The following is a 144,179-nucleotide window of genomic DNA, read 5'->3' as shown; positions in this document are numbered from 1 at the left end:
AAAAGGAGGGAGATTAAAAAGGGCTGCTCACTGCTTGCGTTGTGGTGGGGCCCAGAGACACCATCCAAAATGGGACCCAAATGTGGTGGGCACAGGCCTCAAGCGAGAGTGGAGTTAGTTTGCCCCTCGAATCGAAACCATGACACTTTGTATTCCCTTTGTGCCTTTTTTTTCCGGGACTCCAAGCACCTCACAAGTACCAGTGAGTTATGCCTCTCAAACACCCAGGAGTATTAATCACTTGAAAGATGAGTTAATAATCTTTGAGTTGTTGAGACACGCTGAAGGACAAGCTGATAAATTTTCATTGCACAGTGGGGAAGTATTCCTCTGGCTGGGAGATCAGGCCGATGACAAGTTCAGAAGTCTCCAGGGAAGCAGCTGAAGAGACAGAAGTTTTCTGTGTGAGCAGGAACAGTCACTTATAAATACAAAACCTCCTGTGGAAAAGGCAAGCAGTGTTAAGAGAACCGTATCTCTCTGCTCAAGGATTAATCTTAATGCATAAAGGCTAAAAGTTGTTGCATAATTTCTCCAGTGCCTGAAACAAGCAGGTTTTTCTTCAACATCATCTCTGTGTTTTTACAGTTTAAAGAAAATAAACACCCATGAAACATTTGTGGATGGGAATAGCTCTCCTTTTACCATTAAGTTCTTGGGTATTCTTCATTCTGGATATTGCAGCTCTGATCTTGTTCTTTACGTATGATGCCACTTCTTGCAGTGAATATATCTGAAAAAGTCTCATCTTTGAGGGTGACAGACAGGCTTGAGAAGAACTGGGCTGGGACATCCCTGCCAGCGGGAAGTAACAGCAGGGGCAACAATAGCAGCTAAGGATATTAAACTGCCATTGGTTAAGTCAGCTCTGTCTGCGACTTTGAAATCAGCTCAACTTCATCCTCGGTGCTTCATTTCCACAATAATAGAAAACATCAGTTTCCTGCCTTGCTTAGTGCTGTTGTCCTGGGAACAGGAAATTTCCACTCACTCCTCAAGATGCTGATCTGTTGACTCATTTTCCAGGTGAGCTGTTCTTAAACCTCGCTGGGTGTGTTGCTGCCACATCGTGTTTGTGCAGGAGTGAGGGGCTGAGTTTTGTTATCAACTCCCTTGTGTCTCCCTTCTAAGAGCAAAGCGCCTTTAAGAAGGAGTTGGTAATTTCAGAGACACCCTGAACCCCTGCTTCTTCTGTCTGTACAGAATTCAAAGCATCCATGCTAAGCCCTGTTCAGGACCTTTCCAAGTGTTGGTGCTTCACACCAACGCCCTCTCCGCAAGTGACATGCCTGCCATCAGGACCGAAGACTCAGATCTTTAATTCTGAATAGTTCCAGATGGGGAGGCTCTGAGAAAAGATTTGTTGTCAAGTGGGTGCTTACATATGGCCTGCCTCACATTCAGCTATAAACCAGACTGTGTTTGTCCCAGTCCTGAGGAAGGCAATGGAAAAAGTACAATAGAGAGAGAGGTGAAGGACTGAATTAACCTAACGGTAAGTAATTGCAGAAGAATTCAGATTTCCAGATCTTTTTACTGCTTCCTTTCATGTTTCAGAGAGCTGCCATCCACTGGGGGCGGGAATATATTGTCACTATCACTACACCTGTGTGGAGAACAGTAGAAAGGCAGCTCATTCCTATGAGTCAACATGCATCTAAGACATGTTCAGTATCACTAGCAAGGAGTCTTGCAAGTATGTTTTTTTCTTCCATCTGGCAGTCTGATCCATGTTCCTCTGTCACCATTTCTGATGGATTCATTTCAAGTATAATGGAAAAGTCTCTCACGGGCGTTTAAAAGGCAACAAATAGCAAGGCAGTAGCAATACAGAGCAGACAGCCTCAACCAGTGGCTCTGCTGGCTGGTGTTAGTTACTGTACTGTAGAAGTAACTCACCTAGGCAGCAGTCTTGATCCATATGTTTCCTACGGTGGAAACATTTTGACAGTATAAATGATAACGTGTATCCAATGGTGACCACTACCAGAATGAAAGAGCAGCGCTGACCGTGTCCCAGTATTTTCATGTGCAAATTCAGCACCACCCACACGTGCTTGTGAGAGAAAGAGGTGTAGAAGTGATGCCATCACTGGTAGGGACAACTACATTTGCGGGAGGGGTAGGGTTCATTTTCAAATGAAAAATGGGAGTACAGCCCTCAGATGAGTAAGTGAGGAAGAGCCCCCGCAGAGGAGTCTCACATCTCTTATGGCCTTGCAGAATTGCTTACTGCTGTTCTTTGCTTCTGCTCTACTTTCTAGGAAAGCTGCAAAAGTTCACTGCATTCTCATAATGCCCCCAACAGCAATTCTGAGCAACCTGCACTATCACAGCACCTATTAAGTCATCCACAATACAAAGAAAAATCTCAAGATGACAGACAACACTTTTCACTGGCACTCCTCCTTGCATGAGTAAGAACCGAGCCTGGGCTGTGTGCGGTGGGGAAGAAGTGTATCTGAAACCTGTGAATCATACAAGAGTGTAACAGGCAGAACGTTCTTTTATATTTCCGTGGAGAAAAGGATGAAGCAGAGAGGATGTAAAAGCAGCTGGGACCTGCACTTTGGCCCTCTGTTAATGCTCAGAGGCCAAGCTCTGTCCCTGTCCCACCAGTATATACCCAGAGAAGCAGCTGGGATTAGAAACAAACCATTAAGGATAACACTTGAAAGCTGAGAACCCAGCCTTTATATGGCTTTGTGCTCCACAACTGTGTTAAATCCTCCCCTTCTCACATAGTCAGACCCATAAATGTGATGTAGGCAGCAATTAGATGCCCCTCTCACATGACCTGACCTGCAGGCTTTCATCCCTCAGGTGGCAAGATGCACATACCCCCATGTCCATGGTCCTTGGGGATCAGGGTGATGGGGAAACAACAGTGGACTGACTTATTCTGCTGGGCCCTGTCCAGCTCACCCTTCCTTTCAGAGCAATCTGGTCCTCAAACAACAGTTTTTAGTTATAGCAAAACAATCCACTACCAGAATTCAAGAAAAAATCTATTGCATTTCCCCCTAAAGACCTGACTCTTCCACTCCCCCAGTCAGTGAAAGGCTTACTATAAGGGCAGGGATGGGAACTGAAAGATGCAAGAGCCTCTACTCCTACTCTGCCTCCTTACCCTGGAAAGTAAACACTCATTTAAAGGCAAGTTAATCTGCAGTTTAGGGGCTAAAACAAAAGAATGTTTAGTGAAAGAAGAGTCCCCAGCACTGGATTTGCTATGTTTTTAACCCACCTCAGTTATGCTCAGAGGTAATCACTGAATAAGATGGAAGAACCTGGTTGCTGTTCCTAAAACCCTGTTCCTACCCTTAGCACATGTAGAGTTGGTTCAAAACAGTCCTATCACACACCAGCTGCTTTGGCCCATGTGCTGGGGATGGCGAGAACAATGCTGCTTGAGTATCTACCCAGCACCCTACCTGGCAGTAGATAATCCCTCAGCAGACACAGACAGGATTCAGCTTTCTGAAGCCACACAACTCCTTTGCTCTGTTCCCTGGACATTTGACTTTTGTTTCCTTTTTATAGGACTAAGGGTAGCAATATACTGTCACTGACCAACAGAAAGTAATTCATGCTAAATGTACAGTGGTCTCACCTGCCTCTGCAGCAAAACCTGGCTCATCTAGGACTTTGATTACCCTTCAGAGAATCACAGAACAATTGAGGCTGAGGACCTCTGGGGAGCATCTCCAATTCCCTGCTGCAGGGTCAGCTAGAACAGGTTGCTCAGGGTTGTGTCCAGCCAGGTTTTGAGTGTCTCCAAGGATGGAGACTCCACAACCTCTCTGTGCAACTTGTTCCAGTGTTTGACTGCCTTCACAGTAAAATGTTTATTTCTTATGTTTAAGTGGAATTTCCTGTACTTCAATTTATGCCCATTTCTTCTTGTCCTGTCACTGGGTACCACGAGAAGAGTCTGGCTCCATCCTCTTTTATCTTTTCAAATCCCTGTCTCTCCCCACACAAGCAGGGCAATACTGGCCTGTATTGCTGGGAGGGCAAAATCCTGGCTTCCCAATCTGTGGCAACCATTTTGAATTCACAACTCTCATTTGTTTATGTTTGATTTTAACTAAACATTAGTTTACGTACCACCTTTGCTCAATTACATAACTTTACCATTGAAATTAAGATCTTTAAAAGCTCCTGCAAAGGACTCAGTTGCAGTTGAGATCCAAAATCTTTAATATGCTTCTGTTCTTCCCTACACTTCATTTGCACTTGCAAATTTCCATCTGAGAATGCTGTAAAAATGCCAATGCAGTATGAATTAGCTCTTACACACCAAAGCCAGACTGTAACAATGTGGAGCTGATTTCTAATGATGGCCACAAGTTGGCATGTTTGCAACCAGTCAAGAAGCATCATTCACTCATTCAGCTTTCAACACATGCTTATTTGTAAAGCATCTCCAGGCTGTTAGGGTAAAGGAACATCTAAACTGATTTGAAGTTTATCCTTACATTTACGTTGACACAGAAAAATATCACTTTATTCCCTAGAGAGTATATCTAATGTCTGTCACCTTTCTATTTGTGTAGCCCAGACACCATAACTCCCCTGACATCCTGCCTCTTATGCACAGGAGTTCTTGGGAGCCAACCACTGGCAAGTATTTCTCAGGCAAGGCTGACAGTTTAGCAGTTTTAGATCCATTATTAGAAAACAACCTTTACAATTAAAACTACTTTGATAGGATGATATTGAGAACATTCTGGAGTGCGTTCAAGACTGAGGCATGAACCAGAAATGCAGAGGATAGGATCTTATAAGGGTCTTATTAATAGTGAAAAAATCTTGTTTCTATAGGACTCTTCAGTATGATGTTTAACTCAGAAAAATTCCCGAACCAGAAAAACCTTGGATTACAAATGTATCAAGAAACATTTTAAACGTGTTTGCTGGCAATACCCACTGATAATGATATGATAATTAGGGACCTTCACATTTGGAGTCCAAATGTATTCTTAATGAGATTATGTTTCTTTACCAGTATCATGTTAAGAATTTAAAAAGCTCTTCCTTTGCTCGGATACATTTAAGAAGGCAACAGAGTCCCCCTAAACCTTCATTTTGTGAGGGCTAAACAAGCCCAGTTCTTTTAGCTGCTGTCAATAAAATATGAACTCCATTCTCACAATGACTTTTGTAGCTTTCTCTGCACCTAGTGCAGTCTGAGTTCCTCTTTCCTGAGCACAGGTCCCCCAAGTTGCACAAACAAGGGTTCTGGGTATACATGCCTGGGTATACATCAATACTTTTCTGTTTTAGAAATATTTTTTTCTGAAACATACAGTATCTACTTGCTTTTTTCATGACCAGCCCATCATAGTCATGATATGATCAGCTAGTACCCTTCTTCCTTCCCCTCTGCAGTCCTCCCAGAGCTACGGGCTGCATTTTTGGAGCAGACATTCTTCTTAAGGTCAGGACTAATCTCACATAACTTTAGGTGTCTAAATAGTAGGTGTCCCAGCTGACTCTTCAGTAGGAGGGGAGAGACACGTCCCACAGGTGACTCACTCCAGATAGTTGTCTGAAGTAGCAGGAATGAACTGCCTTCCAGAATGCTTGTCTTCTCATTTTAGTGATAAAGAAGACTTGATAACTGGCTTGGTTTTGACATCTAACATCCAAATGGCTCCCACCATCACTATATAGCTTGTACTCTGCCCTAGGAAATGCCACCTTATTTCCACTGCTCTAGTACCAGTGCCAGGCAGTACTTTCGTATTCAATTCTTCTTCCATGCTGACAATACCTCCAAACTTCATTAGCATGTGCCATGGTAATAAATGAAAATCTTTAACAGGATCAAGCCCAAGACCTTGAGGAATTCCAATATAAATTTCCTTCCCACTCCATGCTTCCCCCAAGCTAATCTGTGCTGGCTCCTTATCCACTTTGTATGTCCAGTTCTAGTGGTATCTTATCCAGTCCAAGGCAGGTGGTCAAATCAACATTGTTTAGCAAGTTAGTGTGTCAGGTTAGAGCCCAGGTAGATGAGGTATGCCTGGAAAATAAACAAGAGATACCGGCTGAGTTTGTCATAATCATTTTATCTTATATAATTTTCTACTTATCTTCATGTTTTAATTATTCTTTTCTTCAAAGTTTGTTCTAAAGATTGCCCATGGCTGAAGACAGACTGATGAGTCTCTGACTGTGAAGATAGTATTTGTCTTTTTAATAAGCATAGGTATGGTGCCTACTGTTCTGCTGTCAGATGGGAACACTCCTAGCTTAAGAGATTTAAAAAATCCCTGATCCTGGAACAGCAGTTTCATGTGCCAATTCTTAAATTCTCAGTGTAGATGATTTTATTTCTTTTCCTCAGTCTGAACACACTAAATGCTCTGAATTTCTCTCCCACTTCACTTGTGGTTATTCCTGTGTCTATCATTTTTCCGGCCAGCCATCCCAGTCTCATCTTCTGGTCTAGCAACACTGGGAAAGGAAGTATTCCTTCAGCTTTGGGGTTGCATGATTTTACAAAACCTACTGCAAGGTTCACTCTGAGAAAAGAAACATGATCAGGCAGGGACAGTGCTACATACAGGACCACTTTTTTCTTCCCACTTTTTCACTTAGCTAAAGCACCACAACATTTTACAAAAATATACACTTCTCTCATATTGTTGGACTTTGAGAGAGAACTGAGGAGCCATGCTGACTTGAGGCTGAAGACAGCACATTAAATCCCAAGGAAGCTACTGGTGAAGTACCCAAGGAAGCACTAATGTCAGGGAATAAAGGTAAAACCCTGTTCAGTTAAAGCCTTCAGTTTATGGCAAGGTAAGAGGCAGAGGCTACACACAGATGTGGACTTACCAAGAGGGGACAGCAGGAAGGCTAGGAGGCCTCTTTCTTTTCACTATAGAGTGAAAGGGTCTGCTTTTGTGCTTGTCAAAGTCAGCAGCAAAACTCCCTTTGGCTTTAATAGCATCCTGTGTTTCCAGAGTGCTTTTTGCTTGATTGGAGCTGAACAGAACTACCTACCTGCTCTTTTGCCTGTTTGGTGCCAAGGAAACATACTGGATTGTCGGACAGAGCCTTATCCAGCTCCTAATTGCAATGTAAGAGGTTCCTGAGAGCACGCAGTAGCTTAAATGCACAAACTCAGTTTTCATGTTCTATACTCACTGGTTCTTCTTACAGCTAGCAGTTAGGGAGCTCGGCAAAGACTGTTAGGGCAAGTGTTCTGGCTGAATCTGAGTTTGTGCTAGAAAGGGGCATTCTGCACTTCAACTTTGTATTGATCTGTTGTCTAGGCTGATTAACCATGAAATAGTAATGCTTCCGAATTGGATGTTTTCTAGTATCTTCACAAGGTGTAAAGGTTTCCTCCTTTTCTCAAGTGTAGGTTTTATGTCAGATAAGGCAACAGATCTTCGATAAATCATCTGTTGCTAATTGGGTGGAAAATTGCATCAGCTGATGAACTATTCTAAGAATTAATGCAATTCTAAATTTGTACCTTAGCTTTATTAACCTTTGGCTGTGTAAAGTGTGTGTATTGTGAAGTCTTGTATATCCAGACCAGCTGGATGTCCTTACCAGTGTATTTGACTACAAATGCATTAGCTGTTTTGCAAAATGTTCAAGTTAACTCTGAGTTTCCTAAATGGGTCCATTAGTTCCAGCAGCAGTATTCCAGTGGCAGCATTGACCCCCAAGTGAATGTGCAGCAGTGCTCGTGAGAGTGCAAAGCAGGCTGAAGGCAGCCATAAAAGGCCAAGCACTGAGTAAGGTCACACAGGCAGCTTTCCCAGCAGCTTACTGTCTTTATCTGCAGTGTGTTCCCTTGCACTCCTAGGACTAATTTGCTCAGCTGATTGCTTAATGTGCCATGGTCTATGGGGGTTTGGAGACACATAAAAAGGGACTGTGACAGGACTAAATGGACTGTCATTGGTGACCTCTTGTAAACAGCGTGCAGGCTACAGGGCGGCAGTGACACAATCAGCCTGTTGCCACCGGTTACAGCCACTGTGCATTTGTTCCTCAGTCAAACACGTTTCATCAAGGCCCAAGGCACTGAACAGCAAGAAGGAATTCCTGAGAGCACCCAGATTAAAAAAATACCAGGACTTGGGGGGGGTCACGGTGGGCAGTGGAGATTTACACTGGCGAGCAACACACTGCAGCCTACCAGAAGAGCCCATCTCATGCATATGTGGGTAAGCCTGCTGGAGCTTGCAATGTCAAGTGTCCTTACTAAGATACTTATTGTTTATATAAAGACTTTTTGCAATAATGGGTCATGAACAGAAATCAAAGATGCTTTTGAAAAGGCTTGCTAAAAATTTATTCACTTCTACAATAGAGCCAACATTTTTTGAGCATAAAAGTAAAATAGGTATATAATGGCTTGTACTTTAATATAAGAAAGATCACATGGTTCCTGCTCATGGAGTAATAAGATCACTTAACCATGGAAAATACTTATACACTAATTTTTCATGTTTGGAAATGAGGTAATGGAGATGTTTTCACATCAAATGTCCTCACAGGACATCAATAAAGACAGGCTATTTGTAAAGTTAATCTTTCACAACCCTATAGCTCTAGTAATATTGTACTGTAAATACAACATTAGCCAGTATGATGAAATGCCTTGTTTTGTGAAACTTAGTCACATATATAGTTTACAAGTGCATATGCAGATTTTATAATTTTTAAAAATTATTAAAGCACATATTTGGAGACAGAAGAAAAGATCTCTGATGTCTGCCATGTAGCTGTTGCTATGGTTGTGATATAAGACCTGCTTCCATGGCTTATCTCTTATGGTGAAGATGGAATGTAATTGCCTCTGATTTACATTACAGCAGTACCCTGAGGCCCTAGTTGAAGATTTGCTTCCATGGTACCGGTATATAAGCTGAACATTACACAGTACCTGGCTCCTATCTGTGCACATTCATCTCTAATCTGAGTTACATGCCATTTTGATTCTTGCTAGCTGTCCTGTTGGAAAGTGGAGGAGAATTCAATGCTTTGCTTTTATTAACAAACAGTGATAAAAATCAATATTTATTTCAGGGCTGACAACATTTATTTCCAGTTAAAATTTCTGGTCTGCTTTAACCTCATTGTGCTTTAGTCTGTCAACTGGGGCTGAAATTTTCTCAGTAAGAGCTAAACCCTGCAAAACCAGCAAACCAGTAAGTCTGAAATGAATGCCATAGACCTCCAGCCTAGAAATACAGCAGCAGGCTATGGCTCAGATCAGCCTGGCTCATCCTGACATTTCGGGCCAATAAACTATCTATCACATAGCCTGCAGGCTCCTTGGTAACGTGGCACCTCTCACCTCAGCTAGGCTTGAGGGTTTGTGTGGGGTTATTCAAGTATGTTAATGGATCAGAAGCCACACAGATTAAACCTGGGGAGAAGAATCCCTTTGCCACCGGTATGGGACAAACGCAGACAAGAGTCAGCTCCTGCCCCTGAGATTTTACATTCAGAAGAGCCAAAGGTGAGAACAGAAGCAGGAGGAGAAATGAGCCAGCAGGTGGAAAACTGAGGCATCCTCCCTACTGCCAGGTCAGCCTTCTAGGCACTGTACAGTGCTCTGTTGGAGCACTGGAGCTCTAGTTATTGATTTATTTTGTAAAAGGTAGAACGAGATATTGTTTATTTTTCTGTAAATTGTAACCTATGGGTCTGAAAGAGAGAGGCAGAAAGGCAAAATTGTGTGTGCCAGGTGCGGGCATGCAGGAAAGGTTGCAGCTGACCAGAAAAGAATCAGTGAAAAATCAGTGCATACTGACAGTTAAAACTTTCCTGGCCTTCCTTTCAGTGAGCCTTGGCTGCAATGTGAGTGTCCGTGAATCTCACTGAAAACAGAAGGTAAAGGAGAAAGCCTTACTCTGCTTGGGTAGCTGATTGGTGACATGTCCTGGAGCAGCAGTCTCTTCTGGAAGCCTTGTGCTCTAGCCAGTCTCAGGCTACAGCCCTGGGTGCTCCCAGGGAGAAGATTTTCATGCTATTGAACAGACAACAGGATGATAACTCTCAGGAGCTCTCACCACAGTTTATAACTGATTTGTCATGAGGACTCCATGGTAACATGATTATATGAATTTGTTTGAAAGGGAACTGGTCAACTGACAGCATTTTCTCGGCTGTCAGTTCATTCTAGATATAGGATTATTAAGCTCTTCATTCTATGGCCCATGATGCATATTTGGGCTATCTTCCCAACTTAATCCGTTCTTGAATCCCAAAACGTGTTTTCATGTGCCTCATGTTTGTATAGAAAAGAAAACCTGCAGCTCACTGAGAACTGGTGTTTCAGGGCTTGAGCTCTGTCCATGAAGGATTAAAGAGCATCTCCTAACTGTGTTCATGGCATAATCAGTCCCAGAAGCGAAACCCATGTTTCCACCATCTGCTGTGTCCACTCTCCACCTTGCTGGCCCTTATAAAGGACCCACTCCAGAGGTTTTCCAGAGCTCTCCTATCATTTTCAGTTTGTCCATCTCTAGCTCCACACAAACCGAAATTTTTTTCTTATCTGTCTACACAAAGCAGTTCCCCAAAATAGTTTATTCACTTCCCAAACCTGTAAGATTTCCACTGACAAAGAGCAGCCCATTTTCACTGCCTTGGCATTCCCCCACTTTCTTGACCTTCTAGACAGCTGTTTCCCCGCTGCAGGTACAGCAACTCTGTCTGATACATATATGTCTCCTGTGAACTCCAAAACCACCACAGAAACATTTGAAAAAAAGCCCAACCGAATGCATATAACAAGGAATGGTAGGGAAGGATTCCTTCAACATAAATTTAGTCAGCAGTCCTCAGAACTAATGGCTTGAAGTCGTAAGGAAAACTGACTGAATGTAACAGCTAGTCTCTTCCTGCTTCTTGCCAGAGATGGCAGTGCATGACTGGGCTAAGAAAAGCAGTGTGCTGTCAGCTACAAACAGAGCATTTGCTAGCACCAGAGAACTGCTTGCTGTGCGGACGTAAAGAAATTGTGTGATGTGGCTGCAAATGCTGTGAGCTTGAAAAGAGAAGGGTCACACGCGAGGACATGTGGCTGCAGCAGCAGCTCTAGCAGAACTGAGCGGAGCCCCCCAGCAGGTGGTGGTCGCCAACAGCGCAGAGGAAGGAAGCGCCTCTGCAGCTGCAGCTCAGGTTTAAGCAGTCTTTACTACCGAAAAAGGAAAATGTTGCAAATTGAAAATAACGGCCAGTTTCACATCAATTACAGTGACCTTTTTTTGTTCTGGAGATGCACAGTTTATTTAATAGCAGAAAACGGGGTTCTTAGCACACACCTTAGGCTTGTGAACATCTGACATCCCACAGCCTGCAAAGTTATCTGTCCTGCTCACACACATGGAGAATACCAGTTTCCCAAACCAAGGAGGAAGGAGTCATGCCCAGCTATCAAAAGGCAGGACTGTGCTCCGGCTGCCCACTGAGTTCCCGAAGTTCAGTCACTGAACAGTACTAAGCTGTACAGCTCTCCAACCCTGTCACTTCTGTTTCACTTGGCCTGCTAGAGCACGGACCTTTACATGCCCCAGGCTTCTGTCATCGTGATACCAAAGGTACCACGGAGACATGAATTCGTGACAGACTGCACAGGACCCACAGTCTGGCACACTACAAATAAACCTGCCAGTGTGGACCAGATGCTTTGCATGGGGCTGAGCACTGCTACCTCCTGGCTGACTCTCCAAGAGGTTGTCTGTAATCTGAGGTATTGGCTCCCTAATGATTCATGCTAGGGAGCATGATACACACGGGCTAAGGTAGAGGGCCAGAAGGGACTTTTGGACAATGCAGGACAAGACCTAAACCCTCCTGCTATTGTCAGAATGATTTAAAGCATGGCAATGCTAGTAGGTCTGCTGACCCCTCCTAGGCAGCTTCTCTCTGCCCTTGCAATTGCAGTGTAACAGAACACAGTTCAGGCTGCAAAATCCAAGTCCCTCTCCAGTCAGAAACTGCCAAAATGAAGGCTGCCTGCGAAACATTCTGTTGTAGGTGACACAGCTGTGTGGTGAAGGCAGGAACAGAAGTCAATTGTGCAAGTCAGCTGCAGCCAGGCTATCGCCTTTCCTGCTCTAGTTCTTGGCCTTGCATAGCACACAGCTTCCAACACTGCAGGCTATCGTCCCCGAGACAGCAGCTTTGGTCACAGAGATGGCAGCCTCCTCCACTACACAAATCCCACCCAACCTCTGCAGCCAAATGAGGCAAGAGGCTTGTGACACACGCATTAATGCACCTGCATGATGGGGGGAATGAGGGTTGCAGGCTCAATCTCCATGCTCCAGAATGGTTTATGTAGCTTCATGACCTTAATATTCTTTATTAAGTCTGTGTTTGTTTAACTGTCCAGGTTTTAAAGGACCAAACGGAAAACAAATCCACCACATGGCCTCATATTTATGCCTGCACATGTCATGAGTGGGACTGGGACATATACAGCATGATACCCACCTCTCTCTCTGAGCTGACTGGGTAACTGATAATGCTGCCTGTGCTGGTGGCAGGAAGCTGCCACCCTCTCTGTGACCGACCGCGAAGGGAAGTAAGGCACACGAATCACCTGGAGTGATCTGGGGACTTCGGCTCATGCCCCAGGTCCACGAGAGAAGTGGCCACAGATCTTCTGGGAAGGAGTTTCATCTCCATGCAGACTGAGTTGTGGTTTCATTAGCAACCACTTGACACCCGTTACCAAACAAAGCACTTTTCTGTCCTTTACCCTTGCGTCTTCTCTTTCTCCTTTGTTCCAGGCCCTCTTTTTTTCCCCGGTACCTGATTAGTCCCTGTTCGCTTTAAGCAGGCGCTTCCCAAAGATTATTGTTGGTGAGCAGAGCTCCCGTGAAGCGGGAGCCGGGCGGCTGCGGGCGCCGGCCGGGCCGAGAGCGTCCGCGCGGCGGCAGCGGGAGCCATTTTCCCCGCGGCGGCGGCGACGACCTGCCGCGCTGCCAGCCACGAGATGGCGGCCTTGCGCCGCGCGCTGGCCCGATCCGGCCGCCGCCGGCTCAGCGAGGAGGGGGTGCCTGGGGGGAGGCATACGCAGTGCTGCAAACCGGGTCGCGCACTCCCCGCGCACACAGCAGTCGGGAGTCGCTGGTGCTAAAAATAACGGGGAGTAGCTCGGGAGCGAGCGAGCAGTCTTGAAGGCGCGCGGCTGGCCGCTCTGGTGAACATGGCGGGCCGGCTGGCGGCGAGCCCCGCAGTCAGGCTGTGGCCAGCCGTGCTCGCCGCCGCAGCCCCTTTCGCCGTGCACAGCCTTTAAAAGCCTACGCGCTTCCTAGGTGGCTCCTGAGTTATGTGCAGGCCTCCTTGGAGCAGAGGTTGGAGAGATCCTAGGGATGGGCTTTGTCCGGGTGGAGGGGGAGCCCCCCGGGGCCCGGGAGGGAGTGCGTGGGCCTCGGGCTGCCTCCTTGGCATGGCGTGGGGGTCACGCTCCAGCGCCCTGTCTGCCTGCAGTTCCCCGGGGCCGCACGGGCTGGAGAATCCAGCAGGGAGCCAGAAGTCAAGAGGTCTGTTCAGATTTCTGCTTTTTTGTTCCCTGCCGCGGTCTGCCCCCTCATCGGGCTGCAGTGAGAAGTTGCAGCGGGGCCTGGCTGGGCCTGGCGAACTGAGGACGTGCTCCGCAACTGCGCCCCGTAGGCTGGCAGCCCCCTGGGGCCAGCCACCTTGAGTTCACCCACCCCGACTGCCCTCTCCAACAGCTACTTGAGATAGTTTGTTCATTAAAAACAAGACATGTAGTTTAATGTTCAGGCTTCATGAAAATAGTGTGACTTGGAATGGACCAAGTGCTTTTTTCATGAAAAAAAAAGAAAAAAGCATTTTTGTTTCTCATGATTTTTTAAGAATAAAAATGGAGTTGTTTTTAGCCTATATACTTACATTCTCTCCCTTCTGCTCATATATCTATTAAAATGATCCAGTTGCCCTTACCACACTGGCTTTCCTCTGAATAAAATATTCAGTATACTCTTACATACTGCTACTTGCTTTTCTTGCTCCGTGCATAAATTACTTTCCCATAATCGCTTTTCTTGACTCATGGCTTCAGCCTGCAGGTGCTGAATCTGTTATGAATGTTACCAAGTGCCATCATTCCTGCTGACAGTGGTTCAAGACTCACATGAGCCCATGGCTGGATGCAGGATTAAAGAAGGGGAACAAAAGAGGGCGTGAATAGTGTGAAGTGGGAGTTACTTCCCTTGAAATCTGAAGGACAGATCACTGCAGAGGTGAGCTAGTGCCAACTGGCCCTGTGTTTCATGTACTTGCACAGTGATTTGGCTGTGGAAAGAGCTGAGTCAGGGGTGTGGATTCAAGTGCCATCACAGTCAAAACAATTGTATTTGAGAGGTGAAAGAGGCTGGAGTCCTGTGAACATCTGAGGCAGATATAACCAAAGTGTATTTTAACTAACTCAGAGTATTCCTGCTTTCCTAAAAAGTGCAGCTACCTGTCAAAGCTGTAAAAGAGTCACAGTTTTGGGAATACTGAGAGGAGGAGGGTTTAGGAGCTGGACAAGTTTGCAGGACTTGCATTTGGCCTAAAGAATGCTTTAAAAATGTAGCCTGGTAGCTAATGCTTTTATTTAATAATTACTGAGAACAGTGAAGCATCCTGATTTTCTTTTTATACAAAGCTAGTGCCAAAACTGCTCCATTCTAAGGTCATTATTTACTTCTGTACTGTCATCAGAAGAGAGAGCGAGCTGTGATAATGGAGTTCTGCTGCAGCCACCCTGTCAGTTCTCTACAAGCTGAGCCACTCTGTCTTCTCTGCAGCAGTAATGCTTGGCTGAAGGTTGGTCCTGTATTAGAAGATGTGCAAGTATATTTTTGCTCCTTCATTCAGAGGTGAGAAGGGAGAGCAGTGGGTGGCGAAAACCACAGGATCATCTACGCAGAGGGCATGATTCCAGGACAAAAGCCTCTTGCAAAGACCTCTGTTCTGTAAAACAGGCTAATAAGCAGGAATGAACACTTAGGCAACTGTTTTGGAGGTGAAAACATAGCTGAATCTCTTCCTGCGTCAGAGATTGGTTTCTTCCAAAATCTTAAAAGAGAAGGGCTGTCATAATAATTATCACCACTTCCATTTTTTACTGTTTTTATGCATAAAATACTACGTACAAAACAGCTCTAGCTATGAGCTGTAATGCACCTGCACACAGAGCCTGCATGGAGGTGTGGGCTAACAGCTCCAAAGGAAATTATGTATAAGCTGCTATGAACAAAAATCTCAGAAGTAACCCACTAGTAAAATAGGATTGTTCATTGACCCAGAATGTATCACTGTCATATTGTACAGCACATTATCCTACATTAGTAAGTGATGCGAATTTTTCTTTAGAAAGAGTATGTGTTTTTAAAGCTGCACAAACTGTGATTAAGAGTATTTTGTTTGGCAGGTGGAGTAGGGGCAAGTGATGGAAGAGACTGCTACTTCAGGAAGAACAAACAGAAGAGTCTCAGGGTCGGCAGTTATTTTTGTGTCCATTTGGCTAAAAAGTATCGCTTGACCATGGAAACTGCTAAGTAATGTCAGTATGTGCTGTTATAAAGCTCCAACATCCCATTCTGGAAGTGACTACATTTCACTGGGGGTTCAGATATGATGGATAAAATATGACTTGTATTTTGAGCCCAGCTGAAAGGGCATTGGCTAACATCCGTCACACGAGCACTGGTAGCCTGGCTGCTATGACCATGGCAAGATTCTCAGGTGGGGTAGGGAACATCACCGAAAGCAAAGGATCTCTGGAGGAGAGGGCCACCATGTTTCTTCATGGGGTGGGGGTGAGGAGGAGCAAGGCATGAGCATCTTCTCTTATGCACTTACAAAGAGGAGAAAACTAGAAAACTTGCCTCCATGGACTACCATACTGCTTTCCTTTCATTTGCTTTTTCTGGCAGGCATTACTGGCAGGTGTGAGCATGAGCTTCCTATAGGATGTGCTTTCTGGCAGCTGTTCCCTATATGGTACTCTGAGATGGGAAAGACACCTGTACTTACATGTGCTTTCAAACGGTCCTACAGGCATTCCAGCTATGTGTCTGCAAGAATTATAACAGTAGTTGCATCTTTGGATCGCGAAGTGCTTTGTGAAGGAAATTATCCCTGTTTTAGGTGCATTGCTTCTGTCTATACTAGTGAACAAAACATGCCCAAGCTCCCTCTTGGGCACAGAAGCTGACTGGCGTGGAATGAGCTATATTCACTGTGTTTCCCTCCAAAGCAAAGTGACTACTTTCTGTGTGTCTATTGGGAATGGCCCCAGATTGTGCTAACTCCTGAACTGTACTGGGAATTATTTGGGACCCTGCCAGCTGGCTTCAGTGAAACTCATGCCAAGGATTATGTCAACAGTTTGTAGAGGATTGAATTGCAGTGCCCCAGAACATCTGCTGGCAGGGTTTAATTTATGTTACAGACCTAGCCAGAGAAAGACTAAGTGCTTTTCCCAAGGTCATAGTATGTTTTGAGCCTTGATCTAGGGAGCTCCCTTGGAAGATACAATTTCCTAAGCTGCAGTACACCAAATATGCCACAGAACTCCTGGATATTCCTGGATGTTGACATGGAGAGGTGCTGTTCTTTCACATGGAAAGGCATTTTTTCATGTTGTTTCCTGCGTCTTTCCCCATTCCGGAAACATGCAGTAAGCAAAATAAACTCTTGGGACTGAAAGCAGCAAAATTATACCAGGACTAAATTATGCTGTTACATGAACCACTTTTTGAAAAGGAGATTTGCTGAGCTGTCCTGGGGCAATGGTTACTTTCCTCTTTAACAGCTAAGCTCCAAGGCTTAAATCCAGGCATGAAATACATGATCTGAAGCACACTGGAAGAATTACAATATTTATCTTCTCATGTTTAGCTTGGGTTCATTTAAAATTCCATTTAATTCCATTTCTAATTCCTATTCCAATAAACCAAGACATTTTATTGCTAAGTTTCAATTTCTTATTGTGACATAAAGCTCTGGGGTATCTGTTTTACTAGTAACTTGCAGTGAGATTCAGAGTGCTTGAAAATGGATTTTCATGAAATGTAGGTCCGTAGTCCCAGAAAACAATCTAAAATACCTCCTCTCCAGCCTAGCCTAAGCCTAAAGTGCCTATATTTCCTATATTGCCTAGTTCCCTAGACATGCAGGAAATTATGGGAATGGGCTGAGAAGGTAAGCACATGTGAATTCCCTCACCGTCTGGACTTTTAGCATGAAGAACCCTAAAATCCACCAACTTGCAGCACATTTTTTTCTATATGGTTAGCACTGAGTTCAACAGAAAGCACTGCAGCTCTTAAGAGTGTCTTAAGAATGTGACTCATAATGGTGACACTTCTGCTTGCCTCTTGGAAATTAGCACGATGGTTGGCACTCTTGCTTAGCAGTGGGGAGGACCTGAATCCAATGCCCTGCTCAGCCTGAGGGCATTCAAACCTACAGTTTTCATTTCCATTTATATTCTCTAACCACCAGGACAGGGGGCAGCAAAAGGAGAGCTGGGCTCAGAGAAGAAGGCAGATCCGGAGCAGCAAGAGAGAAAACTTGAGTGTATCTATAGGTGGGTGGAAGACCTGGATTATGGTCATGCCAAGGAGGGGGAGTTGGCAGCCGGTCTCCCCTTTTGTGGGTAAGTGCTCCAGTCACTGAATTAGCATGAGCTAGCATTAGCAGTGATGGTCACCTCTGCCTCCTCCCTTGGCTGTTTTTTGGGAAAGTGGAGCACCACTCAGCCAGGTGCCTCCTTTAAGAGAAAATTCTGAGTAGGAGAGGAGCAGGAGCTGAGGCTGTGCCTTGCAATCCTTGCTTAGAGCATGAGAGCACTATATCACGTGTAGAGATGTCCCATTCCCATCACTGACCCTAGCAGGAGCTTGCCCACTGAACTCTGATGACGTGGGTCAGGGGTGGGCCGAGGCACACAAGCATTTTAGGTGGATGCTGAGAGGTGGCTTCTCAGGCTGGCCCTGGGGTCCCTCTACTGCAGTGCAGTCTTCTAATGAGCGTCATGGTGCAGAGTCAGGACCCCTCTGGCTGCATTAATGTCACATAGCAGGAACAGGACCCTACTACACTGGTTGTGCCCTGAAGCTTTTATAGGCTGCTGTGGTAATATTTGTTGTTTCTGTAGCACCAAGAGAGGAGCACATGCTTTATAAGTAATAAATAGTGGTGGTCCTGCCCAGACCTTCAGCTAATGTGAGACTAGAGGAATATGAAATGTCTGTGGCGGAGATGTATACATAGTTTGTAATGCAGAAAGCTCTACTTGGTGGAGACACCCAGGTCTCCTTTATGCCTTTGAAAATCCTCTCTTAAGAGTTCAAGTTGTGCTCATCCATGAACTGCCCACACCCCTTCCAACTGACCCCTTGGAGTATAGGAAACCCTTGTCTGCTCTGATAATACCCCATGAAGGCAGCTGCTGGCTCTCTTTCCTGAGATGGGTCAGTGGTCTAGAGCTAGTTTAATTCAATTTTAATTAAGGGTCTAGATTTCATGCAATTGCTGGAGAAATTAATGAATGAGTCCTGAGTGGTTATGTTGTTTTCTGACTTTATATGCCTTCTTCCACATACAAGCATGCACATGGCTCACAAAAACACTGAGATGTAGGTCCTGAGCCTGCAGTAGGCTGCACCTCACTAGCAGTGTTTGTTGTTCAGAAGATGGTGAGAATGCAGGTGTCTGCATCATTTCCAGACCGTTGTCACCCATTAATAAAAGCCTACTCTTTCCTGCTAGCCAAGAGATTCTTCCCTGCTGCCACAGCAGCCTTCTGAGCTGGAGGCAGTCAGTTCAGATTTAGCATATCTAAACCTCTTGTCACATCCACAGCTTGTGTCATAAGTTTCTTTTCCAAAACAGTTTGTAGCAGGTGGGGTCCTGCCCGATGGAGAGGGCTGCCAAGGCATTGGTAGCACATTTTATTGCGACTGGGCTTTAAGCTTTGCATGTGTCCATATAGCTAAGCTCTTTTACCTCCCAAAATAGGATGGCCACATTCAAACTATCTACCGCTAACCTCTAAACCATCTTTGGGCATTGACTAGACTAGTGCTGCATGGCATATACTAAAACTATGACATCTTTAAACCATATCAAAAGTATTGCAGTGTGGATGATCACACATCGGTGGTCAGGCTTGTACCCTGGACCTGTTTGGTTTAGTAGGATAAACTAAGCCATAGTGTTCTGGACATTTTGCAGAAAGGCTAAAGAACAGTTCATGCATCCTCTGCTGGGAAAGGATTGCTTGGAGAGAGGCGAGTTTACTAGAATGAAGAGAAATAGGGATAAAGGGGCTGTAATTACCATATTAGCATCAGCTGAGACAGTCACACTCCATGTTACATGATGGAGGAAGACAGTCCCCAAGCATCCACAAGGATAGCAGTCCCACTGAAATATCTCTACTAAGCACTTACTGCAGTGAAGGACACAACACCATCTCCCTGCAGATGCTCCAGAAAAGTTTGACTGTGAAATCTTTCAGTCATGACTTGTGCCCTTGCATATGTTGGAACAATGCCCAAGTCAATGTAGCCTTTATCCTGATTTAAGTTATAGGGAGGCTCCAACAGAAATGACAGATAACATCATCTTCTTGGGAACTTCTGTCAGGTGTTATTCCCCATTCAGGCTTGCGGATGTATTTGTGTGTTGGTGCTGCTGCAATGTGGTTGATGTATTATGCTTATTGTGGTATTTGTCTTTTTAACTGAGCGTTGAAAGGCAAGCAAGATTAGATTAGGCTAAGAGTTAGTGGAGGGTGATTTGGTGAATTTAGAGTAAATTAATAAGCATATGATCAGTGGTTCTAATGGAAAGAAGGACTATTTTGGTCTATGTTTCTTTGTCTTCAGTGCAACTGGCATGTTGGATTCGATTTTTTCATCTGTGGGGGTGTTAGTGCAAGGGTGCTGCAGGATAGTCAGGACACTTGGTTTGATGTCTTTGTGTTGACATGGGTGTGCAAACTGTAGCTAAGCCTAAGGGAAAAAAGTCAGTAGAATGAATGAAAAATGGCAATTATTTTCTTCTGCACAGAAACACTTTCCCTGGAGGACTCTCTGCATTCAGTAATTCAGTTTCATGGGTTTTGCTTGAAGAAATGATCTTTCATAAATCCCAGTCTTATCCTTGTGGCTAGTTTGTACCTGATAAATCACTGAATGAATCCATCAGGAACATATTGCCACATTTAAAGACAAGGTAGTCTGGAGAGAGCTGAAAGACAGATGAATGATAGTTGGAGTAACAAACAATTTACAGCATGCACAAGAATGAAGAGTGATTGTTCAACTCCCATGCAGAGGATATAGGGGCCCACAGCTTCAGAAGGCTGTTGAGGCCTTAGGCCATCATTGCAAATCAGATAAACTCAAGTAATCCTTTGCCTGGGTCACTGCACAAGATACCTTCCACTTCTTCCAAACTTCCAGAGCATCGCTGATGCCAGCAGCTAGAGCCTATTTGCTTCCGTTGCACATGCACATGTGAAAATATGCCATTAGTCGGTCCTTGGGTTTGCAGTTTGGGCTCCTTGCTACTCCTCGGCCCAATCCTGCTCTGACATCCTGGCAGGATCTTGGCAAGGAGGAGCTGCTTGCAGATTCCCTCTGCTTTCTGTGGCCAAAGTTGCCCAGTCATGAAAAAGAAGCCTCCTGGGAATATCCAGAGGCTGTGGGATCTGACAATATGGGCCAAGTCTACAGTGTAAGTAAGCTAATTCTGCTGCAGGATAGAAGACAAGCTAGCTGATTTCCTGAAGCCCCTGTCAACTCCTTCTTCAGATGGTCAGATGGAAAAATATGTCTAGGGGAAAACCCACCATTCTATGGCTTACATAAAGACTGTCAGACAGAGGATGCTAGTTCATCCAGCAAAGTGTAAGAAAAGAAATAACCTGGAAATAATTTACAGCAACCAGGGATTAGATTTTCAATCAACTCCTGCTCTAGCTGGCTCAATTAATAAAATTCTGTCAATTTAGACCAGCTGAGGATCTGGTCTCTGAAATTTTGACCTGTAACTAAGTCCTCAGGAATAGGATATCTTCTGGAAAGGGCATGTTCTTTACTCAAACAGTGGTAGCAGACCAGAATGATCTGACCAGTCTCAGTCATCTTTTCTTCTCCAAAGACGTTTCCTCCATATGCTTGATTCCATTTTTCAGTCTTTCAAATTAAGACATGGTTTGTTCCTTGCCACCAAATACTGTACTGGGAGAAACTCCTATTGCTGTGGTCAACACAGACTGGGGATCATCACTGAAATTAAGGCTGTGTGTTGGAGCCTGGCATTCTGGGTGGCCATCATGTGACACCAGCCTTCTTGGAAAGTACCAAGCTAAGATCTGGCCATGTAACACTTTGCTATACAAGAATGCAGCTTGACAGCTTGCGCAGGCAAAGCTGGAGGCGGTTGGATGGGGGCTTTGGACACTCCACACTGTTTTCCATCGCTTTTTTCAATCTACCCAAGCTCACACATATAAATATGATTTTTATGAGAACTTTATTCTCATGCTCTTTCTCTTTGCAAGGTTATTCACAGCCTATTAACTAGCTGTTTAGCTAGCCCTTTTTTCCTGAAATGCCAAGCCATTGAGAATGTTGAGAAAAACAGGACTGTTCCTTGCTACTGTACACAGTATCTATTGGGGCAAGATCTTCTTACAAAAAAAATCTATAACCTAGGAATCATAATTTATATGAAGTGGCTAAGTCATGATTGCTAAGGGACTAGAAGAAACTGAAATAAGTGAGGGAGCTCTCAAGACATTTTAGATGAATCTTTACAGAGATAAATGCATTTTTCTGTTCCTTTTCTAAAAGTCATAGTCAAAATGTCAACAGTTGCAGGACTGTTTGTTTGGCCATTTCATTTAAAAGCTGATAAATTGTGATGGATTTCAGTGTGGTTGTTTAAAGAGGAATGTTAAAGGAACCCAGAGCCAATTGTTTTATTATACAAAGAGCTCTCCTAGTATTATTGCCCTGACTTATTTGAAATCTGCATGCTCTGCCTCATTATGGTTTGACAGTATTTGAGGAGAACATTTGAGTGATGTATCAGCTCTACTAAACAAAGTGAGACAGAGAAACCAGCATTTGGGCAAAAGCATTTTTATATTTCTTTTCCATTTTGTCATGAGGGAGCCAGAACTTTAATTTCACAACAAGGAATTAAAATATTCTCTTCTCAATATGTTTTAGGTTTTCTTTGTCTAAATAAAAGGTTTATAGATTATCCAATATAAAAAGTGCTCAGAGGTTTTATTGTGATTTGTGATTTAGTCAGTTGTTAAATTCAAGCTTCTAAAGAGATTAAGTCAGAACTGTTTTTTTATTTGTTTGTGTTATTGTTCATGTTAAGTGAATGTTGGAAGGATTTGCACTAATGGCAAGTCCTGTCAGTTTAGAAAACAGTACCAAGATAAATACATTTCGGTAGTTTTGAAAAGCTATTCACTCTTAAACTCCCCTTTCCAGGCATCTTGAGTGCCCTAGTATGCCCCTGGGGAAGGGCACTGCAGTCCACAGAATACGCACATAGCAGAAGGCTTGAGACTAAGAAACGTGAAACATGTTGGAGGAGAAGATGCCGTTGTGCAATTTCTGAGGGCCTGTTCCCTAAAGGGGACCTGGCTTCACCAGCAACCAGGAGGTGCCTCAAAGCAGGCTCATCATCTTTTCTCCAAATTCCTGTCTCAACAGCTGGTGGGAGGGCTGGATATTTCTGAACCAGCAGAGAGGCTGCCACAGTGTGTCATGCAGAAAGGGCTAGAGCTCTGAGGTAGTGCTCAGCACTTCCGTTATCTTTGCACAAAGCTTTGCACCCCAGTGCTTCCGTGAGTGGCTGCGTTCTGCGAGGTGCAGCATGAGGCAGGCTGGGGTAGGTTGTTCTTGGCAGGACAGTGGCTGGCTTTTTCCTTGTCCCACTTTCTCAGTCTTCCACCTGTTCCCATTGCTGGGAGACTGTGCTGGCCACTTAGCTATCTTACCCTCCCCGCTTCAGTCTGTTAAACTCTTTCTGAGGGCCTCTTGCTCCATCAGCTGGCCTGCCCTCTTCTTGTAGTATGGCAGCATCTTTCTGAATTGTGGAGGTTTGGGGTAGGGAACTCATTATGTTCCTGTGAGGGTTTTTCCTACCTCCCTCACAGTTTCAGAGGGGCAAAGTCAGGTTCAGAGCAACAGACTCTGAAGGTTTAGTTTAAAAAAATGAATTTGTAGCTCACCAAAATCTGTAGCTGATACAGGGCATCAAGGTAGATTCTTGAAGTAGATGAGACACCATCTGCTGGTGGATCTTGTGTCCACTGGAGAAAAGATCTTGCACTGAGTCCCAAGACCTCTCCTCTCCCTCCCTTCAGCAGCTTCTACTCAGTCTCCTAAAATCCCCTGGGGCTGCTGGAAGGGGGAACTGGCTGGGAGCCAGGACAAGATTTTTGGACCAGAGCAGAGCTAGGCCAGCAAACCAGACCGAGAGTGTACCTGAAAGGCTGGGTTCTTCTCTGCACTGTTGGGTCAGTGGGGAAATGCAGGTAATGATGATTGCTATCCCCCACACCACTCTCCCACTTGTGGGGCATGCAGTAGGAGGCAGGGTTTGGCTGTTTGGGTGGCACCCCCTACTGAAACACCCAGCCCCAGGCACCTCCAGCTCTAGTGAAGTTGGTGGTGTGCCAACCACCGGTGCCTGCTGTCTTGGCAGTTCCCTGCTCTGCTTGTGCCTAACACATGCCTGTGTGCCTGAGGGGCAGAGTGAGGAGGGCCTGCCTGGGTTGTTTGCTGCACTGGGGCTGTACTGCTGTGCAGAGTGGTTAAACGATCAGCACACCTGCCAGGTGCATGTTCACAAGCATGCCACTCCCCAGCGAGTTGCAGAACCTTAAATCCGGCTCCATGTCTGTTGTTCATCTGCCTACATGACCTAATCAATAGGCAACATCCTTTGTTTAAGGCATTAGCAAGTTGATACAGAGCCCCTTTGCTCACCAAACACAGCACTCAAGCCATGCAGGCACACTCTTGCTTGGCCTGGAGCTTACACAAGAACTTTCCCATGCTCTTCACTTCCAAATGCAGTATGTGGAAAGCAAACTGTGTCCACACACCCCCACACCCCCAGTAACTGTGTCTCCACAATGGAGATCTGCTGTGGAGGTTATAATGAAGATACCATGGCTCTAGTGGAGAAGAGCAATGCTTCATGTACAGTTATATCTTCTCTGGGATGGTGGCCAAACACTACAGAGGAAATCATTAAGTATTTGTTGTGCACCTAATCTAGAGCTCTTAAACCTAGGAGTTCATGTCCTCTTAGCCCAGCTACTGAATGGTTTATGGAGTATGAGGAAAGATAATCCTTATAATTGTCTTTTAGTAATTGCTAGCGTTTCATCTCTATCTAAGATATTTGACTTAGCCCCTAGGGCTCTGAATTTCATGAGGCAACAGGTTCTATCAGGACAGAAGCACAGTCCGTGCTCCACGGGAGAGCTCCACGGGAGAGCTCATGTTTTGAACCCTTGTTTTTTTCCTTCTGTTTTAGGGTGACTGCATGGAGTCCAACAGCTGCAGTATCACAGACATAGAGCAGAACACAGAGGGGAATCAAGCATGCACAAGCACCAACTCTCTCCCCCACCCTGCTCATGCATGAGAGAGATGCTGATCAACTGGACATAGAAAACATACTGAAGGAAAGAGATAACTGAGGAGGAGATAACTGAGAATGAGATGAAATACAATATGAATTTGCTCAAGGATCATGACAGATTATGACGGTGCCTTTCTCTTTAACTGACCTTTTCAGACAAGGGAAATATCAATTTGCATTAAGGAGTTAAAATAACACCAGGAAGTTATTTCTTATACTGGAGAAGATATATAAGATACAGGAATTTAAAGTGAGGGAAGCACTGACAAACAGGAAGATCACAATGGGTTATGATGGAATGAGAATGAATATGCCGGAAGCAGTTACTAGTGGAATTCCTCCAGAACTAGACTTGGAATTGACTTTATTTAATGTTTCATTCCCAGCTGTGACACAAGAAGTTGAAACATGGCAATAATATTAGCTTATGACACAATGTTGGGAGGCATTATCAGTAATGGGGCGTGGGAGATGCTACCCATAAAGAACTTGCCGGTTTGAGCAATGAGCAATGGCAAGTAGTAAGAGAAATTAGGTGAAATGTAATAATTTGGAACATAGATCCTGATTTGAGAACTTCTATCAAGAAATTTGGCTGTAAGCTGGATGTTTCTCAGCTGAAAATGGGAGCTTGGGAGGGAGAAAAGATCTATGCATGCCTTAGTCCTGGGCAGTCCAATCTCAGCAACCATGTCCAGTCATGGGGAAGAGGAACGACCTTGGGGCAGCCTGTCCTCTCACAAGTGTGTACATGCAAAAGGTGACACATGTGGTGAGCAACACTGTTATAATAACAGTCACAACACTGTTGTGCTGACAGGTTGTGATGTAACAGCTGGACATGGCAGGAGCTCCAGCTTCTGTTGGATGCTCTTTCTCTCTCTAGGACAAGGCAGAAGCTCTAGCCAGGCTCTGCAAGAAGATATTGCCTTTTCCCAATTCCTTCTCCCATGCACAGGGATGCAGCAGCTGCTGTGGGCTGTAAGCCAGCTGGTGTAAAAGGGAAGATGTTCAGGTTTGGGGCACCATTTGCTACCAAAACAGCCATTTCCTGACTCTTGTGGGGAAAAGACAACTGGCTGAATGGGAGTGTACTGGGCTGGATTTGGTACACAAGCTGGATCATGCTGCATTAGTCAGTCACAGCATGACTATGAGCCACTAATATATGGGAAACATAGCTCTAGTGTGTATAAAATTGAAGACTGAACAGCAGAGAGAGGGCAGGTTTAATGTCCTGGTACAGGGCTCTTTTGAGGGTCATCTGGTGTTCACCTTCATTCACAAAGGCTTCATTCAAGGCGGAACAGCTGCAGAGAAGGGCCAGGCAAATGAGCAGGGGAAGGAAAAGCCTGTAAGAGGAGATTCAAAAGCATGTGGTTTGTTTCAGCTAGCAGGAAGAGTGCAGAGAAATAGAACTGTTGCCCATCAAAGCATCTGGGCATTTAGCAGCCTGGACAGAGGTAAGGTAAGGCCAAAGGTAAAGGACAAAGCTGGCCACAGATAAATGAAGACTGCAGATCAGCAGGTGTGGAGCCCCATAGGGTAGCTTTCTAACAGAAGCATGGGGAAAACATATCTAACATGTTTTAAATTGAACTTGATTTGTTTATGAGAGTTAATACTATGTGTTTGCCTGTGATAACTGAGGACAGGACTCAGGCCAGAAGTCACTTCCTGCCCTGCAACCTGTAGTTCTTTGTGAGTTGCTATTTTTTCCAGTCGAACATGTTGAAACTGTGAGATTTCAAGCAAGCACAGCTTCCAATTGTCCTCTAACGAATTTGAGAAATATTCTTCCCCTCCTGAAGCATACAAGTCCCTGGGAGTGACACAACTGCAATGAGAAAATGATGAATCTCTTGCTTTAATATCACTGAAGGAGCCACATGGTCATCTATTCATAAATCCTATCCAGGCTTCAGCCAGTGCCATCTTCTGGATGTGTATACACATGCATGCATGTTGGTGTGCAGGGGTGAGAATGGTCCTGTACACGTTGGAATGCCATTCCAGTAGTAAAACTGGCACTGAGGAAAAAGGAAGAACATACCACCTATTTTTCCATACTGATACTTGTACATGTTCACACTGGTGCTTCTGAAGTCTCATTTTGGGCAATGTGCATGTGCTGCACATGTGTCTTTGTGTGCATACATGTTTATATATATGGACATCCAAAATGAGCATGGAGGTGGGGAGGAGGGCATGTCTATGTTCAAATGTAGATACACTCCTTATTTAATATGCCTACATTATAGTTTCAAGGATGATCCTACTTTCCCTTCTGGAGATACCACTGTGAAGCTGTTGCTGTGATTAAATCATGGGTGTTAGTGCACTTTGGCCCAGGAGGATGTTCCCATGCTTCCTTAGCAGTGCCCATGCTGACAACAGGATAGCCTGTAGTTCCAGTCCACCCTGGAGACAGATGTGTGATCCAGAAGAGCAATGGAAATCAATGTCCAAAGATCTGGGCAGGAGGGGTTATTGTGACAGGAGAAATCCTTCTATGCACTGCAAAGCTAGACATGACTGGGGAGCCTTCTCAAACTGAGGTCAATGCACTGCATTTTGGAAAAGTAGAGCTGCAGTGGTCCAGCTGGGCAGACAGAAGTGGGAAAGAGCTTCAAGAAGTAGGTTATTCTACTGCTGGTAGACGGCAAGTTGCAAGTAGACTACAATGTTCATCTGCAAGTACGCAGGTGGACTGCAGTCACTGCTCTATTCTTCGGGAGACTTCTGTTAGTCATAGGCCTGCTCAACACTGGAAAATTGATTAGAAGAGTCATGTTGGATACCATTTTTTGTATTGCTACCAATGCTGACCACTGTGAAGCTGGTATCACGCAAGTACAGTTAAGAATAAGAGAAGGTATGTGTGCTTACTTGGCTATATCCTTGCAGGTATTAGTAAGGTCTAGCTTTCCAGTGAACCTGTCAAAGCCACAGTTCCTGTGAAACATGATTACACTGACAACAAAAAAGTGCTCCATTATTTTAGTAAGGAGCCTACTTACAGCTGTGCCCATGCTTGGCAGGTTTAGCGGTATCAATGTAACTAGAATGATGGGCCATTTCTAGCCCACACAAAGTAGAGGTCCTTGCGGGCATCGATTTTCCCAGCTCCTTCCATACAAACAGGAATATTCCAGCTGCTTTTCTCCAGCCACCTGTAAAGCTGCTAGCCAGCCACACCTCCACGATGGTCCTCACCATGCCTTGCAGAAATGAAGATGAAATGTAACCAAAGACATTTACCTCGGAGAGATGGGTTCAGATTTAATAGAGGATGTTCACTAACTTTCAGACCTGCTTAACCTACAAAAATTGACAGCTCTACAAAATAAACTGGTGTAGTAGATTTACACTTAAATTTCTTCATTCCTGTTTCTAAGACAGGTGGGCCTTGTGTTGGTCACTAGTTGTTTTGTGAGGAATGTCTAGAAATGCCTGAAATTTCTCTTTATGAATGCTGTTCTTGGTTAGTTATCCCTTGTCAAATATAAGGCTTTTTGTTTGAACTGTTTCATCCTAGATGTTAGTTTTAGTGTCATTTGAAAAAAAAAATTGTTGTTACAGGGAACTATGAACCATTTTAAAAAAAAGAAAAGCTAGTGAAAAGTACATGTTCTCTGTCTTTGGTAAAGGACTGGAGTCTCCAGAGTTTGGTATTGGTGGGAAGGAGAAAGAAGAAAGCAAAAAAGTCACAAGTAACATAAATATCTGCCCACATTTATGAAAATTTGGAAAAATTAAGATAAAATAACATTTCCCCCCCTCTTACTGTCTTTCTTGGCAACCCTTGAACTTTTCTGACTGAAAATATAAAACACAAATAAATAAAAAAGCAAATGGAACAGCCTGAGGCAGCATAGAAAATTTTCAGCCCAAATAGGTAGACTCTGGCAGGGCTGCAAGAGAGCCGTTTAAGAGGAAGTGTGGAGCAGCCTTTGTGATGAGAAGGTGCTACCAGTGCATATCATGCATGCATCTGGGTGTGTGCACATGTGTTCATGCAGCAAAACTTGTTTGTGCCCTTGTAAGACCAGCTATTGGGCCAAGGTTGGGATTTGCCCAGATGGGGCAAAACTCAAGACTATTGTTTACATAGCGTAATTATTTTTCCAGTACTTTAAGGAGTGTCTCAACGAGGAAAGGCATTTCCAGCTAGAGGAAGTTTGCTACATGCAGTAAATTTGTGACTCCTTTCTCTGAGATTTTAGCTGAAGAAGCACGGATAGAAGCCAAGTGAAGAGAGAAGAGATCTGACAAGAAACATGTTTTTGCCTGATACCCTCCCCATGGGACAGGGGCTGTGCAGGGCAGCAGTGCATATCTAAGGCCTTTATAATTTAAATTCACCAGAGCAAAGTTTGATAACTTCAATGCCCAGTTCCTTCCAGCACATATTAAAGCTCTTCTCCCCAGAAGCTCGGTCTAATAAACACCCATTTATCTCCTTTCTTTGCTGCTGGAGGTCTTCAGGCTGCCTCCACACAACTCCTATGCAGACTGCAGAGAATATTTACAAGCAGTCTCTCTCACACGTCTTAGGCCATGCACTGCACTCATTTTATTTGATGTAGGAGCTTTCTATTTTTATATTAGTAGCTCCCAATAAGCTTTGCTCTGGCTCAAGATACATCATAGGTATTATGTTATGGACAGTCTTGAGCCATAACAGGTGATAAAACAGTGCAAGATGACTTTAGACTTCCTGTTCTCAAGGACTAGAAGGAACTTTTTCTCCTAATTTTTCCCCAAGGGCTTGAAGTGGTGTAGTAATTGCTGTACTGGATCAGAACGGTCCATTTAGTTACTACTCTGTCTGTCACAGCAACCAGGGCCATATTCTTCAGAGCTGATTGTGGGAGCAACTTGACCATACATGTAATTTCTTGACACCTTCAGAAGAGAGTGGGTAGCTTGAACTACTAAGTCTAGGAGTTGATATGCTAGTAAGGGTGTTTCCACACCTAAGACATTAAACTTTGATTCAAGAGACCAAAATTATTTTTTTGTCTTGAATGATAGATTGCCAATGAAACCTTAGGCAATTCAGTTTTATTGTCTTTCAGTTTCCTATTTGCAAAATTTCCTGTCTCACTGGGTCACTGGGAAGTGTTTGGAAATTGTAGTGTTGGTGCCCAAATAGCTCCCAGAAAGTTATTAGGATGCCAAGAGGGTATGCCATAATGTTATGCCCACCCCCCCCAGTAGGACTTTGTGTGATGGCAGGAGTACCTGGGGTGTGTCCTAACTATATTTTCAAGACTGTGATTTCTTGGATTTAGAGCTCCATCAAAATGGGCTTTGACAACAGATTTGACCATGCTCCTATGTATATACATGCTTCAACTATAACCCCCAGTGATTAGAGGGAAAATTAACTTTCCATATCAAATGGAATCTGGATCTCTTGATAGAATCGGCCAGTTACTGCCTCTGAGTGCAGCTGTTGTGGTACACCACTCCTCCCATAGCAACTGTGTGCAGACTCGCACACATTTTACATAGGCCACCAAGTCAGTGTCAAATGTAGTGATTTACGGTCACTGCTCAGCCAACCTGAACTCCTTGAGTGGATGAGTGACCTTGAGTTAGTGGATTTTGGACTCTCTTGCCAATTCCTTGAACTGGCCCCCAGATAAAGTTTATTGTGAGTATCTGTCTTACCCAATCCAAAGGCAGAAAAATGTGTTTAGCTAACTAACTACAAGATACTCTCTACATTTTTTTTCAGAGTTTGACTGAGGCAAAATATGACCTTAAAAGCATCAGTAAATACTGCAGCTTTCATGTAAACACATCAGATATACATCTGCTATTTCTTTGTTCTTTACTGATAATAGAAGAGTTGTAGAAGGAAAGCATGTGCATACCTTCCACTGCGTGGGCTCCTTTCCATCCCTTCAGCAGTGTCCTTTCCATACCAAGAAGTCTTTCAGAGAGCTTCCCATGATGTTGACCTCTTCCAAGAAAAGAAGTATGATCCATAGGGGAAGGAACCAGAGCAAAGGAATCTGGAGAAGCTGCGTGCTGCTCTTGGTTTTGCCAGGGATCTCTCCTTCTTATAAAGTCTTTGGGAGCAGGTCGTATCTGATGCTATTGTGCTTCCAGGGTTCTGAAGACTCAGGTGGCATTTACAGGTAGGACTGTCCTAAGAGCAGTCATTCCTATCTAGGGATGCTGAAAAGAGGTACTTCTTGCACAGAGATTTTGATTCTCACAGCCCTACTTTGGGATATTGCAGGATAGCGGATGTATAGCTCTGTTTTCTATGACAGGCTCCTGAAGGAAACATTTCTGGGAACAACTATACAGTGCTGAAGAAGTGCTGTGTAATCACAGACCCGTAATATGGCCTTGGCAAAAAGAAAGGTACTAACTAATCTTCCTCAGTAAAAAAACAACCCTAGCATAAAACAGCCATAAGATTCCGTATGTTGTACCTGAGTTTGGGAGCTTGTGTAGGGAAAAGATGATAGACCAGCAGGGACCTCGCAAGACAAGTGCTGGAGGGTGGCAGGAGCACTGTCTGATCATGCTGGGGAGGACAACTCCAAAGATGAAGTTGAAATAAATAATAATTCATTACAATTACTCATTAGGTGTTTCTGTTTTATACATTTCAAAGAACTGCTTAGCACATGCTTTTTCAGCTACAAACCACAGGTGAGATGTGCAAAATGCAATACCATGTCCTGTTCCCAAGATAACCATTCCACTTTGAATGAAGCAGGAAAAGCATGATGTTCTGCAGGATAATCTCAAATGTGATAGTAATAGTGGAATATTAGCCAAAGGCTCTGCACCCTGGGGGAAGTGTGGAGTGGGAGGGACATGGATTAGGCAAGAATCCCAAACTAGTACTTCACAAATCTTTTAATTTTTACCCTAGAACTAAATATTAGATCAGAGAAGGCTTCAGCTGCTGATAAATCAGAGACTCTAAATCCACTAAAGATCATGCTTTCAGGCAGATCATATTGCTGGAGATGGAAAGCAGCAGCCTTGAATAAACCACTGTAGGGTTTGTTCTGCAGATGCTGTTACTCAGATGCATAACCACTTAGGTCCTGATCCTCAAAGCTGCCTGAACAGTTTGAGACTGAGGCCTTAGTTCACGACCTAGCAGCCAATGCAGAGTGCTGCGCAGCGGCATAACAAAAACATGGGTTGTGGAGAGTGCATCCATGAATGTGAAACTCAAACAACCTCTTGACCCACAATCCACCTATGGTTCAATCCACTCCACTCAATCAGATAGAAACCGCTTGCAGCTATGCAAATAGTCCATCTTACCTGTCTTGTTGGCCTTCTCTCCATCTGACCTAATTAGTGTGGTGAGTAAATAGAAGAATGAGGTCAAATACAGGGCTGGATTTTCCTTGAAATGGCTCCAGATATGGCCGGGCCGCTCAGTATTGTGGTATCCAAAGAGCCTGGCCTGGGAGCAATAGCTGCAGTATCAGTCCATCCAGAGGTCAGACAAACCAGAGTGGGGTGGAAGTTATCAGCCCCTGAAACATAGGGCTCAGGGTTAAAATAAATAAAATACCATCTGTATCCACTGATCTGTATAGCAATCAGTATTTCTCCCTGTTTGAGCTCGGACTTGTGCACACGCATTCCTTTGCTTCAGATATATGTCCAGGGAAAATTATAGCAGTATCTGACATGGTAGGGACTTTTTAACACTGCATCAGGCGCCAGGTGATTTTTTTGTAAAGCATTAAGTCAAGACAGTCTGCTAGGGAGGCAGACAAGCCCGGTCAAGTACTCAAATATTCTCTCTACACTACGAAGCCAAACTGTGAAGTTTTCCAAGTATTTTAATGAGTGTGTTTCAGACTTTTTTATTAACTTTTAATGCCTTTTACTTTTGGCAGTTCTAACTGTTATGCTACAGGAAAGACCAAACCACCCTCCAGAGCCATTCCAGATAAATAGGTCTTAACCACAAATTAACACGTATATCTTGTACAGTTTCTGAAGTTAAAGGCCCCATGATCTGCCTGAGAATTGCTGTGTTTGGAGCTGAAGGTTGTGGTTTTGCTCTGTAAAGGCCCAACTGGCGGGGGATCCAGAAGAAGTGGTTCCTTCCGATGTGCCTGGGTGCCACAGTCAGCTCGGAGAGAAAAGGGGAGCTGCCGTGCCATTGGTTGGCCCTGCTCGTAGCAACTTTTGGGGCAGACTCGTTGCTTCCCCTGCCTTGGGGGGAAGGAGTGGGGAGTCAGCACGGGGAGGGAAAGGAGGTACCCTGAGGAGCAGCTTGTGCTTTTTGGGGACAGGAGAGATACATAGAGGTGCTGTCCAGCTCTGCTAGCATGGCCAGTCCTGAGCCAATGACCAGCTCCTTCAGTCCTGCTAAATCCTTTGCTTTATGATTGCAATTAAATACCACAAAGGTTCTACCACCTTGGCAGCTGGACCTCCAAATGGCCCAAGTGCTGTGGGCCGTGTGGTGGCAGTGGCTGCCCGCACAAGCAGGCACAGCCGAGCAGTTGTGCTCCGGCGCAGAGGTGCTGCTCCTCAGCAGAGGTGCTGCCGAGTGCCAGCGGCTTTCCATCACCCAGAGAGGAGGGACAGAGGGAGCAGTGCCCGCTGCTCCCTCCAGCTAGGCACTGTGGCAGCTGCAGGCAGCAGGCTGGAAGGTGGAAGATCTCCATAAACCCTTGACTTGTTTCTCTCAGAGATTCATTTCCAGATGCCCTTTGGGGCTGAACTGCAGAACTAGGATCAGCATTTGTATTTCTCCATACAAGAGCATGTTCTGATCCAGGTTTTTAATCACTCCCTTTTTATGTAGAAAGCAATAAAGGTGTAATATCTATCGCCCCAGAATGCCTGCATGCCAGACCTCTAGAAATTATTTCAATGAGTTCTTCCAACAGAGGCAGGCCATGCTGGAACCACACACACCCTGTTAATCTTCTCTTATTTTGCTAAATCTAGGAGATTTCAATTTATGAAAAAATTGATCACACATGGATGCAGTTGAGGGACCATCCTTTTATTGTCATATTGTCATTCAATTGTCATATTGTCATAACATCCTTTTATTGGCCTGATCCTGATTTCCTACACCTGGCTTCTCCCAGCAGGATGGCACGTGACTGTTGGATAAGATGATGGGGTTTCTGCAGACTACCCTCCAGTGGAGCCTGGGTTTTCTCCAGAGTTCACGAGAAAAAACCCACAGTTGGGGTTAGGAAGACTTTCCTGAAGAGCTGTGTCAAGAGTTGGGGGGCTGTCTTTCACGTGATGGGACATGCAGATCTGATCCCAAACAGCTTTCTCTCATAAAATTATTTTACCTGGAGCTTCCACTCTGGCTTCAGTTTTTATAAACTCTGTGTTTCCTAAGAGAATAAAGAGCCCAAAGCACTCTGGGTTTAGCTAAGAAACCCAAACCCAATTAAGCAGAAAGCCATGCAAGGCTGCGCACCAAGAAGCAGTTTTCTCAATTACACAGTGTATAGAAAATAATTATGAACTCACACAGAAAAGTCTCCCCTTTTGACTGTATGTTGTGATACAGATAAAATAGTACAAATCTCATAGGTGTAATTACCAGTATAAAGTTGATTATTCTGCCACAACCTTTTTACATGAGAGGATAAATAAGCTATTCTGGTATAAGGTACCTTTTTTTTCTGTGATCACTTCATCTGCCTAGTGCTTTTGCCTACTTCAGTAAAGAAAAATCACCTGCTCACCTGAGATGGTTGCACAGACATCAAGTCTGTGAGTAGGATTTCCAAACAGTGTGTATGATAATCCAGTGCACACCCAGCTGTGACCAACAAAATGCTCCTGTGCATTCTCACGGCGACAGCACCAAGATTGACGTGACAGATTCCCGCGTGGCACGGGCTCTTTGTGGGAAGCATTCCTGCCTGATGCTGACAGCTAAAGTAACTCTTGCCCTTTGGAGAGCAGTTTGGCAGCAGTGTTGGCCACTTCCAGTGTGGCCCTTCAGGGAAACAACTGGATTACACCTGGGAACTGGCCACATCTCAGAGACCATTTCTCCTTGGTGCTTGTCTGGAGATGTGGGACTTCCCTGGATTTGCACCACCATAGCACAGAAAATGGAACCTACTACAGCTTCAGTCTTTAGCTATGTCTTCGCTATAAAGCCTTCCCTCAGTGCTCCACGCATGATGAACACCAAGCAAAGTGGACATTCTTGATTTTTGCTCTTTGCTTTCTATTAGAGTCTATGATGGAGTGGCAGGAAAATGAAGAGCTACCTCAATAGGTGTGTGGTGAAAGATGGTTGCAGATGTGTCCCCAGTGAGCTCCAAAGCTTACTTAATTTCCACACAGAGAGAGAAATATAAGGGGATGCTAGTGCTGGCGTGTTTTGCTTACTATGTTGTGTCCTTGAATATGTTGTGCCACTAACAAGGCTGTAAAGGGATTTTCCAGGGCTATCCCTGCATGATATGGAAGAATTTGATTTTTGATTTTTTTTAATTTTGTTTTCTCTTGAAAACAAAATCCTTCTTCCTGGATATTCAGCACTCTCATAGATGATGCACATATAGACTTTGGTATGGATGGTCATTATGTTTTCCTTCGGCCCTTCGCTAGCCAGCTTACTAGCATGCAATTCTTAACAGTGGTTCCTCATACTGAAAAGCAATCCAGGCAGCTCCTTAAACATTGCAGTTACTGTTCCTGTTATCACAGCTGCCTGTAATTTTTCACCTCTGACTTCAGGACTTGAGGTGGAGCGTTTTATGCGTGCCCTCATTTCCTGCCCCACGTCGCATGTCTCCGCGCTTGTGCGCAGCGTATGGGCTGCCTCCTCCAAGCCTCCGGTGACGTGCCGCTCTCGGGCTCCCGGCAGCCCGGCGGCTCGCTGCCTGCACGTTCCCGACTGCCGCCGCAGCTCACGCTGCCTGGCCCCGCGCGGGCTGATTCACAGGCTGGCCATTTTTAAGACTCAGACATTTATTATTGCTGTCTCCTTCTTCTCCCTGGTATTTTGAAAACTTCTCCAGTTATATTTGAGTTTTATCTGTTCCTAGATTGTTAATTTTTTTTTTAGACAAGCTCTTTCCTCGCACAGATCTCCGGACACCCTCCGCTGCAGTGGGAGAGTGAAATCCCTTGCAGACTCCTCCAGCCGCCCTGCAGCCCTCGAGCCCGGCTACCGCTCCTGCACGGGGAGAGCCCGGCTACCGCTCCTGCACGGGCTTTGCCCACCCCAGTGCCCCCAGACGGAGGGGGTGCATTGCCAGCAGCGCCCTGTCCTCACCTCAGCCGATGTCTTCTGTGCCGCGCCGTGGCCGCGGGGCCGCCCGCCACCTCGGCCCCACCGCCTCGCCTTCTCCTCGAGGCCGTCTGCATGATTTTTGCTTTGTAACAAAACATTTCTCCAGTCTTTCCCCCTATCTTGATGAAACAGCTAGAGAGATACTCTCTGTTCTGTAAGACGCCACTGACTAATTAGACAGATGTAATTAATTGTAACATTGATAGTAGATTTTTTTCTCCAATTAGCTACTGCTGAAGTGTTAGCACAGACAGAAGAAGTTACAAAGCACAATAATAGCATCAAGAACACAAGCTGTGGCAGTTCATTTTAAAAGAATTAAAACTAAGTAGAAAGACTATTACGCAAAGCATAGAAAATAAAACAACAGAAATAAATTAAGGATGCATTAACTTTGTGTCACTCGTCAGGGAGCTTAGACAGAAATGCCAAAATAATATCACCTAGTTAAATATTTAACTAATATTAAAATTCTTTAAAAATATTTTTATAATCTAAGTTTTAATTTCTATATTATCTTTGTCTTTATTTTTATGTTTCTATTACCAAAATTTTCTAAATTTATTTTTATTAGTTAATAACTAACTTTTACTTAATTAAAGCAATGCAAGCGTATTGCTTCAATATCTTTTACGATATTGCAGTTGTATTACTCTTGCAATCTTTTATTACTGGTTTTGTGTTACCCCTGCTGTCTTCCAGGCAAAGACCATGGATCTTTTTTCCATGTGTAGCTAAATCCGACAGCTTAATACTTTTGCATGTGACATAGGGCTGGATGCAGATGTTTGTCATATGCAGCCTTGTAATTTTTAAAATGACTTGTAACTGCTTTACAAAACCGTCATGATAACACTTGGATTTGCTGTGTGATTTGTCCAGGGATTGAAGCTGGAAGGACAAGTGGCCCATATTTCTCTTCTTGCATAGGACATCTGTTTTTTACTCAGGTATCTCTCTCATTTTCTCTTTTCAAAAATAATTGTCAAGTCAGATATAGTTTCAGAAATTCTAAATGTGTAATACTACTTTGCTCTGCTCTGCCAGTAACAATCTCAGTAATTCAAGCAACCTAGTGAGGTTGCCTGGGTAGGCCATGTTTTCTAAGTATTTCTCCAAATTGATCTTTTAAAGAGCCTTAAGACTTCCCAGCAACGGATTTCAAACTGACTAGATGTAGCTTTAATTTCCCCCCAGGCTGCTTTTCCTCAGCACTTGTATTTTGTTACATTTTCCAGTCCTAAGAGATTTCTCTTGAACTTCTGAAAAGGCTTGCTAAAGCGTCTCTAATTTCTTTTCCCATTTCCTTCAGCATTCCTGCATATGGGCTTTCTTTTTTCAACAGTTTTAAGGATTTCAAGCTTTTTATTAACTATTTCTGATCTTATCTCCTGGTTTCTTAATTCCTCATCATCTGCTCCCAGTAATCAGTCTTGTTTAAGAAATTATCCATTCTCTTGTAGCCAGAGATGCAAAGTAAGTATTAAATATTTTCTTGGCCCTTCTCATTTTTTTCTAATTACTCTTTAACATTCTTATGAAAGAAAATGCCTTCTCTTTCCTCCTTTCTTTTTTTTTTCTGTTTATGCTCTTTCAGATGATCCAGGCTGATCTATAAATAGTGAAATACATCAGTGTCTCCCCCATCAAGTGTGTTCAGCTGTGACTCGTGTGTTTTTGCTCCACTGCCTTGTAAACGTGAAAGCATATTAGTAAGGACTGCTCGCACAAGTTTCCTGTGCTTGTATCTCTGAGTTAAGTCAGCAATAGCTCAACACGAACCAAGCACAAAGACCTGGCTCCATGATTAATCTTGTCTCAGACTAAAAGTTGATCCTTGTGTGCCTTGCTACATATAAGCAATGACCTCTTTGGAGTATGAGCATCTACCATTGCATTTCTGAAAAAACGTAGCACTGTTGCACATTGCCAGTATAGTGAGGAGCTTTGATTTGATCTTGAGAAAAATAATGTTGTTGTGTGGATTCTGTATTTTTTGCAATGCTGACTTGCTTAAACTGTTGCTTTATCCACATTTCAGATCTCATCCGCTGATGATTACTAGACTCTCTGCAATTAGAAGTTGACTGAGAGTAAATCCGAAAGTGTTTGGCCGTGTTCCTCAATAGACTGTGTTCAGATTAGCTCCTGGTTTTGCCCATCACAGTCAGCTTTGGACTCTTGTCATTGCTATGGCAGGCAGTACCAGGGCCTTTTAACTCTCACAGAATGAGGATGGAAACACTTTCATGAGATTTCCTGATCTGCATAAACATTTCCTGGTGTTCCTTGGTCTTGGAGACCTGCCGGCTGACGACAGCCTAGTGTCATCCTGGCCTTCCGCTTTCCTCCGGTTTAAGGTCCTTTTGGCTGTGGTGACGTCATATGCCTCTTTTCTTCATACGCACCTTTTCTTCATTCTCCCCACGCACCTTGCCCTGCTCAGCAGCAGTGTCCAGCCCTGAGAGGCGCCCTGCCGCGGCCCCCGGAGCTCGCCTACCCGGCCCCCCTGCCCTCGGGAAGAGGAGGTGGCACCCGGCCAGCCCCGTGCCTCAGCGCCCAGCACGGGCTCTGCCTCCGCCTGCCCCTTTCTCTCCCCACCTCCCCCGGCCTCCCCACGTGCTATGGGAAAAAGTGAGATGTTTCATTTTCCATCAGCGCTTCCGGCCCTTTCCTCTTCACACTGAAGTTGTTATTATTTCAAGCAGGAAAAGCATGGCAGAGAGGCTTGTTCCCACGCTGGCAGCCTCCTGGGCTCTGCGAGAGCACATGGACGTGGTGAAGCCCCTTCCAGGTCTCTCGCTAGCACATGTTAAGCTCGCTGAGCTTTGCCTGCACAGCACTTGTGAGTCTGAAGCAATCGAGAACTCCTGGAAAACATTTTGCCAGCCTCTGCTTTTCTTCTTGCTCTTGCCAGCCATTTTCATTTCTCTGGCACAAAGAAACCTGGGAATCTGGAGCGGCGCCTGTAGGGTTTCAGGCACAGCTGCAACAGGCAGGAAGGCAACTGCTGAAGGCTAAGTCATCTCCTCTTGGAGCTGCAAACTGCAGGGTATGCCACTATCTGTGTTCTGCCTTGGCTACCAGATCATGATTATTCCCTGCAATCAGTCCTAGAGGAGCTCAATGACCAAAATGAATCTGAATCTTTTGCATGCTCTGTAGTCACTTCATGCTGCAGAGGTGGCCTTGGTTGGCCTCTGTGGCTTTGCATCTACTAAGGACGTAAAAGTTGTGTTCTTTCACACCGTGACTGCATGACATAGCAACAAACAGCATGTTTGGAAGGACAGGCTCTGTAGGCAGCAGAGCTTTCTCTGCTATGCGTGGGATTACCGTAATCACCATGGCAGAAAAATTAATTTTCCTTATTTGATGATTTTACTCATTTGACATATATCCTTATATGTATTCCTTATACCTTTCCTTATTTCCTTAATTTCCCTTATTTCCTTATTTGCACTTATATGCATTAGGAGTCCCTTTTCAATGATGCATCCATACCCACTTCCACAGGACCCCAAAGGAAGAGTGGAGGATCCCCCATATTGCCATTTTATAACTCATTTACTCCACGTGTGTAGCCCCCTGCTTCATTTATAACTCCCTATTCAAACCCTGCTCTGGACTCAGGATTCCTTTTCCTTGGGGCTTTCCTATGACGCTCCTGCCACTAGCACAGAAGTGCCCCACAGACATTAGTGAATTTACAAAAATAAGGGAGTAGGGAGAGGAAAGAGACACAATAAATTCCCAAACTGTGGAAAAAGTGGCTAGTGGTTTTCAAAATGTTCCTGCCACAAAAAAGCCTTCAGCTGGCACTTACTCATTCCTGGAAATCAAACCAGTCAGTGGCAACATGCAAACCCATAGGAAATCGAGCTCATTGTATACATGGGGACTACTTGTTAGAAGGTTTATAAACTGGCTGAGTTTTGGTAGATATTCACAGAAGAGGAAAAGACACTTCCCTGACACATCTCATGCCAAGGTGCAAAAACAACATGAGAAATTCTCAAGGAAAAGTTGTGCGTTCTTAACCAGGGTAAAGCATTATTATGTTTGTCCCTCCTCATTCCTGGAAATGGCTAAATATTTTCATTAATATTGGATGAGATACCCAGGAGGACAATTTCAGCTTAAAGCAGTTAGAGTTTGGCAAAGATTATCAACAACAAAGAACAACGAGTGACATTTAGGAGTATCAGGCAACCTAAAAATTTGGTGATGCTACTATGGGAAGGGGGAGTCCTGGCTCAGATGGGGGCCCGTGGGAATTCAGGAAGGGAAGGACGAGTCTGGAGTACTGCACCCAGACCCGTTCCCAACACACGTGCAGCAGCTGGGGAGCTGGGAGCCTGCGTCACTGCCAGTGAATAAAACGAGCCTGGGTCTGCTCTGTGATATGGGGACAGGGGGCTCAGCACGGCTCCTGTCTATATGGTGAGAGCTCTCTGTCCCCACGCAGAGCGGCCTCCTGTCTGTCTGTCCTCCAACACCTTGTGACAAAATTAAGCCCTTTGGTGTTAAAGAGTAGAAGGAAAACAAGAAGACGGGGTGCTACCAGAGAGCAGGAGGCCCACCATGTCCCCATATTTTGCAAAGCAAAGCTTGTGGTAGGTGAAAATGCCCAGCTGGAAGTGATGATGCAGACATGAAAAGTGATGGTGCCTGCTGATCCAGCTGGGGATAGGGATGTCTTTCCTGACCCCCACTTCAGCTACAGCTTTAGCTCTCCCTAGCACATGAGCAAGATAGAACCACCAGACACCTGGACAGGGCAGGCAAGACCCCACAACATGACAGTCTGATGGCATTTCTGCAACCGCACATGCACCCCAAGCTGCTGGTGGGGCAAGCCTGGTCTGGCAGGACCACAGCGTGGCCCGAGCAATGCTGCTGCAAACGAGGAGCTGGAAGACAGGAGTGAGTCTCCCAAAGGGGGAAGAGATGGTACAAGACGTTTGGGAGCACCATGCTGCGGCATGCGAAATTCTGTTTTGCATAATGAGGCCTGAAGAAAATTGGCAAGCAGGATGGGGCAGAAGTTAAAATGCCTTTGAGGGGTGGAGGGAGGGGGGCTTAAGTAATTATTTGGGTCATGAAGCAATGCAAAAATATTTACCAGTGAAGTTTTGACAAACTGCGCTACTGAGGTGCTTCCTAGGAAAGCACACCCAGTGGCTCAGAGCAAGAGCTTTGTACTTTTGGCTGCGTTGTGCAGAATGTCAATCATGCTCAGAGAGATGGACAGGCAGCAATAGCCTGTCTGTCAGTCTGTCACCAGCTTTCATCCAAAGATTGCTCTATTGCCCCGTGACATTATGGGAGCCCACAGTGGTCTCTTTCTCTGCTCACTAGAAGCAGTTTCAGAAGCAGGTTGTAAGATCTTACCTTGCTCCCAGATACCTAAAATATGTCTAAAGTCTGAACATACTGGCAGGCTTTGTGAATATGTATATGCAGGTACCCATTACTATTTTGACATAAAACATGCCACGGTCCCATAGCCTATCAGACTGTGTTAACAGAAGAAGGGGTGGGTATATATCCCACAGCAGTTCAGTAGCTGACTCTCCTCCAATTCATTTAATGTGCTGCAGCCAAAATCATCTTTCTTGCTTCAGAGTCCAGAGGTGAAAAAAGTTACATATTTTTTATTGCTGGGAGGACTGTGTTAATTGGCAGCAATTGTAAGCTCCCTGCCTCCTTGCCAAAAGGAGCTTTGCAGACAAACTCCAGCCCTCCCAGGATACTGCTAGCTACTAATGCATTATTTGAAAATCAGACACAGCTTGGAAGAGACTTGTGGGTGAAGTAGCCTCTTGTGCCCTGGACAAAAGGAATGGGAACAGAGGCCAGAGTTATGTCAGTGTGTTTCAAACCAAATTAAACACAAAAGCCCATCATGCTCTGTACCACCATCAGGTAGGATTGTGTGAAAGCAAGAAAAAAGGACACATGGAAGTCATTTCAGGATTGTAAGATCTGAGATAAATGCCAGCAGCACTCAAGAAAGCAATAGGCTTGCAGCATGCACCTAAAATGCAGGCCAAATGACAGAGCTCATACTGGAAACAAGGGAAAATGAGGCTTCTGGAGCAAAAGTAAAGGCAGATCTGTGGAGCCAGCTGGAGAAAACATCTAGTTGTTCAAGATGGTTATTCACATGAGCATCATTCATGTATTCACATGTTCTTTGAGATGGCATGACTGCAGGATACTGCAGCTGCAAAGCAGGCCACGTGTAGTGAATCCACTGTCATTAGGTACAGTTATTGGTGTGTAGTGTCTGATAACTGGCCAAAGAATGATGACCAAAAGTTTAGACATCTAACTGCTGATGCCATTTGTCCCTCAGATATTGGGAAAAGAGACACCTGGGAGATAATATCGATGAAGGAAGATGCAGTCAAACTCTGATCTGGATTTATGACTAAATGGCACACGTACAGCAAGAGCTGTCACCTGTGACGTTGTTCAAGAGAACACTGAGAACAAGCCTGCTTGACTTTCTGCAAGCTGAAGTTGCAGTCACTGAGGATTTGCAGGTTAACAGAGACAGAAAAATCAAAAATCTCAGCATGAGGTGGGGTCTCAGTAACAGCCACCACCATATGAAAGTAGTGTTGTATGCACAGGGAAAATGTGGTTGCAGGTAGTCACAGTGAGTAGCCCCTGGTCACAGAGCCATCCTGCGAAGCGGAGGTGAAACGTTCTCCAGAAAGAAGCCAGAAGATGCAGGGCTCTGACTCAGCCGTTTGCCTGAGCAAGTCTGCAGCAGATGTTAACCCCATCGGAGTGGCCAATCCCAGGCCACGGCGCAACCAGAACTAGCAAAGGCAGCCACTGCCAAGCCACCGCAGAACAGGTATCCTGAGGGGGATGTGCAGGCCAGGGTGGAAAGCGGAGCACCTCCCAATTACTTCAACATCACTTGGTAGCAGGTTGTGTCTGTAAGTCCGAAAGCTGTGTCCTGTGAACATTGCTTAAAACTGCTGTGAACGCCTGGGAAGGAGGAGGTAGTGAACTGCAGATTTAGAGGCACTGCTTCAGGCTGAGCAGAGGGAGGCATCCAACTTCCCCAGAGAGACAGATTTAAGGCAGGTCCCTCTCTGTGTTTTATCTGGACTGCATCAAGTGTCCTCCCCACTAGTGTGCTGAGGGGCGAGTCCCATTTCGAGGCACCAAAGTCGCCTCGTGGCATCTCTGGGAAAGCTCACCCTGGGCTGGGACCTGCTGAGATGCAGCTGTGAGCACTGTGATGCTGATTGGTAAAAGCCTGGCCCTTCGAGAGTGAGGATGATACCGGTAGAGCTATCCGTAATGAGAGAATGAAACCGTGAAAGCTGTGAGAAATAGCTGAGGTGCTTTTTATAACACCCCACAAGGCAGCTTTTATGACTTGCATTGCTTCTCAGGATATAAGGGTCCAGCTGCAGGTTGTGTCTGATTGCTTCTCAGTCCAGCTCAGCCAGAGGACAGGGTGGCTGAAGCGTCACCTCCTCTGACACTCCCATTTTGTGGAATTTTGCAGCTGGATGGAGAAGGGGCAATACTGGACACTGCTGGTAGCTCAGATGCAGGCTCTTTCCATGACTGTGGGAGAAGTCTGTGATAACATTTTCTTAGCTGACAGCAAATCAAATCAAATCTTCACCACCCTTTTACCTTGAGCTACTTAGTCATCTTAAAGCATTGTGCTAACACAACCTGTTGCCAGAAACTCTAGCTCCTCCTCCCCTTCCCAGTGGGAAGAAACATGCTCCAGACATTAGTCTCATCCTTAGGTTCCCCTAAAAACACTTACTTCTTCACTGTTGGTTAAATCCCTTTAGAGCTACTATTTTCATGACCATGAATGTAGCACTACAACAGTCAAGGGAAAGGAAATTGGAGGAGATTGGACTAAGAGGCTCCAGTGGAGGCTTCAAGAGACGGGCCTGGGGCTGGTTCTGCGCAGTGCCAAGAGGTCAGCCCAGCCGGCTGACGGGGCGTCTGACCAGCTCTGCCCTTTTCTCCAGCACCTCCAGCTCCTCACCGTGGCCGTGGGGACGGGAGCCACTGCATCGGTGGCAGGAGATTAGAGCTGCTGAAGCTAATGAAGGCTGCACCTGATGTAACAGCTCCCCGGGGCGGCACAGCTTGCGTAATGACTCCAGAAAGCCCTCTGTGACCACAGATGTGCTGGAGTAACTACAGAGGTTTGATATACACCATCTGAGGATCTGACCCAACTTACTTAGCAAGCTCTAAAATACTCAATTGTTGCATTGCAGGTAATAAAAGAAATGACTAGTACCCATGTTTTTCACAGGGTGAGATTAAATGAGGCAGGTGATAGATTTTACAGCTTTTAAATTGCTTCTTTGCACTTGTAAATAAGTGTGAAGTATAACATTAATTTTTTTTTTTTTTAACACAGTCATAGAGTTATAACTTTCTTTTAGGGTGTCTCAGTGCTATACTCCTGGGACAAAAAGAAATAAGAGTTAAACAGATTTAGTTCTAAATTATTTACAAAATCTGTCTGAAAAGATTCAACATTTCACTAAGGATTTTTGAATCACTAGATTATGACGGAAAGTTGTGCTAATGGGAAATTATTTACACTGAAAGAAAAAACATTCCTTTAAAAATAATTCCAGTCTGTAGATTAGCAGAAAAAAAAGATTTAAATATTCTGGAAGTGACTGAGCTTATTTTAGTTATCAGCAGGATAGTTCTTTGGGAGAGAAAGGCAGATTTCCTTTTAACTCCCTTCCTGCTTCATTCAACCTTTCACAGAGTGCATTTTTTAAAAAAAATAAAGAAACAAAAAAACCCAAGAGTTTTAATGGGTAATTAGGGACAAATGAAGTTAAAATGTTAAAATGGGTTAGTGTGTTCTCCAGTTCACAGATCGTAAAACTTGATTTACTCAATAGCATCTGAGAAAGGGCAGGAGTGGACTACAGGGACATTAACCAGATGGGCATCATGTTCCTATCGGCTTTGGAGTAGATATCGAACTTGATAATCCTGTATTGCACATTTTGTGCGGTGCCTAGTGGCATCAGAGGCTCCTGGTTTAGTTCCTAATAATTCTGCTCGCATAACTGTCCTTTGCAATCCCTATCTTGGCATAGATGTTGGGGCTTGACATGTGACAGAGAAGGAGGCTCAGAAGGACTTGGAGACCAAGGCTCTGTAGCGCTGTAAAGAAACATAGGTGGATTTTCCATCTCTAAGCACCTGCCGTTTCCTTGGTGGGCTAACCTGTGCAAAATCATTTGTTCTCCAAAATCAGATGTCCTGGGCAAGTGTTCTCCTCTAAATAAGTGCAATGAGATATTCCAAGACCAAATTAAATTGTTCCCCAAACCCAAAGGAATATATTGGATCTTAAATATCACTCCTACCTGTGATGGCTGCCCATCATAGGGACAACCTAATTATCCCATCCTCTGCTGTGGTTCCAAAGGTAATTGTACATTTGGAGGGAGATTTTATTTAAATGTCTGCCATGACTTATTTCAGCCATTGAGGGAAACAGGCTGGATCATGCCAGCTGTCTGCTGAGGCTTTGTAGGAGGCTTTCATCTCATACTGCTCAAATAAGAAAAACTATGAGATCACTGATTACTGAACACTTGACGTGATTTCCCAAGGTTTGCCCCTATGGTAAGTATTCTGGTAATTTGGATAGTGTTGACAGAAGTGCTGAATATTACCCAAAGCACTCGGTGATTTTTTTATTATTATTTTCCTGGCTCCAACAGAAAAGCATTAAGAAGTTCACTCCTCCTTCCTGACAGAAATACTGTTATGCCACTAATAGTTTGCAAAAACATCCATCTTCCTTCAGGCCATGCTTCTCTCTTGCTCCTCTCTCAGTGTTATGGCTGGGACAGGGTGGGATGGGACAGAGGCAGACGGATTTCTGGACAGGGTCACGTAGTTCTCTCACTGACAGCCCATGCTTAGTTGTGCTCTGGTTCATTAGCAATCACAACTTCAGTAGCCTACGAATAGGCCAGACTCACACTCCTGTTTCTTGGGTCAGCTCCACCATTACATCTTTCCTTTTAGGTTGAATTGCTTGAATATTTTTGACTCTTTCAGCTTAATATTTGCAACATAATTACAAGTTGCATTTTAACATGATATTCCAAGAGTGGAGTGGTGACATCATTTAAAAACACATAATTTATTTTTCCTTTGTGACAAGGATACAATCTTTTCTTTAGAAAATTTGTACTTCTGAGACTCCATAGCATCTGGTATCTGCTCTTGGAGACAGTACGGTATTAAACCTCCCTGCATGCCTTTTTATGTAGTAAATGATAATAATCGTCCTCTCTTTATAAAGTCAAAAACTGAGGCAAAGGGAGGAAAATGACTTTACTGATCCTTTTTGAGAACAAACCAAGTCTTCTGCAAGGAGGAGGCATCTCTCCCTGTGCCTTCCGACTGGCGCCTGCTCATGCTCCGGGCTGGCCTGGATCTCAGCCAAAAGCGGTCTCTCCACCGTCCCCCAGGCAGGGCTCCCAAACCTCGCTGATGACTACTGAAAGACTCCCACGGACTTCTGCGCTCGCTGAATAAGAAGCATTATGGCAGTCACTGGAGAAGCCACAGTGAGGAAGCCTGGAAGACCCTGGAAGGGGGACAGGGTATTAGAATTGCAGAGGAGGTGATGGCAATTACTAGGATTGGAAATATTTGTGAACTGGCCTTTCCATTTTGATGATCTGGAAGGTACAGGTATTAATCTGTGATATCTGTGATCTGGGCTTAAAACCTCATACAGAGTTGTGTACACTGCTCATGGACATAAGGGAAATTTATGAAAGCATTATTGCTATGTTCAACAATGCTGTAATAAAAATCCTGAATTAGCAGTCTATTTACACGGCATTGCACTGACTGTTACTCCTGTGGAACACAAAGACTGTGTTTGTGTCTGTGTGTACAGTGTGTTTAGTGCTCGTGGTGGGGAGGGGAGGGAAGAAAGGAGTACACAGGACAGTGTTCATCCACAAATGCCTTCCTTTTATTCTTAGAGAGAAAGAAAAAACAACAAGCAGTCCAAAGCAGCACAGCTGTTTTCCTGACCAACACAACTATCAAAGTAAGATGGGTCTCATTAGCTTCCCTTGGACAGTGTGTGATGCTAATGAGCATACATACTGTTTTAAAAAAAAAAACAGGACTCTGTCACTTTAAAACGAAGCTCAGACTGAGGTTACTTTGAAGTTTTCTTGAGTGCACGTCTGTCCTGGGATTTTGTTTAAATTAAGTCATTGCGGAAGTTGGCAAAAAGCAGCCACAGGGGGTGGAGTTGCATAAGAACCTGTCTGTGTGTTTGCTTGGGTGTGGGGACTCATGATTGCTCTCTGTTTCACCGAATCAAAAAGATTTAACAAATTATGTATGTCACTTGAAAAACAATCTTTTTATGCTCCAAGTTATTCCATCACAAAAGATTCCCCATTAAGGCATTACTGTATTACTTCATATCGATCTTTCCCCACCCAAAGGAGAGACTATGCAAGTTCAGTGATTATCCAATGGATGCTTCTTCTCATCTTTCTTAAATTTTGTTACACCTGGCAGGGAAGGAGTCTGCTCGGATATGATGACTGTGGTTTATTTTTCACAAAGGCTTGCAATCACTAGCTGGGCTGTAGTTAAACAACGCACTGTTTGCTTTCTCCCAACCAGCGTTGTGTGAGCCAAGAAGTTCTGTATGCCAGGACCTAACCACTGGTGGTAGCACATCAGTTTTGTTAAATACAGATAGCTTCCTTCTTCTGTTTGTCTTTTTTCTACTGCCAGTACTAGTACATAATTAGGCCTATATGTGAGCCACCTTATTCTTTGGAATAAAATAGCTAATGCTGCAGAAGACCCAGTACGATGCTCCCCAAATGTCCTGACAGAACACTGATCTTGAGGGCTCAAAATCAGGAGATGCCACGGTAGAAGGTGCTCAAGCAAGTGGTCTGGAGGGCTCACCTGGCCCACCATGCCCCAGCTCGGGCTGTTGTGGGCAATCCTGGCAGCTTCCCAACCAAACTGTACCCCCAGACTCCCTGGGCCCTTGTTTCCACTGGTCCTCTTAGGCCACCTGTTCTAGAAACTCGCTTCTCACATGGTTAAATACCATCCTTTCTTTACCACCCTAAATATGTTAAAACCATTTTAAAGCCTATTGTCTTTGTGCCAACACTGCCCTTTAATTTAAATCATTCTAACTGCTTCCTGGTAGTTACTTCCTTGATGTATTTGTACCTCCTTGTAAGCCTTTGCTTTCTACAAAGTTTCAGCTACCCTCCTAAGGGAGATTTTCCAAACTCTTGGTCATCACAGGGGCCCGACTCTGCTCCCCTCGCGTTTGGCTGAACCAGGCAGGGCATTCCCCTGGGCCCTCACCACTTCCTCCTGCAATGGCTTTAGCACTTCTTTTTCTTGTCTGGAAATGCCTTTTTGTGGCAGTACTGCAGTGGTTCGCTCACTGCTATGCTGTCATTGAGGAAAACCAGCAGACCTCTTTCTCTTCTGTCATCTCCATTTGAAGAGCTCACAGATCTTGTGCTAATACAGTATTAATACATCCAGTTCTGTTATTCCAGTTCTCAAGTTTGTATTTAATTCTTTCCATATCATATTCCAGTTATCTTCTGTATTGATGATGCATCCTACCTTTGAGTTACCTGCATATTAACACGCTCAAAATTTGTATACCAGAATCACTAACGTAAAGATTAAAAACTCCATTTCAGGATTAACCCCTGTGATACTTCACCAGCGACCTTACTCCAGTCTCATCATTCCCTTTCAAAGATGTTATCAACCTGCTAGCTACTTCCTCTCCTAAACAGAAAGTCCTCACTGCTTTTTAGATCAGCACCCCCACAAATTAGTTGTTGTCACACCCAAAATGTCTAGTTCTACCATTATAAATGGCATGCTTAAACCTGGGAAGTGAGTTTCTTGCAGTGACACAATTCCTGGTAATGTATCTCCCTTCAGTAACTTTGAGACCTCTGGGCAATCCAGGACGAGGAGAAGGCAGCAGGTGTGGTGGCTGATGCAGGCAGCCACAGTCACTGGTCTTGTCCAGAGTCCCCTGGCCTCCAGCAGCACTCAGACTTCAGTAGCCCTTGCTCTCCTTAGGTCAGACCCACAGCTTTTCCCTTCAGTAGCCCTTGCTCTCCTTAGGTCAGACCCACAGCTTTTCCCTGTAGCTGTATTACTTCTCAGGTCCTGTCTCTCATTAAAACAGTCCGAGTCTCCCTCTACCTCTGTGTTCATTTTCAGCCTGCCCTGCTGTCACTGCTGTGCCTAAAGGTCCCCTCCCCATGCTCCAGCCTCGCCCATGCTGTCCAGTCCTCCCAGCACTCCTGTTTCCAGGCACAGCCTTCCTATTCCACCCTGCCAGCCTCCACACCCTGTCTTCCCTTCCTATGCCCCTTCTCGTCATCCACTTCTTCTGCCCCAACTCCAGAAAGTCTCACTTGCAGGGCAATTCTTTGAAACAGGGAACTTCTTCCTCCAGGATGCCCGGCCCAGAAGGAGAGCTCAGGAGAGGCAGAGGCTTCCCGCTCTCAGCATCGGGGTGAGGTGTAGCCCAGAGCTGTGGTGTTTGGTGTGTGTTTGGTGTGGATGGAAACCCAGCGATGTTTAACTGCTAAAGTTAAGAATGTTATTATTGAGCATATGTGAATTGTGACATCTGCAGGGATTTTTAACAGATTCCTGAAACAGGTATTTTCTCTCTTGCTGCCTCTCCTGATGCTGTGTTAACCTCCAGCATCTTTCTCTGAAGTATGGGAATGGTAGAGCTGTTGATAAATATGAAATCCACAATTTTTATGATGGATAAAATATTGTATTTTTCTCTATCCTTACTGTCAGAAACAGCAGAACCATTCTGGCTGAAGTTTTTCAAATACCTAAGCCTGAGGTGGATAATCATTCCAGAAAACTTCTGCCCAAATAGATCAAGTTTGGTGATGCACAGCTGAACTCAAGATCTTACAATGTGGAGTGTTTTGTATATCCTTAAACTGGTAACTTAGGTGGTACTAGGCAAACCTATGATTGTAGGACATGATCCACAGAACAATCTCCTCTTTCACCTATCCAGAAAAGTTCATGAAGTTCTGCTGCGGATAGTGATTTGTTTGCAATGTGCTGGGAGGATGGAAAGGACTATAAGTGTCCAGCAGTGCTCCATTCAGCTGTTACACGCTGGGTAGAGTGAAGAGAACTGCGACAAACAGCAAAGGCCACTCTGGGTTCAGTTATGAATCACAGGAGAGACCTGTATGTATTTGGTGACTCAGTACTATGGTGATAAAAACTCCACAAACACTTAACAGAGAACAAGGTCATGTGTTTTTTGCTCCTCTTTACGTAGCGTGGTACTGCTTGGGAATAACCTGCAGTGGTGAATTCCTTTGAGCTGGTCCTTCTTTTACCTTGCTCTTCTAGAATATGCTTTGCTAGGGAAAAAGACTATTTCACATGCCATTTACAATCCACTTTATCTACTAGATCCTTTATTGGTAGTTAGCAGTGAACAACAGAGCCTTTGCCATATTCTCCAGAGTCTGCATATTCACACTGTAGTACTTCTAGCCTTTTACGGAACCTTAATAGCAGGTGGAGCCATCCTGCTTTTTAATATGCAATGGGCCATTCAGCGTAAGCTTCATTCCATTATGGCATGAAGCCCCTCCAAAACAATGTGTGCTCCCAAGTAGTATATTTAACCTCTATGACTGCATAGCTGAAGCCAGAAAGTTGCCTCCGAAACCATCTTCTCTGTAGCTTCATCCCTTGAGGTGTCCACTGTGAAAAGCATTTGGTACTCTGGTGATTCCTCTAGTCTTTCCAAATTCCTCCTCATTTCACATTTGTTCCTGAGTCACCTCTAACTGACTGCACTCTTAAATGTTTACAACCGTTCTGGCTAAAGTGCTGATATAGTGGAAAGCAGCAGTAATCAGACTGAAAGACTAAATTCCTGATGTTCATAGAAAGCATTTAAGAAAATGAAGGTGAAGCAAAGCTCTCTCACAGGGATACCACTGGTGCTCCATTTCATTTCTCTCCTGCTGTAATGAGTCTGGTCTGCCTAAAAGTGTGGAATTTCCCATTCACAAATACCAGAAGAGCATACCATTCAGTACTAATCCCAGCTCAGCTTTTCCATTCAGCTTCCCTTCGCATTAACAAGAGATGCTAACAGGACTCCCAGTCTCTTGCTGAAAACAAGGGAACTCTTTCCACTCACTTTAAATGGCAGGGTGAGCAAGCCTACATAGGGAGACCAGATCTAAAGGTAGGCAGAACTATGCAGGAGGGAGAAAGGTGTTCTTCGTTTGACTTTGACTCATTTGTGCTTATGTGGCATTATTATGCAGCATTGTCATGAGCACAAAGTCTGATGAAAGTGTTGCTCCCAGGCTTGGTAGGGTCAAAGGAACATCAGGAACGGTGAGGAACAGAGTGGAGAGCAAACCAGAAAGCACTGTTAGGCCACTATGCAAAACTGGGGCGCTCCACAGCTCGAACACTGTGTACAGTTCCTGTCGTCCCATGTCCAAAGGGAGGCAATCAGAAATGTCACAGGGTTGAAACAGCAATCACAGAGGGACACACCAAAATGAGCAGGACCCTTCAGGATGGAAAGGTCCATAAAACAATGAATGGGAGAGAGACAGAACAGTTTGTTCTCTGTTTCACACAGTACCACAGGCACCAAATGCTACAGTCAGACACCTGGTTTATAACAAACAAAATACTATTTTAAGTACCTTATAACCTGTGGGTCTCATGCCTACATAATGTCAAAAGGAGGAGGAGGAGGTCAAAAGCATAAGGTGGTTCAAACAGTGATCAGACAGATTCACAAAAGAAAATGTTGACTGAGAGGTCTGAAACTCAAACACAAGGATCAGAGCTCCAGCTTCGGAAGTCCCTCCAACATAGCTGGGAAAAGGTTTCAAAGGAGAGGAGCAGAAGAGCACAAAAGCATTGCTTGCTTTGTCCCAAAGGGCCTGGGGCAGGGGCTCCCGGAGGTGGTACTGCACCAGGTGAGCCTCTGCTCCAACCCATGACAAATACTTGTGTCTTCTTAAGCGGTGGCTGTGGGCTGGGGAAAGGGCCTTGTCACTGATTTCTCTCTTTCATTCTCTTTCTCTCATCAGCCCAGTCAGCATAATGAAGAAAACAGATCCTTACCTGGACAAGTCACAGCATTCATTTGACACAGGTTCTTCACACTCCATATTCCTTTTTCCAGGTTGCTCCTCCTCCCCGCTTTCCCTGAGGGGGGGCTGGATATACAAGGAGGAAAGCGCAGAGCCCAGGAGCAGAATGGGGGTGCCGCTGTGGCAGGACTGGGGCTGCTGCGTGCTCCTGCGTCTCTGCCAGCCGGTGGGTGAGTGACACGGGACACTCCCCTCTCCAGGTCTCTGTGGCTTGCGCCGGAACCCGCGTTAACGGAGGGCGCTGCTGTGGCCAGAGGACAGCAGCACTTTTGGAGAGAGGGTTGTATTTTTGCTTTGTTTTGGTCCAGCATGTGCAAACAGAAATATCTTTGTGCTTTTGTAGTACTTGCTTGTACTTGTGACACAAATTCGCGAGGAGTTTGTGAGAACAAATACAAACCTCACTATTGCATCAGCTAATAACCACGCTTAATGACCATTTATTGGCCCATATACTATTGAGCAAAGAGACTACCTCTTAATGAAGATCATACTACATAGCAGTGTACAAATACTGCTGAATGGTTCAATGATGCTGAGTCCTTTAAAATCAAGGGAAACCATCTCTAATTATACTTGGATTTCTTCTTACTCAAATGACAGCAACTAGTAGACCAGGGATAAAGTACTTTTGGTCAAGAAGCAGTTTATAAATAATAAAGACATTATTTTTGTTAAAAGTAAAAGAATACTTTGTAATCTTCATGAAATAAGGTTCAAATAAATTAATGTGTGATATAAATAAATATATATCTATAATAACATGTATATATAACTAGCAGTACTTATCATCCTTGTCTCTCATGGAGTACAAGATGAGATCACTACTCTAACCCTACAGGTGAAAATACAGAGACCGGGAAAGAAGATGTGTGTTGTTCAAAGTAACACAGTAGTTCAATTGTCAAGTATGAAACACGTAATTGGAAATACACAAACACAAAAGCCTGTTTATGAATGGGAACAAAATATGAGAGGAATGAGCAAATCTTTCTGTTGCTAGAACAGAAGGGTTGCCTGCTGTGATGAAGAAATATCAAACATTTTAAAAACACCTGCTAAGTTCCTGTCTATATAATTTATACCACAGATTTCCCTCTAGGGACTTGACTGTCTGGAGGGGCTGATGCAGGAAACTTCACAGACTGCTGGTAAGAGCTGAAAATGGGGCTGTTTGCCACCGATAAAGCATTTTTTTTGATAAACTCATGAGCACTTGGATTCTTCCTAGTAGCAGAGTTGAGAGTAACTGCACGTAAGCTGTTTAACCATTGCTAAACCAATTGATAAATGGTTTCCCCATTTCACATTTACACCATGCAAGTGAGCTTACTAGCTCTTTTATCTGCTACTGTGCCAGTGCTTGTTACCTACTGCAGGGCTGCTGCTGGGGAGCAATCCACAATGAAATCCTTAGAGACCTCTCCTTCAGCAGCCTTCTGAGCCATGCCGACCATCCGTTAGTATAGCTTTTAGACACACACTTGCTTCCCCTCAAATCTGCTCTACCCTATCTCAGCTCCCACAACATTGTAATTGCACTCCACTTCGGAGATTCTCAGGGAAAGAGGCGAAACTCTCCTCTACCCGGACAAAAAAGAAAAGGGGTAGTTGCTTCTCACAGTCTTTCCGTCAGCTTGTCTTCTTTTCTACTATTTACTTTACTTCTTTACCTTGCAAAAAGCTTACCGTCTTCGAGCCTGGGCTAAGCCCAGCCCTTTTGTGCCCCGCAGTCATTGCTGCATCTTTGAGGGAAAGCTGATTCCCAGGAATGCTGTGCATGCACATACCTATCTGGGCGCTGCACCCACACCTGCCCACCAGGTAACCCAGCGCCGCGCGGCCCTCCGCAGCCGCATTCCAGCCCGCCAAGCTATTACTCTCTAATTGTTACCTGTCAAGCAGGTAAACTAAGCTCTTGGGCCAAGTCCAAACAAGCGTATATTCCCACGAAATCTTAAACCAGCAAACCTTTGACCTTTCTGCAGCCCCACCGATGATTTTCACCGGGACCGATTTAAAAGTATGATGGTATCTTTGATGGACGGGAAAAAAACAGCGTGTTTGGCTATTGTTTATTGTGACGAAGCTTTCCTGTACGTGTCAATACCTGCAGGAGAGCAGAGGACTACCAAAACAGGAGAGCAGAACAGGCAGCCCAATAAACACACTGTAGCTAATGTCTCCAAAATCACGCTGGTGAGGTGGCTTCCCAAGATCTTGGCAGTGCAACACTGATCCAAAAGTAGCTTGTCGATGGTGAGGGATTAATAAGTAAAATCTCCTGAGGCTGAAAAAGTTAGTGCACAAAGTAGCCCGGAGCCATTTGGAAGGGCTGGAACTGGCATTTCCTGTTCATTTCATCCAGTTCAGACTTGCTCCACAGAGCGTAACAAGATCAGCTTGTGAGTAGCAGGAGGGTCTCTGCACACGGGCATGGGCAGCAGTCTGATGCTGTTGTTTGCCAAATCTGTGAAGACTACTGGCACTTTCTGAAAAGGCCAGCAAGGGAATTCGTCTCTGACCAAACTGCTACTTCGTGAAGCTCCTTCCTGGCTAATTTCAAAGAAAAGATATTCCTCTGCATAAATGCACACAGAAAGGCAAGCCTGCTCTTACTGTACCATCTGTAAAAATTCATATGTTTCTACATCAAAATGCACTAAAATAGAAAATGGAGTTTATGTCAAAAATACAGCTGTAAATCACAACATTAAAAATAGCACAGATGTCCCTACATTACTATGACCCTACATCTTATTAACTCTCTGTCTTGGACTGCAACTGCTTTGGGACAAGGACCATGATACCTACGTTCTTACAATCCATGATATGATCTGATGACACTTCTGATTAAATAGCAATACTCAGTCTCATCACGGCTTCACCGAGTGAAGTCCTCCAGCTGTTCTAACAAACAAAGGGGGGAGAGTAAATGGTATAAACCAGATTGTTATTGATAATAACAGAAACATGATCTCCCTAGCAAGATGGTAATCTTTCTCCGCAAGAGTTGCAGATAGCCTTCACGGTAAGCTTGATTGCGTCTCACCTCAGCTTTACCCCAGTTAAACCAGATTATACAGATTTCCCACATGTGGTCTTAGAATATGAATTAATTTTATTTTGCAGTTGTTAAAGCACTTGAAAAGAGAAACGACTTTTATACTTTATTTGAAAAAGGGTTTAAATATACTTTTTTAACTTAACAGGCTTCAGATTGAGGTTTAGCACTTTGCTTTGGAACAGGCTAGTGGTTTAAGCTGATTTTTAGGTTTTTTTAGCTAACATCAGATCAGATTTGCTTGCACAACTTCAACCTTCTCTAAATGGTGAGGGATTTTGGCTCAGAAACAAGGAGAGATCTTGAGATCTACAGCTGAGCTATCAGATTTCATGGAGCTGAATGCAGCTTTGGGCTCCTGCAGATCCAATGTGCCATGCACAAATTCCTACAGGAATTATAAAATCTTCTCAGTCCCTTCTTTATAGTTCCTTCTTCCTTTTTCTTCTCTTTACTGTAAAGAAAACATCACAAGAGAAAGGATGTCCTGTAAAGGGATGAAAGAAATGACTTTCTCCAAATGGACGGGCAGGCCTTACCAGACCTGCCTGTCCCTCAAGCTGCTGAGAAATGTGAGTGGTAGATGAAGGAGAAGTTGCTTGAGTTTCTTTATAGGAGAAATGCAAAAGAATGCATCCCTGTGCCAGGGGAGAATCTCTTTCACCGTCTGCCCCTTGGTGACAAAGGAAAGACATTTGGAGATTAGTGTGCTGATCCTATGTCCTCCACGGAAGGGAGTCCTGTCTTCCACAGGATGGCTGGCAGGGGTTCAGGACTGGTCCAGGCCTCTTGCAGAGCTGCAAGTTAGATTTTGGTCTTAAAGACCAACAGTGGTCACAAGAGGCCTCCTAAATGAAGAAAACATGCAGGCTGAAACAACTGCAAGGAATGAGAATGTTTTGGCAGAGCTTTAGTCACTTACCTGCTCCTTCTGCCATCAGGAGCAGGAGCTTATTGCATTTCCCACTTCACTGCCTTGTGCTCTGTGCCACCTTCCCCTCCTCCAGTTCAGGGCCCCCCACAACTCCTTTCTCGCCTCATGCACACAGAGCCCACTGCACCCTATAAAGCTTCTCAGTGATGCAGGAGCTGATCTGATGGAGCATCCAGAAGTTATTCCATTGCAAGGACTGCAAACGCAGGGCAGCAGCCTGCCCCCTGCTTTCTCAGAGCCTCCTCCTCATGCTGGGGAGATGGCTGGACTGCTCGAGGTCTGCTGGTGCCCACCTGCATTATCTGAATATTTGGAGCTGCTTAAGATGCCCCTGTGACAAGGTCATTCCCCCAAGAGAAGCCCATAGACCGACAACCATTATCGAGCCTTGACTTTAAATGGGCACAGCGAAGAACATGAAGACAAACCTAAAGCTCTTCAAGATGGAAAGTGTAAAAGCAGGGTGAGTGTTGGCCCTGCTACCCACCATCCAGCAGCACAAGATACCTAGAGCATGGCAGGGGGCAGGAAGGAAGGAAGAGCGGGTCTTCTGAGTCTGCCAGCAGGAAGGGCAAATGTTTTGTTTTGTGGCTCTGAATAGGAAGCAGCACCTTGGCAGAGGGAACCTGCCTGCCAGGCTGGAGAGTTCTCTCAAAAGCTGTTCAAACAAAGAGAGGTTCCTTCACAAGCTCCATTGAGCTGAATATACTTGATGTGGGATTCTTCCTCCTTTTTTCCTCACAGTGTACTTGGGCTATTAAACAGATGTTTTATTTGCTCCTAGCTCCTTGCCAGGCTCCAACATGGAGTATCTTTCTGCCTGTAGCACTGTCACCTAATTCCCCATGCCGTGTTAGTCACTGCATTGACCAGCTTCCACTTGTTAGCTGCTTATGTTACTGTCCAGTAGTGCCCAAAGCCATCAGTAATGGTACCCACAGGTATTTTGTTTAGCACAAAACAAAAGATAGCTTAAAAGATGACTAATGCAAAGGATGTCCATTTAAACCATCACGTGAAAACTGATAGCTGTATTACTAAAAACCACCTAGAACCAGTTGGAAATAACTTGGCTGGAAAATGTTGATTTTTCCTGGATCTCTCATGGAAACATTCCTAATTTGACAAACCATGAGCAAGGCTTCAGGAACCTGTTTCTCCATATAGGCTATTAAGATTCCTGGACCACTTGGGTTCTCAGGGCTGCCCTGCAAGCTAGTCAGAATGATCTGCCTTCAAGATAAGTTACTGCTCTTATCAACGGCACAGTTGACTGGCTGGGGCTGTCACATCTTTTCTCTCTATGGGATTTTTGAGAGGGGCTAGACTAGCTTGAAGTTTGAGGTTTCTCTTTCATCTGTAGAAGAACTTTAATGCCTGAAAGTGCATTACATTTCCCAACTATGTAAGTGATTGAATAAGATTGAATAAGCACTGCCTACAAACCTTATCTCTTCCCATATCACACTGGTACAATGACATTACTGCTACATGAAGTATGTCTGCTTTGTAATTAGGTCTTATTGGGGAGATCATGGATGTGCTAGGTATTTTCAGCAGCTGGAGAAGAGGTTAGTTGACTGGAGGATTAAGGAAACTGGACTGGAAGTGCCAATCAACTGATTGCTGGAAAAGCTGACTCTACAACTGGAAGCTTAAGTAGTCCTAGGTCACTGACTGCGAACATAGGCTTCTAACATTATCCCACATCTGACAAGCAAAATTACTCAAATAGAGAACTGGTAACATGCGAAGAAAGTTGCTTAGCTTCTATAATGTTCAGAAGTGAACCAGCCTGGCGTTGCTACTCTATGTCTTTGTAAGGTTTAATACGGGTTAATTTAATCAAAGCAGGTGCATAACAGTTTCACCTTAAAGCTGTGTTTACACTCGCTTCAGATTTAGAAATGCAAATGTGGGGAAAGGAAGAAAATATGCAACTCTTCTGACTTACAGAACAACTTTCTTAAATGAAAAATATACAAGGCATGCTTCCAAATGAGTGCAAAACAATTCAGAAAAATAGACGTATGCCTAATTAAACAAAGCCCTGATTAGTTCAGCAGTATCACTGATGCATCAGTGACAATTCCTGAATTTTTATCTCAAGTCTCACTTTTCCTAAAGGCCAAGCTCTCAGATTTTTTTTCCTAATCTCTGATTCTTATGCCTCATTCAGATGTCAGAGAAAAGCTTGCAAAGGAAATACTGAGATACTGACAGACAGATGAAACCTCTATTTTTCAAATGTCAGGATTCTTAAACATGATGCAAGGAAGGGGGTGGTAGCCTGTATGCACTGCACTTCAGAATCTAAAACGGGGTTTGAAGCTCAGGGCCTCCTGAGTGTGTTCTGTCATGTGCTGCAAACATGGCATGGAAGAGGCCAGAAAAACACAAGAAAACACAAAAACAAAATTTGTGCCTTCGTTAAAAAGAAAGAACTCAGTTCTCAAATGCCTGTATGTTTGCTGTGGCTCAGGACACAGCAAGCCACCCACACAGCAGTATCTCTGGCATTGCTTCTGTGCACGTTTGGAGGGCCTGCTACAGTGCAGACACTATTTCTGTCTTCCTATCATCACACATCTGTTGCCCACAATAGTGGCTTTACTGCACCTATCAAGGGCAAGAGTTGATTGCATGGGCCGAGCTACCTGTTCTCAGTGTGAGATAGCTAGGAGAAGTGCGCTCCAGCTCTCAGCCACTAATTAGCCACTAATCCCATGCACTAGGATTCACACACATCCCGAAGGATTCCTTTGGTAACCTTCCAATTAGCATCATAACACCTCAAGCTTTGAAAACTTTGTGTATATGTATCTTTTCTTCCAATTGTCAGGGCTGGCTGACATAAATTAAACTGATTTAAGAGTATCTGCATGTCTGCTATTTGGCAGCCATTAGCCTAAATTGACCTAATCCTCCTCCCAGATGAGAGTGAGACACATTTATGTTAACCTGGGTATGACTTGTATTCATTCTCAGGATATGTCAGAAATCATGCAGGTACTGCTACAAAACTGGCGTTCATTTTTGCAGCTAGGGTTTAAATGTCCGCCCTTATTACATAGATATGTCAGGTCTACAGGAAGCAGCCTCTATGCAGCACTACTGAGCGTAGGAGGGCAAAACCAGCACAGGTCGATCCCAGACAGGACCGGAGCTGTATATAGCAAATGTTTAGGAACGTTACAACAGGAGCGAGCATGTGGCACAGGGGGAAGAACGTGCAGAGAAATCCTTCTGTTCAATTCCTCTTCTATAGCAGACCATGGCTGGGGAAGCTGCTGCAGCCCTCGGGATTTTGTAGATAGCAGAATCTGCCTGCAGACAGCAGACTGAACTCAGCCTTATAGGGCCTGACCATAGCTCACAAAAAGTTAGAAAGATCCTCAGTGGACTCCACTGGCCATAAGATCAGGCCTTCTGAAAAAGTGGTGTAACTCTGAGGAAAGGATTACACTAGGGCTTAGAGAGACCTAAAGTCAAAAGAGACTGCAGACTTACTGGGAACGTGACCAGTCAGCAAAGTGTAGGCCAGGCAGTTTCCTGGACACAAATCCAATGACTACACACGTATGTAACAAAAAGCCTTCTCTTCACATTGCCATCATTCATAAGTGTTGGCTGATACAAACAGGCCTAGAGCCAGGTTGCCACTGGCTACTGCCCCACTGCTGTTGGTATTTCATCATATCACGGACCTCCAACTCCCAATCTACACAGCTCCATTGTCATTGCTACCAAGCTATACTCAACAGAGCCGACAGCTGCTGCTGGTGCAATTCTCTGCATTAATAAGCAATCTCTGAACAAAGGCTGCTTAGGCACTTCAAAGCACCCTCCTCCGGCTCCAAAGGTTCTGCCCATTATACTTTGATTATTTGTTTACACTGGGTAATTGATGTGTGTTTAATTGGCCTTGTTTACACTGAAGATTTTCAGATCTCTTTGGTCTCCCTTCCCCTCTCCCTGCCCTGGTGGAAGCTCTGGAACCCAAAGAGAACAGCACAGATCCTGAGGAAATGTTTTGCCCCTCCATGTCATCTTGCTAGGCTTGGTTTGGAGGGTCAAAGTATCGAATCTAACCCCTGGGCTGTCAGAGACTAACACAATTTGAGCACTAGCCAACTGCAAAATCACTTCCAAAACTAACAAGAAAGCTGCACTGCAAAGGGCAACTTAAATGATTGATGTTCTTCATTGTACTGTCTATAAGAACTAGGCACAGCACCTTCCATACAGAATACCTTTCAAAGACAAGACAGTCATTTCACCTGCAACTTACAGAATACCTGGTTGATCAGATAGCTGTGCTCATCCATACACATCCATGAATAGTGAAGCTATTAAAATAGCTATTAAAATAGCTTCACCAGATCTACAGAGTGATGCTGATGCTGTTTGTCTTGCACTTGCAGAAATTCACCACCACTCTGGAGCGGTGGAGGCTGAAACATTCAAGAAGCAGATGCTCTCAAAGCTGCCGGTCATGCCATGTTTCTCTAATGCCAAGAGAAACCGTGTGAGCTGGCCACGTGTGTGACTCCAGGAGAAGAACCTGGCCATACAAAGGCTGTAATTAATCTCCCATGCTTGTCACCTGGAAGGTTTTTATTCACCCCGAACAGAAGAGACTACCACTTCTGCACTTTCATAATTATTTTAATTCAAGCTAAAACCACGCTGCCGCCAAAAGAGGTGGACCTGCCCTACATCTCTGTCTCTGTGTATTTCTGTCCCCTTCCTTTTCTTGGCTCCAGCATTCCTGCAGCTTGGTAATGGAGCTTTATGGACTAAAAAGTAACCTTATAAAAAAACATCAGTTTTCAGGTAGATGAATGATCAAGGCTGCTGCTGCTGTGACACAAGACAGCAGAAATGGATGACCCAGGATAAGGAGAGAAAACCCCTTTCGGCAGCCACATGTTTTTCTGCTGGCTTATGCCAACCAGTGGTGACTTCAATGCTTTTATCTGTTAGAAATCTAAAAAACCCTGATTTACTCAACTTTGCCATAAGAAGGAGGGCTGACGCATGCAGTTATACAACACATTCTCACTGATGACCTTACAAATGAGATTACAGGAGAACCAGGGTGATAGCACCTTCTACTTTTCTCTTGTGTACTGTTTTTCACCCAAGTTGCTGCATGCTCATCTTTACAACCTTGGGGATACCAGGGAAATCTCCACTAAGAGATTACTTCCTACTCCACTGTATTGTGGTGCCAGGCTCAGTGCTAGCATGTCCACGTAGTACAGGAGAGAAATAAACTTAGAAATATTTTATCAAGGGCTATAAAATCCTAGTGGGGATGGACTCCACTACACCCAAGGTAAGACCTGAACTTGAAGCCAAGTATGATCCTGCACCCTCAGTTGTCCTGTCTACATGCTAATGTCATCTTAGAGTTATCACTGCAGCACTTACATTCAACCTGTGCTACACAAAGGCTAAACTGACTGACTTTGATACAACAATATGAAGACATTTGGATTTAAAATCCTACATTTCAAATGCAGTTTGTCTATTTTGTGAGTGCAATTTACCCTGAATGATTTTTCCCCTATAAACTCTACCTTCATTTTTTCCAGTGATTTAAGCAAAATAAGGCAAGGCTAGGCTGAGAAAGATGCCTTGCATTCTCCCAGGGGTTGCCTGGGAGCCCACAGAAGGGCTGAGGGATTCTGCTTGGTGGCAGGTTTAACAAGCAGTTAGGCATGATGGTGTTTCAAGGGCTCAGAAACTGCAAAGCACTCAGCATGCTGGCACTAGTTTGCCAAAACATGTAATCCCTGTCTGTGCAGTTTAAAGATAAACATATTCCGAACTGGGGAACTCACTGGTTTCACTGGGAATGCAGGAGTACTTTCCAGGAGTCAGGCTCTACCTGTCTGCTTCTGGCACCAACCTGAGATTTGGGTAAGGGGTAACAAACTCCTGGCTCTGCACAGATTGCCCGTGTAACCTTTGCAAGTCTCTTGCTTGAAAACCTCACATATAAAATGGAGAGGTGCTGCACGTACCTCCCAGCATCTGCCTTGTGTGCCTACTTTGAAAGTTGCACAGATCAGGAACTGTCTCCGGCAGTTGGTAACTGGGCTGTGAGAGCTTCGGCAACTTTACCATGGTATCAAATAATGTCTTTGCCTTCGGGCTAGGAGACTGAAGAATGTCAGTCTGGCCTCCCTCTTAGGCAGGTTTCCCGAGTCTTTGAATGTGTCCTCCTGCACCTAGTTCAATCTGGAATGACACTGTCAAAGTCTATGTTTTTGCCTCCCTTCCAAAGCATCTTAACCTTGGTATTAATTATGCAGAGCATACCCCAGTAATGGTAAAGCATGGTTTGCCTTCTCCTGAGAAGTCTTAGTACTCAGAGCAAAGTTTATGGTGAGATAAAGAACAACATACACATCTCACCCCCACCCTTCCCTGCAGGGCTATTGCTTATGTGTGGGAGCCAGAGAAAAAAGCAGCAAAGAAATGTAAATGTAAATTTGCCTGCTTAGCCCCTCACACCCAAACACTCCATATAAACAAACAGTCATCTCCAGGTACTGTTTTCAAGTCAAATAGAGACAAGCAAATAGTATCGCTATGGCCGGAGCCTTCAGTACAGAATTCTTCAATACAGAATACTTATATCTTGCTTATGGAGAAGCTAAGATTTCCATGCACCTAGAACAAAAGAAAAAGAAACCAAGAATTTAGAGAAAAACATAAATGTAATAAATATGTTTATTCTGAGACAGTTGCTCAGAAGGAAGCAAAACTGCAGTGCAACTCCTATTTACACACAGCGTCTAAGGCATGATACAGTAAGACTTTCAGCATCCTGAATGAATTGAGAAAACATGGATGTTTCTTAAACAAGGGACTCAGAAACAAAGGTAGGGTTATAAAGTGGCATATGCCACAGCCATGGAGTACAGCTACAACAGATAATACCCAGTAATTCCAATCTGCATTAAAAAAAAGAAAAAAAATCAATACTGGATTAGGCAGTGTAATAATGCACAGAAGTAACATTGATACTGCAAAAGAAAAACAAGATGCAAAGGAACTTGGAGCCAGTATGTTGAACTGATGCATCGTGAGCTCGATTCCTAGGCCCAGCGGTCCAAGGACGCCAAGGCAGAACGAGGCAGAGTAGTTACCACATCCCCCTGGGTGTCAGGAAGTCTTTCCAGTGGGAGAGGAATAGCTAAATCTACTTTCACGGCAGAGTCTGAGTGTGAGTATAGATAAAGCAGGCTTGTAAGTGCATGCAGGGTATGTGCATTGTATAAACACGGTATCACTGAGATGACGAACCAGATAGGACAGGCTGATGAAGCAGCTGCGGGGGATCTAGAACTGGGGTCTTCCCCTAGTCATGTACTAAATGTTCTTGAAGCTCCAGAGCACTAAAGAACCAAACCCAGGCAATTAGAAAGGGCAAGGTTATGCCAGCAAGCTCTGATCCTACATTGCCCAGAAAGCCTAGTGGAGTAAGGTTATGTGCTACCTTTATGTTACATATCCAGGGGAAGAAAATCAGTTGGAGTGTCTTCTTCCAAAATACTCCTCTACTTCAAAAGAGAACAACAACAAATAGCAGAAAGTGACACCACTACACCTCTCTGTAAAACCAAAGCTGACAAAGGTTAGACAGAAAGAGACAGACACATGGTCTGGTGACCTGTCAATAGAACAAGGCACAGCAGAGATCTCCTGGCTCCAACACTGGTTCCTTTTGTGCCACCAGACAATTCTGTTTATCTTATGCCCTTCAAGTAAAATAACATTTGCTTGCTTCTGAGGGCAGCGGAAAGGATAACTGAGCAACAGCCCAGGGGCTATCAACGTCACCCTCTTTCCCAACAGATCCGGAAAGCAGCCCTTTCCATTTGCTGTGATTCCTTAAGTACCTTCCTATTTGATTACAGTATTGACCTATTTTAAGGGATAATTGCATTGATTTTAAGCGAACAGGACAATAATGTCCAAAGCTTTGTTTTCCAGTTCCTGTTGCCCTGACTAGAAAGTGTTTCTAAGGATTCTTTGGGCTGCATTTACTCTGGTTCCTGAGTGTGGGAAAAGTAAACAAGCAATTGTTTATACACCATCCTTCACTTTCCGCATGCTGGAACACTCGCACCTATTTTAGGGCAAATTGTTAGAGCAAAAAGAGGCACACTCTTCATTGGTTTTGGAATGCTTATTATTTCAATGCAGTATTTTAGACCTATGGAATTTTTTTGATTTTTTTAAAACTCTCAACAGCCTTATAACCTGTGCAAACAGATTTGAAGCTCTCAGGGATGTGATCAACACGTGGAAAAACTATTTCAGATTCCTTTAAAATGATGCACTGTAAATCACGATGGTTCAGGAGCTGACTGAGAAGCAGCTGGGATGCCTGTCCAGCAGGCAAGGAGAAGAGGAGCAGTGAGCAGCAGTCTCAGTGGCCAACCCCGGCTGGGCCATTCCCACCCCCCAGTCACAGCCCCTTAGGCCTGGGCCTCCACTGAGCTCTGGGAAGGCCAGCCCGGCTCAGGCATCCACTGCAGCCTCAGGAACAACTGTCAGCTCATGTGTACACCGAGGGAATTCTGTGACATAAAAGAAAGAAGACTTTTTAATCTTGTAAGAAAAAAAAAAGAGCTGGTTTTAAACTACTATTGGCAATTAAAAAACAAGTTATGAATATTACAGTAACTAAAGAAGAAAAGGATAGATAGTTATTATAGAACAACTTTCTTCTGAACCTTCACAGGAACTCTTCACAACCTAAACCAACTAAGAGTATTTTATCTTCATCCCAAAATAGCCCCAATTAGGATTACTCGAAATGTGTCTATGAATTTGCAGATTTGTTCTGTGATGATGCAGTGATCCAGTAGATTAACACAGGAAGCTGGACAAAGCCGCAGAAAGATGCAGACAAAACTTTTTTCTCACAGGTCAGACTGTTTAGGTGCTCCAGCTCTGCCCCATAACGACATCACAGAATTTTAATTTGAGGTATTTCCAGAGTTCCTGATCCCACATCACATTAAATTGTCTTTCAGAGATGCTTTTTTATTCTTTTTCATACTACAGTTTCACTAAAACAAAATTACAGTCATTAGGTGACCTAACTATATTTTCCCCATGTTTCAAAATGCTTGGGTGAATCACTAAAAAATGCTATCACATAGATCAAAGCATCTACAGAAAAGTTATCCTTGCATATTGAATTCTATTGAACCGGTTCCAAAACTGTGAGTTATCACTATGAAATAGATTGGTAGTCTAATGTCTGCTAATCAAGTGTTAACCTAATATTCCAGTCCATCATCAGACTTAACCACCTTCTTAGCTGTCTCCGTGTCTCAATCCAGAAAGGATTTCGATGATTTGAGCTAGTTTCACCACTAAAAATGACTTTTCCAGGCTGAGACAGCATTCTGTGTGCCACACTGCTGCTGCCTGAGATTGAAGTTGCAGATACATAGAATATTTCTGAGGATACACAGCCATCTTTCAGAAACACAATTTCTATATTCATAATGAACAAAATGAAAACAAATAAAGCGCCTCATTTTTTCTTACACGTTTCCACACTGCTTTGATGACTCTAAAAGAAATGCAAATCAGCATTTCAAATAGCAAGTGCCATGCTAAGCTCCACACCCTGCCCAGTGGCCAGGAAATGCTTGATATTCCATCGTCCTTTACACTGCTGAACTGCTACCGTTGTATGTGATTTGTAGGCATTTGAGAGCTTGAGGCCGCTAAAGGGATCCCAGCAGACCTGCCTGGGGAGCATAAGTTGCAGTTTTCAGGTAGCATGACAGAAATCCACAAGTAGTTGCTATTAATGACAACATCTTTTATTCAGATAGCATTTTTATGGTTTTATTGTGAAACATTAAAAGTAAACTGCTACTAGGATTTCAGTTACTTAAAATTACTTTCTTACAGTTAAAAGTAAATGCTGTAAAGTAATTTGTTATTAGAGCATAAAAACGATCCACTTGGGGTATTAGGAGGGTGGCACTAAAATCTCTGTTAAGCTTACGCTGATGTACCCAACAGCTTCATTTAAGTCAGCAAAGGATCAAGATCTGCACAAATTCCAATAAATATAGTTTGATACAGAAGATTACTACAAAGGAAGGTCTATGGGGAAGATTAACATTAAACGTTACCTATCACAAAATTAGTAGGTAGGCGGTTGTCTTTGAACTTACTGCAAGGGAGTGCGTTTTATATCAACAGCCATCAATGAGATAGAAATACACAAATAAAAATACGTGGTAATCCTTGCCTACTGAGAACAGTTGTTTTCAAACATCTGCGCTCTCACTGAACTGCTTTACAACACTGTTTTGACATAAATATATCTTTTATCCCATAGACTTCTTTTAATAGTTTTCTGAAAGCCATTTTAGGCACTTATTGCAATTAGCAAGCCTAGTTAAACCTTATTTGTACACTCTATTTTCTTTGCCCAGTGCTGGCAAGTCCAAACAACATTGATACTAGCTGCTATGGAGCAAATAATGTAAACATGAGGTAAAGATCTAGACAGCTGAATTCTACACTGAATCCTTACAACAACGCCACAGAAAACCAGCAGCCACTATGCAAACAAACAAGCAAACACAGTATGAAAAATAGTAGTTTACTGGAAAAATACATGCAAATTGTTCCTGTAAGCTTCCAAAGACAAGTTCTAGATTTTCGATAATGTATTACATGACCATTTTCTTTTTGCTCTACACAGCCTGTATTCTACGGGAAGCAAGGCTGGTCTGTTCAGAAATAACATTAGCTGATTTTTCAGTGACTGATAGATTAGTTTATAATAATTTTGTAGATCATGAAGAATGGGCATCAGGTTGGACCAGGTAGGGCTTATTTGACCTGCTCAGCTAGAGGTGGACTCCAACACTTTCAATTTGAGTTCAATATGCAGTCTGAAGCAAAACGCTCATCTGGAAAACTATGAGCACCCTGCCTGCCTGCCTGCCTGCCTACCTACCTACCTGGTTAAAGTAATTTTCAGGGTATATTCTCCATCTAAATTAAGTCCAACTAAGTAACAGTTGTCATCTCCAACAACTTCAAATCAGAAGAGTTCATTACTGCATTTTCCACTTATATTCCTAACTTTGACCTTGGAACGCTTTCTCTGACGCTGAACAGTAATTCACTCTCCTGACTACTTCATTCTAAGAGAATCTCTCCTGAGAGCAGGCTGCTACAGACAGTTTTGTATTTGACCCAGTACTGGAACAAAAAAGTCCACTTCAGTTTGAGTTACAGTTTGGGTTCGATCCAGGACTGCAGATGGCATCAAATGTTGTTTTTTTTCCTGTAAAATCACACATCAGCAGCATTTCTACCTTGGGAAAGGTGGCATTTTCAAAAGTGCTCATCAGTGATCCTCCTCTGCTGCTTCCTATACATTTCATACAGTAAAAATGAAAAAGCACATCCAAATGTTTCTCATAATTAAAAGTATTTTAAAAAGAGGATGCTCAGTTGGGGTTAATCCTATTTACTGTTCTCATACAAGTAACTTTTGGGGGTTTCAAAATCTCTTTCAGCATAACACATATTTGGGAAGAAATCTTAGCATTACTGCAATTAACAGGAGGGTTTCATTAACTTCTACCATTATTTCTCAAAAAAAATCACAGTACCAATGTGCCTGTGACGCTCCACTTGTTTTAAGATTACATAGTAATTCTGTATTCTAAATGACAGCATTACTTGTAATAAATAAATGATTATATTTCTCTTCACTGTTTTATGAAGCCTTATGGCTTCTTCAAAATGTATTATACAGGACAATTCATACTAGCATTTTATGAATAATGGCCTACAGACTGAAAATTTCAATACCAGTATTTGCTACTCAAAATTCAGGCTGCATTAACAACTTTTGATAGGATTGACAGGTAGCATAATGTTTCTTTCCTATGACTGGGGAATGGTGGAAAAGAAAGGCTAGCTAATATGTTATGTTCAAACAAAGCTCCAATAATCTCGCTGAAATATTTTTCTTATTCTGTTTATTTAAAAATGGTGGGAATCTTTGTGGGGTTATGCTTAGACTGACTTAAAACTGATTTATAGTGAATTGGGTTAATTTGTTTAGTTACTATGAATACAGATATGGCCCAAGACTCAGTTACAGTTATTTGTGCCTGCTTGTGATCCCACGCTAACTTTTATACAAGCCTAATACCAGAGACTTTACAGAGCCAAGTTTGATTTCAACTGCGGGAGGTGAAAGATGAGAATTGGGCCCCAGGAATACAAGACAATGTTGTCAAATAAATATATCTTCCTCTGCATATGCCTTTGACTACACGCCCCACCAGATGAAGCCAAAGATGGAAGATACCTTCAGCTAGGACACTAAAAATTCGACGTATTTTTCCTCCTTCAGCTAGTTAACTTTCTTAAAAAGATCACAAAGCAATACAGTGATCTACCCCATATAATGATCTACATTTTATATATATGGCACTGTTCATAAAGAAGAGATTATGAGCAGTGATGCAGTTTGATTCCTAGGACAGGAAGATGCCTCAGGGAGGTCGGGGGTTAGGAATATGGTGGCAGGAAGAATGAGTGGGGTCCGGTCCTGTCCCTGGAGGAGGAAGGGGAACTGAGGATGGGCGGGTGAGTGCAGATGGAAGTCTCTCTGCTGCCTTTCTACTCCCTCTTCTCAGACTGACCTGATCTGGGGGCTTAAGCCCTCTTTCCCCGCATCAGAAAAAGGCTGCAGTAGATGCTGCCCACATAACCTGAGTCTGTCCGTTACAGCAGCACTTAGGTCTTCAGGCGAAGGACACACTACTGGGCTGAAGCGTGACAGGGTTGAAGTGTGACGACGTAACGTCCCCGTCAGTTACCTGCTTCACCTGTGTGTGAGAGGACCCTGCTCAACAAACACCTTGTTCCAGCCTTCCAGTTTTCTTGCGCGCCGTCCGCCGCCGACGGGGGAGACCCCCAGGCTCCCGCCCCCACACGGCTCCGAGCACGGCTGTCGTCTCCCGGCACTTCATCCCTCCGCCACGAGCCGCCTTCCGCATCGAGGCGTTCACCACCGTCAGACCCAGTCCGGCCCGACCTCGGGCGGTAAGGTCAAAAAAACCAAAAACCAAACCAAACAAAAAAGTCCCAGACCCGCCAAAGAGTCCAACTTCCGCCATCACAAGACCGTCCTGCGAAGGCCGACGCTCCCCCGGGACCACACGCACCGCGGCAACGGCCGAGGCGGGCTGCCCACTGGGGGCCCCGCAGGGCCACGGCCGCAGGAAGGGGCGCGGGGGCTCTCGCCCGCGGCCGGCGCAGCTCGCTCTTCCCGCCGATCGCCTGCAGCCTTAACCGCACCTGCGCGCGGGACGCGGCCCGGCCGGCAGCCTCCTCTGCTCCCGCCGCGCGCGGCCTCTCTCGGCCTCGGCCCCGCGCGGCCGCCAACCGCCAGTCGCCAACGGTCAACCGCCAACCGCCAACCGTCAACCGCCGCCCGCCAACCGCCGCCGCGCGACACGGCGGCCTGCCCGCGGCCGCCCTTCCCGCGGCGGGGGGAAGGAGGTGACTGCTTAACGGTGCGAGCGCCCGGGCCGGGGCTGCCGAGGCTGCCGCGGCGGCGGCGCCCGCGGCTGCCGCCCGGCTCCGCAGCGCGTTACCTGGAGCGCGGCGGCGGCCTTACCTGTGCGCGCCTCTTCCAATGGCAGCGCACCTGGGCGCGCTCCGCCCAATCAGCTCGCGGCTCGCCCCTCTGGCTCGGCTCCTTTAGTGAAAGAATCCGGCGCCGCTCGGAAAGTTACCTGTGCGCGCCCGGCCCGGCCGCTCTCCGCCGCGCCGCCCGGCCCCGCCGCTCCCCACATGCGAGGGGGAGGGGGCTCTACCTGCGCTACCTTCGCGGCTGGCTGCGGGAGCCGGGAGAGGGGGGGAAGGAAAGCAGAATTACCAGTAGCTCTGGTTCTGCCGTCCCGGGCGTTCACACACACCTTCACCTGCACAGACTTGAAAGTCCAGTTTCACCAGAGAGACTGAGGCACCAGGAAAAGGGGAGAGAGTTCATTGGATCAAACATGTCACAAGAGACGGACAAGTAAGTGATCACAGACATGCTGCTGCTCCTGCTGCTCTGGGGCTGATCGGCCCGACTGGTTTGTTGTGTTTTTTTTCTCCCCTCTCTGGTGGTGGATGCGGACCTGCGGGGATTATGTTTCTCCCCTGATAAAAAGACATTAGACCGAGGAGGCAGAGCAACTCCCAGAGCTCCCGAGGACAAAGCTGCAGCTTAGCGTCCCCCATCTCGCTTTTGATCTGGTTGTGGGGGCTTGGCTTTTTTTTTTTTCCCCCTTCCCTAATTTCCCTTTTAGTTGAGATTTTTGTTCCCCCTCGCTTCGAGGGGCCCTTCCCTGGGGGGCGGTTCTCCTCCTCGCCCCGCAAGAGAGCAGCGGCGTCCGCTCGCCCCAGGCCCCGGACCACAAGTGCGTCTTGGCTTTTGTGCTGGCGCAACAAAGAGCCTTTGTACCGGGCCGCACACGGCCATCTTCCTCCCCGGCCCGGCCCGCCCGGCGCAGCACGGGGCCCGCGCGGGCACCTGCCGGCCGCGGCGGCCGGGTCGCGCCGGCGCTGCGGGCGGCGGCCTTGTTTTTCCCCCGCCGGGATGCCTCGGCGGGCCGCGGCTCCCCAGGAACCCACCCGCTCGCGGTCTCGCGGTTAAAAAGTAACTTCCCCCCTAAAAGCGCCGGGGCAGCGCAAACAGGCGCCGCGCTCATGTCGGCGGCGGAGGAGGAAATGTCGGCGAGCGGGGCCGCGGCCCTTCCCGCGCTGCCCGGGCGCCGCCGCCGCCGCCGCCGCCCGGGGCTCCTCCGCAGGGGCGGCTGGGGACGGCCGCCTGCCCCGGGCATGTGCGGCGGGGCCGGGGCCTGGCGGCGGCAGGGCCGGAGCAGGAGCGGGCGCGGGCGGTCGCCGTCGGTGGCGGGGCGCGGGCCTCCGCCGCCGCGCTCGGCCGTGAGGGCCCCGCGGGCGGGGGCGGCGGAGCGGGCGAGGCGCGGGAGCCGCGGCGCGGCTGGCAGGTCGCGGCTTGCCGGCGCCGCGCTGCCCCGGGACGGGCGTGACTGAGCCAGCGCTCCGCGCCGGCCGGCCGCAGGGCAGCGCGGGGTAGAGGCCGGGCCGGGGGCGGTGGGCCGGGGCGGAGGGCAGGCGGGGCGGGAGGCGGCCGCGGCGTGTCGCGGGCTCCCTGGCCTGGGCAGGGCGCCGCCGCCGCTCCGGGCGCTGCTCCGCACGAGCCGGTTGTCGCGCTGCCGCCGCGGCCGAGCGCGGAGCCGTCGCGGGGAGGCCGGTGCTGGGTGTTGACCCGCGGGGGCAGCGAGGCTCGGGGACGGCCCGCTGTCAAGGGGCGAGAGGAGAGATTATCTGACAAAAGAAAGCAGCGGGGCTGACTGCCCTGATCGGGGGGAAGGGGACAGTCCGGAGGAGAAAGATAACAAAGTTTAGCCCCGGCCTTTTCAAACGTGAGCTGGCGGCGGGATAGCGCAGAGGCAGTCACCGAGGTGAAATTAAACCGATTACGGCAGGAGCTGGGAACAAAGCGGAGTTTGGGAGCTCATCTGAGTGGGAATGGGAACTAATGCCTTAAGGGGCCAGATAAGAGCAGTAAACGCTTTAAATGCCAGGACAGAGCCCCGGGGGATACTGCTGAGGCGGGGAGGAGCGCCTGAAAGAGCGGTCGTTGAGTGGGGAGAGGAGCCAGATGGACTGCAAAGGGCTCGGGGACAAGAGGTGTGTCCAAAAGCGATGGGCAGCTCCACAACCGTAAGGAGGTGAAAGAGGCTCTGGAGTTATTCCCCTGGCCAAGCACAGTTGCCAGTGTTTTCATTAAAGCGTCAGAAACTAGGCTGCAGCAGATCAAGCCACGCTTAATGGAAATGAGAGGGAAATCTGGTGGGGAAAAAAGAGCAGCTCTGTACCCCGGTCAGCTCTGAAGCAGAAAAGCAGTGCGGTGGAAGCCTAACTTGTGTGCACGCCTGGAAACTAGGGCTGCGGTGCACCTCTCCTGGGTCTGGGATGTTACCAAGCTATCCGTCCTTTCCAATAATATCGGTGTGGCGGGAATGGATTAATGCTCTTTGTTCCCTGCTCTGTGTAGCCCTGCTGATGTTACTGCTATGAGGAACATAAGAGCACATAGAGCCCTGTAGAGCATATACCCTGAAGTCACAGCCCACTGCTGGTATGCCCGTGAGCTGTTTCTGGTCAGAAGTGCTTAGAAAATTGATAGCTGGTAGCCTAAAGCTTGAAGAGGAAATCGAAAGTAAAGAAATCCCCTGGCCTCTGTAGACAAATGTGACCTAAAGAGACAAATACATTTGTTTTCAGGAAAGATGACCAGGTGGAATGAGAAATCAGATTGGGGGTGAGTTTGCCTGGGAAGTTTTTTTTTTTCTTAGGTTCTAATTATATTCAATTAAAACCTAAGCTGCAGAGTAGTACATTATTCTCCTCCACATGGCCTTTACTTTACTTAAAAACAAATCTCCCCTACGGGCAAGACTGGGTAGGGAAGCTCATTATTTCGAGGTCAGTTAATTTGTCGGTGTCATTGGACATGTTTTTGTGGGGTTTGTGCTAGGAAAGAGGAGGTAGCAGCAGTGGGGTATAGAAAGCATGGAAAACTGTCTCCCCTGCTCTTCTCGCAGCGGGCTTTGCTGGGTGCTCTGGAGCAGCTGTGTGCCCCAGTGCACCGCAGCGCTGCCCAGGATGCAGTGTCCCTCCGTAGGAAGGAGGAGCTGGGCCAGCAGGTGCTGTGAGTGCTACCTGCACCCTCCTCATTAAGGGAGGAAGGTGGTCAGTCAGGGGAAAATGCTAAAGAATAAGTCATTTGATTCTAACTGAGGAGCTTGGAAGGGGAGATTATCCCTAAGATACTGTGCATATCTCCTTGTCTTTAGTTCTTCTGCTTAAGATTGGTCTTGCCTGCTTTCTTCCACAAACTGCTATCAGTCAGAAGAGATAAGGCATGATTTCACATGCATTTTTCAGGTGTAGTACCGACTTCAGCAGGCTGTGACCACTTGTTCCTTCCTCCCCCCAAGTTGTGTCAATAGAGCTGTTTGTGCTGCTAGAGAACTGGGTCAGAGGAGTTTTGGGCTGAGAGTAGCCTGGTCCCCCCTTGGAGGTTTTTCAGTGTGTGTTTTTCATCGGTATGGGTTCATCACACCATCCTGCAATGTTCTAGTGCAGTAGAGGGGGTGCAAGCCAATGGCTAGGGGCAGAACGGCTTAAACTGGAGGTTCTGCAGAAAGAAACACGTGTCCCATTTTTTTATGAATGTTTTGAAGCTCCGTAGTTTGGCTGGGGCTGCAGCTGCTCCTGTTACCCTCCGATTCCCTGAGTCATCAGGAGGGGACCTTGGGGATGCACTAGTTGCCAGGGGGCATAGGGCAGGGAGGAGGGAGTCTCGCTCTTTGCAGGATGTAAGGGTTAACAGGGTCCACTCTGGCATTTGTAAACTGAAAAGTTCTGTTCTTGCTGTAGCATATAGAATTAATTTATGTATCCCTTGTAGAACTCCAGATTAACGGGTCTAGCGCATTGGTAAAGCTCAGTACTTTATAGCTTCAGTACTTATGGGACTTAACAGGGTTTTAGAGACTGCCACTGCTCCCATGAATGAGGAGCAGCAATTGTGCAACCCGTGTGACCTGCCTGGTAAATGCCACAAGTGTGTGTCCCCTCTGCTCTGTGTTGCATAAAGTCTTGAGTCCCACGTGGGCTGGGGCTGAAGTTGCATACAGAGCAGGCTCGGGAACAGGCCCGAACGTGCTGATACCTGTGGCTCTCATGGTAGGCGGCCAGCCGCATGACTGACCATCAGCCAGACCGGTGAGGCTCCAGACACCTCCAGGATGTGTAAGAGCTACCAGATAGACGGGGCTGGGGCGTGCTCAGACCGACCACATTAAGGAGGATTTGGGGGGCAGCCTGGGTCCACACCTGAGCGTGTGCTTGTGGGTAAATAAGTGAGTGGATAGCAAGTCTGGAGGTGGGAATAGGTTCAGACCTGCTCCCCTCTGTCAGTGTAGACATATTCACATCCAGCTTGCTGCTTGGTAGTGTCCGTGGCTGAAGTCTTTCCTGGACTCTTCACAGAGTAATTTTGCCCTGTTTTCATATTTCTCCCTCACTGTGTAAATGTAGCTGCTGCCTCCATAATATTTAGATTAAGCATCCAGTAGTATAACAACAGAAGTATTTATGGCTTGCAATGTGATTCTGTGAATTATACTTTCTTTGAGGGCCAAATACATTCCCCATCAGCTGATGTTCGGTGGCAATCAGGCCACACACTACATGGTTCGTTATTATTTTCCACACTGCAGAATGTTCAGTTTAGGGCATCAATTAAGCTGAATTTTCCAGTATGTTACTCATCAGAAATGGATGGAGAAACAGAGGAACTAGTGATGTTCAGTGCTTGCACTTTTTGAATGCCAGATGTGCTGTCTCGAATATTCCCCAGAAAACGTCCCATCTCCATATGGGGGAGGTGGGGGGTCAATGTGTTGTACCCCAGAGCACTTGCAGCCACAAACTTACCTGAGAGGAATTAAGGGTATCAAACGATCATGTCTTGATGTAACAAGAGATGTGAGAGATGCCTCTCTAATGTTGGAGTCTGAGAGCAGGCCAAAGATCAAAGCAGAAGAGGAGGGAGGAGGTTTTCCCAGGTCACTTGCTTGATTGTAGTGATCACATAACCTCTTCCCTGTGGAAGGATCAGTAGAGACATCATTCTTGTTTTGGTGGGGGCTTGTGAAGGGGAAATGATAGTACATTAGTTGACATTTGTTGTCTTTTTCAGAAATGCTAATTCACTGCAAACCATTGATAGTTTCCTTAAATATAATATTTTTCCCTGTGATTATGAAGCAGCCAGTAGAGCTGCCGTGTGTGTGTGTGTGTGTGTATACACATACCCCTCATCCCCACCAGCATTTTCAAATCCTGGGAATTCATCATGGGATAAATCTTTAGTTTTCTAATCAGTGATTAGGACAGTAGTAGCTAATTAAAAGAAAATGGCTAATTAGTTCAGATGTCCTAGCACCTGGGACACTTATACTTTTTTTTTAATTGTACCAACTTCATGAAGAAAAGAATTGTTACTTATGAAATATTTAACTAATAAAACTATATTAAGTGTGTGTGTACTGCAGAGAAGTTGAATGTTGTGACATACCTCTAACTGGAGAATATGAGCCTAATGTTAAACATTACATGTATCCATAGATTTACTAATTTTTATGACAGTGGAAGGCAATGCCATCTTCTGTATTTATGTATTTTAGCTGTTCTGTAAAGTATATTTTTGGTTTCCCGTGCTTTTTTTTAATATTGTGGGAAATCTTGACACCCCCCCCCCCCACCCCCCGGATTGTGCAGTTGTTGAATTTGTGTTTTCCTTCCGACTGTGGAAAAGGTTTCATATTTTGAAAAGACCAGCAATCTTTGCTGTCAGTGCAGTAACTGTTGCATCTCCATTAACTTTCATGGGAGTAATGAATGAGCAAGGGCTGCAGGGTCAAGGGCCAGGTTAAACTGCAGCAGGTTCAGGAAGCCTTGTCGTGACCTGCTTTTAACTTTAAAGTCTCCTGCTAGCTGCTTGAAGTCAGCTAAAACAACCCTGTGTGCTATGCGTGCTGCAGCTATGCTTCTGAGCGGAACGGGGCATGGCCTGACCCACAGCGGCTACGATGACCGCTAATGCCGGTCAATGCTTTTAGCCTTCGCAGATATGTTGAGAGCGCCAGAGCGTCTCATTTTTTAAGCAGATGTCACAGTGCTGTTTTTTGTTTTTGTTTTACAAATATGCTGAAACCTGCCTTTTTTGAGACTGTTACAGTCTCAACTTGTACAGTTAGTACAAGTGTGAAAAAGAGCAGACTACTCAGTATACTAATACAAATGATTATCTGGTAGAAATCAGTTTTAATTAAAAGTCAAACAAAGCAGTCTCTGAAATCCTAGGTATAAAAAGTTTGTCTCAAGATGAGTAACTGACTACTTGAGATAGTCCTCAGTAGGCATTTACTGTGTGTATTTAATCTTTTTTGTAACTCCACTTTGACATACTTAATTTTTTTTGTCAAGGTTAATGAATCACCTATTTATTTTAATCTTTTAAATCATTATTACATATTTAAATTATTTTGGTTCTGAGTAAAAACAAATAAAACTTCCAGTAGGCATCTAATTGCCTAACTAGTCTGTTTTACTCTTCAGTGTTTCTGCTCTCAATCTAATTTACTTCCTCTCAGACTGTTTTGTGAAGGTAAAATAATTTATTTTAATCATTTAACATGTCTGATCTTATTCAGATTTATCCTTGCACTTGAAAAGAATAATTATCCCAAAATTGCGAGAGTCCCAAACCTGCATTCATTAGTAGGCAAAATTACTTCTTTAATGGGAGTTTTTCCCTGGTATGGATTGCTAGTTGGGCCAAAGGACATCTTATCTTCTGGTTTCCTGGTGGTCTAAATGCTTTGATTTCACCTTACTCTCAAGTCACTTGTGTGGCTTAGGCTAAGTGCATTTTGGAGACCTATTCATGCTCCTGGGGAAGATGAAATTCTGGGCTATGAAAGATAAAATAACAAGACACAAGAGCCATTATTTTGCTGTTTGTTAAATATTTATGCTCTTTTGCAGTTTTAATTGAACACTATTGTCTAATTGAAACAAAGATTTTACTGACTTTTTAATTGTAAGTTTGGGAATAAATCCTGAGGAGTCTAAACTTTCTTTTAAAAATAAATAAATAAATGATGACCTGTTGTGAGACAACCATGTTTTTTTTTTTTTTGTTTGTTTTTTTTACTTTGATGCCTAGGCAAAGCAGTATGCCGAGGGTAGATTTGGGCTAACCTTAGAATCTTTAATCCAAGATGCTTTCAAGCACTGGGAGAGTTAAGACTAGCTTTGATTTACGGTTCTTTGTATGATAAGCACAGACAGACAGCGAAGATCTGGAATTTAAATTTTGTTAAACTTACCCAGCTTCTGTGGGATCTGTCCTTTAGCTGCTTTTTAAATGGTCATAGTAGTTTAATTTGTGCCTGTGAGTTCGTATGTAAAACGTCGGTTGTAAGACAAATAGTAGGAACATTTGTTTTAAATCTGTTTTATAGTAGCCATATAGCTGCACAGAGAATTGTGTAAGTGAAAACTAAACTGTTACAAAGAGTTTTAGAGTTATTGAAGCACTCATTTGTAAATGGTCACACTCTGATGTCAAACCTGAAGAGGAAACCTTTCCCAACTCTTAGTTGAGGCTGGGAGTGTTACTGTACTGGTGTTGTACCAAGTGAAATACAGGCATTTTTAAATTCTCTGCCTGTTATTTTGTGTTGTAGGGACACCTAAGCGGGCAGGTTTTCTTCCCATAGCACACTCAATCACAGCATACGTCAGCCAGGTCTCAAATCCGCACAACTAAGGGATCAGAAACCCAGAACGTGACATGGTGCGGGTCTGCACGGCCATATAGTAGTAGTCTCTTTGGCTAGCATCTTGCTCTAAAATTTATCTTTTGTCTTGGGTTTCCAGGTTGGAGACAGGTGCCCTGTATCATCTGTGCACCTTCGTATCATCCAACAGAAGAGGAGTTTACGATAAAAGTGTCCTATAGGCTTGATGTGCTGGTATGGGAGCCAAAACAACCTGAGTCTGTCTTGCCTTTTCCAGTTATTTGACTGGTGTTAATATATCTGTGTGCTTTGTAACAGGAGTGTGGACCAAAGCCTCATATCTCCTCTCCTGGAGCAACAGTTTAACAATGAATCAACCAAGAGGTTGCACAGTTCACTGTGAAAAAGACAGGTCTGCAATCCAGATCTTTAACATTTAGCCAAGCCGTGTTTTCCACAGAGGATGCTGAGTATCTGTGCTTGGCGCTCCTGTCTCTCAGGCTAAGATGAGGCAGGCTCGGGCCTGGGCTGTAACCTGGGAACTGGAAATCCTCATGTTGTTCTGGTGTCTAACATACGTTGCTCTGTGTGTTCCCACCCAGCACCTGGCCTGCACTGGGAGGGCGAAGTCCTGTTTTCCAGTGCTGCTGATACATCACCCAGGGGATGAAGAAGTCTGTGATGACATGCAGGGAGCATTGCCATTTTTACAATTTTTTTGTTTAAAATTTGTTAAAAGAGCAAATGCATTGTCTAAATAAGCAATCAAACCCCAGAAGATGCCTGGGCTTGGTGCTCAGCTTTGCACTTTCAGCAGTCTATTCGGGGTGGATTTCCTGGGCAAGACAAAAGTTGGGGAACAAGAGGGAGTGGATTTCTTCTTTGCTAGCACCAAATGGTATAGAATGTTATGCTGAGCATATGATGGAGGAGGGTAGGATAACTGCACAGTTTCCCAGCTATATGGTGTCTGCATCCATCCATGCATTCATGTTGAGGATGTTTTCACATGTCAACATATTTGGGGGCCTTGTCTGCACTAGCAATTACTAGCAGGCAGTGAGGGAGGGATTGCATCAAACCTGTGGTTTGATTCATGCCAAGATGAATGGGGTTCTTGTTTTGGGTGTTTGTGGTCCTCATGTTAAATCCGTGGGTTGTACTCTGATTCCACCAGTACAGCTGCATCCCTGTGCTTTGTGTTCAGAGGCAGATTTAGCAAAGAGACTGAGGACTGCATGATCTTTGCAAATCCAGCAGAAGGCTTATGCACACCAAAATTGGCTGAAGGAGGTGGACAGGTGGGAAGAGGTTCGGGAGATCTTCCCGAATGAAAAGCAAACTCCAGGCACAAGGCTGCCTTCTTTCACCATTTTTTGTGAATATATTAATGGATATTTAAGATTATATGTAAGTTAATTTGTAAATTGTATCAAGTCATGTGAGAATGTGCCTCTTGTGGGATTTTATAGCCCCAAGTGATGGCTGTTGAAAGTTCATTATCTCAAATCTGAAGGAGGACTTGAAACACCAGCACATCCATTCAATTATATATTGACTTTAGGATGGTAAAGTGAATACTGTATGATGTGGCTGTCCTTCTTGTGTTGTTGCATTGCAGTAACTGAAATGAAACAAACTGAGCACCAGAGTTTTGGACATCTTTATTTCTACATTACTCTTATAATATCTAGTTTTATAAAATTCCATAACCTTTGTCTTAAAATAAGCTCAAAAATATCATTGTACCAGATGCCAAATCACTGTAACTGGTATCAATCTGTAAATCTTATCTATTTCCTCTCTTAAGAGCAAAGACCACAAATCATGTAAGGCTGGTACAAAACAAGAAAATCTGCACTAAACAGCTTGGGAAAAAGATTTTGCAAAACTAAAGGTCATCTGAAATTTAGTCTTGACGTAAATGCTCAAATATTGGGGAAATCTATCTCTTGGGTTAACATGCCTGAGAACATACCTTCATCTTTACACACCTATAAGTTAAGATACCTAACCACCTACCACTGTTTAACATAAAACAACTGGAAAGTATTTGGCAATCATTAGGAACTTAACTGCTTGAAAAGGAATTTGCACCTTTTATGCCCCAAGTATCCTCAATCTTTAAGGTGTATCTCCAAGGTAAAATAATGGAGTGATTTTGGTGTATGTAGGCATGCCCCTCCTAGCTTTATTCCTGCTAGCACGCATCCTGGCAGGAGCGCAGACATGGGTTGTAGGCTAGCCCACGTGAAGAACGGGCAGAGTCGCTGTTGGGCTTGTTCTCCACTGCTTGACTTGCTCTGAGGCTGCAGTCTATTTTAGAAGATCTGCCGCAGGCTACAGAGGAGCTTTGCTGCTATTCCATCCTTGGGAGCCAGGTTGAACGGGAGTCTTCCACTTTTAATCTTTTCCCTCCCTAGGGAAGTTCCCCCCATGGGTGGGACAGAGGGAGGATGGTTGCTGACAGATTTATAGCTTTTAATTGGAGTTGTAGATGTGGTGGTAAGTGCAGGCTCCAGCTGAGGCTTTTCTCACGCGTGGGGCATTCAGAATGGCTCTCAGGTGAACTCTCTGGTGTCTGATAGCAGCCGCACTTTGTCTTTCCTGTAGTCAGGATGCCACCAACATAACCCTCCTCTAAACAGCTGCTGGCTGTCATAAGTTAGGGGGCTGCAGTTGCTGTGGGTGCCCACATATGGAAGGGCACTCGTGGGAGCATGGAGGGAACGTGCCCATGCAGGGTCTGCACTCAGGAGAACGGGTTTTCTTTGTGTGCTTTAAACATAATGTATTTGTCTCCTCTAGTTATGGGGGACTTCACATCTCTGGGGCTGCTAGCCCTCTGTCACATTTGGCAGAAATTGTCCAAGAGTTCAGAAGTCAGGGAAAAGGAGGGGGAATGGCATGTGCACACACAAGCCTCATTTCTTAAGGGAAACCCTCCCACCCATCCAAACGACCTTAATTAAAAGAGAAGTTTTCTTAAAGCAAGCACAGTTGTTTTGGCTGACTGCTTTGGATATAATCTTGAAATGATTGACTATGTTAAATCATGATAATTAAGTCTGACCATTAACCTCCCACAGAGCTGATTGCAGGGATGGGGGTGAAGAGGAAGTTTTTTATTTTTCTTAGTGCTATTGTTTCAGTCTGTTTGCAGGGTAAACACAATGAGTGTGTCAGTTGATTATGTTGCAGACTATCTCTATAGCCAAAGAAGAACACTTCGTTTTTAAACGTGAAAACTTGGCTTTTAGAGAAAATGCGTTGTGGGGAGACGCTGGGGAGGCTCTGGGTCCCTGCACCTGTGGCTGTCCAGCCACCCCGGCTACTCACTCGCTCGCTGGTTGCCCTTAGAGTGCTCATCCCCTTCGCTTTAGCTCTTCCCCAAAACAGTCATTTATGGCACCTCTCAGGGACAACCCTCTCTTCTTATCGCTTTAAGATTGTCTTTACCGAGTTAGAGCAGGACAGATTGACTCCTTCTCTCTAGCACTTCTACAGGTGAGCACCCTGAGACTGTTAAAAGGTGTTTTTAAAGGGCAGCCTGCAGCCTGTCTCTAGTGCTCATAAATCGGTTATGACTATCACATGGATATGAGCGCTCCAAGTAATAAAAGATAGTTATTGATTGTAAGCACAGATTGCCGCAGGAAGGCGCGTGAGTGGTATTTTGTGCGTTGCGGCGGGCAGCAGCCCGTGCAGGCAAACCCCGCAGGCTGAGCTGGAGGAGAGCGTTGGCAGCAAGGAGAATCCCTGCCTGCCTGCGCGGACTGCCGCCAAGCTGAGCCGAGCCGGCAGTGTTGGCTGCCCTGGAGCCTGGCCAGGCCTGCAGCTCCCTCTGGCACATGCGCTGGGGCTGCTGCACATCTGATGGGAGTCGCTAACAATAAAGCATTGAAAAGGAGAACAGACTTAGTTCTCTGCATCTTGTGTTCCTAATACAGGCTTCAGCCTTTGTTTGCTAGAGGAGATCTATGACCACACAAATATATACATGGAAAGAAGGAGGGCAGAAACCTTGAGAAGGGACAGCAAAAGGCCAAGGAGAAAGACAGGCATTCAGAAGTGAAGGGAAGCTTCTAAAAATCCAGATAATTTAGAAGAAAGGAAAATATCTGATCTGTAATCATTTGGTGTATTTTGTGATATGAAGCTAATGAATGCTCCCCCCCACACAGAGTTCATAAAACTCTGCTCCGTGTACCAGATAGATTATTTTGTTTTTCATTAAATAAAGTAACTCATAAACAGTGCTATGTACCATAGAGATGATAATCTCCACCAACCCTCTCCTCTTCCTTGCACAACACCAAACGCACCTTACAGACTGCACTCAAGCAGCGAGGTTCAGTGTGGAGTCTGAGCCTGCCAGTTCCCTGCAGGTTGAAAGCTGTAGACAAGATACATTCCCAGAAATCCCATTTCTCAAATCAGATATAAGGCTCAGGTGTGCAGTGTTTGAATGAGCCGAAACTCTTTTTGCTACAACTAAAGTTTGCTGCGTGAGGCCTGTGGAACTAGGACCACTGTAGTTAGGGGGAGAACAAAAAGAAGAGACTGAATAATGAACATTTTTTACAAAGAAGATAGCAAAAAATGGTATATAAAAGTCACAGGCAGTAACTGCTACTCTGGCCAGTTATGTCAGTACATTCAGTTCTAAGTAATTCTACCTTCTTTGTAGTTTTCTTAAAATGGATCAGTTTTTAAGGTGTAATGTATTAAAAGCATCAACATGATCCTTGTAACTTGACCCATAAATCTGACAGTGCTTTTGCCACATGCAAGAAGCACACCTCTCTTTCAGCTATTTCCCTGCCTAATCTGTTTGCATACTAACTTGGGTTGTAGGGATGCTAGTGTTTTTTTTTTTTCTTTTTTTTTTTGCATAGCTCTTTTATCCCTGAGTTTACTGGCATTTTTAAAAAGCAGGTACTATAATCTTCATTTGCATTTGCATTGTACTGGAAATTTCAGCCATAGCTGTGGCAAAGCAGCCCCTTGCCTGATACATGGGGCACTGGGCAGTTTCCACCTCTTAGGCTAGAGGCAGCTGCTCTGCTGCAACTCCCGCTTCCTCAGGGTCTGGCCTCTGTTTGCCGTGGGTCTGTAACTACATGTGAGTGACAAAGTGGGGACTGAGCCCAAATGTGCTGACTTCTTGTGCTCCATCCACTGGACCCATTGCTTGTACCCTGTTACTGAAAAGCTATCTGAAATTACTGAAGACTAGCTCAATTATAAAATGTTCCCACTTACGAAATACTGAACTATACTCAGTTTAGGTGAACACTAGATTAGTATTGATACTATTTTTTTATGTTTTGTTCTTTTTATATCTTGTTGTAATTGATTTTATATATATGTTTTTTTCCATAATCAAGTGGGCATCTAGGAAAAATATCAGTGCAAAGTTGTTCTTATATTGTTACATTTTTATTTCTAAATAGTTTAAAAATATTTAGCTGCTAAAAAAGATTAGCAAAATGTATTATTATTTACAATAGCTATAATTGTATTATTAGCATAATAACTGAAAAGTACATTTGAATTATTATTGCAAGATATGCACACTCTTAAAAAAAATTTGGTTGAGTACTGAAGATACCCAGTAAATATTCACAGTACCTACCCAAATATTTATAACAGCAAGTGTATTACAGAGATACTTGCTTGATATATCACTTTCATTCAGCTGTATGATGTTCTTTAACATGCCTTGTGAATTACAAATAAAATAATCCCTTGTGGGTCACCATTTTATTCTTCCTGTCTATGCAGTAACAAGCGACTTGTGGCCTTAGTGCCAAATGACACTTCATTCAACACCAGACGAGCCTACACCAGTGAAGATGAAGCCTGGAAGTCGTATCTGGAAAATCCCCTAACAGCAGCTACCAAGGCTATGATGAGCATAAATGGTGATGAGGACAGTGCTGCTGCTCTTGGCCTATTGTATGACTATTATAAAGTAGGTAACTCCATCATTATTCCTCCCCACTGCACTGACAGGGACCCGCTCTTAAGATGCATGGAAAGAGCCAATTTTCAAAGACAGAAGTCACTATGCTGACACTTGTATGACGCATGCTTTCCATTTTAGGAAGCCTCTTTGAGGCTGTTTTGATGTATTCAGCTCTGGAGAGAAAAATCAAAATCAGAATTCTCATATTAAATTGGCAACCATGATTTCTTTTTTAACATAGCATTATTCCCTTCTAAGAGCCTTGGATGAATAATCCCCCCCTTTTTTTGTGCTCCTATACTAGCAATATTCTTTGAGAATGGGAAAGGGAAGGCCTTGTTCATCTGCGTGTCTGCTTTTCTGATTCTTTACACACGTTTTAGTTTGCTCCTTAACTGGAGTATCTCATCTAACAGTTTCCCATGTTAGTTTTATTTGTATTAGGATTGCAGTCGGCTGTATACAAACCATATAGTGAGCTCTAGCCCTTGCACTGGTGCTTTGCAGTCTAAATAGAAAGGTGGGGGACAGAAATGGAGCTGGACACATAGTTAGAGGTCTAATTCAGTTTACAGGGGAAGCATTGACATACAATTTGAGTTTATGTCAGGTTCTAAGCCCAGAGCTTTATCCTCAGTTTTGAGACCAGCTTTCTTTTTCCTATATTTCATAGTTGGGTTACGTCTGGGGTTATGTCTGAGATTTCTGCTGAAATCAGAGGAGAACGCTACAGGGTGCATCTCTGTGTAATGCAGACACTCCACTCTGAAACCGAGGCTGACCTTTTTATACTCTGCAAACAAGAATTGGTGTCGCCTACCAAGTAGTGAAATAAAAAATTGTTTATTTCTCTTAACTGTTTCAGTAATTTTGAAGCTATCTGTTCCTGAATTGGACAGAGGATCTTCTGTGAAAGTCAGCAGAGCAGTGACAGCACCTCCCCGTAATTCATGAGGAGGTGGCAGGAATGGAAATTAAAAATTAAAAACCTTTGCTTTTAATATTTATTACTATAAATACTTTTAGAGAATTCTTTTTTTTTTCAATCTCTACTACAGTCATTAAATGAGTGTTCAGGAGAGAGGGCTTGTAGGCAAAATGCCATATACCAGTCTTACAGTTAAATATTGTTTTCTTTACTGATTATATTTCAAGAGACAGTTCATGCTGTTGTGTATTGTTATCAGTAGAGAGAGGCTTTTCCTAAGGAGAAAGAAGAAAGGTCCTGTTGTTGACAGAGTTACCACAGCACCACTGTTCATGAAGTTATGTGGCTTCATAAAATGCAGGATGTGTACGAGAATCTAGAGCGTTGGCTTCTGTCTTAGTAATACCTTTGTACTGCATGTAGCAGTTCATTAATCTGCTGAATTTTTTATAAGAACAGGGAAGAGTCCTTTTCCTCCTCAGAGCTATGCTCCACGAGGCTTGTCCGGTTCCTTGTTTCCGACAGTTGTAGCTAAGCTGTGAGTCTCAAGCCGTCACCAGCAGTCAGAAATAGCTATTTATGGCTTGTAGTGGGAGAAAAGGATAACTCTTGATGATGTGCTCAAAATGGAAGTTAAACCTAACCTCAGTCTTGGAGTTGTACTGTGTCAGTGTAGAAGAGGACTTCCAATCCACAAGACTCTCTCAAATTGCCCTTATTTATTGCCTGGCTTATTTGTTCTGACATGCTGGGTCATTTTTTTCAGTACTTTTCCCAGTCAATAGGAGTTGTTTGACCTTAACTCCTTTTTTTTCCTTCTCCGCTCTCTTTCTTGTAATGATATTTACCTAAACATTGGCCCTCCTTCAAGGGTAAATATGTGATCTTAACAAGGAAATCAACATGTGTGAACAGTGGCTTGGCTCCTGCTTTGAAAATATAGGAAGGAGGTTTGTTAACTAGCAGGACACTTAATAGAGAGGGAGGAAGACCCTGAGAGAAGGAAAGGCTCTGGCTAGCACTCTGACTCTGCTGCTGTCTTGGAGAAATAGCTGGTGTTAACCTTGGCTACTAAAGTGCACTGTAGTATTGTTTTTTCTCTAAGTTGAGATGTTTCCTAATCTTTCTTTAAAGTATTGAGAGATAATAGGCACAATTTTAGCCCATTCTTAGGTCTATCTTTGCTCTGCAATCCTGTCAGTTAACTGCTGTGATGGAGTGTGTATAGCTTCTTTTGTGAAAAATAGACTAGGAGTGTTAGTTCCAAAACTGCTGGTTCAGCAAGAAAAAAAAAAAACAGAGCAGCCACTTTGCCCTTGGTGGTTTCATATCTATGCCAGTTTCAGGGAACAGGTATGTGGGAAAACAGCTCTAAGTCACTTTTGTTATGAATTTTGAGTCTATTGAGTGGCCAGCTTTGACTCGATCTTTACTTCTCATGGCTGTTAATGCACTCAGCAAAGCAGAAGTCGGTGTTCTCTGGTGACCTGCCAGCATGTCCCTGACCTGTCCCTATGCTAGTAAAGAGCAGGAGCCACGAACTTCCCCAGGCCACTAGTTCTGCATCCTCCAGACTGCACTGTACGTGGAGGACTTTCTCAGCAAGCTCTTGTGGTTTAACTGAAAACTCTTTTTTCCTGTGAGCTGGAAGAGTTTCCATGCAGCATTCATCAAAGCAATAACATGCTTTCATTCACATCTTTTATTATTTGGTGAAAGTGTGTGTGTATGTGTGTGTGTGTGAGAAGATAAGCTTGGATTTTGACATAGCTTGATACTCCAGAGATAAAGACATACAGAAGAGTGCTTTGCTCCAGATTTTTGTGCACCTGAGAACTAAGAAAGAAAGCAATCCCCACGTTTTTCCCTTTGCAAATTATGTTTGTGTTCATGATCAGTCTCCCAAAGAAAAGCAACTCTTGACATCTGTGAATCAGACAACACTGATTGAATTACATATTCCAGTTGTTACACTAGACCAATCTGAAGTTGCAAATATCTGACAGTTGCATTTACCTGAATATGCCTGATGTTGTTCTCAGGTTCCCAGAGATAAGAGGCTGTTGTCTGTTAACAAAGTGAGTGATAATCAAGAAGACCAAGATAAAAGGTACAGTATTATTCAAAATCATACACCCAAATACTAAGAATGTTGATCAGTTGTGATCTGAAGGAACTATGATAGCCTGAGGGCTTATGGTTTTCTTCCTAAAGATAAAAGAATGAAGACTGTTTTGGGAGGCAAACTCAAACTTTACTCCTTTTTACTTTTAATATATTAAAAAATTGAACAGAATTATTAAACATGAAATTTGCATGAAAGCAAAAAGTTAGCAGAAAGTTTCGTGGTTTGTCTGTGCTTTATTTTGTTCTTTGCTGCTGCTGATAGTAGTAAAATGAGATTATATTGACAATAGGCTGTTGACTATTTCTTTTCTTATGATTTTCTAGAGCAAAAACCAAGTAGTTTGTCTTCAGTAGCCTGCTTTGTACAGTTTTATTTAACATAATTTTATATCTGCCTAGCAGCAGATAAAGTAAAATCATTCCCTCCTAATGTTTTTCTCACTCCTCTCAAATTTCATGCCTCCTCAGTAGGCTAAAAGTACTTGAAGAATCAGCAGAAGCTGACAGTCACTGCCTTTGTGGAGAAGAGTGTGTATTTGCTGTGAAAAGAGCTAAATTTTTACATTTTGGGAAGCTACGTTCATGGAAAATTATAGTGTAGGCAAGCTACACAAGGTTTATTTCAATGTAGCTAGTTCAGGATAGCACTATACTGTCTCTGCTAGCTGTGTGAGGTGAAAGTTTAACTAGGTAGTTTTATCGGTATTTAAATCCACTGTTTCGTGACAGAGAACCTGAAACTTTTCCTAGAGGTGCAGTTTTACTTCTGTCTAACTCCAGACAAATTCTGCAGTTGAGTGTGGTTGGCAAAACTGTCTTCCAGTGAAAAGGCAGCACAAAGGAACTGTATTGTCAGAGCAGATTTCTTGGGCTGAAAACAAAGCAGAATGTTATACCTACTAAAAGTTTTATGAGTGGACAGTTTTATATCAGTGCAAGTACTACAAACAATCAGATACTTTGCTGCAGCAGCCCCAGGTAGAGACATGGGAGCACTGCTGGAAGTTCCCTTACAGCCGCTCTGGTTACTGATCTGCTCAGATACAGCGGGGTTCCTTGGTACGTTCTTTCAGAAGGACACTAGTACCAGAGATGCACAAACAGTGGTGCCCCATCGACTGCCTGAAAGAGCATGCATGAGCATAGGAATTTTACTGTGGATGTTCCCCCTTTCTATTTCACATGGGGATTGTTCTACTGTCAGTAATACATACTTCATGTTACTCTTTATGCTTATTTTGTGCCTGAAGGCACTTGTGAATTGACTTTGCATCCAAATAATAAGCCAAAGCAAAAGTTACCCTGGATACCCAGAATGTTGTTATACTACATCATATCCGTTATAGGTCAAATCAAATGTATTGTCTTTTCCTGGCTGTTAAGGACTTCAGACCTCTCTAGTTGCCTCACAATGTCTTTGCCTAGTATTTGTTAATATACTACTTGTTATGGCAATGGCTTATTGGAGTTGTAAACACACAGATCTCCTTACCCGCCATCTGAGAACATTGAGTTATTTAAGGAAGAGATTTGCTCTATCAGGGCAGTTCATAAAATGTTTTGTTTTTGTCTCGCAGAAATTGCCTTAATACCACTGAAGCTCAGAGTAATTTGAGTGGGGGTGAGAACCGTGTGCAAGTCCTGAAGACAGTGCCTGTTAACCTTTCCTTAAACCAAGATCCTTTGGAGTCATCCAAAAGGGAATACAACGCAAATGTATCTGGGAGCTCAACACCAATTACAGGGACTGGAGTGACTGTGGTAAAAGCAGAGGAGTTCACCCCTGTTTTTATGACCCCACAAGCACACTATGCAAGGGGAGAAAATGAGGAGCACCGAGGGGTTATTTTTGAACCGTATGAAGTGTCCAACATTGCACCCCACACAAATTATCTCAAAGATGACCAGCGTAGTACTCCTGACAGTACGTACAGTGACACCTTCAAAGATGGAGGAACGGAGGTAAGTTTTGCATCTCAAATTAGCATTTAAGAATTATAAAAAGCTGTGAACAAGACAAGCAGATTTAAGCTGTCCACAAGAACCATGAGGAAAATAGTAATGCCAGTTTCAGCAAATTAATCTCTGCTCCTTGCCACATTCCTCTCTCTCTCTATGCGGTAATTGTAGAGGAACATCATGAGGTGTTTCAGAAGACAGGTTTTAAGTTGTGTTTACTGGAAACTGGGAGGGTAATAGATACTGAATAAGAAACATCTTGTGTCTTCAGGGATATTGTACCAAGCAGAGGATAGTTGCCATTCTGAAAGAAGATCAGTTATCCATTAGGGTGTGCCTTCAGATCTATTCGTAACAGTAAGAAGTGACAGCCATCTTGTAACTGAGTATTTCATGACATTTTCCTGAAAGTGCAAATTAGCAGTGTCAGCCTCTGCTGCTAGATAAACCTAAATAATTTATTCAGAAGCTGTGTATTGTGCTAAACTGTTCCTCAATGTGGGTAAGTGAGCAAAACTAGTAGAATTAGGTGACTAGAGGGGAATGGAAAGGTTAACAGGCAGGGAAAGAGTCAGATGCATATGTATGCTGGGGAATGAGGAGGAGAGGAGGGAGAAGGAGCTGCCTTGTAGCTATTTTGCACTGTTATGCTGAGGCAAGTAATTTTAAAGTCAGCCTTAATACTGCAGGTACCCTCTGGCTCCTTTTGGTTGCTGTAGAATAATGCAAACAAAGCAGAACTGTAGAAAGGTAAAAATCATTTAACGCTGATAGTGCATCTGCCAATAATTAGAGATATTGTATGGTAAATTGCTCTTTGGATTTTCTCCTCCTCCATGAAATTATTAATTATACAAAAGTACAAGACAAAAGCTACTTTAAGGCTGTTAACTCTGACTGAATATATGAGAGATTTTGTGTCTGTTTGTGTGTATGTATTATAAAAATGTAAATTGTCTCTAAACAAGCATTATAGATCTGGACATCTGGAGGTGGAATCCATGTTAAGATATAGAAACACATTTAGGTCAACTGAATAAATGATTAATGAAGAAATCTAGCTTGCCATTGAAAAATCAGTAAAATCAAACCTAGAAACATGATTCTGCATTATCAAATCACATTATTTCATTGTTACTGCTAAACAACTTTTAATGGGAGTCCAGTGATAATGTACACCTGCCTTTCCCGAGGGTGCTGTATCAGAGCAATTCCAGTGTGCTGGTCTCTTATGGGACAGGCTGCTGAAAGTTACCCAAACAAGCAGTCTGTTGTATACAAAGTGCTGTCAAATGTGCAAAGTTGTTTCACTTTGGGGGTAAAAAGGGAAATTACATCTGTAAGCTGGCCTTGCATCCCAAAATCCATGTTATGATATCAGTAATATGTTGTTACATATTATTATAAAATGGTTAGTCATTTTTTGCAGTATATTTAAAAACAAAGTATGATACTTGTCATCTAGGCTTTCTCTGCAGTCCGTGGAGAGTCCATGAGGCAGCGCAAATCTGGTTGCCTAAAGTAGGGGGAATGAATTGCCCTATAGCACTCTTTCCTTCTCCCTCCTTGCTCTCGTCTCCACTGTACGGGGAAATGAAACAACTACCTTTAACCAGGTCCCCACCTTGAGCTGCTTAAAAATTATGTGCGCTGAGTGCTGCTGTCAGTGGCCTTCCAGCCCCAAATGTTCACACGCCTGCGACACAGGGGAGAGGGAAGGGCTCTTGCACCCCACTGCCGAAAGCCATGCTGGGAACTGCCCCCATCACTTGCTCTTTTCCCCAGTGCCCCCCTCTGGGACGAGCCTGCCCCAGCCCTGCACTGCTCTGGGGACTGCTGCAGGGCAGCCTAAAGCAAAACGTCAAAACATATCAAAAAAGAGAAACTTGTGTTAAAGTAATGTTTGGAGTGAGAAGAAAGTAGGTCTTATTAATTTTCCCATTCATTTGGTAAAAATGACATTTGCTCTGATGAAAAATGAATTTGCTGTGATACTTGCTCAAATTTAAGCACATTATGACTGCGTATTTATAAATTGATTCAAAATGTTTATTGAATGACTTTAGTCTGTTATACCAAAGGAGTGCTGACTTTTTATAGCTCCCTGTGGCAGTGGATGCCTCTGTCTCTAACTTGCTATGTTCTTCTGATACAGTTTTAGCCATCTATGTAAATATACTTCTCATATCATTCATATTCTTATTTACAGTTATGATTAATATATTCTTTAAAAGTGTGGGCCAAAATTTTCAAGGATGGGTAAATCACTTGAACATTTTTGAAAATGTTACTATATAAAATGTGACTTAAATATTAATATGGAACCATCTTTATTGTAATACACCCCAGATGTCAGATTTCTTATAATATTTAGCTTATCTGTTTTAATGCACATGGATCCTTGACTTTTGATCTTCAGGAAATACTCCTTACCGGTACACAATACCTTTGCATTTTACTAATATCTGAATGGATTGTTGCACAATTGTGCATAAGGTAAAATTAAAAACTGTTTTACAAATTATCTAACTTGATGCTTGTGGAAACAAAAGAGCTCTTTATTGCTGAGTAGTTATCACAAAAGAAATCCTGGAGATTAAATGTAATGATCTGCAGGGAATCAGAGAGGCTTGCGCAAAAACATGTTTCAAGCAAAAGGCAAGCCAGGAAGAAAAAGCAAGGCTTATGTAGTAGGATGCAAACAGGCTCGTTTGCTCGGGAAGGCAGAGTAAAAGTCTATGTCTATGCAAAAAGTCTATGCTAAGTCTATGCAAAAAGACCTCGTTTATCAGAATTCCGCCTCTTGGTGTAATTTTTTTTTTTTGATAGGTGTACTTTCATTTTGTAAATTGACTGTAGATATGCTTTCAATTTGTAGAGGGTGTATTTCACTTGAACAGAGTCTTATGTTGCAGATAAAATACTTTCTTAGCCTGCATTACCACCCCTATTCAAATTAGGCAGTATAATAATCAAATTTTTCCCAACATTTCTGTGTGGACTTTCAGGACAGCCAGCCATGTAAATATGTTTAAACAAAGCAAAACAAAAGAAAATAGTGTGAAGTCTCTAGAGGAACTGTGATTTCATTTGAAAATCCGCTTTTCTTTGAGATGGGGTGTGTTTTTGTAGGCTTGTTTGAAAATATGCTAATGTGTAGGCAAGGAGTTCAATAAGGCAGAAGAGGTTTTTCTGCTACGTTCCCGTGATCACTAGCTAGGTCATGAAAAAATCCAAAAGTTTAGCATAAATAAATTCTATTAATTCCAGTCTGAAGATCATGTAGAGTCCACTCCAGTTAAGAGGAATTTTGAGTTTTAAGTGGCTGATGGTTTCCTCTGAGGGGTCTCTAAATAAATATAACTTTACTTTTATTGATCATTTTCATTTACTTTATATAAAATTATATTAAATTGGTGTTTTTATTTTTCAGAAGTATCGCAGTGTGTCGGTGGGGGCTGAAGAATATATTTATGAACAAACCAGGTATGGCAAAGTCTTTGAAATATGTTGACTGGCATCACATAAAAATGTATCAAGGGGAGGCTCCCTATGTCCATTTTCCACCCTGCCTTTCATTGCCTGGGGCCCTTGCAATGCTCCCTTGATGTTCACCAGCATCACTCCTCCCCTCTTCTCCTGTGCATGTTAGCTTTTGAATCTAACTGGATTATATCTTTTATATCTTTATATCTATTATGTTCCCCCAGCACCATTTAAAGTTGTAACTCCTCTGGAGGCCCTGGAATTATGCAAGAATAAAACTGTTAAGAGAGGTCCCGGGGTACAGGGCACAGCTTTGACAGCCAGGTCATGGAAGATCTTCCTCACGTTTCAGGTTGGCAGGATGCACAATTCAGATGTCCAGGATGGCTGAACTGGCTCTACCAACTTTATGGAATTCCTTATTTCTTACTACTATTCCTTATTTCTTCCTTATGCTAGTAGGTTTTCTGGGAAACCCTCTGTCTTTTTACACTGTTTGTTGTGGTACTTCATTTTTATATATGAATTAATATAAATAAAGTATCTATTACGAACCATGTAAGAAACCAGAAGTTTCAAAAATCTTGCTAAGATTTTTGATAAGATAGCAGAAAATCTTGCTAACAGAAAAATGCACGCATAGAATGGGTATACTTAAACATAGTCACTTAACTAATAAAGATTGTGATCAATGACATTTTTAAACTGGTGCTTAGTTTTATGCCTGTGAATAGTTCTGTTTATATCTGAGAGACTGCTCTCCTTTTAGAAGCAGGAAAATGCCTACATGATTTTACCTGGAGTAGGCATATGACTGTTCCTGTAGTGGAGGTTTGTTATAGCCTGATCTTTTCTCTGATGAATATTGAAACAATCATTAACTTCAGTGGGCTCAGAACTGAGTCATTATACAGAGAGCACATATGAAGCTGATCTTTAGCAGAGAGTTCTCACTTGCTATACTGGGTGTTTATAAAATCTAATCCTGGAGCATTGGCATCATTAACAATTCTCAAAAGTTGAAATCTTTCATGCTATTACACAAGTCAGCTTTAGAATATAACCTCCACATCCACACTCAGAAAAGCAAAATACATCTTTTTAGGGAGTTACCTGGAAGTAGGTGCTTAGAAATGTAATCTTCACATTAAAAAACTAAGTAGGGAATATGAAAATAATTGAAGGCCTGATGTAAGCTCCCATGATGGCTGCGGAGGGCTTTAGCTAAGACCCATGGTGAGATTCAGAAGAGGGTTAGAATCATTTGAGTGATGATTGCACTAAGTTTGGGAGGGTAATGGTAGTCCTCCCACTTTAGGGCATAATCTGATTGCTAGCTGGGATCAAGAAGAAATTTCCCTTGTAGTACAACACAAAGATTGCATAATTGGCCAGGTGCAGTGTGTCTGGGATTTACATTTTTAAAAGCTTTCTGAAACATACAGAATACCAATAAACAGAAGACCAAGGAGTTGCAGGCTTAGGCAGCTCTGTTAGGACACTGTGTGTCTGACTTTGGTTCATCCTAAGCCCTTCTTAGAGGATGTCCTCATTCGGCTGTCTGTCTGGTCAGAGGTTTTGAGGTGCACCTCCCAGGATGCTTAGTGGGCTTGGGTTCATGATGTGCAGCAGTCTCAGAGTGCACAATCTGCATTCCCTTCATGTCAAGCTAAATCAGAGGATGTGCACCAACCACTGATGGGCATCCAGGCCATAGGAGAAGACAAGAGCTGGTCCAAAGCGCTCTGCTTGCCGAAGCATACACAGGGTGGACGCGGCGTACTCAGCGCCAGCAATTCCACTGGTTGTTTGGAAGCGCTTGTGATCAGTAGGTGTACTAGGTATGTGAGAGTATTTATTTTTCACTTTAACTTTGCTTTGATTTATAACTTTTAAGCAACTAGAAAGATGACTGGCTTTACATATATAAGCTAGTATAATCAAAAACATTTGGAAATTGCCTTCATTTCAGGTTGATGTTAAACTGTCTGAAACTACTTTCTTTGGATAGAAAGAAAGTAGACCACGTTATTTTTTTTTTCTTCAAATGGGGATTTTAGTCCTATTATTATTCATGAATTTCAGTGATTTTTTTCACTGAATAGTTTAAAAATGTTTTGGTCTTTCCCTTATTTGCATATTGCTACGGCAGTGTTATGACGTGCTGGAGTATTTGCTTGAACTAGAAAGTTAAGGATGCACTGTTGTTTTAGACCAGCATATCCATCCTTCTGGTGCTACTCTAGCACTGCTTAAATATTTTGCTGAATTAGGACCTTTGTGAAAATGCTTCCGCTCACCCCCAGTTTGTGGGGACAACTTGTAAGTGACTCCTTGCATTAAACTTCCTGTGGTGACCAAATGCAGTTTGAAGAGAACATTTATTCTGCAAGGACGACGTTATTCTTCATTTAAGAGGATGTGAGAAGCTTCAGGCATAGTTTTTACTGGATTGTTGTTCAAGCTCGTTACTGGAAGAGATGGCTGGAAGAAGCTCTGTGAGAGCTGCATTCAGCAAATGGTTCACTAGTAGTGGTGCTTTAAACTTTTCATGGCCTGAGAACGGCTTCTAAAGGTGAGGAAAGGTTCTTCTGTGAAGGAGGGTCTTTTCTAAATGACTGTTCTGGCACAAAGACAAACTGTCTCTTTTCCTCTAAATTTTGTTCGTTTTTCTCAGGGAGGTTGTTTAATTGCAGAATCCAATTAAATGTAGATATTTTGTGCTGTCTGATTAATTTTGAAAAGAATACTCATCAAAAAATTGATCGCATATTGTCTTTACATGAACCTACTGTCCCTTCTCCTGTTTGTATTCCTTCTCTGCCCTGTGTTGAAAGTAGCAGTTGGACTTTCCATTCTTCATATGCATCTTTTGTAACAAGTTTTATTCTGTTCTTTTTGAACTTCTCTTTCTGTGACACTTCGAAGTTTTAAACATCAGTTGAGGTAGCTGATTTCCTTGTGATACTGCAAATCATGCTGTGTTCCCTCTTAGCATTTGTCCCTTTCACTGTGGTTTACATAGCCTTGTACTTTATGGTGGTTATTGTCAGAGAAAGCAAAGATGTAATCTTTAATTGAAGAGACTTACAGTCCAGATAGGCCTATGCTCAATTGCCAGATCCGATGAACTTGCAAAAAGAAATTGTATTTTTTAATACTTAAAGTGTGACCTTTTCCTGGAATTTATTATTAACTTCTTATTGGTTAATGCCACGCTTACATAATGTGTGAAATATATAATAAATAGGGACAAAGAGAAAAGGAGAAAGTGATACAGATTTTGCTGGTGTTTCTCTCCCTGTCTTTTCAACAGCACTTTTCAGTATACACTAGAAGCTACCAAATCTCTGCGTCAAAAGCAAGGGGAAGGGCCAATGACCTATTTAAACAAAGGACAGTTCTACGCCATTACCCTGAGCGAGACGGGTGACAACAAATGTTTCCGGCATCCGATCAGCAAAGTCAGGGTATAGTCCAACTTCTTTCCTAGACGGGAGTGGAGCTCTTCAGATAAATGTAGTTTGGGTTGGTTGTTTTTTCTTTTTTTTTTGTAATGGGAGAGGACAGAACAACCTCACTCTTATGCTCAGCATAAGGTGGGAGAGTGTTTGGTGATTTCAAGTATGTTCTGGTCCATTTTTTTCAACATCCAATCTTATGAGCTGGTCAGTTATATACGTATTTGCCTTAGTTTATGATTTGGCAAAAGTTACTTGCATGTGTATTGCACTTGACATTGGTGAACTTACCATTGCCCAGGTTAAAAAAAATATTGGAGAACTGCTAAATCTCTTAAGTCTGTTGTTAGTCTGTCATGCAATTAAGCAGGTGCTGTCCAGTGCCTTTCAGATAAAAGCTAGTTTAGTCTTTCTGGCACTGAAGTTGTTAGGAGTTGAAGCCATTCTTTGAAAGTCTATGTGACATAAAATTTAAAATACTTCTATTATAAAAGTGCACACTTTTGATTGATACTCACTTAAAGCATCTTCTCAGATTCTGAAAGCAGAACTGGAACTGCGTGTTCAGCAACATCTGGCTGGTGAATAGACTTGATTTCCCTAGTAATGTTTTTGAGTAAGCAAATTCTAACCTAGTAACCTTGGGAAGAACAACGAGCCTCAGAGTTGCTGCCCTGCAGCTTTCACTCTGAAGCTGAAAGAGCTGCGTATGTATGAGGCTGCAAAAGTGTTGTTGTGACTTTAGTCACAGGAACCAATGAAAGTTAACATGAGCTGCGAAGCAGACAACAGCCTATACATTTCTATTGTCTGTGAGATTTAGAGACACTCTTCCTAAGGAGAGGCTATGATTTATAGATCTGAATAGTAGTTCATTTTTAGCCCGGTTTCCTAAGGACATGAGACTGATTATGGAGTTTAGCCAAAGCTGATGTAAGACTTCTCTACTGCTGAAAAGGCACTCCCTGCCACCGGCCACCCATGCCTTCCCCATTTGTGGTGCCAGATCTACTACTTGTACAGCTGAAAGAGGAATCAGGTCAGCTCTCTCATCTGGCTGACAACCAGTTCTCATAATTCTGATTCACTGCATAACCACATAAGTTTTGAAGCTGCGGCGGCAGAAGGGTGGAAATGGTAGGGGCAGGGAGTCCTGAGACTGTTGCTTTTAGCAGCCATATGGTTTAAAGAAAATTGTGAAACCACACCCAACATTCATGGTCAGGTTCTGTTTGCCAGGCCCAAGTACTCAAGTAGCTTTTGAATTTATTGCTGATTCCAGCCAAACTTGACAGAATGGCAAGAAGTTTTCAAGATACTAAACCTCTACAAGTTCCATTTAAATGGTTCAGAGAGGGAAAAGATGCAAATTAATGCTGTCCTTGAGGGAAAAGCTGCAGCCTGAACCACGCCAGTTCTGACTAGTCTGCCAAGCTGGCCAGCTAGCGCATACCTGCTGGTCAGCCAGTGCGCATGTGCATAACTCAAGACCCATCCGTTGCATATACTGCCTTTTGCCCAGACAGTAGTTAGAGGACATGGAAGACACAATGATGAAGTTTAGCTTATAGAGGTAGAAAGGTGGAGGTCACAGAGCACATACAGGATTACTGTGGTGAAGGTGGGTCATGAATCAATCATTAGTTCCTCTGCTTATGAAACTGCTTGTTAGTATTTTTTATGAGCTTGATGACTCAGGGTTAAGGGAAGAATTAGAACAAAAGAAGATGAAAAGTGCCTTTTGTTCTCCATGATTTCTTTTCACTCCCATTTACCTAGCATGAGCATTCCTTTATTGTTTTGTGTTTTTTATTTTGCTTGCTTAGAGAATGGCTTTTCTAAAAAAGCTTTTATTACTCATCTGAAGTTATAGAATGAAGTTTCAATCTGTTTCCTTTGAATCATACAATTTAAGCAATGGGAATCCAGAACTTGAACTGAAAAGCTAAGTGAAACTCAGTAAATATTCACACTGAGTTTGTCATTAAATACATATATGCAAGCATCCTGCTCATAAGAAGGGTGTTTGGACTAAGAATACTGAACTTGTCTATTCATGAAAGAAGGTAAAGTATCAAATTTGTTTTAATTGTGCTCAGACACATTATTATTGAATAAAATTTATTTGAGTTTTTGATAGTTACAGCAACTTAACTACTACATTTTTGTCAGGGTACATTTACACATATGTGATCCACACAAATTGACTTTTCCATTTTTACTCCCAATGGCAAGACAATACCCAGTGAAGCTTCCCTCTTAAGTTCTGATTTCTCCACAGCATTGTCACCAGTAACCCATGCACTACTAAGCTAGTCTTTGAAAATGGCCTGCTTTTAGCCAGGCAAGCCTGAACTCTATAACAACACATCCTCCTATAGCTTAATATGATCTAGAGGCACAAGGAATGCCTACTTTGGTCAGAATTGGAACTGGGGATCCCTTGACTTTGAAATTATCACTTTTTACCTAAAATTAACTAGGCTTCTTAAATCTAAGAACATGATTAAATTTTATCTAGACTATCAAGAACATAATCCTAAGCCACACATTATTTTAAAACTACATTTCTTCTACCCTGAGATTTTAAGTGCACTGCAGTGTTGGACTGGAATAAAGTTCAGTGATATTTTACAATCTAAGTACTGTGGGAGAAGGGTAATTGGATCAACATTAGAGAGAGATGAGAGTATTATTTCTGTGTTTCTTGATCTTGAATACATATTAATTAATGCAACTTCTGTTGATTTTCTTAGAGTGTGGTCATGGTTGTTTTCAGTGAAGATAAAAACAGAGATGAACAGCTGAAATACTGGAAATACTGGCATTCTCGGCAGCACACAGCTAAACAGAGGGTCCTTGACATTGGTAAGTATAAGAGGATCTCAGGATGTTTCAGAGGAGATTACCAAATTCAGAAATCTCTGGTACCTTGCCTAGAGATGTGGGATACACTGGCAATAGCTGCAAGGTTTGTGCTGCAGTTCTTAGCAATGGTTCATCCCTGCAAAGACTGGGCGAGGGGGGCTATGAAGCAGCAGAGACCTGTGCTCCTGCAGCAGGAGTGGTCCTCAGGAGGCACAATACCAGGCCGTTGCTTGCATACATATTTAATGGCATTCCACCTCCCGTTCCCGTGCTGCTGGGATCCATGTCTGCGTCTCTTCAGTAGTGGCCACAGTGTTTGTTTTGTTTGTTTTTTCGAAGACTGATCCACTCTTTGATCTGGTGACAGCCCATATAACAGTTACATTAGCTAATTTGATGGAGCGCGCTGCTGGGCCAGGGAAGGTGTGAATGCGTTGGGCCCATGTTGCTGCAGAGGCCTTGGTGTTGTGTCACTGCTGCCTCAGAGTCACGCTACCATCCCTGTGGGGACTGCACATGAGCACAGAGGACTCCTGCACCCCCGTTTCTGACTGTTGTTGGTCTCACATAAAAGTAAGGGAGAAACTCTGAACTCTGATGCACTATCCTGAGAGCACTGTTTACTGTTCATCCCATCTAAGGTATTTACAAGCCCATTTCAGCCACAACTGCCCTATCTGCATGCTTGGGAAGCTTTCAGCAGAGGAAGAACATATACCTACTGCCAAGGAGCCTAAAGTTGAAGTCTGTGGGAGTGTCTAGACTTCAAGCGCTTCTCCCCTCCCACATGCAGTTTACACAAACAGCGCAGCCATCTGCAGTGGATTCCAGTCAAAGGAGTCGGCTAGACCAAAGCAGGCAAAGTCTATCTTGTTTTGACTGCCTGAGGGAACCAAACCATTGAATGGTAGGAATGAGAGGGGACAGAGCGGGGAGAAAAGCAGAGTGACTTGGTGAGAGCACTGAGGAAAGCACTACAGGACTTCAGGGGTGATCAAACATCTCCAGCCCTGGGAAGCAGTCCCTAAGTGGTCCTGCTCACATGGTGCCTCTTGACTTTAAAATGCTGCAGCCTCCAGTGAGGTTGGCATCATTTAAAGTCAAGTGTATTTGGTCAAAGCTACTGAGCAGCTATTCCTGAATCTCCTCTCTGCCTCTTGTCCAATCATTGTAGTTCTTGCTGAAATGTTTCCCCAACTCTTTTTTTTCTCATTTGGAGTGCTTAAGCCAGTAAAACTTCCACCCCAGACCAAATGACTCTTATCATGACACATTAAAAGAGCAAGTATGTCATGTCACAGCTATTTCTGAAGCCTGCCTGTTTTTGTGCTAGTCTGTACAAGTTTGCAATACCTTTGAAGGTATGTGCTGAGAAGCTAGTTCCATTGCAGTGCCAACACCCTCTGACTGCCACACCAGGATTTCCCTCGCGGTGTCCCTGACACATTTCACTCCATTTACCCAAATGAGTCAGCCTGTGATATATATTCTGTAAAACAATGCTCTGCAAAACAAACGCTGTGCACGAGCTATTTGTTTACCTGTGTTAAAATGAATGTCTCTAATTTGAGAAGAAACTGAGATGAGATCAGTCTGTTCTGACTTTTGTGGCACTTTGATGTGTACTCTGTTTAGACTGCAAATATGAGCAAAGCCTTGTGTAATGCAACTTGCTGATACAGCATTCGCTGTCAGATGTAAAAACTGTAAGACCATAGTTCACCTCAGCGTTTTCCGAAGACCTAGATGTTACTAAGTAGTATTTTCTTGAGAACAGTTGAAATATGGCCTTAGCTCTTAGCAAATACAGTGTTTTTGAAGCACTTTTCCTTTTATATGGGACTTAACAATGGTGGACATTTGGCTCCTGTGCTGTCAGTTTTGCTGACTCCTTTAGGACAGAATGGTTTCTGACAAGATTTCCCATATATGCATCAAGGTCCATTTAGCAAAACTTTCCATTTTTCTCATGAGATGATCTGTCAGGTTCATCCAATTCAGAAGCTGGTCCTGCTTTGAGTGGGGCTAGGGTAGGGCTTGAGCCAGATGACATCCAGTAGTCCCTTCCAACCTAAATTATTCTGTGATTCTACAAAAATTTCCCTTTATTTATTAAATTATTAAAAATTATTAAAAATTCCACTACAGATCCTTGGAGAGCTCCTGTAGAAGAACACTGAATTAGTGCCCAGACCCTGTATAGTGAACAGAGAGAGTTACGTGTCTGTGAGTAAGATTAGCAAGTGCTGGGATGCTCCCTGGAGAGCCATTTAAACGGGCAGTGAGAGGCTTGCTCAGGACAGGTGTATTTACCAGATTCTGCCCATCTCCAGGGGACAGGCTGGCAGTCTTTTTGTGCTCGTAGCCCCACTTCTGCTTGTTATTCTGGGTCCAACTCTCGGGGACGAGCCACATTTCTGCAGGCAAATCTCTGTAAGGCTTGTGACTTACTCTGGTCTGTGTCCCTTTCTGGAGCTGTGGCCCCTTGTTTGGAACTGGTGGCTTGGCTGCTTTAATAAATACTGCTAGCATGCATAAATGTGTGAACTACCCCCCTTCCTCCTCAAAGTCATTCTTTTGTTTTTTGAAACTTCAGCAGAAAAGGAGGAGATTCTCCTTCTACAAGCTTTACCCATGACCTGGGAATGTCTAGGGTAAGTTCCCTCTGTAGCCAAAGGAAATTCCTGCCCTCACCTCCCCAAAAATTGTCCCCCCTCCCAAGCAGGAGTCGGGTCTGGAGCAGTGGCGGTGGTGGGAGTCCTTGTGCTTTCCTGTTAAAGCCTGTTCCGTGTGATCATTGACCCACAAAATAAGAGATAGGGCTCATGAAAGTAAATGAAACACTGGGGTATAGTGACTGGGGCACTAATCAGGGTTCGAGTCCCAGCTTCGGGGACCGTTTGTGATCACTGAAGATTAAAGTTAGAGCAAAATAACCTTTGCTACCTGAAGTTAATAAATATTAATTTTTATAATTTCCAGGGTACAGCATTGGGGGCTACATATAAAGCTCTGTACTTATAAAGTATCTTTGTTGGTGTGGTAGGACTCCAACAGTATGTTGGCTTATATTTTGTATTCTCCTCCTACTCCAGTGACTGTTTCTCTTCTCATGTCTTCTCACCCAGATTTGATGTGTCATTTTCCTTATCTTGCTGAAAAGACATTTTGGATCAGGGATTTTGAGTATTTGTTGCACTGGGTGCCCACAGTACCATGGTGTGTAGTATATAAGGGTCCACACTTCAGATTAAAAAATTTACTGTGAAGAGTGTATATAAAGGGTTAATCTTTTATTAGATTCCTTTTAAACTATCTGTATAAGAATAGCCATAAATATATTTAACATGTTCCATAGACGTGCTTATAAACATTAGTATTATGTTAACTTAAATGTTTGTAACATGTTAAGCATCTGTGAATCCTTTTTAAGTGTTTATGAATGAACTTTTAATCTAGAGTGTGACTTGGGCCATAACAGAAGGTGACAAAGGCTTTTTTTTCTTGACTTCAGCTATTATGCACTGGTGGTAGCTTACGGAGTGATACCTACTATGCTGCCAACTTCTCTCTACTGATAAAGAGTTATATCAATCGTTTTTTGAACTTTTTTTTTTACTTTATGTGTTTTCGATGTTTTTAATTCGTAATGGCCATCAGCTGCAGACTGAAATTGAGCATATGAATCTGCTGAGTTCAGAGAAGTTACAGAGCTGGGTTTTGGGTCTGAGCTGTTCCTGATTTTTTTCAGAAAACTGTCTACTGTTGTGTGAGGGTCCACAGAAAACCGATAGAACAGTATTTGGATATCAGGATACCATTCCTGGAGTTAGGCTGGAATATATCTGGTTAGCGGTAAAATCATACAACTTTGCAAGTCTTTCAGCACAAGCGAACTTTTTCTTTTGGTAATGAACTAAATACTGAAATTATGCAGATTTTTTGCTGGTCTTGGTGCTCAGCAGCTAGTAGTAAGAAAGGTCCTGAGCAATAAGATCATCAAATGAACTTCAGATGTTCTAATTCTGGTTGGATGGGTTAGATTCAATATGAGATTTGAAGATACATTGACATTAATAGGATAAGCAGGTACTTAAATGTAAGCAGGTGGTAGGTACTTGAGTGAGTAGATTTGAGGACTTGACTCTTACTAAGCAAGAAGCAAAAGTGTTTTCCAGAATTTAGGCTTTGTGCAACTGTGGATTTTTGTGGAAAAGGAGGCACTTCTACACTTTCTAGCAGCAGGAGTGAGAATTATTTCTGACTTTTTCACAGTACTGTGCAGTGGCATTGAGTTTCCTCTTTTAAAATAATGCAGCATAAAGAATACAATAATAGATTACAGCAAATATTTACTTGTTTGCTCAGAATAAGTGGCATAATTTAACCAATACTGGAACGGCTTCAAGCATAGATGTACAAGAAGACTTTTACCCATGTTTTATCCAGCATCGGTTGCATTATTTTTATGCTCAATACAAAAACTATTACAGTGGCGTATAATAAATGCAAATGATTAGTGTTTGATATTGAAATCTGTTACTGTTTAATATGCAGCTTACCCAATGAGAAAGGAATTCCTGTAAAGCTGTTTTCTTCCATATCAAAGAACCCCAGTTTTCTGTTTCTGGTAACTCACAGCAGCAGGAGAGGAAAAATCGTAGTCACACTAACACTATTCAAATATCCTTGGATGTAAATGCTTTCTTAATCTACTACAGATCATTTAAAATTATTTGTAAGTTAATGGGAATGGAATGCAATTCTGCTTTTAAACAGCACATCATATATACAGTTCTTGAGATTTGTGTGTGGCAATTAAGGAAGCGGGGGCATGTGTTGGGGGAAGGGAAGGGTTGGTGGGATGCTAGGTTCTGACAGCCTTTTTTGAGAAGAAAACATGTGTCTTTACAAGACATCTTGTTCATGTCTTTCCAAAGAGCACCTACACAACACGCCCATATGCAGCAGGCAGTTGCGCAAGGCACTTTTTTGGTGAATCATAAATTTAAGGGGTGGGCGGATGTGTGCACATGCATATTAAACTACTTATGTGTCTTCTAATTCCTCTCATTTGCATTCCTACACTGAACTTAGATAGTGGAGCCAATGACTTTGGTTAGAAAGGGGATCTGAGTTCATGAAGGGAATAAAAACCCACTAGCCCTCTCAAACACCATGTTCAGTTACTGCATCACTGAATGTCTTTGTTATGCTTAAGCCTGTGGTCAGAACAGGGACTTCTTACAGTGTCCAAAGTCCTTCCAAGTATCCCAAGTGCACAGTTTCACTTGCTGGGTAAAATCCCAGCATGGCTGCCTGTCAGATGAGAGAAAGGTGTACTAATTGCTTGTGTCTCTTTTATGTTCTCCCTGCAACGACGATTTGGTTATAATAAATGCTTTTGAAGCAATTATTATCTTCCTATTTTTAGAGACTAATACTTTATTTTTAAAAATGTAAACAGGGAAGGAAAGGAATATCACATCCATTTGGGTCTCTCATTTATAGAATACAAAACCATCCTCTTCCTACAGCTGCTTACAAAGCTAAGAATCAACATGCTTCTGAAGTACAGATTTGGGCAAAAGTTAAAAAGATCAAGATTGCTGCATTGCATAATCTGAGCTCTCTGGTACTGAGACCAATTACAGCTTGGGGCTTCTAAGGAAATGTATAGATTACCAGAGAGATTTAACGTATTTTCTTGAAGAATCTGAAAGTTCCTTTAATCAAGCAGGTATTACCTCCATACAAACCCGGTCTCTCTCTTAATCTGTCATCACAGAGAACAAAGTGCATTAAACTGGCTGGCAAAGGGAGAAAAAAGGGGGCTTGTCCCACTTTGCTTTTCGATTATAAGGAAGACCTGGAAGTTTTCTTCCTTCATGCTTTTCTCCTCTTAGTGTTTTTTCTGTCATCTTTGAAATTCAGCCTTCCTCCCTCTTGCTTTTTACTCCATTTAGGAATGCTAGTTACTCAATAATATCAAAGGCCCTTTTGAAATAAGTGAGAAAAGGGTGCATTTCTTTTTATTCAGACAATTTAAAAATCTCTATGTTTTGTTTGCTATTTTAGTATCATTTACACTTTGGAGAAACGGTTTCTGTGGGTATTTGACAGAGATCCAGCATCTGGTGCTGTAATTCTTAGAAAAGAGAAAAAGGTTGAGCAAGAAGTGTACGCAAGAAGTGTACACTACTGATTATATCCTCCAATGACAAGGGTAATAGCTGTCTCTTAACCTATTAGAAATCTTCTTTAGGTTTTACCATAATGTCATTTCTTTATGTCAAACTTTAGACATTCCTTTTAAATGTTTCAATAGCCGTAGTTAATTTTCCAGTTTTAGCTCTTCCTTTTTACTGCCAAGCTAATGAATGCACCCACACATTCCCACCAGTCATACTGATTCCTTTTTGAGAGTAAGGAATATTTTGCAAGAACATTAGCTAATGAAGTAGTATGCATTACACCCAAGCTGCAGTATATTACGTCTTTGCAAATAAGTTTATTAATAACAATACATAAGCAATACGTTAGGTAGTTTTCATGTATTAGACAACACATTTGAAAAAGGAAAGGGCAGTTCCACAGTTGTACTATAAGCTATAAAAGAGAATCCTTTTTCATGAGATTTTTCTGTTTGTTATTTGTTACAGCTGATTACAAGGAGAGTTTTAACACCATTGGGAATATTGAAGAAATTGCATTCAATGCTGTGTCCTTTACTTGGGATGTCAATGAGGAAGCAAAGGTGAGGAAAAGCTATGCAGATTGTATTTGTTTATAAAAACCATCCACCCTCATCCACCCTCTCCTCTCTAACTGACATAAGAAGGATAGGTGGAGGTGAGAAAGCCCTCTCTCCTCAAAGCCAGGCAGACCTTGGTCTGTTAGTGGTCCAAGGATTGTGGTCATCCATAAAAGGCAAGGTGGTATGTAACAGCTGTCAGGATGGTACTGCATACACGTGTATCCGCGTCAAATAAAAGGAGATGCAGTCCTGAGGAAAATCTGCAGGGCTGTCAGAGCGTAGTTTGTTGTTTGTGGCCTCTCAGTGATTTTCCATTTAAAATGTGCCCGGCCTGAGACGCAGTAAGAGGTTTTTTCCTACTTGCAAGGTCAGTGTAGGACACAAGATGAATATTTCCTTTGTCCAGATTATCATCTTTCTTTTTACACTATTAACATTAACATTACCAATAATCAATATTCTGTAGGCTAGACTATGCCGTCCCTGATATCTGTGCCGGAGTTCACCATAAGGTAACACAGACTGGCCTTGCAATTGGAAATAGGCATATTTTTGGTGAATTCTTTTTTTTTTTTAAAATGGTCAAATACCCTCAGACATGAGGTTTTGCAATTGAAGATCTGACAGCTACAGTGAACCTATAAACCAGGACAGCAGAGCACCTTCTCAAGTGTCTTGTCAATAAGGACATCCAAAGGGTAGCAGAATGTTTCAGCTGCATGAACTAATGGAACAGAAATGAAAAGCTGTAGATAATCCTCAGCAAGCAAATAGCAAGGGAGATGGGCTGTGTGAAATGGGTGGGGATAATGCAAGGTTCCCAGGGATCTAGAAATAATAAGCAACAGACGCTGTCAAGCTTAGCAAACTCCTAGTACTGTCTTCATACTGAATACAAAACACCCTACAATCAGGTAATACTAAGGATCTCTCAAATGTGGAGCTTCATGCATAGTTCCTCACTGCATTTCTACCAGAGCAGTGTCCTCCATGTGGGAGACTGCACTGAGCATTGAGCAGTAGCATTAACGCTTGCTATCCTGACTTGCTTGTTAACGGAAGATGCTGAAGGCTTTAGTAACAGGGACTTTCATAGTTGATGCACATTTTAAAAGAACAGAGCACTATGTAAAGAAAAGACAATAGTTCTGAAAACTTCCTAGCTCTTTCAAAAGCTGGGCCTTGGTAAACAGACTTGTACTTGGTCCAGTTGCTATTAATGCTGTATTTACTCATGCAAAACTCATGTTTACTCACTCTCTCCAGCCCAGATATTCCCCTAAAATTAGGATGTGGCTCTTATGTGACTCCATTTAAAAATACGGTATTATGTTGTCCTCAGCAGTCACAACAGAATGACCGTTGTGTGCATGTGGTCATTGTGCAAGCAAATACAGAGTTCATTTGGGATGACCAACATCAGGGACCGTCACAAGCCTGCTGTCTGTTTCCACTCTGACAGAAGCACTAACAGGTCTAGAGCACAGCAGTCCCATCTCTCCCTCCTGTGATTACCCATCACCACTGCCAGGGCTAGTAGTTCTTTAACACACTTGATTTGCAGCTGCAAGCCAGACTGATCAACACAGCATATTGATCTAGGAGCAAGAAAGTCTCCTGTGCTAATATCAGGTGTTACCGTCAGCCATTTTGTTCCTTTCTAACACCGTGTCATTGCTACTATTCCCTCCCTGGGTGTCAAAACTATAAGAATACAACTCTCGCTATAATCGTGGGGAATATAAATAGTAAGAATTTAAAATGATGGCTATATTATTGTTTCTAGAGTAAAAAATTGTGAGGAGTGACCTTTAAGAGAGCCACTTGTATTTCTGCAGGAAGTAGTCGTTAAAAAACATATTGTCTTATGCTTAATTTATTTTGGGAGTAATTATTAAATGTCTGATCTTTTAGGAGCTCAAACTGAAAATGTATTGATAACAGTAAGAAAGTTCATAACATTACTTGGTACTGGGCACTAAAGTATAAGTCAGGTTTTGTGTTTAAGGTTATCACCATACACTAAAGCATTCTTCCTGCCCTGCACACATGTACATGTACATACATGCTTGCTCTTGTTGCAAAGTTTAATAAAATAACCAGTCATGCTCAGACTGGGAATTCCCATAGGATCCCCCTGCAGTGTTTGAAAGCTGTGTATTCAAAGTCATGTCACTGAACGCTGTTTTTTCTCCAGCAATTACCTCATCCAAGAGAGCTAAAGAATTTCAAGACCTAATTACAGACTCTCCTTTCTTAAGCTTCTTGAATGATGATCCTTAAACTGGCTCCATTGTTTCTGCTCAGTGTTGTTTTCCCTTTTCTGCACAATTTCAAGATTAAAACTAACCTCACAAGCACAAAGACCTTTCTCTTCCGAGTCAGACAAAAGCAGTACAGAGCAGTTTTTTCCAGGGCCTCTAAGATGTTATGTGACAAAGCTCTCCGCTGGCCTAGAAGGAATAAAAAATAATCCAGACCAATCTTTGGAACTGCACAGGGGAGCAATCTTTAAAAATGGAAAAGAAGACAAAGAAATCACCTCACTGAATATCCCTGTCTATCCTGGGAGACTAAATCCTGCATCTAAGGAGACATATCTGAAGCATCAGATTTCTCACGTTGATACTCCACCAGGAGGGCAGCTGATTTAAAGCCAGATTCCTCCTCCCACACTCAAGCTGAGTAGTACCTTCTTCCTGGAAGCTCTTTAGGATGGAGGTGTAACAGCCTGAGTGTAACAGCCTGAATCTGCCTGTTAACAAAGGGAGTCTGCTAAGGATTTTTAAGACCGCATCTCAGTTGGATCTTACGTGAGAGAAATGGGAACTCGTAGAAGACAGGCAGAGGCCTCTCGCTGTCACATCAGGAGCTCGAGGAGAGCCAGGGGCTGGCTCTGGCTCTGCGGGCTCTGGTCTCTTCTCTCCCGACTGCTCCTGGGCAGAACAGGGGCACAGAAGGGAAGAGGGACCCTTGTGTAGCACACTTAAAGTATGGGATAATCTCCCTGTTGCTTCCCGTGGACGAGAGGAAACAGCTCCAAAGTCAGAATTGCTGCCCCGAGAAAAGTTTTCGCTGCTGTATCTGAAGCGACAGCAGTCCCCTTGCCCTCCAGGAGAGCGGAGTTGGGCCCTGCACAGCTGTACCTCCTCCTACGATGGCAACCTTTTCTACTGGGGCCATTCTCTAGAGTTTCCCGTAGATTTATGGTTTAGAATTGGGATACATTGGGATATAGGGGAGTCAAGGGAAAGGGTCTATAGCCACGTTAAACTCTTTCTTATACTTCCTTAAGACAAAAACACTTCAGTAAGGAAGCATCGGTAGGAAGTGAAGAACACTTTTTATATAGTCCATTATCCTTTTACTCCCCCATTTACTCCTATATATAAATATACATGATTTATAAGCAAGGTGATTTGCTGGTTTCCCCTGGGTTAAACCTGAATATAGTGTTTGGTATTTTTAAAGGAATTCTTTAAAGGAGGGCGAGAAAACAAATAACACAGAATGAGAACTGGCTGACTTTTCAGCCATCTTTTAAGTTTTTTTTTTTTATGATATGTAAAAGGTGATATGCTAAAACCGCCTTGCTGTTGGTCTACAGAAGATTTTTCTGCAGCATCTGGCAGTTTGACAAAATTCTTGTCGAGGCTTTTGAACAGAGCTCAGCTTCCTTTTCGGTCGACATACATCTGCCTGCTTGCAGTCTTGCTGCTCACAGAATTGAATTTGCGAGAAAGATAATTGAGAACCAGAACAGTCTTGGTCAAACAAGAGTCTCTTTTTCATAAATTGTACCAACTCTTTTAGATAGGTCTTCACTCTGATTAATACTTTGCTACTTTAAAATGGTTAGGGTGATGTTACGTCTGGAACAATGTTATTTTGAAAGTAAGTTCGTACTTTTGCAGTAAAGTCAACAATGCGACCTCAGTGAACAGCCAGTAAACGAGAATATCACCTTAAAGCACACAAAAAATACTTCTCAGTGATATCAAGAAATTACTGTCTTCTGCAAAGACATGCAACTTGGACATGCAGTAAACAGGCACCTTGACAGATATGTAATTCACACAGGTGCTGGCACATGCTTTTTGGTGTGTATAGCAGTTGTGTGCTGTGCAGTAGTTGTGAATACTTGCGTGCAGTCACTGTCCTCGTATATTTAACTGAAATGTAGGTCTTTAATCCAAAGCATGCTGAAGCCTCTGGGCACTTTTCCAGTTATTTAATGAGTTTTGGCATAGCCCGTAGAGTAATAAGCTCCATTTTCAGTGGGTGAGTGATTTGCTGGGTTAGGCTCTTAGACATTGTGGGCCAAAGAGAGCCGTGATTCCAGTGGGCACAATTGTAAAATCAAGTCGATGAAACCACAGTCTCTAGCAGTGATTTGTACTGTGATAATCCTTTTTTTTTTTTCCACTTTGGTAGGGATATTTAGTACAAGTTTTGACTAGTGTAAGATTTATGACGTTCTTAATTATCCATTTCCTTCCTAAATTTACATCAACTGTCATTTCATTCGGAAGGAAATTAGTATTTTCTACACTCTCAAAATTTAGTGTTTGGAGGTAAAGAGACTTTATTTTGGGGAGTTAGTACCAGAAATTATGTAGTAGTAGACTTGGAGCCAGCTTTAATAAACCATATTGGTGTGTGTCTATGTGCATGTGTATATATACATGTATGTATACATGTATGCATTCATGGGCGCACACACACACACACATTTATATTAAAGAAGAGTTAACTTGTGGTAGCAAATAATGTTGAAATTTCAGTGTATACAAATGGTTCAGTAAGTATGCATCTGGGATTCAAGGCAAATGGCATTTTTATGTAGTTGCCGGGGTGTGGTGTGGGTTGAGGAAGCTTCAAAAGAGCAGTGTAAACATTTGCTGGAGACATTTGTATTGAAATAAAACAAAGGTCTTACCTTTGTATGGGATTTATAAGGTAACGGCTGGCAGGAGAAACTATAAACCCACACTTTTTACGTATATGAGGAATGATGGGATTGGTGTTATTCATTAAAGAGACAAGTCATTTAACTCTTTGTTGTTACAGTATGGAGGGATGAACCTTTTTAAAGCTGAGGACTGTTAGGATTTTGTAAAGACCAATCCCCTAGACATAGATTCTATATATTGCCTGTATTCAATAGAGAAATTACTTAAAGTTTCTAATTTTGTGATACAACCCACTCTTCCCTCCCTTCTGCCGTTGGCTTTTTCTGAGACAATGAGAGCCAGAAATGTAAATAGTAATAAAAGGCTTTTATTTAGAGGTTTCGTAACTGTAGACCTTTAAAGTGTGTAAGCTGAGAGACCGCAGCAGGAGTCATGTTGGCTGAATTTAATGATAAAAGGGGAAACGCATTTCTGAGCCTTGCCTTCTCTTAAGGCAGGTTACTGTGTTTGTGTCTTGTACATCACTAATTATGCTGCAGTGTTTAACAAACAGTCAGTAATTCACATAATAGCTACACTGTGGAGGAGCGCCTCCCCTGAAAGAGAGCGAGCTTTTTCTAGACATTCCCTAGAACAAACAGAAGAGTTGTCGTTATCTTAGGCCACTTTTGAAACTTTTTCAGGCATCAAATGTTTCTCCAAATCAGTTTTTCATTGCCGATGGCATGCCTGAGCTGGAGACTAGATGGGTGGAACGCTATCATTAATTGCTCTAATCTAAGATACGCTGACATTTAAAAAAACAATCACTATAACGACAACCCAAACTTGTTCCTGATAGCAAAACATTGCTAACATCCACCTTGCACAGGAAAAAAAAGTTTGTAAATGAATTCATGTACCACCATAGTCACATCTGTGAAAATGATTCTAAGTCAAGTGTAGACAGGGCCCTGGGGAAAACAGCAGAGATTTCTCCTCCTGCTGCTGTCATTTCTACCTAAATCTACATTTTCTAACCATATAACTACCGTGCAAGAGACCAGAGCAAGGTAGCTCTGGTTTCTTCCAAGAGAGGTGGGGTAGGACTTTGTCTTTTCATGGCTGCCCGGGCCTTGTTTTGCTCCTAGTCTCACTGCAAGTAGCTTGCCTGCTTCACGGGTGCAGTTGCAAAGGAGGGGAAGATGCAGACTGCATAGGACAAAGTGGCTGTGCTTGGACAGGCAAGTGAAGTCATTGCTGCTGCCCAGAACAGGCTGCATTCCTCAGTCACGGCCTCAGGGAAGCGAAGGCTGTGGGACAGGATGGGGCAGAGGGAAGTACATGGGCCAAGGGCTGCCTTCCCCTGTTTCACCCCAGAAGCCTGCTGTACCACTGTGCTATATAACTGGTGAAAATCTTCAGCAGTGCAAAGAAACTCCTCCCTAAAATCAGCTCAGATGACACAGCTCTTTCCCTCTGCGCACACAGGCAGGTTTATTTTAAATTGTTTTCCAAATCAAAAATCAGTGTTGTGCTTTACAGAAAAGCTAATAGAAGATTGTGTGGAGACCAAAAAAAAATTTCCAAAAATAAATGATCTGTGTTAATTCCAGTACATCTGTCTATCTGCATGGCAGAAATGATATGACAGAAATTATAGTACACTTCTTGCACATGAATGTACAGTCATTGCTCCTCAGAGAGATCCTGATGTATTACGGCGTCAGGATTAGGATAGTGAATCTTACAGCGTCAATCTATTATTCATGCTGAATAATCTGTTATTGCTGTATTGGGACTCTTAAAACAATAAAGTCTGTCTTTTCCAGTTGCTCCTACTACACTCTAGGTTTCTGGAGGCAGTAGAAGAGATGACACACAGTGTATGTAGTTCATTAAGATGGAACAATGTGTTTTTTTACTTTTCAGCTGCTCATGCAGCAAACATGATAGATGCATAAACTGTTGTGTGGATGCAAAGTCTTCACATCCCTTCTCACATTTTTAACATACGGTTTGGAAGATCCCTGTGCAGAAGTATGGGCTAAAATACAGATTCTGTTCTACATCAGACCTCATTCCATTGTTCTGTGTTCATACATACATTAAAGCACTGCCCTGACACTGTAAAGGAAACTTAAGGCAAATGAAAATTCAGGCCATCATATTTCAAAGGCATATGCACCCATATCTACACTTACCTTTGGATCTGGAAGAGACCAAGTTGTAATTTGAAACAGAAATAACACTATCAGCTTCAAAATCAGAGTTTCACCTAAGGCCCTTCCCTGCCTCCCTCCTCTCCCCTCAGTTAAAGTTCAACTATTTCATTTGTAAATGCGGCTCTGTGATACAATCAGAAGCAGAAATGCGGAGGTGCCATTAGCTCAGTCAGGCAAACAAGCTGCTCTGGCTCCATCGTAAAAAAAACCTGACTGTAATGTTAACTTCTGCCATTAGGGTAAAGTATCCCTCTACCACCTGTACGCAACCCTTCTTTATTCTGTGCTGTCCTTCCCCTCAGGGATATTAGTATTCTGTTCAGCCCTACTGGTTTTTTTTTTTTTCTGCTTGTGATTTGCAGGGGAAGGGCTTCCTTCAGTCTCCATTTTCTTGAATCCTCACATGCCCCAGGGCCTGCTGGTGTCTCCTCTGCCGGGTGAGGTGTACACCAGCGCCCCAGGTCCTGGTGGGGAGCGGGTTTGCGAGAGGTCCCACAAAGCTCGTCCTTTCCGACTATGTCAATTCTCCTAGAGAAGGTTTCACATTGTCATGGTTCAAGAAATGTGTATTGGCAGTGCTCTCTTTTCTTTTTCATAGTTCACCATACTTGGGGTTTTGTGTGTGTTTTGTTTTTTAAAATCTGAGGAAAACGAAAAAGTAGAACCAGGTTAATAGCACTCATTATTATGTAATGCATATATTAACACGTGTTCTTCATGGGAAGGACAATTGAATTTTTAATACACATTTTTGTCTCTCAAATTTCATGCACACTATCCTGACTGGGAAGAAATGAGTGATATTTCATATCATGTAACAGCTTTCTTTGCACTAAAATAGTCCTTGGGAGACTTGCTGGTGGGAGACCGATCTACCAGGTGCTGTACAAACAGAGGACAGAAGAGACAGTCTGTGTCCCACAGTAGTGATGGTGGTTAGAAGGCATGAGATAGCTAGTGGCTATCAACAGGCACAAGTGGGCATAGAAGGAAACCAGCAGACAGGTTTCTGAGTGGAGGACAGGCAGTGGTTCCAGCACGCCAGGAGCCACAGGCATTGCGAAGTCATATGGAGGCTACATGATGAAGAGGATTTTTCAGAAGAGGTAGGAAGTAGCTTTATAATTGTGTGAAGAACTCTGTCCCATTTTGAAGGACAGGGTGAGATGCATTTTTGAAATTGAAGAAAGACTGTGACGGAACTTTAAAGTGAAACTCAGGAATGTCTGTTGATAGGACAGAGGAAGGGGAGCTGCTGATGAGAGAGAAGTTACTGAAGTGGCACAGGAAAAGACTGGTCTTTGCACCACTGTTTGGAATAGATATGAGCACAGCAAGAAGAGATTTGTCAAAGCCAGACAGTGATGGTGCCCGCACTAAAAAGTGAAATACAGAGACCCTTCTCTAGTTTCCTAGCTATGAGGATGGAAAGGCCATATCTTGAAAGAGACTGTACTGAAAAAAATCAGTAAGATTTAAAAGTAACCTAGCTATGAGGAAGCAAAAACTTGTATGATGGGGCTGAATATTTTTCCCTATGATCAAAGAAAAAAGAGTGTTTGTAAAAGAAGGATAGGACTTTTGTTTGGCCACACTGAGTTTAAATTATGAGATGTCAGAAGAACAAGCCAGACCAAAAGATGGCTAGAAAGGATAATGCAAGGTTATTTTGCTTTGACTGTATTAACAAATAGTACAAACGTACAGAGCAGGTTTGTAGGGTGAAACAGTCAGGGTTAAAGACTTGACATCCACAAGAGACACATTTTAGTTTAGATTATCCCTAGTCAGTTCCCAGAGACTGGGCAACCATTAGCAGCTGGACCACAAGGTGTGCGCCCAAGACACATCTTCTGGTTTGACTCTTCCAAAAAGAATCCAGCTTGGGCTCTCTGAAGCCGCTCTGTGGTCGGAACCAAAGCACAGTAAGCTGAGTTCAGCAAGTGATTCACCTCAAACCTGAACTCCTGATCCAAACTAAAGCATTAACATTGATACACCATAGAAGTCTGCCTTCCTGTCCCAACATGATACCACCTTGGCTGGGCTTAGGACAGAAGTGGAAAATAAATGTGTGAATTGTCAGAGTGGAGACAGTAGCTGAATTAAAAGCATTTTTTTTTTGTATCTGCTTTTTATGTTTCCCATTAATTGCCATGTGTTTCCAGAAGTTTAATAGTTGTTTGTGCTGCGTATCTGAAGTAATCTCTCTGGTACACAGATTTTCATCACAGTGAATTGCCTGAGCACGGATTTCTCCTCACAAAAAGGAGTAAAGGGGCTTCCTTTGATGATTCAGATAGATACGTACAGCTACAACAATCGCAGCAATAAACCCATCCACCGAGCCTACTGCCAGATCAAAGTTTTTTGTGACAAGGTAAGTGCAAAGCAGAGTTACAAAGGATAGAGGAGGGACACTGTTAGACAGTTTATTAGTATTGCTACATTTTAGATCTAGCTAAAAGTTGTTTCTTTTCCTAAAGAATAATGTTTCTTGGTAAAATTTGGACCAGCTATATTATTTTACTACTTTGGAGCCTCTTGGACCCCGATTCCTCAGTTTATGCACAGTAGTTGGACTGCATAAGGACAACATGATATAGGTCATGGTATAGGAAATAGTCCTAATGTACGGATCTCTGGGAGGTCAGTACTGACCATAGGGTCATGTCAGTGCCTGTCTGATGATCTCTCTTCTGGTTCTAGCAGCCAGGATAGGGAATATGTAAACTTTGAGGTAAAGTCTCTGATAGAGAAACGTACCATTCAGTAAAGGCCTGCTAAGCTGTCTTTTGTGATATAGTAGAAAACACTGAGTCCCAACCATGCAGCTGATGTTGGGGTTTTTTTTCCGCTTGCTTGCAAACAGTTACTTTGGAAGCTTCAGTGAGAGTTTTCTGCAAAAACACATTAACCATTCCCATTTTGTGGTTCAGCAACTTTTTTTTTTTTTTTTTTTTTTTTTGCTTACTCCCTCTTTTGTAAAATTTTGTCCTTTTGGTCCTTTTGCAGTGGGTTTCCCCACCTCTTTGTGGGAACTAGTAAGATTTGGCTCAAGAGCTGTACTCTTCAGCTTTGAAACAGATCACAGCTTAAATGAGTCTGACCATGTCATGGTCAGCTATAAGTACCATGAAGTAGAAACAATTGCTCAAAAATTTTATCTCAGTGGTGATTCCTAAATGTGTGGCGTGACCGTTTTGCATTTATATTTTACAACTGGCAGCCAATGGACTTTATCCCTTCTCAGAAAGATTTTCTGAGGCAGAGTAGCTGCTTAGATTCTGGTCAAGGTTCAAGGATTCAGGAGCCTACATCTATTTAAGTGACTATGAAAGTTATCCAAATTAGTTTTCCCATCTTACAGATGGGAATAGAAAGGCAAAAGGCCATGCCCCAGGCAATACACAGCACTAACTTTTAAAGAAAGGGTAAGAGTTCAACTGTTCCAGGTCTCTGTGCTGCTGCTCCTTCCCCTTTTTCAGTTAATTCCCTTTTTGCTGTCTTGACAACAGGATCTTGAGGGCTAATCAGTTTTATTACTGGAGGAAAAATTTTAAAAGTAATGAATGTAAATGTATGCACTGAGGTCTTCCTGCAGCCAAAGTGTTATGTTTTTAATTGTAACTTTGAATGTCAAATATCTACAGAGATTTGAAACTACAGCTGGCTGTTAAAAGCTCAGTTGATATAAAAGTAACAAGTTGTTTTCATCTACCTGTTTTGGAAAAGCAATTAGAAAAATCTGAATTATTTAAAAAAAAGGAAAGAAATTCAGAGCACAAACTCATCTAGGGTGACCGGTAGACACAACTGATATAGATTTTGAATTATACATGTTCATTGCCTCTATTGACTGAATTGGTACTTCAAATTTGCTGAATAGGAAGCAGGAAATGAGTGTTGAGACTTTTAATCAAAACTGTCTCAGAGCAGAAGAAAAGATCACAAGGATGAAGTGTTAAGAACATCAAAACTATATTGAAAGTGGGAACTGGAGGACTCAAAGGGATTGGTAATGGGATATATATCTGTATAATGTAGATGTATACACGCAAACACACACACACACACACACACACACACACAGACAGTGCTTTCTAACTTGGTGCAGGGCTGAAAATGAATTAAATGAATGAAAATGAATGAAAATTATCTAGGTCAATTCACATCACAATTTGTGCTAATTGGCACTTTTGAAAGAGAGCGAGGCCTGATTCTCCAGTCAATTATGATGGTGCCTCTTTACTGACCTCAGGTTGTCACAGTGCTTTAGTAAGTAAATAAATGTTTGGAGACTCAAAGCTCAGGTACCGGCTGAGCTTGAGGCTGCCCTGTGTGCGCAGCAGCCCCTGCTCGTGGATTTACTGCACCCATTTCAGTGAGGTTGCAGCCCGCGCTGCTCAGGGTGCAATCTTCCACCTCCTGAAGCAACTGGAAAAATTCACTGCGCTCCAACGGAGATAGCTGCCTGGGCAGAATACCGTCATTTTTTTCCAAGTTACCAAAAAAAAATAGGGGGGCACTGGTCAACAGGGTGCTAAATGGAGGGGCCTTGGCTCAGTTTCCCTTCCAAATCTGTTATTCGCCCTCTAGTGACAAAGACAGGACTTACTGCCTATTTGGTAAAGGCAATGAGACTGTGGCACTCTGGTTTTTGCCCTACTCTTTGTCACACTTAATTAAAAAAGTATTACAGGCCATTTTAAAAAAGAACAAGCATATAATCATTTTTATACATTTTAAAAGTATACATTGCATTGCTGTGCCCCAGTCTGACAGCTGTAGAGAGAAACTCATGAGAAAAGTGCCTGATTTGTTACAATTACCTGGATTACAGGAATGACCCAGTGAATTCCTCCCACCTAAATATTGAAATATAATTGCATTTTAAAGTATTTATCTTAGTTTGAAACATGGAAGAAAAAATGTTTCTGTGGCTGATAGTATCGTTATAAATGGTCTTTCTGCAGTGATGGTGCCTCTTTAGAGCCAGTAGTAGTGTTTATATATTAACTTGGTTAAATCACAGGTAGATGTGTCTAGTTTTTAAGAAAAACATCTGCTGAATTAAATTATGTTCTTTAGCTGAAACACAGCATAACTGTTGTGGAAAGACCATCCTCGAAGAACTAAAACTGCATTTAGCTAAGTGGTGCATATTATGTGTATGTCAGTATTTATTCAGGCAGTTACTTAAATTTACTATTCTTTTGCATATAAATTAGCATCACAGACTCAGATCGAACATGTGCTTTATGTAACATAAATGTATGGAGATAAAGGCTGCAAAGGTTGTAATCATTTGTTTGCTCCCGATTTATTCTTCAATCTTTTGTCCACGTTTATTTTCCAGTAGGCAATCTTCAGATCAACTGTTATAGTGCTCATCTTGTTTTCTCAGTGCTAATTCTCTCTGCCCTTGCAGTCTTTTTATCATGTGCGGATCACTTAGGCTGTTTTATCATATTCCTTAAGTAGGTTGTCAGGGAAACTTGTTACCAGGCCTATTTATATTTATATACTGCAAGATGCTTTAACCACTGAGGATGAAAGAACTGGGGATTCAGACACATTTTCATTTTCTATATGTGATTAGCTTTGCTAAAAAGAAGCAGCAGCATTTGACTTGGCAAATACCATAACATTGTTCTTCCAAATCAAATAAATTAATCCTGTTTTCTTTACTCAGGGAAAACTGCCTGTTGTTTTGAATATATGCAGTTCCTGCCCTCTAGCCTTCAATATGGATAGTAATAATGAAAACAGATTATTATAGGATACTGAGCAAATCTAATTGCCTACTGGTCTTCAGCTTCAGAGAGAAGAAAGCTGAAGTCTGTAGGCCTGTTTTATCAAATGTGGAATACTTTGGCCTTGATCTAGAAAAAGGCATACACATGGGCTTCATAGCAGTGATGGTCCTTGCTGGGGTAAGGACTTAGCTGGGCTGGAACTAGACTGCTTCACACCTTGCAAGACGTAATCCTAAATGAATTGCAGACTTGTAGAACAAACATATCTTGAATCAATTGAAATTCAGACTGGGGTTTGCTGGCGGATGGTAACACAAGTATTAGACCTGCTGCATTTGTACAAAGTCTGCTAGGCTGCTCCTAGCTCAGGCATTTTCCGTGTGCACGAGCAGCTGAGGCAGCCCACCGGCGTGCTGGCACTGATGCCTGGCTCTGCCACAGGTCTAGCTGCTGCCACCCCCGCTCTCAGATGACCCATTTCAGGACCCAGCAGAAAACTCTCCACCACCCCTTTGTTGGTTGCCTGCAGGATTAGTGGCTTGCAGTGATTCACAGAGGTCCAGCAGGTGCTGGGACCAGTACATGGGGAACAGCTGGAGTGGGAGAGGCAGAGGGAGTGCAGCCACCCTGGTGGGGGGCAGCTGGTAAAGCATCTCAAGCCATCCCATGGGACTGCTCCCTTTGTGCTTTGCTACGTGGGAACATGAGAGTGCAAGCCAAGCTCAGCCTCATGCTGTGCTGTGCTTTTTAAGGGCGTTGGAAGTGAATTATATGAACCAAAATCTATAAAATGTTGAGCACTTCCCCATCTCATACAGCATCTTCTAATGGGAACTGTGGCATGAATAAACACTGTGTGCTCAGGGCTTGCCTGCATCCCTGACGACTTGGTGATCTTGACTTGAGTGGAAGGAGACAAAGCTGTGGCACCTTCCCAGGTTCATAGTTACAGAGAATATCAAAGAAAATCAGCAAAACATACTTCCTTTATCACATACAGAAGGCTGAGTCCCCCTCAGCTTTTACTTTCCTGAGAGGAAACTCGCATTCCTGGCAGTGTGCAAAATTCCTTTGAATGTTCACCCGTCTACCTGAGAGCAATCAGAGCTGCAAAACAGAAAGGTAGGGCTGTCACCAGCATGGCAAGGACACCACTGTGCAGCACAGTGCTCCCAGACACTTGCCTTCTTCAGGACAGGGGCAGTGAGGCATATTTCTTCCCCTTCTGTCAAAGAACAGGAAGCCTTTAAAAATAGAGATATGCCCATAGACACAATTTTGACAATTAAGGGCATAACTGAATCTTTCGGAATTTAGGCAACATCTGTGGTTGAGGTCAGTGTGAACTGGCTTGCGAAGGCAATGTTTCTATTAGACACCTCGATGTTCTCTAAAGAGATGTTTTTTCCTCCACCTATTTCAACCTCTGGAAAGCCACTGATAGGTTACAACCAGGAGTATGTCTTTTCTTGCATTTTTTTCAAGCTCAGATCATTGGCTCATGTGTGAGCTTTGCTATCTTGAGTGAATATTTTTGGCTTTGCTTCCTCCCTCCCCATTTTCTTTTACAGAAACTTCTAAATTTAATTTGGAAAAAATCTTTAATTTTGCATGTTGTCTATCTGGGAGCATATGGATCTTTAATACGCTTCACAGTGTGGCTGTATTCATATTTATAAAGTAAATTAGAACTTCAAAGGAGGTGTTGTTGCTTTTTATGTCAATAACAAGTTTTATTTTCTAAACTTGTTGGGAATATATTTACATAACAGAAGCCTGCAACTTCCCAGGAGTTCCTGGGGCCTAATAGGGCAGTGCTGCATTGCTTTCAAGTTTCTCAAGGACTTCTCCCTGTTTGAAATGCCTGTTTCTGTAAGAGCCCTTGTGTTATTGGCAAGCTGTTAATGTAGCCTTTGGCATTGGAAGATCTTAAAGGCCTTTACAAAGCTGGCTGCAATGGGGCAGTCCCACCCCAAATCCAGGTGGGTGGAGGAGAGTTCAGAAAAAGCTTAGCGTAGGCATGATCTAAGATGATAGCAATCCCTTAGGGACTTTCTGTCAGCACATAATGTGAAGAAAAAGTACGTAGGCCTGAGTGTGCCAGCCTTCACCGAGGCACTGGCTTCAGCGCTGGAGGCACTGGCTTCAGGGCTGCGTTGCGTGTGACGTGGTGCCACCAGCCCCGTGCTAGGTGCCCTGTGGCCATCAGCAGCGGGTGTTGTGTGCTGCCCGAAGTCATCGCTTTGTGGGTCCCAGCCAGCCGCGAGGCATGTGGATTAGTGCAGCTTGCCAGCCCCAGCATCTGGAGCTGGCTGGCGTCCCACATCCCCAAACTGTGTTGCAGTGTTTCCAGCGTGCCCGGCGCTGCAGTTCCAGGCACCACAGGGGCCGATGCTCACACGGGTTCCTCTTAGGATAATACCTGTGTCTTGTCTTTTTTTGCATCAGGGAGCAGAAAGGAAAATCCGTGATGAAGAGAGGAAGCAGAACAGGAAGAAAGGCAAAGGCCAGGCATCTCAGGCCCCGTGTAGTAACTGTGAGTAAGACGAGCCTTTCTCCTTTGGGCTAAGTCCGCTTAATGTGCCTTGTGTCGTAACTGTATGACTTTATGATCTTCCCAGCAGCTGAAGGAAAGTTGAGTGCTCTCCCTCTGCAAAAAAAAAGCGATATCACCTTCTTCAAAATGATGACTGACCTGGATTCCCAGCCAGTTCTCTTCATACCAGACGTTCATTTTGGAAACCTGCAAAGAACTGGACAGGTAGGAAATAATAATAATGAGATGAGCAGGTGTCCACCTGCTACCTAGCTGCAGGTTTTGAGTCATGTTTTACAAAAACAGAGCACTGTTCCTGATGACTATTTCAGCTATCAGTTTTGGTAAATGTGGCTCTTGACTAGCCTGGCATTGAGTGCACTTAACAAAGACCTTATAAGTGACAAATGCCTTTCCTAGTTCTGGGTGCGAAAAAGGAGTTTATAGTTCATTAATAACAGACCGTTTTGTGTTTTGTTCTGGTTTTGTCATTCTTCTGCTAAGAAGAAAGAATGGAACAAATTATCAAGATTTTTGAAATAGAAGGTTGATTTGTGATTAACAGAAAATCTTTTTTTTGAAAATGCTAGTTGGCTCAATGAAGTAAAGTGCCACCTTGTGGTAGAAGAGGTCCCCTCCCTGTGATGGTTGAAAACAACGACCAAACTCTAAAAATGTATAATGAGGTCAAGTGTAGGTTCACTAAACACCGTTGCCTATTTCTGTAGGCATCACCTAGAGATCTGATATTTCATTAGAAGAATATATTTGGACTCTAAAATATAGTAGAGGAAGTAAAAATCTACCATGCTACTTCTAATGTTCAGTAGTGACTTACTGCTGAAGTTGTGGAGTCATTATTACCAGTGACTGTGACAAAGTCTTTGCTGACTTGACTTTTTAAGACCTCTTTATTGCTTACAGGGAAACTGCAAACCTGAATTTAGGATCAGCTCTGACAATTTTTTAAAATTGAACTTGCTGTTTATTATCCTCTCAGGGAGTGGAGTGAGACCTTTGCATGTGTGTTTATAAAGACAAGTTGTGCGTGATCAAATTTTATATGCATCTGCATATAAAATATGAAAGTAATGAAGATTAAATGACACTAAGTTTGAATTGTCATTATTTTAAAGCAGCCAGGACTGTGGTAGAGCAAAGCACAAAGACCGCAGACATTGCAATCACAGCTGTCGCTGACTTATTCTCCAAAATTGGAAAGACTCCCACTCACATATCAGCACTGGGTACCTTCTGTCCTCATGACTTTCAAATCAGAATGTGGATTTGTCTCGAAACAGAACAAGGTGGAAGCATTTCTTAGTACATGGAATCCTGTAAATAATTTTCTAAACTAACTGGAAGTTTGCTAGCTCTTAGGCAATGTTCAGTCCTTACTTTTACTTCTGTATAGGTTGCAGTATCGGCATTTCTGCTATCCTGAACTTTTCAGTTGTGTTTTATATTTCTTAATAGAAAAATGGTTTATTATGATAGTGTTCTGTGGCCACTTTCAGCTCCTGGACTTGGAATAAATTACAGATATTCTAGAATTCAGCCTTGCACACACACCTCTGAACTATTTTCTTTGTATGGGTTCAGAGGTTAAAGGCCTGTCTGGCTAAGCATGGAGGGTCCCAGTGAAAGCCAAATGTGCTCTGAATTTTGCCAGTGTCAGTGCTGGAAAGTTGTCCAAGGTCCCTCCCTCTGCCTCTGTCAAAGCCCAGGACTCTAGTGCCGTGCCTTTGCCCCACGTTTGCACCGTAATTCCATAGCTGAAATGTTCAGGTACTTGTTGGTACGGACCTGCATTTCAGGCATGTTGTGAGGAATTTGGCTGTTTTGTAAAGCTTTCGGCAATGGACTGTGATTTTATACCTCTGCTGCAAATATTAGCCGCATTTTCTGCTGTTGTAAATTTGGTCTCAATGAATGTGAATTATGCTGATTTACACTGAACAAGGATCTGGACTTGTGCATCTATCCACAGCATGTGCAAAATAGATATGTATCATCTGTACCATTACTAATTGGATTTCCATTAGGCTTGTAGTTTAATATTGGCCTTTATAGTTTAATTAGGTTTTTCAGACAGTATTAAATACGTATAAAAGCTCGTGAGTGTTGTGGCTTAAATCATATTAAGGGTAATTTAGGTGAATAGTGATCTGATTTAAAGGATTGTAAAATAATTGAAAAAATGATATAAACCAGAGGAGACGACAGTGTCTGTCAAAATGCTTTGATATATTTCCATTAGGCAATATTCAACAGCAGTTTTTCTAAGCTGCACTTTCTCCAGATCACCATTAGAAATATAGATGTTTTGTTTTATAGAAGGAAAGGGATTTTTAACAGATGAAGAACTGCAAACCAGTTGTTGTCTTTTCTCCCTTTTGAAGTTATTCTGTTCAGCAGGTGTCTGAGCTTTGGGAATAATTTTTTTTCTACTTTTCTAGGTTTACTATAATACAGATGATGAGAGAGAAGGGTAAGACATTTATTGTTCCACAAATTTTACAGTTAGCAGTCCAAACCCTTAGAAAGCAGACTCAAAACACAAAAGCAAATAAAATTGATTTCCTTTCTCCCCAATCCTTCATATTCTTCTGTCACTAATTGTAGCTGCATAACATGTAGAACAGGTAGAAGTTTCTTTTATGGTAACTTTTTTTTTCCTTGGTGTGAACTGCCTTTTTATAATATCTATTTATTTGTACATTTCCAAGGAAAATGGTCTGATGAGCCATAAGGTTTGGTACAGAGGCAGGACAATATATTTGATAATAAAGTGCCTTTTATATAAAGGTTTCCAAATCACTTCAAAAACAATCTGTCCAGGAATTGTTTAGTAAAACACTGAAATTTGGAAGCTGTTTAGCAGCACACATGTATATATGACCAATATGGGAATTGCAGAGAGAATGCCCAAATATCAGAAGAAAAAGCCAGAAGGAGAATGGGAGATCCTGGGGAGGGAGAGAATCGGAAGCAGGAGCACAAAGTATCGGGCTTTGGAAGGACTGGGAGAACTGCAAAAAGTCCCTAAAATAGTGACAGATGTCACAGTCTTTTTCACAGGCTTTAGTGGCTGTGGCTGAAGTTCGGCCAGCTTAATGCTGTAATAATAATAACTGTAAGAATTGCAACTCCCCTACTTTTATAAGTTGCTTGAAACCCTCAAATCTGAGAGCGTGGAGTAAGACAACTGAATTCACAAATACGCGCGCAAAACATGGCCTGCTGGAGGGAGCAGCTGTGCACCTGCCGCTAACATTGACTTCCAAACATTAGGCCCTTTTTTTTCCTTTTGTGAAGTTCCTGCTCTTGGTGAGGCTCAGGGGACTTTGGGAACCACAGAGTGTCCCTGTGCCAAGCATGCTGGCTGCAGTTCCCTGCTCTGTGGCAACGTGGAGACGTGAGCCCTGGCAGGGAGCTGCCGAGGGGCTGTGGTGGCAGCAGCCTGGGGGCGGCAGCTCCCCGGCACAGCGTATCGCAGCGCCCAGCTGGTCCTGGCCCCGCGTGCTGCCCCTTCTGAACTCACTGGCTTGCAAGGTCTCGGCTATTTTAGAAATCTTGTCAGCATTTCCTTGAGGCTGCCTCCTTGACCCGAAAGGGAAGGTGAATCCATGTTTAAATGTGGGTTTGCCTCCTTACTTAGCTGTTACTTTTTTCCCCTCTTCTTCCGTCAATATTTAAACACTTAAGGGCCTTTGAGTTTTCTAACTCATATGCAGCTTCGGGGCGGGTTTTCCTGTCACCTGGCCCAGTCAGTCAGTGTGGGCAATTTGAGAGGCTTGGAGAGTTCAGATAAGCATCAGGAGCTAAATCCTTGCAGTTTCGGGTCTGTTGTTACTTGAGTAGCTAGTGGGGTTTTTGCCAGAGTACAAAGTGAGTCATATCTGTTGCTGATGTCTCCTGTCTTGTTGGGAGTGCAGCTTTACCCTGACATGGTTTGTGTGGTGTGTTTTCTAGTAGCAGTGTCCTGGTCAAAAGGATGTTCCGGCCTGTGGAGGAGGAGTTTGGCCCATCGCCTTTGAAGCAAATGAAAGAAGAAGGTCTGAAAAGAGGTAATGGCTAATTCTCAGGAGTTAAAAATGCTCTGGAATTCATGCCCTCAATCTGCAAAGGGTAGGGTTGGCTCAAACCAAGTTGGTTGCTTGATGCTAGTGCAGCTGTGGGGTGGATGTAAGAAGATAGCATTACACCTGCCAATATAAGAGGAAACATTTTATCGAATGCTAATAATGATTTAAAAGCAGACAATAAAGAGAAAATGGGTTGTGTACTATCTCAAGAAGGGATGAATAAACACGTTTGTATAAAATATAAAAAACGAAAAAGTTTCTTGATCCTTGGCCACGCTACATAGTTCATGAATGTTCCAGTAGCAAATCTATCATTGTTTATTTTTAACTTTTGCTCATCTTTTCTGTTCTGGCTGGGATCACAAGCAAACATGAAAAATGCACTGGGTCAAATACAGAGACTGTACACAGGTGAGCTCCTGCCGACTACAGAGTGAGATGAGCCTGAATAACACCTCACAACTTTCCTACCCAATTAGAAAGTTAATGCATGGTCAGATATTCTCCAGCAGACCTAACTGAAGTGTTTAAGAATTTGTTTCCCTTAATTGTTTGTTACTGCCCCAGGCAACATTACCACACTCACATTTCATATTCTGTACTAGGTGAGCTCCTGTGTACCAGTCTGCTACAGTGTAGGTTAACTTGAACAGCATTCAAGCAATGATTTAGGTAAAGCTGTCAAACTTTACAGTGAAGGTAAGGAGAAGCGTATGGTGGTTTGGTCCACCATATCTACTTTGCATAGTCATTTCCCATGAAGTGCTAGAGCAGTGACCTATAGGTGATCACTTCTTGCACTGCCGCAGTTAGACACTCTGAAGAATATTTGTCATTTCTTCAATCTGATGAGTTCTGTTATGTAAGTTTATTGGACACTCCAGGGGCATGAACAATTCTCATAACTCAAACTTGCAGATATTTTGAGGTTCACCCATCAGTTTGTGAGATAGCAAGGCAACAAGCCACAGAGGTGAACTCAGTTGTTCTTAGCTATGCCATCTATAAGAGTCCTTTGAGCTTCATAGGAACAAATTCCCATGAGCCTGCACTTGCAAAGTTTCTCTGTTGGTTAGAATGGTGTCCATGAACCAGGGCAAGCATGCAAGGTATACAGCATGGAGGCAGATATCTCCTTGGAATAAATGTCAACATAATCTTTTAATTTAATCTTCAGTTAATTACTTAAGGTCAGCACTGGCTACAGACTTATATCTGGTTGTCCCAAAGCCCTGACCAAATTCACCTTATCAGTGTGGGCTCCATCAAGCAGAAGGGGACAGCCAGAACAGTTGTGTAAAGAACCTTCTTCTCTTGCAATTTCAGCTGGATTTCCCAGCTAGAAGCATGGAGAGCTGTCTGCAAGCAGAGATTGGTTTCCTTTGATTATTCCTCTCCTTTGCTGTGATAGATTGTCTTAATATCGTCCAGGAATTGCAACCATTTCAAGGGGAAGATTTGAAAGAAAAAATGTTTTTTCAGTTGGTGACAAAACTATGTTAAATAATTAAATCCAGCAGAGGCATGGAATCAGGGAAGCTGGAGGATGCTCTCTTCACATCCCCTTCCTGTTCAGTGCTTCTCGCAAAGTGGACTGTGCTGGCAGGCAGCCAAACCCCTTCCAGCTTGGCCTTTGCTCTGGTGAACTTCCTGCCATCGCTCTGGTGAACTTCCTGCCATCAGGAACCCCACATCTGGGATTGTGCTAATGGAGCATAGCTCAGCTGAGGCTACCCATTTGACCATACTATCTTTGCCACAGAAGTCACCGGATAATAAAATGTTCTGCTATTTTTCCCTGGTTGAGCCTTGCTAAAAGTCTTTTTTCTCCCAGATTTATTTGGTACAGCAGAATCAGTAACTCTGGAGAGCTGATATAGATGTGGCACTGGTGTAATATGTAAGACAGAACACATCTTGTATCTGAAAACATGTATTAAAGGGAATGTAATCCAAAGGCAGGTCATTATCAGAGCCACTCAGGTTAGTAGCACCCAGTAAAGAGCCAAGCCCAGCTGAAGAACTGAAGTGGTGCATGGTGTTGCCTTGTGCACTTTCACCTCTGCCTGTTGGATCTAATTGCAACACTGTCTGGTCTAAGCAAAAGTATTAATGAGCCACCCTCAACAACAACCAAGAACAGATCTGAAGGGGTTTGCAAACCATCAGTAAAACAAAGTTCATGTTCTCACACAGCTAGCTGCATCCTTTTGAATTTATGTCTTTTGTCTCCTTGAGCTCTAAGGGAGGTACAAGTGCCCGACACAGAAATGTAAAGTATGTTAAGCTGTACCAGCTGTGCAACACAGCTAGTTGCTTGGCTAGACTTGTGGCCTTTTCCTGTTTTGAGTTCTTGCTAATAGTTTTCAAATCACTTTTCCTTTCAGATTTCATTGGAGTTTCCCATTAATTATAAATCTAGCAGCTCTGTTACAGACCAGGGAGATTTCCAGCCCTGTAAGACTCAGCCTGAAGAATGTCATATTTTTTTTCTAGCTTTTGTGTCTCAGGAGAGTCCAATTAAATTACTCTAAAATATTTTGAATTCATAAGACTTAAGTTTAGGTGAACTGTATGAATGGAGAACATAATTCACTCTGTAGCTCTGTGTAGCTAGAGAATTTGTACCTGGGCAATTGGTGAAAACCCCAAATATAGAAAAGGAAAGCTGGCTACCAGTCTTGTCTAAATGCCACATCTCCTTCCAGAGGCCACTTTTCAAAGAGTTAGTAGTTGGGCTTTAGCTCATGGTGTCAGTCTGGTCGGGCATTGGTAGTGCCTGGACTCAGACATGGCTCATGGCAGAGTGTCTTAGTGTCCCATTATGTTTCTAGTTTCCTTTTTGCCACACACCTGTTGCTTGTTTTCTGCCATGGCAGATTTGCCAATCAAGAGCCAAGCAGTTAGCCTTTTTAGAAGACATAACTAGTATTGTTGTTCTGCATTCACATTTAAATCCTCAGTTTAGTGGCCTGGCTTCCAAAAATCTCCGCAGATGCAGCAGTCTCCCTTGACTTCAGCAAAAACTAGTTGCCACTCTGCAATTTTGTAAATCTGGCTACTTCATCGGCAACTAAATATAAATTTGTCATCTTCATCTTTTGCAACTCTTTTTAACATCTAAAGAGCATTAGGGAGCACAGTGGCTTTCACTGCTGGCAAAAATGTTTAGAACTGAAGCCAGGTAATGTAGAGGTTAGACAAATTTGAATTTATCTGACTTGCTCTCAAAAAATAGCTCACTGCCTGGTACAAGATATTTTTTTTCCAAATATTGCAATCTGTACTTTTAAAGTAAGACCATCTAGATTACATGAACATGGTGACAGCAGGATCAGAGGGCATATAAGTACTAGTTGTGTCACATCATCATAGTCATGGCTTGACGTTCGGTGGCAATACTGCTGAGCCAAATCAGGTCATTGCTGCCCCTTTCCTTCCTCACTGACTGCTTCTCCTGCTGTAGGCCATCCCTTTTGTTGTGCCAGAACAAACGTTTGTGAGGCTTCCTTATAAACTGTCTGAAGAACAACCACAAAAAAGGATTATTTTTTCACTTGCATCTGCTCTTTGAGACAGTTCACTGTCCAGGAAAATTCATACAGACAGGCCAGAATAACAGAGCATAAGGGCAGGAATGAGACAGGGACTTCTTAAGCCATCATTGTCACCAGAAGTCGTTTATGGAAAAGTGCCCTAGGGAATCAAAGCCAGGGTTTTCACACCTGTCAGGGGAAAAAAAAAACCTAACAAATCCCCATATGTTTACTAATCCTGGCTCTCTGTGTGTATAACAGTGATTCAAGTTCCCCATTATCCTTGTAATGGATCTTTCATTCAACATAATGTTCTCTGACAAGCCAAGCACAACAGAGAGATTTAAAGCTCAGCACTTGTATTGTATAATGTCCCAAACTTTAACCTCAGACTGAGTGATTATTCCTTCTTTCAGATACATGTTTGTAATTATTAAGGCTGGCAGATGGTCCAGATGTTTGAAAGGCTGGGAGTCACAGGGCAACCCTCTAGTCACAAGAAGAGAATTACTGAATTAATAAAAGTGTTAGTCCAGGTAAAACTAGCAGCTTGAGCGAGTGCTTGCTCATGCAAGTAAACATTTCAAAACCAAAAAAGGTTAACAACGGCTCTGGATTTTTGTTCTTTCTATATACTGACAATTATTTAGGTTGTGACCCAAAGTTATCTTGTCTTCTGTTACCTTAAAAAGGGCACTATCACTATCAGGCAGGTTCCAAATAAATACCAAAATGTGGTAGAAAGGATCTGGCTCTTCCTGCTTGTGGGAGCAGTTTTGTGGCTAACACCTCTAAATTAAAGAGAAAAGAAAACCCACCGTTGCTTCTGGAGTCTGGTTTATAGACCAAGACTGGAGACTGATCCGATCAGCCAAATTTTAAACCTTTTTCAGTCATTTGAAAACATAGGCAAAGAAGCTACAGTTCTCTGCAAATGGCTCTGAGTTCATGCTGCTGCAGTCTTAAATTGAGAATTAGCTCGCATAGAATTGGTTCTGTATGAAAAATACCATCATCTCTGTCAGTTTATCTGCATGTCAACTACTGTAAAATTAAATAATCTGGCAATGATACCTTCTGGACTGTAAGGGTTAGAGCTTTCAGAAGTTATTTTTTTCCAACTATCAAAAAAGAGATGATTAGCAATGGAGTTTGTCCCATAGAAATAAAAAATATTTAACAATGCAGGTGTATTTGTCCCTGACATACAATACTGCTGCTTGAAAAGACTATTTGTTTAGGGAAAAATCAATTTCAGAACATTTTATTTAAGCTGCTGTTTTATCTGAGTAATATGAGATTACACATAAAACATCTCTTTAATGATTATGCTAATTCCTCTTGTACCTGTGTGCTTTGCTTTTGCCACATAATCAGTAAGTTTCCTACTTTTACCTGAGCAAGACTTAAGCTCAGTAACAAAGGAAAGAAGAACAGCTAGAATAGGTAGGACAACATGATTGTGAACCCCTAAAATCTGACAGGATGTCTGAGGAGAGGAAGAGGAGGTGTACGGAAGTACCAATTGCATTGAGGTACCTGAATAGGGGCAGTCACTGCAATAAAATGCGTATGCACCAGTTATGCTTTTGAGTGTCTTCCCCGTAAAGCCTCAAGTGACTTTGGACTCATCCTTTTAAATGACTGGTTTTCCAGCTGGCCAGTTTAAAGACATCCATGTGATAACATCAGAGAGTACTACTTCTTTTCATTGCTTTTTCTCTCAAGAGACTCGACTAAAGGCAAACCAGACCTGCCTTTTCTGAATGTCTTTTCCCAGCCTTTTGGATGAAGCCTGGAGAGGTGCAAGCCAAGGCATAGATTTAGGAAGAACCAGCTTGTGTATTTTGTCATAAGACCCAGGGATAGAGCCTCAGTGACTGAATTTCTACAAAGCAAAGCCCAAGGTTTTTCAGCTGGGACTTCTCTTATTTCAGTAAATGGAGATTTAAATTCATGAAGATACAGATTACTTGCATTAAATTAAATCTGCTGGAATTTCTTTGTTTTTCAAAGCAACCATGCTGTGTCTTCCTGATGACATGAGATTACTTTTTTTTAATGATGCAAACCATCTTCAGCACTTCATTTTATCTGTCATAGATTGATATTTGTCTTTCTACTCAGTGTAGGGTGTTTCATCTGTTCAATTGACTGGACTTGCTCCAAGTTTGACTCTTTTCTGTTTCAGTGCTTTTGTATGTGAGGAAGGAGACAGATGAGGTGTTTGATGCTTTGATGCTGAAATCACCCACAGTAAAGGGGCTAATGGAAGCGGTAAGTATCTGATGTCCTCACATCGTTTATCTTCCTTTGTAAGCGAATCTTGAGATTTTCAATGTATTATTGAGACAAAACATAATATAGAGATGAAATTATTCTTAAATATATTTGAAGTATTTTATCAAGGTTTTCTAGAGCATGCCTCTATCTGAAATGCTGGCATATTCTGGATTCAGTGCTGTCAGTAGGTTGCTGAGATAAAATAGATTTGCAGAGCTGATTTATTGGAGACCTGAGCCTTGTGAAATGGCAGTAATTAACCAGTGTCAGAGACAGGGGGAGAATCAGACTCTGTTTTCTGAAATGCCTCTTTCTGCATCACTGATTCAGAGCCTGTTGAATCGTCTGCTGTAATGCCTACCAGCGTGTCCATAGTTATTTTTAACAAAGAGCTCTCCCAGAGTGACCTGCTCAAGCCTGCTTCTGTGACTTGATTTTCTGCTTGTTGTCCATTAGCTGTGATCATGAGTGGATATTTCAAATTTAATCCTGTTTATGTGAGCTGAGGGCTAGTAGAGATGTGAAGGCTGATGAGGGAACAGTGAAGAACCAGTCATGTGTCTCCCTGCTTAGGTGGGGGACTGATGTGAGACTGGCATGTGGGAAGCTGAGCTGAATTCCAGCCTCGGCTGCATGTAGGAGAAAAGATGCGGAAGGATGAGAATGTCTCTATAGAACTCAGTTGAGTGCTAAAAATAGTATATTTATACTCTCATAAAATTATCACAATGTCTTGTTGCATGTACCAAATACTTAGAAAGTGGTAAAGATTGAGTTACCTTTATTTGGCCAATAGCAGAAGGCAAAAGACTTGTGATTAGTGAAGCTGTTTAAAGGACCTGTTTGGATCAATGTTCTCTGAGGATATTCAGTTGCATTATAATAATGACTTAACTGTGCTTTTCCAATATTGTTTGTTAACTATGACTGGGGCTCTTTTGGTTCGGCACAACATAAAACAGTAAAAGAGTAACAGTAAAACAGTAAAAGCCAGGTTTTGCTTGAAGAGGCTGCAGTCTGATTCATGATAAAGGTGTAACATCACTTGATTTTGTCTTTGTAGGGAAGTTAAAAGTATATTATAATCCTTCTATAACCCTTCAAGCTAACATGAATATTTTACCTTCAATATTCTGTGTATCTCCTTGCCTGTTTTTCCAACCACTGTGTAATACAAAAGCTAACAAAGCTGGTGCAGACAGGAAGGGTTTCTGCATACCTCTGTCAGCACAGCTGCTGACTCAGTGGCATGTTTTCAGCACCAGAGAAATCTGATCTCTTGTGAAATGTCCCAGATCACTGAAAAGAACACATTCAGAAAATTTTAATTCTCTTTGGTGGGATATAGTGAATAAATCAATGCCAAAAACCTGTCAGATTGAATACTCTAAGTATTCTCTCTACATTCTTTTCAGCAAATCATGTAATTCTGTAATTGTACACATTCTAAACACTGAATTATAAATTCAATGCTAAGATCTTAGAAACCGAGGTTTAGAACATTATATAGCTCCAGGTCTGAAAGGCAATGATCCTGAATCATATCCTCCTTTTCTGTTTGTGAATTACCCACTTTTTTCTTTATCACATTTCCTGGTCTTTGGCTTTCTCCTGATTTTCCATGAATAATGACCTTGTGTTCTCAGATGCTATGTTTATTTTATTGTTCTTGTATACGCACTTTCCAAAAGAACAATCAGATTTCTTCTCAGATCTCTTTCTTCTGACAAATATCTGAAGGTCTCAGATTCCAGAGATAGGGTAAATCTCAAAAAATAATGCATATATTTATTCCTTAAGATATTTGCATCCTATGCTAGTCAGTCTTGATCAATAAAGAATATTGAAAAAATTGCTAGTCACAAAACATCATGCAACTATGTGGTGACAGACCAGCTCTAAATCATGCTCTCAGACTGATCCAAATTGAGGTTAACTCTGTGGATCTCAGTAAGTATTCCAGTTTTATACTGTGCAGAATAAAATATATATTCAAGTTGCAGAGGGCAATCTAAGTTGGGAATTCAAGCATCTCCTAATGTATTTCTACAATTAGAAAGTAACAGATGGGTTCAGCAGAGCCTGTGTAGACCACAGTTTATTAGATACCTCTCTATGTATGTGTCCGGTCTGCAAAGGTAGGGCAACACACCAGACTATTCCATAGAAATGAGTTGGCAAATATGTATTCCTACATACCTCAACCAGCCCAGATGTTGTCCTTTCCATCTCCCAGACCCCAGCGGAGGAAGTCTTTCTGGTGGCTTCTGCAATCAGATGTGTGCTACAAGACAGACTTGCCATGCCAGTGGCCTGCAGTCCAAAGGGACACCTGTCCTGTTGTTTTGGTGCCACCCTGAAGGCTGTGACTGCTTCAGCCACCCTAAGGGAAGGATAGAGTTTCTGCTCAGAAAATTGGAAAGAGGAAAAGGAAGATGAGAAAGGAAAATATTCCAAATAAAGTTATCTTTCCTACTGCATTGTAGTCTCCTTGGGGGCAGGTGAGAAGATGTTTTATACAGCGGTTGGCAGTAGTGGTTTTCCTTCTGAGTGGGCAACAAACCTGCTTCAGAGGAGGATGTTAATTGAGATGTCCTAGCAGATGCTAGCTCTCTACTTTCCCAGATTCTACAACAGGACTTAGCACATTTGCCCTGGAGACTTTTTTTCTGAGCCTTGTGAGTGGGAGGCTGTCCCATATGCCCACTTTGAGCCTTGCTTCCACAGCTCAACATTTAATATAATTGGTTGAATCCAGAGGGGTCCCTGAGAAATGTGCTTATTCAGTCAGTTGGAAGTCTTTCCCAAAGCTCACTAATCCCTACATGCTATATAAATCCTACACCTGTCAGAAGCAGTGTGACAGGCAGGGCCTTCTCAGCACTACCTCTAATAGCTTACATAGAAATTGGGGTCCCAAAGTCCCAAACCACTTTGAGGAACATTTGTTAGGAGTGTTTGTTAGGTATCCCAAATATCCTAGGAAAGTTTTATTTGAAATGTGCAGAATGCTGTATATTAGCTGATGTTAAACAGCCTTGGCACAAGAAGGTTTCTCCCTGCTTGTTTATTTGCATGGAGTCAGAGAAAAGTGTCTTTAAGTACCAATCTTTAGAATATCACTAGGCTTCAGAGTTAACAGCCTAGAGCGATAGATATGGCATTTTCTCACATTCACCTGGTTGTTGTGACATTGTCTACAGTTTCAGGTTGCAGTTTTGCTCTGACTCCTATTATGAAGGATTTTTTCCACTGTGTAATGAAACGGAGCCATTTTTATTATCCCTTTAAATGAAAGCTTAAATTTAGGGGTACATCAAAGCCTTATATACAAGAGTTTAGCATCAGATTGCTTATGTGATATTATTCTATCCAGCTAGACCATGCTAAACCAAGCTAGAGGATAAGAAGGAATAAAAGGAGGATGTGAAAGTTTCTCTGAGAACTTCTCTAAGACAGTCAAGATTTGCCCTAACACTGTCGTACCTGGGTACCCTAGAGGATTTGCCAGCCTCGAGACAGGGAGCCACCCTAGATGGGCAGCACAAAATGAGACATCGGAGGAAGGCAGCCTTGGAAACATGGCCAAGGAGGAGCCAGGAGTAAAGTGCAGAGTGAGAGGCAAGGTGTAGGTACAGAAGTGCATCTGGCCAGAGGTAGGTGATTCCTTTTACCACAGATCCTGCACCATTGCTCCTCCCTTGGATTTATGTGCATAGGCTGGGTTAGTTGTTCATGAAAGCCAGGTGGGGCAACCTGTCCTGTCTGTGGAAAAGCAGAGCGACCAGAATTAGGTTAGGACATCCAACACTGGGACATGTGTGTGCCTTACTTGGAGCAAGGATTTGAGCTTCTATCCCACGTGAGTATGCTGACTACCTACAGGTTGTTGAGTATGTAGGGTGCATGTCTTCCTTGTGGAAGCATTTCCACCGCATGGATATAGTGATGTAGAGAAAGATTAGTTTTATAGGTTTATAGTAGTAAGAACACTCGTGTGAGATACAAAGCAAGGAGGGTGAAGCCAATTTTTTCAGAAATGTGTGAAGTAGAATGCTCCCCACGGCAGGGAGTGTGTGACAGTGCAGTGTATGAGCTCCTGCAGCCTGAATTAGGCGTCTCCCAAAACAGATGAAGAGAGAGAACCAGGACTAGCATCAATATCTCCAGCACCATATGCAGAGGGGCAGTGAAACATGCCAGTGTGAGTAAAATTGAAGTAGCAAGTATTACTCGCCAAACTTAACTTAATTTGCATTTTGTTCACTATTAGGTCTAAAAGAGTGGGTGAGTCTAGTATATCTTATCACTTACCCCTTACATATATCCTTTCCTTTCTGTCTGTAGCCACACATGTATATTGTGGTCAGAGGAAACTGTTTTCGGTGAAAAAGTTTTATTGGTTCTTCAAAACCCTGAAGTTGTACTATACTTTTTAAGTACAAAATTGTATGTTAGGTAAGATGTCAGTTATATGAGTATAGGCAATATACAGCGAATTACTTCTCTTGCTTGGAGAATTCTGGCTCTGTCAGGATGGAAGCCTTGTTTGAGGTATTGTGGCTGTTTGAATCTGTCCTTGGTGCTGAGTTTTATCCATTAGTTTCTTTTCATTCTTCATTTCATGATAAGTGGTTTAGTTTACCTTTCTAAAATATATTTTCTCAAAGGCAGTCTGAACACAAACACACACAAAAAAGGATGTTACAGTGACTGATGTTTGGCAGTCTTGAAATGGATTTTTAATTTTGCATTTCAGTTCTCTAATGCGGAAGAGTCAGCTGTTTAGCTGCAACTTCATTTCAATTGGGAAAAGCAGGAAGCTTACTTTGGTTGACAGTAGAGTACCACAGAACATCGATCACTGACAAAAAGTCCCTTGTCCATAATTATTTTCCTTTTGGGACAATCCTTTTCTAAAAAAATGAGCCATGAGAACTGTTCCCTTACAGAAGACTCAAAATTTGGAAAGGAAACTGGGCTCAGACTGAGAACTCAAGGACACCATCTCCATAAACAACATGCAGGCATACTGCAGAATGGACATGCAAACAAGTTATTAACACACTGCTGCAAAGCAATGCCAAAGCATCCTGATGAAGTGCTTATTATTCTTGGTAATTTATCAGCTAAGAAGTCTTCCTTCAAAAGTTTTCTTGTATTTTCTGCTTTATTCTTTTTGGTGACTCACACCCTGTGAAAACTCTAGTCTACAAGTTTCTGGATGGAAAAAGTTGTATTTTTTTAATCAAAGTGTTCAGGATTATTCCTCCCCAAATCATCCTTAAATGAAGCTATGGTATCATTGTGAGTGACTTTTCTACATCATGTTGAAGTTTGCAGGGGTTGTGTTTTAATGTCTTATGTAAAGAAAGATGTGGTTACATCCTATGCCTCATTAGTCTTTAATGTCTGTTTTTTATTCTGGTGATTTCAGATCTCTGAGAAATATGGGCTGCCAGTCGAAAAGATTGCAAAACTTTACAAGAAGAGCAAAAAGGGGTAAGTAAACTAACTAACTGGGGACTAACACTAGCGAGGGACTATTGCTGGATCCTTTAGAAGCATCCAGAGATCCCAGTGATGCTTACAGCATCATTTTGCTTGTTATTATAAATGCTTGTAGGACACAAGCCCATAACTCTAAAGTCTTATGTCTGTGGAGACAGCAAGAGGTGGCAGAGCAGGAAACATGAACTTCCAGTCTGTATCTGACCAGTATTCATAGGCTTACTGTGAAGGGGCAGAATTTATGTTTGAAAAATGTATTTGAATAAAGTGTGTTTTGTAGACTCTTTATACCCAATAACATTGTGGGCACTAGCACGGGAGAGGCCCAGCCTTCACTGTGAATGCAATGTGGAGTTTCCCTGCGCTGCTAGGAGAGAGTAGGCCACTGCCCAGATCTGAAAAGTGAGAAAGTTCAAGGCAGTTTGCTGCAGGAGTTCCAACTGAGTCAACTTAGATGTGAGCATCACAGCTGTGATTTTAGAATAGCTGGGCCATAAACCTTGCCATAAACCTGAACCTCTCCATTTTAATTTTTTTCACTTCTAAATAACCACAATATTCTAGCGATACCATTTTAAATCAATCGGTTATTTTCAGCCATAACTCTAGCTTAGGGCAGTCTTTTGTCTAGGAATTTTGTTAACTTTTGAAAAGAAGTTCTGCTTCTTTTTAACACTGGTTTCAAGTGGTACATTTGTTGGAAGAAGCTCTTTGTGGTAAAGAGTGAAGAAAACACATATCCTTTAAGTAAATAGAATGGGGAATGGTTTGTCAGTATTCTCACATATAAGCTGAGTTCTTAGGCCTGCGAGCTGTGTGCAAAGCATAAATTACACCGCTTCACCCTGTAAATGACTCACACACATCACAGAGGAAGAGAGAAAGGCTCATGTATAATGTGCCTGTGTGTGTATGTGCCTGCAGGGTTGAAGAGCAGCACAGAGATGTACCTGGGCGAGCTGACACCAGGCCAGGGAAATGCCAGCTAGCTAGGTCTACCAGAGAGCTGCAGTGCAGCTCGCCTTGTAGGCAGCCTATGAAGCATGTTAAAGTCCCAGCCATGGCATGTCTATTACCTTAACTACTTCAGCAAGTAGCAGCCTCTCATCCAAAGGCTATAAAGGGCAACGGTGCAGATCTTGATAATTCTCCACTGTTTTCCCTATGATGACATGTGTTGGAGTCTTATTCTATTGCTTTCAGTTAGTGAAGTGAGTACATGCAGTAGAGTGTGTGGCTTTCCCTTTCACTGCCCTGGTACATAAAAATACTAATTTTTGCCTTCGTCACCAGTATCTTGGTAAACATGGATGACAACATTATTGAGCACTACTCCAATGAGGACACATTCATCCTGCATATGGAGAGCATGGTCGAAGGTTTCAAGATCACACTGACTGAGATCTAGCATCAGGCAGAGCCCTTCTGTAAGGAACCACAGCATTTCATCCTTATTGGAAAGCAGAAGATTCCCCAGGAACTTGACAGACATTGATCAGAGAAACTGTTACAAGACTGCTTTGAAAACATTGTCCATTCTGCACATGCACACCCATTGCATACAGACTTGGGTTTGTCAAGCACAAGGCCACTCATTAACCTGGACCCTTATTTATTATTCCTCACTCTGTAGTGTACAAGCAGTTACCAGCCCCCAGATTTGTAACCAGATGACCCACTGCAAATGTGAAATGCAGCGTTTTAATCCATGCTTTGGTGTGGATGAGCTCATTCTAAAACATGTTAAGGCACCACGCTGGTCCAATTTCAGAAATCTGGTATAAATCACTTTAACAGTAGTCCTCTCCACCATAGCAAAAAAACTGTTGTAGTGCTAAAGATGGGGAAGGTGGCTGACAGTTCACTTGCTCAGACAGATTCATATCTCTCCATAGTGTATAGTCTTGCCAAATACCTCTGGTAGTTCTCAGCATGTAGCAATGAGGACTTGTAAGTAAGGCTTTCAGCTAAAAATGTCATTGTAAGTAAATGGTAAATAAACCATTTTAACCTTGTATATAATGTTTATAATATGCAATAATATATTTTAACTACTGTATGTGGGCATGTTTACTGCCACTATGTTTTTATATGTATTGGGTTTAGGATTTAACAGAATCTTTCCTAGAGGATTAGATTTCTGCAATCTGTTAAGGAGTGTGTGCTGAGAAGCTGATAATTGTTTCTTCACTCATATACTCCACCCCTACGCACCTGATTTTATACTGAAATATTGGAGCAAACCATGCTACAGGGATTGGAGTGCTCTGTCACAACGAGATCCATCTTAGGTGCCCAAGTCCCAGTCGTAGATATTTGAGTGCCCTGTTGAGCTGTCACCAAATCCTCAATGCCACCCATATGTCTGCTGCCTGGCATGCCTAGAAGCACAGAAGGGACTTCTGCCTGTTTCGTTGGCCAGCAGGGGCCATCACGGTGGGTCTTTCTCAAACCAGCGGAGGACAAGGTGCTTTTCCCAACAGCCTGCTCAATAAAGCATTCCTCTAGACTGTAAGAAATGGGACTTCAAATTCTTCTTTTTCTTCTTAAGGGAACTTGTTCTTGTATCTCCAGTGATTCTATTTTAATTCCTAGAACAGTTGGATGGGGTAGAAACCTCGGCTTGATATAAATAATCTATAGAAATTGGAACAATTTCACCAGTGGAGTTTGAGAGCAGCCCACAACTGAGGTGTGGAGATAGATCTCCCTCACAAAGGATGGGTCTGAACCCAAGTCAAACTACAAGGTTATTCCATCAAATTCTACCTCTGCCTCATGAATTTTGTGAGAAAGAAAGTTGCAGGCTAATCATATCAAAAAAGGCGTTCAAGGCTGAGTGTCCCCAGCACCTCTCTCCTTTCCAGCTGCTATGGCTATCTTAGAAAGCTCCTCAGTCAACTTACACTCCTGTGAGTTTCAGCTGCAAGCATTTCTTTCTCACGTGCACTGTATGGATCCTAAGAGGCAGACAGATGGGAGTCCTTTTGTACATGCAGCTTTTAAAGTTTCTTTATTTTTTTCCTTCTGAAATCTTTTCTCCATGTAGTCACAGTATCTTTTTCATTGACTAGTTAATGACTTAAAGAAACACTGCCTACTTTAATAGAGCTCATTCTCTAGTGCTTTGAGCTGTGTGGAGCTATTTACACCCAAGCAAAGCAATTGTAATAGATGACCAATCTGATTTGGTACTATTTTTACATGAATTGTCCTGCAAATTCTTGCACACTTTCTTAATTTCATTAGCAATAGCATCCCTTTGAAATCTGTACTTCAAATAGTAATGCTAGCTACCCATAGATGCTTCTATGGGACCAGGATCTATGAAAGGTCCAGGCCATTCAAGTCAGGGCTAACATTTCCAGAATCCATATGTGTCTATGTTTGTCTGCAAAGCAGAGTGCCTGGGCTCTCTGTTTCCGTCTCCCCCTCCCTCTTCATTTGCTCTGTACTCTTTTTCTCCTCTGTGAGTGAGACTTGTGTGATAGTTCCATTGTCTTTTCATAAGTACATACTCCAGCAAAGATGCCCTTGCTACCCTGCTTAAGAACAGACATCCTGGGAATACAAGGGATTTATGGTGATTAAATTTGTTTCTCCTTGGCTCAGACTTGGAGGAAAAGTCTATGCTGACCTAGACCGGATTTTTTTTTTCTAAAAAAACCTGAGGAGGACAGTTTTGTCAGGTGGCATTAGGAGCTGGGACCAGCAGACAGGGCTTGCGAGCAATGGTGTTAGTTCTTGTATATCTCTGTTGAAGACGGTGTTTGGGATCCTAAGGAGTTGGTCATGGTGTCCTGGCAGAAGCTGCAAGTTGAGTGTGTGAGTAAATGTAGGCAGAGTAAAGCCCTGGTTTTGCCCCTAACAAACCTGCCATCCCAGCTCTCTTTCTTACTTTGAATGTGGTGGTGCCTGGGAGTGGCCTGGGTTGTGATGTGCTGCAGGAAGAGAGGTCAGTGAGCATTTGGGTAGCATTTGAGATTCACAGGGAAGGGCAGGGCTGTTTTTGCAGCACCAACGGTCAGGTTAATATTATTCTTCTCTTATACAGGGACAGGCCTTTCTTCTCTCTAACATGTGCTAGTATCTGCTGGATGCTGTGGGTATCCTACTTCCCTGCAGCATCCTGCGTTAAGGAGTGGTAAAGGATCAGTAAGACGTGCAGTACTCCAGGAAATACTGAACTTGAGAAGCCATCTTCCTAATGCCATTTTAGGAGCTGTTGGTCAGGCCTTGTCCAGGGAAGGGAAGTTACTTCCAAGATGAATGGATAGCTTTTCTGAATACACTTTCTAAAGTGTGTAAATTCCTGGTCAGTTAAAAGAAAGCTGATCATCCTGCATTGAATTCCTTCTTACAGTCTCACTGAAGGTAGCAAGACTCTAGGGTTGAAAAAGATGAGTAGGATTTGCCCTGATGGGAAGAGTATTTTAAAACAACAAATAGAGCTAGTTATGGATGGTCTCTCTTATCTTTATTTATGTGCCAGGACCAGAGGGCTTCGTTTCTCTGCTCCAGAGGATGGCCTCACGAGCATCTAACATTATGAAGAGCACAACTCCCTGCACCCATTCGGTGCAGGAGAGGCACTGAGCCTTGAATGCTGGTGGTGGCAAGCTACATGCTCACAGGGTTCACCTGTAAGGGCTTGCTGGTCAAAAATAGGATTTCAAAGTGGTGTGGAAGGGCCAGTAGGAGTGATTCAAACTTCTAAAATAGTGACCTGCCTTGCACCCTGCTTGATTCAAAGGCCATGTGTAGTACAAAATATTTATATGTTTATATGTTGCTTTTGTTTCATGGTTAAAATTGATGAACACCGTATCTTCCAAATAGTGTGAGTTAAATGGAAGTGAGATTTGGCTAGGGTTCAGAAATGTCTGTGTTGCCTTCTTTTGTCTTTTTGTGGCATTGTTGTGGTTTTCTATTTAAAGGAACAAAACTCACACTTCCTTTCCTCCTTCAAGATGGAAGTCTTGAATCTTCACTAAGGCAGCCTGAGTGGTGGCTTGCTGCTCAGCTCTCTTTCCTTAGGTGGAATTAGAGCAGTGTAGTGTCTGTAGATACCATGTTAGTTTTGAAAGACTCTGACAAAGATGTTGTGCAAATGACAGAGTAGTGTACTAAGCTCTAATTTTGGTTCCTGCCACAGATTTGGCTATGTGACCGTCCATTTGATGTTTTATTATGAAAACCAAAAATCTCAAAATATAGTTTCCTTCTGCATTGTCAGGTACTTATAACCCAAAAAAGTACATCCTTACAGTGAAGCTTTATTCATGTATGATGAAATCCCTGTCAAGAAATTTTGGAGATTTTTTACCACTGAATGTTAACTACAAAGAAAATAATGTTTTTTCTATGTATCCTTTGTCATGAAATATTTGGTCAATGGAATTCAGAGATCAAGTATCCTTCCTGTATATTTTCTTCTTTCAGTCTGTGGATTGTTTAAATGTTGTAAATTAATTCAAACAATTAGTAAAAACTAAACTCTCCAGCTGTCAGAGATGCTGTATATTGATTGATGTGGACCTGGAAGAGAGTATCTTATGACTTTTAAAATGTAAAGCTTATGAAATGTTTTTACCCTCTTCCATTTCGTATAAATGGAGACAAGATACAAACAAGAGTGTTTGTGCCAAAGTTTGTGACAGGCCCTCTCTCTGGCAAACAAGGAAGCTTTATGTATAAATAGTGTGCTTTTATATTAAGAGAATAGCTCATGTAACTTAATAGTGTTGTAACTGGGAGAGGGGTTTGATAAACTGTAAATACAGTTATTTTATTTTTTGTACATTTCTAAGAAGGAAAGAAATAAATATTCCTATGTATGACATAATATTTTCATTGGTGTGGTGTGTATGACTGTGAACTGGGAATTAATTTCCTATTTCTGAGCCCAGGAAACTTTCTGAAAAGAAGAAGATAGAAATACATGCTACTAAGAAAACAGAAGAAGACACTGAAACAGTTAATCACCAAAACACAGGTTTAGCTTTGACATTTTTAAGCCTATTGGTGGCAAAAGTGGCTCCAATACATGGTATAAGAGCTGCGGTGTGATGCTGCTCAGGGGCCTTACAGGACCCAGGCTGTGAGCAGCATTTGCAAAACAAAGGCAGAAAATTGAGTCAATTTTAGTCCCAGCAGAATATAGGCCCCTGAAATACGTTTGTTAATGTCAGTTTTTCATCAGCAAAATTGATGCAAGTTTATTAATCTTTTCCCCTTCCTCTCCCTTTGCTTATCCCAGATTTTGAATCCATAGCAAAAGAATGTGGCAGTGGTTTCTTAATATGGGAAGTACAATTCAGAGGATGTTTGTGATGAATAAGAAGGGGGAAAAAATTAATCTGTAGTACATGTAGTAGCATTTCAGTCTCCCCTTACCTGAGTTCCCTAACCAGAAGGTTCACACATTTTCTTCCTTTCTCTCTCTGTTTCTCTCTCTTTCTTTTCCCCTCACTCTTTTCTGCTGAATATTTAATTATCATTGCAAAGTAGAACAGCCTTAGTGGGAAGGACTGGGAAGGCCCTTGGCAAGGGGGATTGTCATATTCATCTGAATTACTCAAATGGAAATACTCTCAAGCAGAGGAGAAAATGAAGGCTGGTCTACCTTACTGAGCAAGTGGATGAGAGAGAGAGAGAGAGAGAATACCTCTGTCTCTTGGCTTGGACCCACCAGATCTGGCTCTTTGGGTGAGGTAATCAGGAGAAGAGTTGAACTCCTGCGGAGTTTTAGGGTAGACTCATCCTCTCTGGCAAAGGGCAGCAAGTCTGGAAAGGGCATAGGCTGGACGGAAGTGTGGCTGGTGCAGTTGGAGCACCTCTCTGACTCAGACCCCCCGGTGGGCAGGGGTTTTGAGGACCTATGATGTTCTGTGTGAAGGTGCAGCGAGACATTGGCTTCCTCTGGGGGCTGGTCTTTGTGGCCTGCATTCATGCTGCCAGATGGAGATGCCTGTGTTACCCGTGGAGGAAACTACAGTCTCTAGAGTCAGTGGAGAGAGGCAGAGAGAGAGAGACACTTGACCTGAGGAACAGATGACCTGCTGACTTTGTCAAGCATAAAGACAGTCCAGTCGCTGTCCTCCCCCTGCACCTTTCTGATACTGACATCCCCTCGGTTGGCTCAGTCACCCATGTAAAGGTGGGGGTCCAGGCCACAATAGTCATTTAGGTTCTTCCTATGGCCAGCCCAAACAAGGCAGCAGCTGTGGCCCACGGGAGGGATATGCAGAGCCTCAGCATGTTTCATGGCCATAATGAATTGTAGATGTGTAGCAGCTTTCACAACCTGTTTCCAGTGTAAAGCAGTGGGAGACTTGCTATCTTTCCCAGAGTCCTGACCGCCCGCCATGTTGTGATGTACTGGGAACATGGCTGGAGGCACTGGTGCTGACACCTTTGTGATTACAGGGCACCTTGGAGGAGAAATCCTCAACCCTCATCTGCTCCCCTGGGCCTGCATTGCCGAAAGCACCGAAACACATTGAACTGTCTCTTGCAGTAAAACACCTTCATTGGTCATTTTATTCTCCACCATTTGGTTTTGTCTCTTCAAACAAGAACCCAGGAGATGAGAACATGTAGTTGGTGCTGATTACCAGGGAATTAGAGCCTCTGGCTGGGGAAACAGGGCCTGCCCAAGCAATGGCAGGGCAGACCTGCAGCGCTGCAGGGGAGGGGGAGTGAAAATCTGCACGGACACCCCCCATCAAGGCCAAGTCCTGAGCGGGACAAGCTGCCTTGGTAAAGCCAGCCCCTGAGCTCTCCTCTGTTGTGTCAGGCAGAGGAAATGCCAGGGCAATGAGGAAAAAAGTCAATTTGCCTGAAATATCTTGGCCAGCAGAGGACTGGCTCCAGGAGCCCAGCTTACTCCCACCCAGCCTCACCCACACCAGAGCAAAACTCTGTGACTCACCTGCGTCCAGCTGTCAGAGCCTTTTCCCAGCCAGCAGAGATTTAAGAAAGGGGCTTTCCCTGCATACTTTGTGACTTCTGACCATTTTGAAAAGTATTTGTCCTCTATTTGTTTAT

The 144,179-nt window shown here is 43.1% G+C and overlaps 1 protein-coding gene and 2 long non-coding RNA genes across 4 annotated transcripts; 1 reads left to right on the top strand and 2 right to left on the bottom strand.

The window, feature by feature from the left end:
• Positions 1-39,437: 39,437 nt before the first annotated feature.
• On the bottom strand, positions 39,438-60,045 carry LOC112994918 (uncharacterized). Its single transcript, XR_010388011.1, has 3 exons — positions 52,235-60,045; positions 45,400-46,637; positions 39,438-43,610 (listed from the first exon to the last, which is right to left on the bottom strand). It is a non-coding gene; the product is annotated as an uncharacterized LOC112994918 (long non-coding RNA).
• Positions 60,046-62,973: 2,928 nt separating this feature from the next.
• LOC112994917 (uncharacterized) lies at positions 62,974-69,955 on the bottom strand. The gene is made up of 2 exons (XR_003262051.2): positions 68,987-69,955; positions 62,974-64,861 (listed from the first exon to the last, which is right to left on the bottom strand). It is a non-coding gene; the product is annotated as an uncharacterized LOC112994917 (long non-coding RNA).
• A 156-nt stretch (positions 69,956-70,111) lies between these two features.
• Positions 70,112-141,977, top strand: GRHL2 (grainyhead like transcription factor 2). 2 transcript variants are annotated; one of them, XM_026119550.2, is made up of 16 exons: positions 70,112-70,371; positions 83,531-83,720; positions 86,685-86,752; positions 88,347-88,731; positions 92,162-92,214; positions 95,531-95,684; positions 98,432-98,543; positions 105,206-105,300; positions 114,639-114,797; positions 120,625-120,712; positions 120,798-120,937; positions 123,172-123,203; positions 124,688-124,782; positions 130,528-130,613; positions 136,057-136,121; positions 137,424-141,977. In XM_026119550.2, exons 1-16 carry the CDS (start codon positions 70,352-70,354, stop codon positions 137,536-137,538), a joined length of 1,857 nt encoding a protein of 618 aa, XP_025975335.1. In that variant the 5' UTR covers positions 70,112-70,351; the 3' UTR covers positions 137,539-141,977. The 2 variants fall into 2 exon arrangements, with proteins under 2 accessions (XP_025975335.1, XP_064363714.1); XM_064507644.1 differs by having other exon boundaries at positions 70,340-70,429.
• The last annotated feature ends 2,202 nt before the right edge of the window (positions 141,978-144,179 follow it).

Source organism: Dromaius novaehollandiae, chromosome 2 (genome assembly GCF_036370855.1).
Source record: "Dromaius novaehollandiae isolate bDroNov1 chromosome 2, bDroNov1.hap1, whole genome shotgun sequence".
NCBI lineage: Eukaryota > Metazoa > Chordata > Aves > Casuariiformes > Dromaiidae > Dromaius > Dromaius novaehollandiae.
Note: the sequence above shows the minus strand (reverse complement) of the source record. Positions and strands in the feature narration are given on the sequence as shown.

What these genes read in the sequence shown, in the direction of transcription:
- GRHL2 (XM_026119550.2), top strand. Translation starts at nt 70,352, where the DNA reads ATGTCACAAGAGACGGACAA. An exon ending in CAAGAAGACCAAGATAAAAG is followed by an intron (nt 86,753 to 88,346) that starts GTACAGTATTAT and finishes TTTGTCTCGCAG; the next exon opens with AAATTGCCTTAATACCACTG. An exon ending in TCAGGCCCCGTGTAGTAACT is followed by an intron (nt 120,713 to 120,797) that starts GTGAGTAAGACG and finishes TGATCTTCCCAG; the next exon opens with CAGCTGAAGGAAAGTTGAGT.